Consider the following 133029-nt stretch of genomic DNA (forward strand, 5'->3'; position numbering starts at 1 on the left):
GGTGTGGTTAGGGTTATGGTTAGAGTTGGGATTAGGGTTAGGGGTGTGTTTGGGTTAGGGTTTCAGTTAGAATTGGGGGCTTCCACTGTTTAGGCACATCAAGGGCTCTCCAATAGTGACATGGCGTCCGATCTCAATTCCAGCCAATTCTGCGCTGAAAAAGTAAAGCAGTGCTCCTTCCCTTCCGAGCTCTCCCGTGCCCCAAAACAGGGGTTTACCCCAACATATGGGGTATCAGCGTACTCAGGACAAATTGGATAACAACTTTTGGGGTCGAATTTCTTTTGTTACCCTTGGGAAAATAAAAATTTGGGGGCTAAAAACCCTTTTTGTGGGAAAAAAATTATTGTATATTTTCACGGCTCTGCGTTATAAACTGTAGTGAAACACTTGGAGGTTCAAAGCTCTCACATCACATCTAGATAAGTTCCTTAGGGGGTCTAATTTCCAAAATGGTGTCACTTGTGGGGGGTTTCAATGTTTAGGCACATCAGGGGCTCTCCAAACACAACATGGCGTCCCATCTCAATTCCTGTCAATTTTGCATTGAAAAGTCAAACGGCGCTCCTTCCCTTCCGAGCTCTGCCATGCACCCAAACAGTGCTTTACCTCCACATATCAGGTATTGGCGTACTCAGGACAAATTGCACAACAACTTTCGCGGTCCAATTTCTTCTGTTACCCTGGAGAAAATAAAAAATTGGGGGCGAAAAGGTCATTTTTGTGAAAAAATAAGATTTTTTTATTTTTACGGCTCTGCATTATTATAACTTCTGTGAAGCACTTGGTGGGTCAAAGTGCTCACCACACATCTAGATAAGTTCCTTAGGGGGTCTACTTTCCAAAATGGTGTCACTTGTGGGGGGTTTCAATTTTAGGCACATCAGGGGCCCTACAAACGCAACATGGCGTCCCATCTCAATTCCTGTTAATTTTGCATTGAAAAGTCAAACGGCGCTCCTTCCCTTCCGAGCTCTGCCATGCGCCCAAACAGTGGTTTATCCCCACATATGGGGTATCGGAGTACTCAGGACAAATTGTACAACAACTTTTGGGGTCCATTTTCTCCTGTTACCCTTGGTAAAATAAAACAAATTGGAGCTGAAGTAAATTTTTTGTGAAAAAAAGTTAAATGTTCGTTTTTTTTTAAACATTCCAAAAATTCCTGTGAAACACCTGAAGGGTTAATAAACTTCTTGAATCTGGTTTTGAGCACCTTGAGGGGTGCAGTTTTTAGAATGCTGTCACACTTGGGTATTTTCTATCATATAGACCCCTCAAAATGACTTCAAATGTGATGTGGTCACTAAAATAAATGGTGTAAAAATGAGAAATTGCTGGTCAACTTTTAACCCTTATAACTCCCTAACAAAAAAAAAAATTGGTTCCAAAATTGTGCTGATGTAAAGTAGACATGTGGGAAATATTACTTATTAAGTATTTTGTGTGACATATCTCTGTGATTTAAGGACATAAAAATTCAAAGTTGGAAAATTGCGAAAGTTTTAAAACTTTTGCCAAATTTCAGTTTTTTTCACAAATAAACGCAGGTAATATCAAATAAATTTTACCAACAACATGAAGTACAATATGTCTCGAGAAAACAATGTCAGAATCATCAGGATCCATTGAAGCGTTCCAGAGTTATAACCTCATAAATGGACAGTGGTCAGAATTGTAAAAATTGGCCTGGTCATTAACGTGCAAACCACCCTTGGGGCTTACAGGGCCGGCCCGAACGTATAGGCGAACTAGGGCGCCGACCCTAAGGGGGTGCCAGAGAAAAAATAGAAAAAATTATAAAAAATCTTTTCAAAAGGCAAAAGGTGTATGGAGCGGAGCTGAATGTGTATGAGGTGTACAGAGCGGAGCCGTGTGTATGAGGTGTACGGAGCGGAGCTAAATGTGTACGAGGTGTATGGAGCAGAGCCGCGTGTATACGAGGTGTATGGAGCGGAGTGCGTGTTTACAGAGCGCAGCCGCGTGTGTAGGAGTAGCTATGTGTGGCCATTATACGGTACGAAGTATCATGTGCGGCCAATATACAGTATAGAGCATCATGTGTGGTCATTATACAGTATGGAGCATCATGTGTGGCCATTATACAGTATGGAGCATCATGTGTGGCCATTATACAGTATGGAGCACTGTGTGGCCATATTTTTTTGTTTATAATTATTCTTTATGAAACAGTGTGATCAGCAGTGCTAAATGGGTGTGGTTGGGATGTGGATATGGGTGTGGCTAGTTATGAATGGGTGTGGACAGAGGTGTGGCCTAAAATTTGCCGCGGCGCGCTTTGCGCGCCACAAACTTTGTCCCTCTTTCCCATCTTCAAAAGTTGGGAGGTATGTTAAAAGTAGTAGGGGCGCAACAAAATAGTTTTGCCTAGGGCAACGTAATCTCTCGGGCTGGCCCTGGGGGCTTAAGGAGTTAATAACTATGTTACTATGTTTCCTATGTTACTATGTTTCAATAGGCTCCACAATCATGGGGAAGGCTGCTGACTTGACAGAAGTCCAGAAGGCAGGCATTGGCACACTCCACAAGGAGGGTAAGCCACAAAAGGTCATTGCTAAGGAGGCTGGCTGTTCAGAGTGCTCTATCCAATCATATTAATGGAAAGTTAAGTGGAAGGAAAAAGTGTGTTAGAAAAAGGTGCACAAGCAACTGGGATAACCGCAGCCTTGAAAGGATTGTTAAGAAAAGGCCATCTAAAATTTAAGGGAGATTCACAAGATTCACAAGGAGTGGACTCCTGCTGGAGTCATTACTTCAAGAGCCACCACACACACTCGTATTCAGGACATGGGCTACAAGTGTTGCATTCCTTGTGTCAAGCCTCTCATGACCAATAGACAATGCCAGAAGCGTCTTACCTGGGCCAAGGAGAAAAAGAACTGGACTGTTGCTCAGTGGTCCAAGGTTTTCAGATGAAAGTAAATTTTGCATTTCATTTGGAAATCAAGGTCTCAGAGTCTGGAGGAAGAGTGGAGAGGCCACAATCCAAGCTGCTTGATGTCTGGTGTGAAGTTTCCACAATTAGTGATGGCTTGGGGAGCCATGACATCTGCTGGTGTTTTATCAAGACCAAAGTCAGCGCAGCCGTCTACCAGGAAATTTTAGAGCACTTCATCCTTCCCTCTGCCGACAAGCTATTTGGAAATGGAAATTTCATTCTCGAGCAGGACTTGGCACCTGTCCACACTGCGAAAAGTACCAATACCTGGTTTAAAAACAACAGTATCACTGTGCTTGATTGGCTAGCAAACTCGCCTGACCTTAGCCTCATAGAAAATCTATGGTGTATTGTCAAGAGGAAGATGAGAAACACCAGATCCAACAATGCAGACGAGCTGAAGACCAGCGTGAAAATTGCAAGATTACTTTTCTTTTTAATAAAGCTCATGTTATGGGAAAAAAAATGCCAATAGATTTTTAAAAATAGAGTTGAGCGAATTTGTTGGGATTCGGTTTCGAATACAATCAGCAGCGAATATTTTGTTTGCAGTATTCGTCGAACGCAGCCAAATGTCATTAGAGTCAATGGGAGTAGAAATTACCAAATATGTTCGGAACTGATCATCAAACATACATTCGGCACGAATAGAAAACCAATATGGCACGAATATGGCAAATTCAGATTCAGCGACAAAATCTGAACAATAAAAAAATTTAAAATACACATAACAGAAATCAATACTTAAAGGGTAGGTGCTTTTCTAATGATAGCTTCCCTTTAAACACATAAAAGAATTTGCTTTGGAAAAGGATGAGAATAAAATTCTTTATCTAGATTTAATTATTAGCAGGGGTCCAAATAATTGACTACTTCCTTATTTTCCCCTACACTCTGATAGTATCACAGAAAGAGAAGATCAAACCCACGGAATATAAAGGTGTAACCTCTTCATACTGTAGAGCTCAGTGGGGTATCCTGTTCATGAGGGAGGTCTACTGTTTCTCATCTGCCACAGATGTTCCTCTTTCCTACCTAGAGGAGATTAGAAGATCTGGTAGAGGATGTCTTCTTGGTGGGCTTGAGCTTCAATCATCAGCTGTCTTGCCCCAGAGCCCTCCTTTCTTGTTTTTTTTTTCTTCTTGCAGTTGCAAGGACATCACAAGGCTTCATGATTGGCCACTTCAAGGCATCATGCAAGGTTCTCTAAGGCCTAGAGGTGACCCAGAAGATGACCCAGCCCTGCTAGAGTACAGGACATAGGATGGCTGAGTGGATCTGGAGTATAATACAGTACTGTGAAAAAAAATGGTGCAAAGATAGAATACAAATTTTTTTTATCAACAAAATGCAAAGTTAATGAACTAAAGAGAAATTTTCAAAACAGGATCAAGCCAGGGCTGGAATGGGACAAAAAAGCAGCCCTGCCACACAAACCCCACGAGCCCACTACTATAACACTCCTCACCACGATCAGTGAATTTTGCTTTACTTTGTAGTGCCTCTCACTCTCTTAAAAGGAGATATTTGAAGAACCACAGCGTCATTTAGATGACCACAGCGTCATTTAGATGGTGCTCTACAGAGCTCCGATTTTCAGGATCATGGGGGTCCCAGCAGTCGGATCTCCAGCAATTGGAAAGTTATCCCCTATCCAGAAGAGAAGGGATTACTTGGGATAATCCATTTAAACAGCTTTTCCAATATTTTATTTGGCCATAGTAATATTGAAAATAATAAACCAATACTAACTGCAAAAATGCTCGTGCACGCCCCCATCATCTCCCGCCTTGACTATTGCAACCTCCTACGTTCTGGCCTCCCCTCTAGCACTCTCGCACCACTCCAATCTATCCTAAACTCTGCTGCACTACTAATCCACCTGTCTCCCCGTTATTCCCCAGCATTTCCTCTCTGCCAAGCCCTTCACTGGCTTCCTATTGTCCAGAGGCTCCAGTTCAAAACCCTAATTATGACATACCAAGCCATCCACAACCTTTCTCCTCTATACGTCTGCGACATGGTCTCCCGGTAGTTACCTACACGCAACCTTCGATCCTCTCAAGATCTCCTTCATACTCTGGAACTCTCTGCCCCAACACATCAGACTTTTACGTACCACGGAATCCTTCAAAAGGAACCTGAAGACCAACCTCTTCCGACAAGCCTACAACCTGCAGTGATCCTCAGTCTACTGAATCACCACATGACCAGCTCTACCCTCTCCTAGTGTATCCTCACCCATCTCCTGTAGATTGTGAGCCTTTGCGGGCAGGGTCCTCGATCCTTCCGTACCTGTGTGTGCCTTGTATTGTTCATGTTTATTGTACTTGTCTATGTATGCCCCCTTTTTTCACATGTAAAGTGCCATGCAATAAATGGCGCTATAAAAATTAATAATAATAATATTGATCCTCCCAAAGTCTAATGTCGCCTCTTCAACAACAAGACAGGAGAAGTGGTGCTGTGCAGTGCATACAGGGCCGGCTCCCAAGTTTTTGTGGGCTCCGTGTGAAAGAGTCTCAGTGAGTCCCTTTAACACATATCACAATTCATAATGCATAGATACAGCAGAGAAATATAGGGATAGTACAATGCCAAAGATTTCACTTCTTACATGAGTGATATCTATTGTAAATTTTACAATAGGTCAGAAAACAGACAGAATATTGCTCCATACAGAATAATTAGCCCCATATAATGCTCCATACAGTATTATGGGTACCACATAGTGCTCCATACAGTATAATGAGCCCCAGTCATGGCCAAAAGTATTCACACCCCTGCAATTCTGTCAGATAATACTCAGTTTCTTCCTGAAAATGATTGCAAACACAAATTCTTTGGTATTATTATCTTCATTTAATTTGTCTTAAATGAAAAAACACAAAAGAGAATGAAGCAAAAAGCAAAACATTGATCATTTCACACAAAACTCCAAAAATGGGCTAGACAAAAGTATTGGCACCCTCAGCCTAATACTTGGTTGCACAACCTTTAGCCAGAATAACTGCGACCAACCGCTTTCGGTAACCATCAATGCGTTTCTTACAAAGCTCTGCTGGAATTTTAGACCATTCTTCTTTGGCAAACTGCTCCAGGTCCCTGATATTTGAAGGGTGCCTAATCCAAACTGCCATTTTTAGATCTCTCCACAGGTGTTCTATGGGATTCAGGTCTGGACTCATTGCTGGCCACCTTAGAAGTCTCCAGTGCTTTCTCTCAAACCATTTTCTAGTGCTTTTTGAAGTGTGTTTTGGGTCATTGTCCTGCTGGAAGACCCATGACCTCTGAGGGAGACCCAGCTTTCTCACACTGGGCCCTACATTATGCTGCAAAATTTGTTGGTAGTTTTCAGACTTCATAATGCCATGCACACGGTCAAGCAGTCCAGTGCCAGAGTCAGCAAAGCAACCCCAAAACATCAGGGAACCTCCGCCATGTTTGACTGTAGGGACCGTGTTCTTTTCTTTCAATGCCTCTTTTTTTCTCCTGTAAACTCTATGTTGATGCCTTTGCCCAAAAAGCTCCACTTTTGTCTCATCAGACCAGAGAACATTCTTCCAAAACGTTTTAGGCTTTTTCAGGTAAGTTTTGGCAAACTCCAGCCTGGCTTTTTTATGTCTCGGGGTAAGAAGTGGGGTCTTCCTGGGTTTCCTACCATACAGTCCCTTTTCATTCAGACGCGGACGGATAGTAATGGTTGACACTTTTGTACCCTCGGACTGCAGGGCAGCTTGAACTTGTTTGGATGTTAGTCAAGGTTCTTTATCCAACATCCGCACAATCTTGTGTTGAAATCTCTTGTCAATTTTTCTTTTCCGTCCACATCTAGGGAGGTTAGCCACAGTACCATGGGCTTTAAACTTCTTGATGACACTGCGCACGGTAGACACGGGAACATTCAGGTCTTTGGAGATGGACTTGTAGCCTTGAGATTGCTCATGCTTCCTCACAATTTGGTTTCTCAAGTCATCAGACAGTTCTTTGGTCTTCTTTCTTTTCTCCATGCTCAATGTGGTACACACAAGGACACAGGACAGAGGTTGAGTCAACTTTAATCCATGTCAACTGGCTGCAAGTGTGATTTAGTTATTGCCAACACCTGTTAGGTGCCACAGGTAAGTTACAGGTGCTGTTAATTACACAAATTAGAGAAGCATCACATGATTTTTCGAACAGTGCCAATACTTTTGTCCACCCCCTTTTTTATGTTTGGTGTAGAATTATATCCAATTTGGCTTTAGAACAATTCTTTTTGTGTTTTTTTCATTTAAGACAAATTAAATGAAGATAATAATATCAAAGAATTTGTGTTTGCAATCATTTTCAGGAAGAAACTGAGTATTATCTGACAGAATTGCAGGGGTGTCAATACTTTTGGCCATGACTGTATTCCTCCATACAGAATAATGAGCCCCATATAATGCTCCATACAGAATAATGATCCCTATATATTGCTCTGTGCAGTATAAGGAGCCCCATATAATGCTCCAAACACTATAATGAGCCCCATATAATGCTCCAAACAGTATAATGAGCCCCATATAATACTCCATACAGTATAATGAGCCCCATACCTTGCTCCATACAGAATGGGCCCTATATAATGCTCCATACAGAATAGGTCCCATATAATGCTCCATACAGAATATGATTATATGGTTATAATGCTCCAGTATATGGTGGGCCCCGTATATTGCTCCAAACTCCCCAAAAAATGGGCACCATATAATGCTCCATACAGTATATGATGGGCCCTATATATTGCTTCAAACAGAATGGGCCCCATATGATGCTCCATATATAATGGACCCCATATGATGCTCCATATATAATGGGCCTCATCTAATGCTCCATATATAATGGGGCCCATATGATGCTTCATTATATAATGGGCTCCATATTATGCTCCATACATAATTTTCCCCATATAATGTTCCAGTATATGATGGGCCCCATATACTGCTCAAAACATTAAAAAAAAACACCACTGAAATACTCACCTCTCCTCGCTGGCTGCTGCTCTGCTCCGGACTCCTCAGCGTCAGCGTCTTCCGGCTCTCTGTACTGTGACTGTTCAGGCAGACGGCGCACAGACGTGACGTCATCGCACCCTCTGACCTGAAACGTCACAGTCAGAAGATGCGGCAGGAGGAGCGGGAAGAGGTAAGTATCGCAAGTGCCAAGGCCCTGAGCAAGCGGGGATGAGTGGACTCTTTATTAGCTTATGTGGCAACATTTCATTTCCACAGCAGAGAAAGGTTATGTTATGGATCTGAAACGTTGCTACATGGGCTAAGGAAATGTCCGCCACTTTTTTCACAACTTATCGGAGTGATATATATATATATACACACAACTCTACATTATACACTATATTAAGACAGCATTATACTATATTATGTTGCATACGTCATATAGGTGACTGCTGTGTATACATTATATAGGTGATACTGTGACTGCTGTATTTACATTATATTGATGATACTCAGCCTGGTGTGTATAGTATCACCTATGTAACATATATATAGCAGTATCACCCATACATTGTATTTATAATATACAGTACATAGACTGCTGTATATACATTATATTGGTGATACTGTGATTATACACAGAGTTAACAGCCAGTATCACCTATATAATGTATATACAGCAGAGGAGCGGCTCCCTGGCTGGGGCTGGTGCTAAGTAGCGCAGGAAACAAAAAAAAGCTGCTCTGACGCTGGTACTAGCCAGCATCAAAGAAAAGAGCCCTTGCGGTCGCCAACTTGGCCCTTTCAAACTTGTGACTGAAGGCCCTGTGTGCGCGCACTCTCCTTCTTGAGCACACTGAGGGCGCTGCAGCCGCGCGCACGCACGCACGCACAAGCTGATAAGGGCCGCCGCGGCGAGCACGTACTGACAAGTGCCAATGTGGCTCTTGTCATCGTGTGCAAGGAAGAGAGCACAGGGCTTCTAGCAAGGTGTTTTAAAGGGCCGGCGGCCCACTTTGTATTACAGAGCCGCCAGCCCACTGGGAATCTGCCCATCTTGGCAGATTAGCAATCCGGGCCTGGATCAAGCTACACTTATGTGTCTTGTGTTACATAGTTACATAGTTATTAAGGTTGAAAGAAGACTGTAAGTCCATCTAGTTCAAGCCATAGCCTAACCTAACATGCCCTAACATGTTGATCCAGGGGAAGGCAAAAAAAACCCATGTGGCAAAGAGTAACTCCACCATGGGGAAAAAAATTCCTTCCCGACTCCACATACGGCAATCAGACTAGTTCCCTGGATCAACGCCTTATCAAGGAATCTAGTGTATATACCCTGTAACATTATACTTTTCCAGAAAGGTATCCAGTCCCCTCTTAAATTTAATTAATGAATCACTCATTACAACATCATACGGCAGAGAGTTCCATAGTCTCACTGCTCTTACAGTAAAGAATCCGCGTCTGTTATTATGCTTAAACCTTCTTTCCTCCAGACGTAGAGGATGCCCCCTTGTCCCTGTCTCAGGTCTATGATTAAAAAGATCATCAGAAAGATCTTTGTACTGTCCCCTCATATATTTATACATTAACATAAGATCACCCCTTAGTCTTCGTTTTTCCAAACTAAATAGCCCCAAGTGTAATAACCTATCTTGGTATTGCAGACCCCTCAGTCCTCTAATAACCTTGGTCGCTCTTCTCTGCACCCGCTCCAGTTCAGCTATGTCTTTCTTATACACCGGAGACCAGAACTGTGCACAGTATTCTAAGTGTGGTCGAACTAGTGACTTGTATAGAGGTAAAATTATGTTCTCCTCATGAGCATCTATGCCTCTTTTAATACATCCCATTATTTTATTTGCCTTTGTAGCAGCTGCCTGACACTGGCCACTGAATATGAGTTTGTCATCCACCCATACACCCAGGTCTTTTTCATTGACGGTTTTGCCCAGAGTTTTAGAATTAAGCACATAGTTATACATCTTATTACTTCTACCCAAGTGCATGACCTTACATTTATCCCCATTAAAGCTCATTTGCCATTTATCAGCCCAAGCTTCTAGTTTACATAAATCATCCTGTAATATAAAATTGTCCTCCCCTGTATTGATTACCCTGCAGAGTTTAGTGTCATCTGCAAATATTGAAATTCTACTCTGAATGCCCCCTACAAGGTCATTAATAAATATGTTAAAAAGAAGAGGGCCCAATACTGACCCCTGTGGTACCCCACTGCTAACCGCGACCCAGTCCGAGTGTGCTCCATTAATAACCACCCTTTGTTTCCTATCCCTGAGCCAGCTCTCAACCCACTTACACATATTTTCCCCTATCCCCATTACTCTCATTTTATGTAACAACCTTTTGTGTGGCACCGTATCAAAAGCTTTGGAAAAGTCCATATATACTACGTCCACTGGGTTCCCTTGGTCCAGTCCTGAACTTACCTCTTCATAGAAGCTGATCAAATTAGTCTGACATGAACGGTCCCTAGTAAACCCGTGCTGATACTGGGTCATGAGGTTATTCCTCTTCAGATACTCCAGCATAGCATCCCTTAGAATGCCCTCCAGGATTTTACCCACAGTAGAGGTTAAACTTACTTTTTTGAATATTGGCACCACATTTGCTATACGCCAGTCCTGTGGTACAGACCCTGTTATTATGGAGTCTTTAAAGATTAAAAATAATGGTCTATCAATGACTGTACTTAGTTCCTGCAGTACTCGGGGGTGTATCCCATCCGGGCCCGGAGATTTGTCAATTTTAGTTATTTTTAGACGCCGCTGTACTTCCTGCTGGGTTAAGCAGGTGACATTTAATGGGGAATTTTTATCACTAGTCATTTTGTCTGCCATGGGATTTTCTTTTGTAAATACTGATGAAAAAAAGTCATTTAGCATATTGGCTTTTTCCTCATCCTCATCCACCATTTCACCCAGACTATTTTTAAGGGGGCCAACACTGTCATTTTTTAGTTTCTTACTATTTATATAGTTAAAGAATATTTTGGGATTATTTTTACTCTCTCTGGCAATGAGTCTCTCTGTCTCAATCTTTGCTGCCTTGATTTGCTTTTTACAGAATGTATTTAATTTTCTGTATTTATTTAATGCCTCCTCACTACCTACTTCCTTTAATTCTCTAAATGCTTTCTTTTTGTCCCTTATTGCGCCCCTTACAGCTCTATTTAGCCATATTGGTTTCCTCCTATTTCTAGTATGTTTATTCCCATACGGTATATACTGTGCACAGGTCCTATCCAGGATGCTAATAAATGTCTCCCATTTTCTTTGTGTATTGTGTAGTGGTGGGTTTCAGCCTAATCCTTGGCCATGTCTTGGTTGTAGTTCTGGAACATCACAGCACTGGAGGATAATGGGTTGCTGGTTGCTCTGTAAGATTTAACAATTTTTGACTTCTCACAGTTAGGTAAATCCTTTTTTTATTTTTGGTTCACTTTGTTTTTCTCCGACAATCTGCCTAATAATTCTGCACACCTTGATAATGGGTGATGTATACTTAGGCCACACACCCCCATTACTCAAATACACATCACCTGATCTGCTTCATCCTATAAATATTCAGGTTTATACAGTTTGGAGTTGGAAAATATGTATAAAAATGATGATGTGGTCAAAATACTCACTACCTAATAATTCAGCACACAGTGTAGTGAGCAGTGACTGAAGCCTTTCTGGGCACCGCCCGAGTGACTGAAAGCTGGCGGCTACTTGGAGGAATAAAGTTAATTTTCTCCTAGTAGCCGCACTTTCAGCAGTTAACTCTGTAATGCTATTGACCTGCAAATTAATCCTTACATTTACATGTAAATAGCGTTATCCAAGGCGATAGGTCCACTTTAAAGCATTTCAGTTGAAAAATGTTAATTTTTCATTAATTACTGTGAAGCACCTTAAGGATTTACAAAGTTCTGAATGTGGTCTTGAATACTTTGTTGAAAAAGTGCTGCAAAACATCTTTAAAAAAAAGTTAGTTTGAAAAATGATGCTGACTTAAAGCATACATACAGTAAATATTTATTTTGTGACATATTGTCATATCTGTTATAAGGGCTTCAAAATTGCTAATTTTTTTAAATGTTCACCAAATTTACCATATTTTTATAAATAAATGTAAATTTTATCTACCTAAATGTACAACTGCCATGAAGTACAAAGTGTCACAAACACAATCTCAGAATCACTAACATAGGGAGAAGTGCTCTAAAGTTACTAATAGATATAAAATCTCACATGAAATATGAAAAATGGAGCTCCATCAGGGAGGTAAAAATTGGCTTCGTCAACCTCACCTTTAATGTGTGGATTTGGTCTTAGAAATATTTGATGTAGGAAAATTTGTAGCTGGACAAAAACGTTATTTGGATAGTTTATAATACTATGGTTGTAGGGAATAAGTTCTACTGTACTGTGAATTAGGGCTGATCATAGTTGGTTCTTCAGCCCATACTCCTAATTGTGTGACACTTTCACATGTCTTCTTCTGAATGTCTTAATTTAGCGCTGTACATTTCCGTAGTAGGCTGTGACTATAATGAATGTGGTCCTGACAAGTCAGCCAGATGCAGTCTACCTTCAGTCCAAACTTTTAGGTTTTCTATGTATTGCAGGAAAACCATCCATAGACTTATAAAGTATTAATAAGTGGCTCGTCCATTCCGTCGGTTTCTATAATGGTGTCCTTTATCCATGAGATATAATTGGATACTCTTGTGTACACTCCATATTTTCCTTCTTGGGCACATCCTTCTCCCCAGCTCACCACACCGACCAGGTACCAGGTATTGCGATATATCACTGCAAATGGACCTCCGCTGTCTCCTTTACAAGAGTCTCGAGCCTCAATACTGTATCCAGCACAGAACATGTTTCCTGTTAGCACCATGTCAGTAGATGCCATGCAAGTGTCTTGGCTTACAATTGGTAATCGAACCTTTAGTAAGAAACGACTGGCTCGCCCTTTATAGTGTGTTGCTCCCCAACCACTTACTTGCCCTATCTCGCCCTCTTGAGTTAGTAGAAGTCCAAGTCCAGGGCTAGGCAAGCAGATGGGTCGTGTATAATCACTCAGGATAGCTGGGCTTCGTAAGTACAAAAGAGCGATGTCATGGTCATAATATTCCCCCAAATAGTATGGATGGGGGAATACTTTCATTACTGCAATCTTCTGCTCATCCTGATCCCGTAGGTATTTGTCATAATCTCCTGGAAAATAGTGAATTAATTAAATAATTGGAACAGATTGTTTGCAACTTTAAGTTAAAGCAATTTCATGTGCAACTCCAATATGGTTGGAGCACCACAAGGACAAATATAAACCGTTCATACATACCGTAATTGGTGGCCCTCACAAGAGGACGTTCATGTTAATGCTATAAAAGTGGGAGTAGAGTATGGCTGGGACTAGATGGCGACTTTGGCCAAGACACAGGTTGCATGGCCAAAGATTGCTATGTGCCGTTACTACATCTCAACATAATGCAGGTGAATGGGATAGCATTGCTACCCCTAGGTTACTGCAACAAGCAAGTCACAAAAAGTACAACAAGGTCTGACTTTTTGCGATTTGTCATGGTTGTGGTACACTGTGGGTTGCAATGTGACCCACATTCACCTGATTTGCGCTACTACAATGTAGTAGCAGCACATTGCGATCTTTGGCTGTGCTACATGTGTTGGTCCAAAGACACCATCTTGCCTCAGCCTAATGGTTGCCAAACATCCTTGAAACATGCATTACAGTTAGTATTCTTCTATAGCTCAATGTTATGGCCAGCAGGTAAAACATTTACCTTATGCTTAGTTCGCCCCGAGACAGTTGCCTTATGCTTAGCCCACCCCGCGGAACACTCAAAAGCGAACTCCAAGAAGCTCTTGAGTCCTTATATATCCAGAAATAGCTCCAATCGCACAGAGACAAATTGTCCTACAAGTTCTTCCACTTAATCTACCCTACCTGCACTGATAGTTCGAGGTAGAAGTGTATCAGTATTCTAAAAAACATTTAAAGGGACCCTAGCAGCTGATTCATGCTGCTTGAACCTCAGACATCCTGCATAAGACACTGGCTACATTTTTGCAGTCATGTATGCTCAAAGATTTATTCCCGTCTTCAAGATCCTTTCCCAATTTGTAGTAGGTGTAATAATAATATTAGCAAATAACTCCAATTAGAAATGTAGTGTACTTCTTCCGATATGCTGTACCACATATCCAGTGCATTGCAGTAGCTTAAGTATCCATGGTTATGACCACTCATATTGTGACAGTTGGCTAGTTGTTAGTGTTCATAACCATGGATACCTAAGGTCATGCAATTCCTGCACTTGTTGTAAGTAACATAACAAATCAGAAGAACTATACTACATTTCTAATTGGAGGTTTGGCTATTATGATTACTATTACTGTATATACTCGAGTATAAGCCAACCCGAGTATAAGCCGAGGCACCTAATTTTGCCACGGAAAACTGGGTAAGCTTATTGACTCGAGCATAAGCCAGGTACGCATTGTCCCCCTCATCCCTGTCCTGCTCTGTGTGACTCCCCCCTGTCCTGTCCTGCTCTGTGTAGCTCCCCCGATCCCCTCGTATGCGTGGCTCCACCGTCCTCCCCCGTCATATGTGTGGCTCCCCCGTCCTCCCCCGTAATATGTGTGGCTCCCCCATCGTATGCATGGCTCTCCCGGTCCCCTCGTTGTATGCGTGGCTCCCCCTGTCGTATGTGTGGCTCCTGTTGTGAAATTGGATTTTGGGCTCCCCCGGTGGCCACTGGTGGAATTGAACTGGTGTGCATCATCCTCTCTGTTCACCTGTTTCCATCAGTATGTGGGAGTCGCTATTTAGCCTTGCTCCTCTGTCACTTCCATGCCGGTCAACATTGTAATCAGAAGCCTTTCTGTGCATGTTCCTGCTGCTAGACAACTCCCAGCTAAGTTGGACTTTAGTCCTTGTTTGTTTTTGCATTTTGTTCCAGTTCACAGCTGTAGTTTCGTTTCTGTGTCTGGAAAGCTCTTGTGATCTGAAATTGCCACTCTGATGTTATGAGTTAATACTAGAGTCTTAAAGTAATTTCAGGATGGTGTTTTGATAGGGTTTTCAGCTGACCATGAAAGTGCCCTTTCTGTCTTCCTGCTATCTAGTAAGCGGACCTCAATTTTGCTAAACCTATTTTCATACTACCTTTGTCATTTCATCTAAAATCACCGCCAATATTTGTGGGGGCCTCTGTCTGCCTTTCGGGGAAATTTCTCTAGAGGTGAGCCAGGACTATATTTTCCTCTGCCAGGATTAGTTAGTCCTCCGGCCGGCGCTGGGCGTCTAGGGATAAAACGCAGGCTACGCTACCCGGCTACTGTTAGTTGTGCGGCAGGTTTAGTTCATGGTCAGTTTAGTTTCCATCCTTCCAAGAGCTAGTTCTTATGTTTGCTGGGCTATGTTCTCTTGCCATTGAGAACCATAACAGTTTGACCGGCCAAAAAGGGTTAAATTAATTGTCAGAGAAAGGAGAGAAAAGAGAAGTCTGCTGAAGATTTTTTTTTTTCAGTTCTGAGTGTGCTTGTAATTGAATCTCTTGCAAGTCTGCCTATATTGCAGCCTTTCTCTCTCTCTCTCTCCTTCTAATCCTGGAATGGCTCTGTGTTCACCTTTTTAAAATGGATATTCAGAGTTTAGCTGCAGGTTTGAATAATCTCACCACGAAAGTTCAAAATTTACAAGATTTTGTTGTTCATGTTCCTATATCTGAACCAAGAATTCCTTTGCCTGAATTTTTACTCAGTGGAATGAGTGCGCCCTGGCGGCGAATTTCAGAGAGGGTCTCTCTGATGCCATTAAGGATGTTATGGTGGGGTTCCCTGTGCCTGCGGGTCTGAATGAGTCCATGACAATGGCTATCCAGATCGATAGGCGTCTGCGGGAGCGCAAACCTGTGCACCATTTGGCGGTGTCTACTGAGAAGACGCCAGAGAATATGCAATGTGATAGAATTCTGTCCAGAAGTGAACGGCAAAATTTTAGACGAAAAAATGGGTTGTGCTTCTATTGCGGTGATTCAACTCATGTTATATCAGCATGCTTTAAGCGTACTAAGAAGCTTGATAAGTCTGTTTCAATTGGCACTTTACAGTCTAAGTTTATTCTATCTGTGACCCTGATTTGTTCTTTATCATCTATTACCGCGGATGCCTATGTCGACTCTGGCGCCGCTTTGAGTCTTATGGATTGGTCCTTTGCCAAACGCTGTGGGTATGATTTGGAGCCTCTTGAAACTCCTATACCCCTGAAGGGGATTGACTCCACCCCATTGGCTAGCAATAAACCACAATACTGGACACAAGTAACTATGCGGATTAATCCGGATCACCAGGAGATTATTCGCTTTCTTGTGCTGTATAACCTACATGATGTGTTGGTGCTTGGATTACCATGGCTGCAATCTCATAACCCAGTCCTTGACTGGAAAGCTATGTCTGTGTTAAGCTGGGGATGTAAGGGGACGCATGGGGACGTACCTGTGGTTTCCATTTCATCATCTATTCCCTCTGAGATTCCTGAATTCTTGACTGAATATCGTGACGTTTTTGAAGAACCTAAGCTTGGTTCATTACCTCCGCACCGGGAGTGCGATTGTGCCATAGATTTGATTCCGGGTAGTAAATACCCTAAGGGTCGTTTATTTAATTTGTCTGTACCTGAACATGCTGCTATGCGAGAATATATAAAGGAGTCCTTGGAAAAGGGACATATTCGTCCTTCGTCATCTCCCTTAGGAGCCGTTTTTTTCTTTGTGGCTAAGAAAGATGGCTCTTTGAGGCCGTGCATTGATTATCGGCTTTTGAATAAAATCACGGTTAAATATCAATATCCGTTGCCACTGCTGACTGATTTGTTTGCTCGCATAAAGGGGGCCAAGTGGTTCTCTAAGATAGATCTCCGTGGGGCGTATAATTTGGTGCGAATTAAGCAGGGGGATGAGTGGAAAACCGCATTTAATACGCCCGAGGGCCACTTTGAGTATTTGGTGATGCCTTTTGGTCTTTCAAATGCCCCTTCAGTCTTTCAGTCCTTTATGCATGACATTTTCCATGATTATCTGTATAAATGTATGATTGTGTATCTGGATGATATTTTGATTTTTTCGGATGACTGGGACTCTCATGTCCAGCAGGTCAGGAGGGTTTTTCAGGTTTTGCGGTCTAATTCCTTGTGTGTGAAGGGTTCTAAGTGCGTTTTTGGGGTTCAAAAGATTTCCTTTTTGGGATATATTTTTTCCCCCTCTTCCATCGAGATGGATCCTGTCAAGGTTCAGGCTATTTGTGATTGGACGCAACCCTCTTCTCTTAAGAGTCTTCAGAAATTTTTGGGCTTTGCTAACTTTTATCGTCGATTTATTGCTGGTTTTTCTGATGTTGTTAAACCATTGACTGATTTGACTAAGAAGGGTGCTGATGTTGCTGATTGGTCCCCTGCTGCTGTGGAGGCCTTTCGGGAGCTTAAGCGCCGCTTTTCTTCCGCCCCTGTGTTGCGTCAGCCTGATGTTGCTCTTCCTTTTCAGGTTGAGGTCGACGCTTCTGAAATCGGAGCTGGGGCGGTTTTGTCGCAGAGAAGTTCCGATTGCTCCGTGATGAGACCTTGTGCTTTTTTCTCGCGTAAATTTTCGCCCGCCGAGCGGAATTATGATGTTGGGAATCGGGAGCTTTTGGCCATGAAGTGGGCTTTTGAGGAGTGGCGTCATTGGCTTGAGGGGGCTAGACATCAGGTGGTGGTATTGACTGACCACAAAAATCTAATTTATCTTGAGTCCGCCAGACGCCTGAATCCTAGACAGGCGCGCTGGTCGTTGTTTTTCTCTCGGTTTAATTTTGTGGTGTCCTACCTGCCGGGTTCTAAGAATGTTAAGGCGGATGCCCTTTCTAGGAGTTTTGAGCCTGACTCCCCTGGTAATTCTGAACCTACAGGTATCCTTAAGGATGGAGTGATATTGTCTGCCGTTTCTCCAGACCTGCGGCGGGCCTTGCAGGAGTTTCAGGCGGATAGACCTGATCGTTGCCCACCTGGTAGACTGTTTGTTCCTGAAATCCTGATGATTGGACCAGTAAAGTCATTTCTGAGGTTCATTCTTCTGCGTTGGCAGGTCATCCTGGAATCTTTGGTACCAGGGATTTGGTGGCAAGGTCCTTCTGGTGGCCTTCCCTGTCTCGAGATGTGCGAGGCTTCGTGCAGTCTTGTGACGTTTGTGCTCGGGCCAAGCCTTGTTGTTCTCGGGCTAGTGGATTGTTGTTGCCCTTGCCTATTCCGAAGAGGCCCTGGACGCACATCTCGATGGATTTTATTTCGGATCTTCCTGTTTCTCAGAAGATGTCTGTCATCTGGGTGGTGTGTGATCGTTTCTCTAAGATGGTCCATTTGGTTCCCCTGCCTAAGTTGCCTTCTTCTTCCGAGTTGGTTCCTCTGTTTTTTCAAAATGTGGTCCGTTTGCATGGTATTCCGGAGAATATCGTTTCTGACAGAGGTACCCAATTCGTGTCTAGATTTTGGCGAGCATTCTGTGCTAGGATGGGCATAGATTTGTCTTTCTCGTCTGCTTTCCATCCTCAGACTAATGGCCAGACCGAGCGGACGAATCAGACCTTGGAGACATATTTGAGGTGTTTTGTGTCTGCAGATCAGGATGATTGGGTTGCTTTTTTGCCTTTAGCGGAGTTTGCCCTCAATAATCGGGCCAGCTCTGCCACCTTGGTGTCTCCCTTTTTCTGTAATTCGGGGTTTCATCCTCAATTTTCTTCTGGTCAGGTGGAATCTTCGGATTGTCCTGGAGTGGATGCTGTGGTGGAGAGGTTGCATCAGATTTGGGGGCAGGTAGTGGACAATTTGAAGTTGTCCCAGGAGAAGACTCAGCTTTTTGCCAACCGCCGGCGTCGGGTTGGTCCTCGGCTTTGTGTTGGGGACTTGGTGTGGTTGTCTTCTCGTTTTGTCCCTATGAGGGTTTCTTCTCCCAAGTTTAAGCCTCGGTTCATCGGCCCGTACAAGATATTGGAGATTCTTAACCCTGTGTCCTTCCGTTTGGACCTCCCTGCATCTTTTTCTATTCATAATGTTTTTCATCGGTCATTATTGCGCAGGTATGAGGTACCGGTTGTGCCTTCCGTTGAGCCTCCTGCTCCGGTGTTGGTTGAGGGCGAGTTGGAGTACATTGTGGAAAAAATCTTGGACTCCCGTGTTTCCAGACGGAAACTCCAGTATCTGGTCAAATGGAAGGGATACGGTCAGGAGGATAATTCTTGGGTGACTGCCTCTGATGTTCATGCCTCCGATTTGGTCCGTGCCTTTCATAGGGCTCATCCTGATCGCCCTGGTGGTTCTGGTGAGGGTTCGGTGCCCCCTCCTTGAGGGGGGGGTACTGTTGTGAAATTGGATTTTGGGCTCCCCCGGTGGCCACTGGTGGAATTGAACTGGTGTGCATCATCCTCTCTGTTCACCTGTTTCCATCAGTATGTGGGAGTCGCTATTTAGCCTTGCTCCTCTGTCACTTCCATGCCGGTCAACATTGTAATCAGAAGCCTTTCTGTGCATGTTCCTGCTGCTAGACAACTCCCAGCTAAGTTGGACTTTAGTCCTTGTTTGTTTTTGCATTTTGTTCCAGTTCACAGCTGTAGTTTCGTTTCTGTGTCTGGAAAGCTCTTGTGATCTGAAATTGCCACTCTGATGTTATGAGTTAATACTAGAGTCTTAAAGTAATTTCAGGATGGTGTTTTGATAGGGTTTTCAGCTGACCATGAAAGTGCCCTTTCTGTCTTCCTGCTATCTAGTAAGCGGACCTCAATTTTGCTAAACCTATTTTCATACTACCTTTGTCATTTCATCTAAAATCACCGCCAATATTTGTGGGGGCCTCTGTCTGCCTTTCGGGGAAATTTCTCTAGAGGTGAGCCAGGACTATATTTTCCTCTGCCAGGATTAGTTAGTCCTCCGGCCGGCGCTGGGCGTCTAGGGATAAAACGCAGGCTACGCTACCCGGCTACTGTTAGTTGTGCGGCAGGTTTAGTTCATGGTCAGTTTAGTTTCCATCCTTCCAAGAGCTAGTTCTTATGTTTGCTGGGCTATGTTCTCTTGCCATTGAGAACCATAACAGGCTCCCCTGTCCTCCCCATCATACTCACCCTCCTCGGTCCGTTGCTGCATGTCCCTGCATCTACGTTGTCCCTGCGCGGCACTGGCAGCTCTCCTGTGCTGAGCGGTCACGTGGTACCGCTCATTAAGCCAATGAATATGCGCTCCATGCCTATGGGAGTGGAGACACGTACATATTCATTACCTTAATGAGCGGTACCACGTGACCACTCAACACAGGAAGAGCTGCTACGCCAGGACAACGGAGATGCAGGGACGTTCAGCGATGCACCGAGGAGGGTGAGTATGATGTCACAGCTGCTGGCTCAGGCCCCTGCTCCGCCGCTCCCCTCCCCTGCTGACTTTCTGGGACAATGTCTTGTGTATAAGCCGAGGGGGGCATTTTCAGCACCAAAAAATGTGCTGAAAATCTCAGCTTATACACGAATATATACGGTACTCCTGCTACATATTGGGATAGAATCTTAGAGCTGGGAATACCCCTTTAACTCTCATATGCTGCAGCATTCCTGAGAGAACATACTTTGTGTAGCCACCCATGGACCATACAACAAGGATGACTAGCCCAAGAGGAAGGTCCAAGGTTTCTTCTTCCCAAGACTGACTACTTCATGTGTGTGTATAGAAAGAGACCAATTGTTGTGGTTCTCCGGTAAAGGATTGTAATGTTGATCCCTTTAATGTTTTGACCCGATATATATATGCGGTATCTTAATAATGATGCAGAGTCTTTATTTTAAGTGTTCATATGTGTTTAGGGAAAGTGAGTTACCCCACGTCGGCCACTAGATGGGGGTATAATGTTAAAGGGGAGTATTACTACAGATTGGCCACTAGATGGGCAACAGGGATAAGGGAACAGGGTGTAGATAGTTAACATAGGAGGGCCACGGTGGGTTAAGATAGAGATGTCTTCCTGGTGTAGTCAGTTGGGGCCAGGCGCCCGTGTAGCTCACGTGGACTGGCTAGCCCAGGGCAACACCATGCCACACAACGTTCAAGGAGAGTGAAACCCAGCATATAGCATCCTGGGGCCAGTTCTCATCTGAAGGAACAACAGCAGCAGTGCTAGTGGATGCAGTATTACTGGGACTGTATTTGCTAAGAAGGAGGCTAAGCAGAACAGGCAGGTCGCTCATCATGTGGCAATTTTTGCTTGGGCAGCGGTCCTTAGATCCAGCGCGAAGCAGCTGAGGACACCCCCACATGCGGCAAGGAATCTGGAGAGAGAGGACGCTGAGGAACCGAAAGGTACAGTCCATCCCAGGAATGAGCTAAGTGAGAGGGAGAAATGGAAAGGGACAGAAAGAACGTCGCCTGTTGTGAAGCCTGAAGATGATATTGGAAATATCTTGGATTTGCTGAGAAAAGCTGTTGATGTTGAAGTAAAGCTGGACTGTGTCTCTGTTATTATGAAACCGTCTGTAAGGAGCCCAATACATCTCAGGGGGGACCCTGATGGCGCAGAGATGCAGTACCCAGGGATGCAAAGGAAGAGACATTACTGTATAGAGAGAGAGGGCCAGTGTGTGATACAGGGATTGCTCTCGGCCATGGCTACCTCCCTGGCCCCATATCACACTTGGCATAGTCGGCAGGATGGCGCTTTTTCGTGCTGTGGGGAGACCGCAAAAGGAGAAGAGAATGCTACGGTGAGATCATCGATTGCAGACAAAACGGACATTACTAGCATTGAGACTCCAGCAGGAGCAGAAGCCCTTGAGAAGACAAATAACCTGGATGAGACTAAAAACTGGCATGGGACTGACACCAAGATGGCGGCCATGAAGATGGAGAGAAATGGCGCCAAGAAGAGAGAACGTTGCTGTGGTTGCACCCTTTATAGGCGTGACAGCACTGAGATGGTGCGAAGATCTGTTATGCGGTGCCTCCGGAGGAGGCGCCAGAGACACCTGGTACCGCGCTTCCTAAGATAGCTTGAGAGAGAATGGGTGGAGCGGCTGGAAGCAACCCCGCCCTGGAACAGGTGGGGCACAGAAGAAAATCATGGGTGCGGCTGCACTGTGCCATTATGTGACCTGGCACTGACGGCGATGCATCGTTCCTACACGCTGCGCTGTGGAGGAGTGGGCTGCATAAAATGGAGCTGGTGGCAAGAGAGGGAGAGGACCCGACCTGTGCAACGAGGTGGCGAGGCGTGGGAAATAGCACCCTTACCCGAAGACAGAGGATCCCGATGGCTGCTGGAGATGGGCCGACGTCCAAAAGATGCTAAGCGACAGGGCTCAGCGGAGCAGGAACCACATCTACGGAAATCCCAGGATTCTGCACCGAGGCCTTTGTCGGGACTGTCATCTTCCCCTGTGAAACCGGAGTCTTCATGTCACCGGGAGGCGGAACCTTGGCGGCAGGAACCAAGAGCCGGGGGAGCAGAGCAGAAGCAGCGGCTGCCTCGGAGGAGCTTATACCGGAAGCTAGGCCTGAATAGGACCTTCTTCTTGTGAGACTCGTCCACGCAATTTCCGCAGAGAGATATAGCAGCCGTGGGGCGGGCACTATCAGGAAGCAACAGTTGGAGGTGGTGAGTACACCTCCACCCCCTATCCCTGAAGTCTGGTCCGTGTCCTTAACCCTCACCCCGAGTCATTGGCCCCTATATGAGGAGTCGGGGGTTCCGGTACCGGCTACTGCTCGCCGGGTGCTGGAGGTAAGATCCGCCATAACGTCGGAACATCTCAGGGGGCCTCTCACTCCACTCCCACCGATGAAGGCCCGTTCCCATCACCGGACCAGTCGGCATGGATAGCTGACATGGTAGAGAAGAAAAAAAACAAAGGGAAGTTGCATCGACCAGGAGGTAGCGCTATGGCTGGTCTTTGCACCTGTGGCCAGCTGGTCTATGCGGAGGTAGGCCGTGGTTATGGATTCAGTCGAGAGGTCGGAACTAAGGAGAAGGTGTATGTCAATGCCGCCTCAGTAAAGGCCGGGAAACCCCTGGAGGAAGGGGACTGGGTCTCCTTCTTCAACGAGAACTGCCCTCGGGGCTACTTTGCAATGGCTGTAAACTTGTGCATGCCGGAGGAGATGGAACTGTGTATGGGTCTGAACCCTTGTGAAAATTAAAAGTTTGGGGCAAAAAGAACAATGTCATAAAATTCTCTAAATACCTGTGGGTTCAAGGTGCTTACCACATCTCTAAATAAATTCCTTGGAGGGTAAAATTTACAAAATGGGGTCACTGCAAACGCAACATGGTGTCCGCTATCTATTCCAGCCAATTTTGTGCTCCAAAAGTTGATTGGTGTTTTTTCCGTTCCAAGCCCTGCCATCTGCCCAATCAATGGTTTTCCTTCACATATAGGATATCTACGTAGTCAGGAGAAATTGCACAACAAACTGAATGTTCCATTTTCCCCTGATACAGGTGTAAAAATTAAATATTTGGGGCTAAAGCAACATTTTGTGGGAAAAATATATTTGTTCATTTTCACAGCTCAACGTTATAAAATTCTGTGAAGCACCTATGGGTTCAAGGTGTTCACCAGACTTTCACATAAATTCCTTGAGTGGTGTAGTTTCCAAAATGGGATCACTTGTGGAAGATTTCCATTGTTTAGGCACATCCGGTGTTCTGCAAACACAACATGCCCTACAAAAGTCAAATGCTGCTCCTACCCTTCTAATGGTACATTCACACTAAACAACTTTCCAACGAGAACGACAACGATCCGTGACGTTGCAGCGTCCTGCTGGATAGCGATCTCGTTGTGTTTGACACGCAGCAGCAATCTGGATCCCGCTGAGATATCACTGGTCGGAGCTAGAAGTCTGGAACTTTATTTGGTCGCTAGATCGGCGTGTATCGTCATGTTTGACAGCAAAAGCAACGATGTCAGCAATGTTTTTACATGGAGCGTGAACGATAAGTTAGTCGCCGTTACGTCACTGGATCGCTCCTGCATCGTTCTGGAGCTGCTGTGTTTGACGTCTCTACAGCGACCTAACAGCGACGCTCCAGCGATCTAGTTTAGGTCGGATCGTTGTCTATATCACTGGAGCGTCGCTTAGTGTAACGGTACCTTAAGTTCTGCTGTGTGCCCAGTTTTCCTCTATGTATGGCATATTGGTTTACTCAGGAGAAATTGCACAACATACTGCACAGTTCATTTTCTCCTATTACCCTTGTAAAAATGCAAAATATGAGGCTAAATGAACATTTTTATCGTAAAAATTAAAATGTTCATTTTTTTTCCTTTCACATTGCTTTAATTCCTGTGAAGCACCTAAAGGGTTAATAAACTTCTTGGATGGGGTTTTGAGCACTTTGAGTGGTGCAGTTTTAAATTGGTGTCACTTTGGGGTATTTTCTGTCATTTAAGCCCTTCAAAGTCTTTGAAACGTAATGTGCTCCCTAAAACCTTTTAACCCTTCTAATTCTCTAATTTTCTTGTTATTTAAAAAAATGATGCTGATGTGATATAGACACGTGGTAAATGTTATTTATAAATTATTTCACCAAAATTCCAATATTTTCTAAAATATATGCAAAAAATTTCAGCCTAAATTTACCACTAACATAAAGTACAATGGGTAAAAAAAATAAATGATGACATTCTGTAATTCGCAGGATGTCAGAAGATGATCATCTGACATAACTTCCTGTAATGGAGGAAATGTATTTTCGCAACTGAGGTGGGGTGAAATATATTCCTCACTACTAATGTTAGAAGTGTCTGTGTGCAAAATTTGGTGGCTCTAGGTGGTAAAATAAAGGGTTAAATCATGGAAAAAAATGGCGTGGGCTCCCGTGCAATTTTCTCCGCCAGAGTGGGAAAGCCAGTGACTGAGGGCAGATATTAATAGCCTAGAGAGGGACCATGGCTATTGGCCCCCCCTGGCTAAAAACATCTGCCCCCAGCCACCTCAGAAAAGGCACATCTGTAAGATGCAGAAAAAAGAGAAAAAAAATGGTTTGCACTCACCAAGCCCGATAAAATTGATGAAACTTTATTAGGACATATGCGAAATGGACAAGGAGATCATGTTGACCACAGGATGACAGCTGTTTCGCGCATACAGCGCTTCCACAGATCCCGATCTTCGGAATCCATTTTTTTCTCTTTTTTCTGGATTCAATGCACTTTTTTGGTCATGCACCCGAAGCGCCCACTTATGGAGTAGTTGGTATGGGTATTGGCATAGCAGCATAAGGCACCCTGATAGGTGATCGCAAAACAGCGGCAGTGCGGGTATTTTTTTCTTTTTTTGGACATCTGTAAGATGCGCCTATTCTGGCACTTAGCCACTTTCTTCCCACTCCCCTGTAGCGGTGGGATATGGGGTAATACAGGGCTAATGTCACCTTGCTAATGTAAGGTGACATTAAGCCTGGTTAATAATGGAGAGATGTCAATAAGACACCTATCCATTATTAATCCAATAGTAGTAAAGGGTTAATAATACACACACATTATGAATAAACTATTTTAATGAAATAAATACACACATGGGGTTTTAAAATCTTTATTGTATGCTTAATCCACCTGAAGACCCTCATTCTGTAAAAAAAATTAAATAAAAAAGCAACAATATCCCATACCTGTCCGGCTTACAGTCATGTCCCACGATGTAAATCCATCTGAGTTGGTTAAATAAATTTACAACCAGGAGCCTGCTAATGCAGCTGTTGCTCCTGGTTGTAAAAACTGTGAAATTAATGGAATGCAGGGGAACGTAGCATCGTAGACTTGCGGTGATGCGCCCCCTGGTGGCATAAACTCATATGAACTCTTGCATGGGAATTTTGCTGAATATTTGGATCCAAGGTCTGGTTGACCGCGAGACTATCATTAGCATCGAAAAACCCGCAGTCTAGCGGGAATATTTTGCTGTTATACATTTATCAGATTGTCAGAATATGATCTTGCCTCATTACTTCAAAAGAAAGCAATTCTAATTATGATAGTAGGTCTATATTCAGGAAAAGCTTTATAAACAGTTCTGTAAAAAATATCCAAATTGATTCGTTACCAGATTTTGCAATATCAACCCATGGACATTATTCACTAGATCTTCAACCTGAAGGGACTGGTGTACTTATTTTTCAAATCTGTATTACAACAATTGCATAATTCTTTTATTAAAATTTGCATTTTATAAGTCCAGCTAGAGAGTGAGAGTGCTCATGAGGCCGGAGTCAGACACAACGTATAAAAAATTGTTCCGTATTCCACAGCCGAGAATCGCAGAAATGTTCCCTGAACAGTGATCCGTATGTCATCCGTGTGCAATGCGGGGATGTGATTTTCTCGCATCTAAGCATCCGTGTGACATCTGTATTGTGAGATTTTCTCACCGGCTTGCAAAATGAACATATAATGGATCTCAGCCCAGAAAATCATGAATAAATAATGTGGAAGCCTATTTATTGGCTCCACAAGTTCCATCCTACAAGCGAAAAAAATTGTGTGGTTTCCCATGCAAATTTCTTCTCCAGAGAGGGAAAGCCGATGGCCGGGGCTGATATTCGTATCCTGGGAAGGGATTAATACCCATGGATCTTACCAGGCCATGAATATCAGCCCGCAGCTGTATATTTAGCCTCTACTGGCTATTCTAATAGGGGGACCCACCAAAAAAAATGACGTAGATGCACTTTTTCTGGGGTGGCTGGGGGCAGATGTTTTTAGCCAGGTGGGTGGGCAGTAACAATGGTCCCTTTCTAGGCTATTAATATCTGTCCTTAGTCACTGGCATTCCCTCTCTGGCGAAGAAAATTACGCGGGAGCCCAGGCATTTTTTTCCCTGAATAAATTCGTTAATTTAACACCTACATCTCCAAAATTTAACACACACATAGTACTAACATTATTAGTCAGGGATATATAAATCTAACTGATATGCAATGGTTTACTGTATATAAACCATGTGTCATATCCTGTCGGCTTCTGCAATGATATTACAGAAGTCGACAATTGAATTATCGGCTATACTGCTACCTAACTCTCCATGAAATATATGGGTCGCCCGCCAGCGCCTGGGGTACTTGGCACTGGGTCCAGTCGCTCTTAAAGGGAATGTCATGATGGTTGTGACGCGGTCCGTGGCCCTGGGCGCCCAATTAAAGGGGAAAGGTCTTTTAAGGGGAATTGTGAATAAAGTCTATTGTTCGTGACGCCACCTGTGGTGTTCGGTCAGTGGGGACTGACGCCGCTTAAAGGGGTCCCCTGGGGTGATGAGATGGCGGCTAGTTGGTAACGCTTCCCACAGGTGAAGCGGGGTCCCCAGGGCTCCCAAGGTGAATGGCAGAGATGGTAGTTTGCCGGTAAATAAGTGGAGGACACAGTGTTGTAAAGTCTTTTCCTGGTTTACTGATGGTAGTAGTGCATCTCAGTCCAGAGTACCGGGTGCAAGTGTCCTGTGGTTCGGCCGGCTTGGAGTCAATGGGAGAATCCCTTTACCAGTTGAGGTCCGTGAGCCTTTCCTCCTTATGCTGTTGTATGAGGTCCCTGCTGCCTGAAGCTTACTGGCAAAGTCCTTTTTTCCCCTGTCCTGGAACAGGTACCTGCATGACAGGCAGCTTGAGCCGTTTTACAGGGTCTCTACCATGACCCAGGCTCCTCAGGTGCTGCTGCGTCTCAGGTGTGGTGCGGGCCAATCACTTAAAGTTCTTTGCCCTTCGGTTCTGTCGTGCGTCCTGGAGAACGTCATGACCTCAGGCTCCCGGTACCCCGTTGCTGCGCTCTGGTTCTGAGGTTGCCCTGTCGCATTTCCCCTCTGAGCCCTTTATCTCTCCTCTGCTCCTTTCCTCTGTAGCTCCACTACATTCAACCCCTCGGGTTCTCTGTCTTCCCTGGAGCTGCAGCACTTCTCTGACTGCACGGCTCCATTGTCTGCACTCAGTTCCAGACTTCCTTCTCCTATGATCTCCCTGGACCAAGTGTCTGGACCAACTGTCTAACTCCTCCTCCAGGCCAGGATACATATATATGAGGGAAGCTCCCCTGAATCCGGGTCCTGAGCTCCCCCTTCTGGCCTGGATTTGGAATGTGTTGTGTGTGGGTGCCTTACCTGGTAAAGAGAATTCCCCTTGCCTCCAAGCATGATATCGCCCTCCCCGAAGAGAAGGCAACATCATTGTAACAACCGGTTACCTGGGGTGTTACATATAAATATATATATATGTGTGTCAATGACCTACCTACCTATACCTACCTATGCTATGTGTATACATTTATTTTATCTTCTATTTTAACCTGTCAGTGTGATTTTACTGTACACCGCACTGAATTGCCGGCTTTTCGAAAGGACACCGATGCGTATTTCTCGCAAGTCACACTGATGGTCCGTGTGATGTGGGAGTTTTTCTCGCACCCATAGACTTTCATTGGCGAGTCTCGGCCGATATTCGGTGCAAATCGTAGCATGCTGCGATGATGATGGGAGCCGCCACATAGATTAACATTGGGCCGAGTGCTATGCAATTTTTTATAGCAAAGCACTTGTCGGTATTATACGGTAGTGTGACTCCGGCCTAAGGGTACCGTCACACAGTGCAATTTTGATCGCTACGACGGCACGATTCGTGACGTTCCAGCGATGCATTTACGATATCGCTGTGTCTGACACGCTACTGCGATCCGGATCCCCGCTGAGAATCGTACGTCGTAGCAGATCGTTTGAAACTTTCTTTCGTCGTCTAGTGTCCCGCTGTGGCGGCATGATTGCATTGTGTGACACAGGTTGTATACGATGTGCGCACAGTAACCAACGGCTTCTACATCGCAAATACGTCATGAAATTATCGCTCCAGCGCCGTGTATTGCAACGTGTGCCCGCAGTATACGACGCTGGAGCGATACTTATACGACGCTGCAACGTCACGAATCGTGCCGTCGTAGCGATGAAAATGGCACTGTGTGACGGTACCCTAAGGCTAAGTGTATTCAGTCCCTCAGGCTGACTGGCAGCTGCAGCTTGTACTGAGCAGTGCGGGATTGCAGCAGCAAGCTGGACTTTGTGCAGTTGTCAGTCAGGCTAGATGTGTGGAATATAACCTTTTAAAAAGGATTTTACAGCCATTCTCAAATGGATTTTCAAAGGAAGTATATCAGTTTAATCAGGTCTAAGGTTATACTCCCACAATGAGCTTTTGACGCTGCAGAATTTCTGCATTTTTTGTTTCTTGATAACGTTTCATGCTTTAAATAAAGCTGCTTTGCTTTTGATACTTCCTGGTATTTGGCCTTGACAAAACTGTATTGATACACTTATGCAAAGCATGTGCGTTTTTTACCTGAGGATTTTACACATCTTATGCAAGTCTATGGGGAGATATCGCACAGAAAACATTTCACTATAGTATCAGTACAATACTACAGCTTATTTTGCTTTTATCTTGGGTTTTGTATTATCAGTGTATTGGAAAGTAAACTCACCAATAGTAACATGATGAGGGTCAATGCCTTCAAAGCAGTGGGCGGCAGACACTACCCAACGTTGGCTGATCAGGCTTCCACCACAAAAGTCTGTTCCTCGAGAATTGCGAATCATAACCTTAAACAGGCGGTTGTAGAGAGAATGTAAAATATTTCAATTTAAAAACATCTTATACAATTGCTAAATAGTCGCTAATAGTTCTGGTATTATGAATTAGCATAAAACTAGAAAACCACTACAAATATTTCTGCTTGTAAGGGAATCTGTTTTGCTATATAATCTGAGCGCACCATGATGTAGTGAAAAAGAGCCTGATTACAGTGATGTGTCACTTACTAGGCTGTGTTTTTCTTTTAATACAATCAGTGTTTTATCAACAGGAAATTATCACTACAGGACAACTGGCCTCATGCCTCCTAGTCCAACCACTCCCCCAGAACTGACTAGCAGCTTTCTGTCACTATACATTGTGCACAGAAAGAGGTGGTGTAAACTGGTTATACACAGCTCAACAACTGAGCTCTGCTAGGTGTGTAGCAGAGAAAACAGTGATTCTGTCATAACTTCTGCACCAAGTAAACTAGGTGATGCATTGCTGGAATCAGGGTCTCTCTCCCTACCTCATGCTGCTGTCAGACTACATGGCCAAACCTGTTGACATATTCCGTTTAAACGATGAATGATGAGATCATAACTCACGACTAGCAAACAATGTCGGACAAGGGTTTATTCAGGATGAGAATCTTGAATGAAATGGTTCAACAGTGATCGTTTTGTCATAACACCGAACATCATGAGCTGTGCTCACACAGACAGATACCATATTTTTCGGATTATAAGTCGCACTTTTTTCCTCCAAATATGGGGGGAAACAGTGGGCTCATCTTATAATCTGAATGTAGCTTACCTGCTGCGGTGAAGATGGGACACAGGATTGCTGCTGTAGGAAGCTGGCGACAGCAGGAGGGGGGCGATGCTTCAGGTCCCAGGTTCATAGGAGGGGGTGTTTGGCGCTGAGGGGCTCCGCCGATATTTTGTGAAATCCCGGAGCCCCAGCACTTTCCATGGTTTTCAATCCGGTGGATTTCGGGAAAATGGCCACCAGAACATGCTCAGATTGAGATCTCGGGAGCCCCCATCCTGTCGAACACTCCCTCCTATCAGTCTAGGACCCGCAGCATCGCATCTCCGAACACCCCCAAGCTACCGTAAAAGCGGATTTAAAGATGCACCACCATTTTATTAAAAAACTTTTTTTCCTATTTCCCTCCCCAAAATTTGGGGTGCGTTTTATAATCCGATGCATCATATAATCCAAAAAATATGGTACCTATTTAGGACTTGAATTTCCACTCTTTCTTTTTGTCGGTCAAATCGCTGAATGAGTGAATAATCTCCACATTTTTAAAGGATGAACAAGATTTTTTTCACTCACCTAAACAATTTCATGCTTTTGGACATATTGTTCAAGTCATTCAACCCATTGACTTTCCACAATTGTCATGATTCATGAACAATGGATCGTTAGCATTATAATCTGATTATCGGCCAGTATAAATGGGGATTAAGAGACTGTATTATCTATGCGCTAACGTTACCAATAGCTGATCAAGTATTGTGTGACATAGAAGTAGGAAAAGTATTTTTCTTTTGTTATTTTTAGTCGGTATTACGTGTATTTCTTGCAAAAACATGACTGATAAATCTATAAAATATTGTTTCTAAATTAATTACATTATCTAAATACCTGCCAGGGGCAGTGTCCAAGATCGCAGCGCATCCCACCGACAATCCGACCAGTTTCTGACATGTCTTCACTGTTCAGAAATCTTCCAATGTCATCATCATACCAGGATGTTCTGTTTCCATCCTCACCCCCCGTAGTAATGTTCTTACTGTCTATTCCGGTAACATTATGAGAAGTGTCATTCTGCACATGCTTTTCTGTCTCATTTAGCTTTTCCATCTTTATATTATCATTAGCACTGCTTGTTGGGGTAATGGCCGCTGTGGAATTCAAGAAGGAATTATCTGCTTCTGGCAAATCAGAATTGGAGCGGCCAAGGGGTTCATGGTGATCCAGCAGTGAGCGTGGAGAACTGGTGGTGAGTCCACACGGGAAACGAGCTGGAAGAGAAGAGGAAACATGGATTCCTGCCAATAGGTTTGTGCTATTACTGTCAGCTGTGTAATGACATCAAGCCCAGGGGTTAGTAATGGAGAGACATCTGTAAGACAACCCCATTACTAAACCCGTAGTCAAAAGAAATAAGCACACACACACAGAGAAGTCGTTTAAGTGTAAAAAACACTCCCAGAGCATCTTTTACCTATTTAATGCCAATACAAAATAAAATAATCCAAAGGGGTCCACTGTAAATTCATAACAATGACGTCCCATGATGATCCCCGACTCTGGTATATCTGAAGGCTGTGGTGAGCGGTGACAATAGTAATATGACCGCTCAGTACGGCTGCCGGAACACACTAAGAGTAGCGTGTGAATCCGACTGCAGCGATGAGCGATGACGTCAATAAGGTACAATACCAGCCAACCTGTGGGGCTGCAGCATCTGGAAACCATATACAAAACCTTTTCAGTGTTGTGTCTCACATAACTGCATCAGGTGAATGGTTCCGCCTTTTGCTTAATGCTGCAATCTGTAAGGTGGCTGCCTGACACATAGTGGATGGGAGATATGTATCATAGAGGTGGATGTCCTCTGTGATGTAAAACCTGGCATAATGCTCTAGTATACACAGTACTAAGAGGGGTTAATTGGCCATGATAGAGCCATCTCAAGAGTTAGGATGGGACGGCTTCTCACCATTTCTTAACCTTTGGGTGTGGTTCACATTGTAAAATGTGACATGTTTTTCTCACACATGCTTACATGTATGGAGGTATGTAGATGTCCTGGATTGTGTGACTTTGCTAAAAGACTAAAAAGCTGGACTCTAAGCTAAGCGGTGAACCCGCACTATTGTATGGGCTGTTTACTTTATGTTTCACTTTGTGCTGGACAAGGATTGTATTTTAGCTTTACTGTGATATGGTATATGAGCACTGAAATAATCCAGCCAGATTTTTACATAGTAACGGTTCTTGTGATACCTCATTACCTCATACTGAAATTGTCAGATTCAGTGCAGATAGTGTCTAATTCACATAATATAGTACAAATTAGCTGTAGGGTACAAATTGCACAAGAATTCTGGCACTTTATTGAATTTTTCCCATTGTTTAGAAAGTCAATTATGCTTCTATAATTTATGAAAGCATGCTGAGAGTTGCAGTTTTGCAACACCTGGAAGGCCACAGCATGGAGACCACTGATGTAACCACATTCTTATAGAAGTACTGATATAGTAACATAGTAACATGCTAAAATTTCAATGTGCAATGACAATTTTTCAAGAGTTCTTTAAATTAACTCCTTCATGACCCTGGGTATTTTCATTTTTTCGTTTTTTCGCTCCCCTCCTTCCCAGAGCCATAACTTTTTTATATTTCTGTCAATATGGCCACGTGAGGGCTTATTTTTTGCGGGACAAGTTGTACTTTTGAACAACATCATTGGTTTTAGCATGTCATGAACTGGAAAACGGGAAAAAAATTCCAAGTGTGGTGAAATTGCAAAAAAAGTGCAATCACACACTGGTTTTTTGTTTGGCTTTTTTGCTAGGTTCACTAAATGCTACAACTGACCTGCCATTATGATTCTCCAGGTCATTATGAGTTCATAGACACCTAATATGTCTAGGTTCTTTGTTATTTAAGTGGTAAACAAAAATTCCAAACTTTACTAAAAAAAAAAAAAAAAAAAGCGCAATTTTCCGATACCTGTAGCGTCTCCATTTTTTGTGATCTGGGGTCGGGTGAGGGCTTATTTTTTGCGTGCCGAGCTGACGTTTTTATTGATACCATTTTGGTACAGATACGTTCTTTTGATCACCCGTTATTGCAGGAAGGTCAGAAAGGGGTTTTTAAGAAATGAAATCTGAACTGTGATGTGTTGCTACAAATGGATGGAATGATGTAGCTTACCAGATTTGGCACATTTCTTCCCGTCCTCCTCCAGGGTATACCCTTGTGCACAGGAGCAGGTTACACTAAGTGACCCTGGTTTATCTGTACAGTACTGCCAGCATCCTCCATTTTTATACCAGCACTCAACTCGCACTGCAGTTACAGAAATTTACAGTTATTCATATTATCATGCAATCATTTGGAAAGATCATATTATAAGCATAGATTTGACATACTTTTTTTTCGCATCTTCCAAATAAATAAATTAATCTCAACTTTGTTTACAGCACTTGTCTGATTGGTTGGGGTCCTTCCTACATCTGTTGTGCAGCAAAAGTGTGACCCCCCATTGTTTTGATTAATGGGGGTCCCAGCAGTGGGTAGATCAGACGTTTATTACCTATCCAGTGGAGATATGAAAATGTCCATTGTGGAAAAATATCTTTAGCCCCTTCTCCCCTTACTTGTACATCTTATGTATTGAGCAGCTCGACTCTCTCATATCAAGGGGTGTCTTATGTAGCCAGTACCCGACTCTACTGCTATTTAACCATTTAATTGCCACTCTCAATCTCTGACAGAAGCATTTAAAGCTGCCATGTGGAGTGACGCAAGCGTTCTGGCGTCTATGGGTGGGCTACATAGCAGATCATCAGTTTCCCCATATATAGCAATACTATAGTATTGTAATAAATAATACAAGTGATCAAATGATCAGAGCCTCAAGTCGTCTAAAATGACCAAAATAAAGTCACAATTAAAAAAATATTATTATTTCCGCTCCATTCATTGTCTATGGGACCACCTAGTACAGTGCTAGAGGTGTTTCCAGCAGTCTCATAGACAATGAAGGGAACAGAGGTCAAGCATGGATTCAGAGCCCATTTCTCGAAATCCCAGTGGTCAGACACCCATTGATTGGCAAATTATTCCCATTCTGTGGAAAAAGGATAACTTGCTTTTTTTTAATAACGCTTTAATAAAAAAAAATGTTTTAACTAGAACTACCGCAGGTTTCATAATACCTATAACTACCATTAGGGGTCATTTTGACCCCCATTCAAAAGTACTGACTCTGGAGTAAAAATAACTTTTTTGTTGCCAACAAATTAAAGGACATTTATTTTAACTTAGTAGGAACAGTGTTAAGATCAAGTACAGCACGCATTTTCCTTTTACATGGTCATAGCATGAAGCTGAAGAATGAACTCCCGTCTGCTAATTTTACTCCCAGTTGCTGTTTTATAGAGTATAGTTGCGTTTATAGCTGCTAAATCAAGTACATTACAAAACACCTGAACAGGCCATCAGCGGCTTCCAGATTTTTGATGTACTTTCGAGCCATGTGGTCTACTGTGTCCACTCCAACCTTTGTTTTATTGTAAAATTGTACTGTTTCCGGGGTTTTTTTCTTGTCGTTTCCAACTGCTACATCTGGGTGAAGACTACTGAGCAAAATGACATTCTTATTTGGCTTACCTTGGTAAACTGTAAGAGTGATGTCACCATTCTTCATCAGAGTAGTCTCATATGTATTTGTTATTAGGAGACTTGCCTACTACTACTTTTATGTATGGGGTCAAATTGACCCCTTCAGTACTTATAGGTATGAATTGTAAAATCCGGGCCCCTGAAAAAGTTTCAATTCATTTTTGTGTCCTAAAATATACACTACCATGAATAAACAAAAGTCACAAAAACTCAGAACTCATTTGTTAAAATTTTAGAAATTATAGGAAAAAGAAATAGCAAAGGGGGCAAAATGACCCCTCCGGTAGTTCTAGTGTTGAAACATTGAAAAAAAAATTGCATTGTCGTGTCTGTAAAATTCCAATCTATTAAAATATTAATTATTTAATGCATAAATTCTGAAAAGAAAATGCAATAAGAAGCTATAAAACCACGAGCTGAGCACACAAAAAAACAAGCTCTCATGCGGGACCATTGACAGAAAAATGAAAAAGTTACAGGTCTCCAAAAATGGTTCCGTGTTTTGAATTTTTTTTAAACCATTAATATATTAAAATAAAAACTCACATTTTGTATTTCCACAGTTGTACTTACTTGTAGAATCATGTTGCCTGGTCATTTTTTCCACCTAATGAACACCGTAAAAACAAAACCCAAAAGACAAGGGCAGAATTGCGGTTCTCTCACCATTTAACTCAATGTGGGATTATGTTCATGCTTTTCAGTACTTTGTAAGGTAAAATGAATGGCGCTATTGAAAAATATAATTTGTCCCACAAAGAACAAGCTCTCATCGCTATATTGATGGAGAAATAGAATAGTTATGGCTCTTAGAAGAAGGGAAGGGAAAAAAAGAAAAATGAAAAATCCCCTTTTTGTGATTGCCATGAAAGCAGGTTTAAAAAAACTCAGCAAAACTGAAATGATGGGGAATACATGGCTACTGGTGAAGTCAACGTCCTCCGTTTTCTACATCGCCCATTATGCCCTGCATTCCCATAGGAAAATGTGTTTCTACCAGTGCAGGAAGATATGAGGCCAATTTTCTCACCATTTTCACATTGTCTTCCTGAATAGCGTGGTGGACAGAGACATGTGTAGGTATAGTGATACTGCTGGCAGATTCCCCCATTTTGGCATGGATTCTCTTTACATGGGCTGAGGTCTATAAATAAATGCACAGTATTCTTAATACAAACTCATACATAGAATTTAAATTCATCATTAATTGTGAATGTCTTTAACAAGCAGTATATCTAGAATTCATTAGGTCTAGGCTAGCAGTCTGCTAAATCTGCATTTTCCAGAACCCTAATCATATCATATAGTCATTTGATTTTAGTTATTTTTTAATACAAAAACTTTTCACATTTAAAAAAGCCTCCTCCTCCCGTCAAAGTTTTTATCCTCTCAATATATTGCAATCATATTATATAGCACTATGTTCTTACAATTGTTAAGTTAATTCTTCTCTTTGCTCTAAGTAGAAGCAGGAAGTCTCTTGTCCCTTCATTTATCATTCCTCTCTTCACCTCCTGACCCAGTTGCTCCCTCCTCTCCCTGCCAGACTATTTTGCAGTGACTGATAAATCATACAGGGAAAATTAACCTCCTTTTTCTACATAGAGCTTAAAAGGATTCAGCTAGTTAGTTTTATATGACATGATGTCATAGACCTAATGGGAAAGGGGAGAATTTACTGGGTGCAAAGGCAAAATGAGCAATTGAAAGTATAATATATATATATATATATATATATATATATATATATATATATATATATATATATATATATATATATATATATATAAATAAATATATATATATAAATAAATATATATATATATATGTATATATATATATATATATATATATATATATCAACAATTTTGATGGGAGTGCTTCTTTAACACTAAAATAAAAAAATAAAAAAAAAAAATATAAGAATAATTACCTATCTGGACAGTTCTGAAGATCAACCGTGTAACCGGTGGCGAGGAAAAAGCTAATATATTAAACATCTTCTTGTCCACGGTATTCACGGTGGAAAATAAAATGTTAGGTTAAATGCCGAGAGACAGAGAAAACCCTATATTAAGGGTCACCAATCTAACCCAAGAAGAGGTGCGAAACCGGCTAAATAAGATTAAAATAGATAAATCTCCGGGTTCGGATGGCATACACCCACGAGTACTAAGAGAACTAAGTAATGTAATAGACAAGCCATTATTTCTTATACTTAGGGACTCTATAGCGATGGGGTCTGTTCCACAGGACTGGCGCATAGCAAATGTGGTACCAATATTCAAAAAGGGCTCTAAAAGTGAACCTGGAAATTATAGGCCAGTTGTTAGAATCTGTTTTGTGTTTGACCATCCGCCATCTTGTTGTGGTTTTCTGGCTGCTGGTCTTTTTCCCCTGGTGCTGGGTTGTCTTGTTCAGGTGATTGTATCACCCTTTATTACCCAGCACCTGTCTCCCATTCCTTGCTGGACAACAGTGTAAATCCGCTAGAGTTCTGTCTAGGTGCTTAGACAGCTTTCTGTGTTTGATATTTTGCAGTTCTGGGATCTCCGGTTCTGCTATCTTTTGTTTCTGTTTTCAGTTTGTTTCTGCAGCCTTCTCTGTGTTTCCTATTAGGGACCTGCTTCCCCTTATCTATAGTTCTTCGCTGAGTTTAGACTAGGATTGTCGGTGGGTCTATTCGCAAGGAATGGGTCGCCCACTCCATTGTAGAGTTTCAGCTAAGTCTTAGTGCAGGGTCAGCTTTCCCCCATCTCTCCTAGTTCTGTGCTGCAGTTTCATAACACCAGTAAGTCTAACCTCTATTGTTGGTAAAATATTTGAAGGGTTTCTGAGGGATGTTATTCTGGATTATCTCAATGAGAATAACTGTTTAACTCCATATCAGCATGGGTTTATGAGGAATCGCTCCTGTCAAACCAATCTAATCAGTTTTTATGAAGAGGTAAGCTATAGACTGGACCACGGTGAGTCATTGGACGTGGTATATCTTGATTTTTCCAAAGCTTTTGATACCGTGACACACAAGAGGTTGGTACACAAAATGAGAATACTGGGTCTGGGAAAAATGTATGTAAATGGGTAAGTAACTGGCTTAGTGATAGAAAGCAGAGGGTGGTTATAAATGGTATATTCTCTAACTCAGTCGCTGTGACCAGTGGGGTACCGCAGGGGTCGGTATTGGGACCTGTTCTCTTCAACATATTTATTAACGATCTGGTAGAAGGTTTACACAGTAAAATATCGATATTTGCAGATGATACAAAACTATGTAAAGCAGTCAATACAAGAGAAGATAGTATTCTGCTACAGATGGATCTGGATAAGCTGGAAACTTGGGCCGAAAGGTGGCAGATGAGGTTTAACAATGATAAATGTAAGGTTATACACATGGGAAGAAGGAATCAATATCACCATTACACACTGAACAGGAAACCACTGGGTAAATCTGACAGGGAGAAGGACTTGGGGATCCTAGTTAATGATAAACTTACCTGGAGCAGCCAGTGCCAGGCAGCGGCTGCCAAGGCAAACAGGATTATGGGCTGCATAAAAAGAGGTCTGGATACACCTGATGGGAACATTATACTGCCTCTGTACAAATCCCTGGTTAGACCGCATATGGAGTACTGTGTACAGTACAGTACAGTTGGGCACCAGTGCTCAGAAAGGATATAATGGAACTAGAGCGAGTACAAAGGAGGGCAACAAAATTAATAAAGGGGATGGGAGAACTACAATACCCAGAGAGATTAGCAAAATTAGGATTATTTAGTCTAGAAAAAAGACGACTGAGGGGCGATGTAATAACCATGTATAGGTATATAAGGGGACAATACAAATATCTCTCCGAGGATCTGTTTATACCAAGGAATGTGACGGTCACAAGGGGGCATTCTCTGCGTCTGGAGGAGAGAAGGTTTTTCCACCAACATAGAAGAGGATTCTTTACTTTTAGGGCAGTGAGAATCTGGAATTCCTTGCCTGAGGAGGTGGTGATGGCAAACTCAGTCGATGGGTTCAAGAGAGGCCTGGATGTCTTCCTGGAATGTAACAATATTGTATCTTACAGTTATTAGGTTCTTTAGAAGCAGAGTGCGAAACGCGCGTCGGGGTTTCCGTTCTCCCACGTCCTTAACAGGTTGGTCATCTAAACAGCATTTGGCAGTTATACCATTGATTGTATCATTGATTATATATACATGTATCCTAGATCAGTATAGTGGTCTTTCTGTATATATCCATACGGATTAGATATGAACTTTTAGTTTGCACTATGGCACAAGGCACTTTGTTGTAAATTATTGTCTTGCTACATTATGTACTACCCCATTGATTATACATATATACCTATTCTTACTGACATGGTGATTATTGAGTATGTATACACGGCTTAGGTATGTACCTGCATATATGCTCGGCTTGCACTATAGCACTAGGCAATTAATTGTAAATTATTGACTTTGCTACTTATTTTATTCTTACCACTTATGATTTATACTATTTAACTAGGTGTAGCCTCTTTTGACTAATACTATGGTACTGAGACTGTATACATGGGCATGATTATGTCACAAATGAGTGCTTTTTATGGAATAATCTCTTTGAATAGTGTCTATTTAGAGTGTATGCTCTGTCCCGACTGAGCTGCCTTTTTCAATTTGATTGACCTTTATTTACATCTATAATTTATTCCTTAACGGACGTGGCACTATGGTGTCGCTCTCCCTTTTTTAATTGTGTCTTATTGTATTTGTGTATTTATGGAAATAATATTGTATGAATAAAAATTTGACATCTTTTACTCAGCTCAGTTGCCCATTTCTTTTTACGGTTTTTATTTAGAAGGATGTAGATCTGGGGATTTATTCTGACGGAATTTAGGCTGAACTGGATGGACAAATGTCTTTTTTCGGCCTTGCTAACTACCATATGTTACCTATGTTATGTCACTATGACCTCCCGTCACATGCAGGTTGTACAGAGGCAGGGAGAGGACCAGACAATGGAGCCATATAAGGGTCAGTAGAAGTGGGTTCAGAGATTCTTTGTTGTTTTTTTTTGTTTTACCCTGACAATGCTATGAAATCAGCACTAAAATCTCTATGATTTGGTGTAGATTTGGTGCATTACTACATCACAATAAGCCAAGATTGTGATGAGGGACAACCACAAATCTGCATGGCCCTATGTATTCTGCTGATGTACATAAATCCATTCTATGCCGAAAGGGAAGCTTTTATCTGAAAACAGCATATTATTTAATGTCTGCCGGACCCATCAATAGCGACGGGTTTGGCCAACACTCTAATGTGTACAGGAGCGCTTGGCAACTGATCGTCTATGGAGATGTCGATTGTGAGTGTCCGAAATCAGGCCGCTTATTGCCCTGTTCTCATGGAGATAATTCACCAGCAAAGATATCTGTTGACGGCTTTCTTAGAAGACATTAAGGGTAGGTTCACACGACCAATGTCCCCTCATTCGAGAAAAATGGTCTGATTATTCTGATCAAAGTTTGATCACAGCGGCATCAGTTTTTTTTTTCCGGATGAAAACCAGATGTCATTCAAGTGCAAATGACACTCGGATCACAAAACGGACATCTCTGTGATTTTTTCCCCAAACTTCTAGGTTTGAGGGAAAAATTGAACATGCGCACAGCCCCAAAGAATATCATAAAAAAATATGGATAGCACTTGCACAGGAAAATTGGTTGTGTGCACAAGCCCTATATTGAAGAGACAGCCAAGATCGTCAGAGCATTGTTAGGTGGACAGCCATCTAATGTTTGTATCCAGCTTTAGAATCTAAAAAGAAAAATAGCATTTTGAAAAGTGCAAGATTTCTAATTTGTTTTAATACAGTTTGTCTCAACCTTTCTCTGACCCTCTCTGGTGGGTTGGAGTGTACATACTGACTCTGACATGGATGCATCACACTGCACAGTCTACTGCTAGTGCCATACCGGCCGCCATCAGGGAATTACTGTCCTTACTGGCGTATGGGGCTCAGTAAGCAGAGAGGGGCCCGGACCTGACACACTTTCAGTTAAATTCTATTGCCGTGCGGGAAGGCTTCCCACATAGCAATAGTTAGCCAATCACAGGTCGGCAGCTGATGTTGGTGCGCATTTTACCAACATATGACTTCAATGCCATGCACCAGCACCTAAAATAGATGGGGGAGAAGATGCCGCTGGATTGCAGCCAGGTAAGGAGATTTTTTTTTTTTTTAACTTTTTTGTAAAGCCTCAGGATGGGAGATCATGTGAGACAGAATGGAGACAACATGGGGTCAGAATGGAGACAAATGGCAGAATGGAGACAAATGAGGGCAGTTGGAGACACATGGGGCAGAATGGAGACATGAGGCAGAATTGAAACAAATGGTGCAGAATGGAGATGACATGGGGCAGGATGGAGACGACATGGGGGAAGAATGAAGAAGACATGGGGGTAGAATGGAGATGATATGGGCAGAATGGAGACAATTGGGGGCAGGATTGAAACACACAGGGAATGGATGGAGACATGGGGCAGGATGGAGACATAGGGGCAAGATGGAGACACGTGGAGGAAGAATGAAGACATCTGAGAGCAGTATCAAGTTGCATGGGGCCAGGATGGGAGAACACAAGGGGCCGGGCATGAGAGATAACAAGGGGAAATGAATGAGAGAACACAAGGGGCCAGGAATGAGAGAACACGAGGGGTGAGAAATACATTTTAAGAAAATGTTTAACAGGTTAGAGTAGAGCCCAGCCAAAAGAGTCTACCTTGTCATGGTGATGGAGACTTAAAAATCTTTTGGCCAAAACAAAAGCTGCTAGCTATGTATGTGATATGGTGTTCAATGGGAACTGTTAATGTGTGGTTCGTTAGGTCGTGGTGCAAAAGTGGAGTTTTTCCAAGAGTGGGTGGTGGGACTCTGGAAAGTTTGTGGGGTGAATATGGAGCTGGGGTGGAGCCTGGGCGGAGTCTCAATTTGCCAGTATGGGACCCTAAAATTACTGGTGGCAGCCCTGGTGCCAGCCCTGGTGCCATGTATCCTCATCTGTGACTCTCCAGAGAATAATACAATGTATATTACTATAGCTCTCAATGTGATCAGGTCTTACCTCCCACACAGAGACACATAGTCACCATTTTTAGAAACTAGTACACAGCAAGTGCTACAATCAAGAGGGCTGAAAGGATCTGGACTCTATTAAAAATGGCTGAGCTATTTTACTCACCTTCATAGTGATACCAAAACTCTATCTAGAAAAGAACAAGAAAAAAAGTCAAAATAACAACCCTAGCATTTGCAAGCACACAGTTAATAAAAATACAGTTTTCGGCCTTTTATAGTTTATAGTTATTCCCAGTTTAGTTGCCTGTTAGAGTTGCCAATCATGTGCACTCAAGAGTTGCACCTTTAATTGTTGACCTAGACAACCCATCTGTTCTTCATTGAAAAGTCTAGTAAGCTGATATAGCCTATGTCTGGTTTTACATGTCACAAGTACAGACCAAGATGTCCGGACCAATCACGGGTCTCCTTAACTTACATGCCTATGAGGCTGTTGATCTCAGATCGGAAAACAGACCCATGGCCTGTCTGGACATGATAGTCCATTCTTGGATCAATAATGTCGAATGTGTGAAACCAGCCTTATTTGATTTTTTTTCACGGTATTAGTTAACAAACTCTGCTTGCTAGAACTAGAATATATTTACACTGGTAGATTTGCATCACCAGAGTGGAATTTTAGCATTTTGCGATATGTTGTTCTTGAACAGTAGAGGTTTCCTCTTTGCTATTCTCCAATACAGTTGTGCTCAAAAGTTTACATACCCTGGCAGATTTTTTGCTTTCTTTGCCTTTTTTTCTGAGAATATGAATGATAACACCAAAACGTTTTCTCCACTCATGGTTAGAGGTTGAGTGAAGCCATTTATTGTCAAACTATTGTGTTTTCTCTTTTTAAATCATAATGACAACCCAAACCATCCAATGACCCTGATCAAAAGTTCACATGATTGGACAAAAAGGCTTGGTGTTATCATTCATATTCTCTGGAAAAAAAGACCAAGAAAGCAAAAATTCTGCCAGGGTATGTAAAATTTTGAGCACAACTGTAAATCACAGTTGTGCCCAATTTTAAGGCTGGGATCACACACTCCAGACTTGCTGCTGCGGTTTTGAAGATAAATAACAATTTACCCTGCATGTATTAATAATCAAAATGCTTTTATCAATTGGCATGTCTTTGGTGCAATGTGAAACACAATTTTATTGTGTAGTCATTAACATTGTCCTTGTATGAGGCTATTTTTTGGATGATAAGAAACTAACTTCAGTATCCTCAGAGTCATTTTCATGAGTGAGACTGGAAAGATTAACTACAATGCCAAGTCCTACAAGACTATAAAACAAAAGTTGACATAAGCAACATAAGTGAAACCCTTCATCAGCCTCAATAATAGTGTTCTAAAAGCTGGAAGTCAGGGGAATGACACCCCTATGTAGAAGGTCCCCAGATCTACTTTGGTAGTTGTGCCTTAGTTAAAGAGGTTATGGTTAAATGCGGCAATACTATGTCACTCTAAGACAGCTCTATCATAGATTGCAATATATGACAAGGTTTCATTTTAACAGGGTTGAAAGCTGAAATTGTTGCCTATCTTCATCAAAATCTAGCAAAATCTAATTATTAGGGCTCATGCACACAACTGTATTTTTGTTCTGCGTGCTACATATTAAAAAAAAAGCGGATTGTGCTCAGGCCAATGTTATTCAATGGGGCCGAGCGGATGAATGATTTTTTCACTGACTGAATCTGCATGTGAAAAAAAAAATTGTAGCATGCACAATTTTCGTTCGAAAATCAGATGAGACTCACCCATTCAAGTCTATGGGTGTGAGAAAAAAATTGGATGCTATATGGAGCCACAGTATAGCATCTGATTTTTACAAATACATTGCAGTTCTATAACATATCAGACTGTGACTGATCCTGTAAATTATTACTAGCTGCTGAGTAAAAAATGAATTATATACGGACTGCACATGGATAACAAGTGAGAAAATAAATCGTCCCTCTTTTCTGGATGCAACTCTGAACGATTTTTATGACCCTAACCTAAATCGGATTTGATGAATATGTTGAGTAATTAATTAGGCAGTTACTGTTTCTATATACAGTGGGGAAAAAAAGTATTATTCAGCCACCAATTGTGCAAGTTCTCACACTTAAAAATATGAGAGAGGCCTGTAACTGACATCATAGGTAGACCACAACTATGAGAGTCAAAATGAGAAAACAAATCCAGAAAATCACCTTGTCTGATTTGGCAAGATTTATTTTGCAAATTATGGTGGAAAATAACTATTTGGTCATTAACAAAAGTTCATCTCAATATTTTGTTATATATCCTTTGTTGGCAATGACAGAGGTCAAACGTTTTCTGTAAGTCTTCACAAGGTTGTCACACACTGTTAGTGGTATGTCTGCCCATTCCTCAATGCAGATCTCCTGTAGAGCAGTGATGTTTTGGGCCTATCCCTGGGCAACACGGACTTTCAACTCCCTCCAAAGGTTTTCTATGGGGTTGAGATCTGCAGACTGGCTAGGCCACTCCAGGACCTTCATATGCTTCTTGCGAAGCCACTCCTTCGTTAGTCTGGCAGTCTGCTTGGAGTCATTATGCTTAAAGACCCATCCATGTTTCATCTTCAATGCCCTTGCTGATAGAAGGAGGTTTGCACTCAAAATCTCACGATACATGGCCCCATTCATTCTTTCATGTACACGGATCAGTCGCCCTGATCCCTTTGCAGAGAAACAGCCCCAAAGCATGATGTTGCCACCTCCATGCTTCACAGTAGGTATGGTGCTCTTTGGATGCAACTCAGCATTCTGTCTCCTCCAAACACGACGAGTTTTGTTTCTACCAAAAGGTTCTGCTTTGGTTTCATCAAACCACATGACATTCTCCCAATACTCTTTTTGATAATCCAAATGCTCTCTAGCAAACTACAGACGGCCCCGGACATGTACTGGCTTAAGCAGGGGGACACATCTGGCACTGCAGGATCTGAGTCCCTGGGGGCGTAGTGTGTTACTGAGAGTAGCCTTTATAACGGTGGTCCCAGCTCTATGCAGGTAATTCACTAGGTCCCCCCCGTGTGGTTCTGGGATTTTTCCTCACCGTTCTTGTGATCATTTTGATCCCACGGGTTGAGATCTTGTGTGGAGCCCCAGATCGAAGGAGATTATCAGTGGTCTTTTATGTTTTCCATTTTCTTATTATTGCTCCCACAGTTGATTTCAACACACCAAGCAGCTTGTGTGGTACACCAGGGTCCTGGTCGTCACAGTGGCATTGCTTTTCTCACAGGGAGAGTGATGTCACGCTTGGAGGCAAGGAAGGATAACTTTCACCAGGTAAACACAAGCATGCAACATGTTCACACTCCAGGCCACAAGGGGGAGCTTTTGATCCTATTCCTAGGTGACTCCCCTATATATATATATTGTGGTTTGGAGGGAAAGTGAGTTCAGTTCCTGTCAGAGAGACAGAGGGAAGGAAGCAGAGCGGCCGTGCACCCATGAGAAAGTGCTACAGCTCCTGGACAGAGATAACACCGAAAGAAGAACAGATTGTAGTGAGCGTGTAGGAGAGAGAGGCACAGGCGAGTGACACTTGGGGAGGACAGTAGTGATTTGACTGTCTCCCTGGCAAAGCGCAGACACCAGTAGCCGGAAGACCAAGGCTTTTGTGGGACTCTAAGACACATAGCAGAAACCGGCAGGACAGCTGGATTATACATCACCTGTTCGCCCTAACACCCAGGAGACACAGTGACACATAGAGCCCGGGTCATGATAGAGACCCTGTAAAAAGGCTCGAGTCACCTGTCATACAAGTTTATGTCCTATGTTGTGAATTTGGATTCTGGGCTCCCCCGGTGGCCGCTTGTGGAATTGGACTTGTCATCCTCTTTCCTGTTTCACCTGGTTCCATCAGTAGTGGGTGTCGCTATTTAAGCTCATTTCTCTGGTGGTTTCTTGCCGGTCAACAATGTTATCTGATGCCTCTCAGTGCTTGTTCCTGCTTCTAGACTACTACTAGATAAGTTGGACTTTTGTCCATGTTTTGTTTTGCCTATTTGTTCCAGTTCACAGCTGAAGTTTTGTTACTGTGTCTGGAAAGCTCTCGTTGATCAGGGATTGCTACTCTGGCGTTATGAGTTAATGCCAGAGTTTAAGGTAATCTCTGGATGGTGTTTTGTTAGTGTTTTTCTGCTGACCATGAAAGTATACTATCTGTCTTCTGCTATCTAGTAAGCGGACCTCAAATTTGCTAAGACTATTTTCCTGCTGCGTTTGTTGTTTCATCTGAACTCACCGTCATTATATGTGGGGGGCTACTGTCTTCTTTGGAATATTTCTCTAGAGGTGAGCCAGGTCTTATATTTCCCTCTGCTAGCTATTTAGGTCTTAGGCCAGAGCTGGGCATCTAGCGATAAATAGGAAATGCTACCTGGCTATTTCTAGTTGCGCGGCAGGCTTAGTTCATGGTCAGTATAGTTCCATCTTCCGAGAGCTTGTCCCTCTATAGGCTTGCTATGATCTCTGCCTGCAGAGATCATGACAGTTTGACCGGCCAATAAAGTGTTAAAGACCCAGGTTGAGAAAGGAGAGTTATAAGAAGTCTGCTGGAATTTTTTTTTTTTTTTTTTTTTTTTTCCTCCAGTCTGCCTTGCTGCAGTCTTTTTTCTCTCTCTCCTCCTAATCTCTGTATGGCTCTGTGTGCACCTGACAATAATGGATCTCCAGAGTGTAACTGCGGGTTTGAATAATCTCATCACGAAAGTACAAAATTTACAAGATTTTGTGGTACATGCTCCGGTATCTGAGCCGAGAATTCCTTTGCCGGAGTTCTTCACAGGGAATAGAGCTAGCTTCCAGAATTTCCGAAATAATTGTAAGCTTTATTTGTCCCTGAAGTCTCGTTCAGCTGGAGACCCTGCTCAGCAGGTTAGGATTGTGATTTCCTTGCTCAGGGGTGACCCTCAAGATTGGGCCTTCTCATTGCCAGCAGGGGATCCTGCGTTACGCGATGTGGATGCGTTTTTTCTGGCCTTGGGCTTGCTTTATGAGGAACCTCATTTGGAACTTCAGGCAGAAAAAACTTTGATGGCACTATCTCAGGGGCAAGACGAAGCTGAAGTTTTCTGCCAAAAATTCCGTAAATGGTCTGTGCTTACTCAGTGGAATGAGTGCGCCTTGGCGGCAACTTTCAGAGAAGGTCTCTCTGATGCCGTTAAGGATGTTATGGTGGGGTTCCCTGTGCCTGCAGGTCTGAATGAGTCCATGACAATGGCTATTCAGATTGATAGGCGTCTGCGGGAGCGCAAACCGGTGCACCATCTGGCGGTGTCTATGGAAAAGACGCCAGAAAGTATGCAGTGTGATAGAATTCTGTCCAGGAGCGAGCGACAGAATTTTAGACGGAAGAATGGATTGTGTTTCTATTGTGGGGATTCTACTCATGTTATATCAGCATGCTCTAGGCGTACAAAGAAGCCTGATAAGTCTGTTTCCATTGGCACCATTCAGTCTAAGTTTATTTTGTCTGTAACCCTGATTTGCTCTTTGTCATCCATTGCCACGGACGCCTATGTTGACTCTGGCGCCGCTCTGAGTCTTATGGATTGGTCCTTTGCCAATCGTTGTGGTTTTGATTTAGAGCCTTTGGAGACTCTTATTCCTCTGAAGGGGATTGACTCCACCCCATTGGCTAATAATAAACCACAATACTGGACACAAGTAACCATGCGTATCAATCCGGATCACCAGGAGATTATTCGTTTCCTGGTGCTGTATAATTTACATGACGATTTGGTACTGGGATTGCCATGGTTGCAGTCTCACAACCCAGTCTTGGACTGGAGAGCAATGTCTGTGTTGAGCTGGGGATGTAAGGGTATTCATGGGGACTTACCTTTGGTTTCTATTTCGTCGTCCATTCCCTCTGAAGTCCCTGAGTTCCTCTCTGATTATCAAGACGTCTTTGACGAACCCAAGCTTGGGTCGTTACCTCCGCACCGTGAGTGCGATTGTGCCATAGATTTGATACCGGGTTGTAAATATCCAAAGGGTCGTTTGTTTAATCTGTCTGTGCCGGAACATGCTGCTATGCGGGAATATATAAAGGAGTCTTTGGAAAAGGGACATATTCGTCCATCTTCTTCTCCCTTGGGAGCTGGGTTTTTCTTTGTCTCAAAAAAAGACGGCTCTTTGAGACCATGTATTGATTATCGGCTTCTGAATAAGATCACTGTTAAGTATCAATACCCATTGCCATTGCTTACTGATTTGTTTGCTCGTATAGAGGGTGCTAAGTGGTTCTCTAAAATTGATCTTCGTGGGGCGTATAATTTGGTGCGGATCAGGCAGGGGGATGAGTGGAAGACCGCATTTAATACGCCCGAGGGCCACTTTGAGTATTTGGTCATGCCTTTTGGTCTTTCTAATGCCCCTTCAGTTTTCCAGTCTTTTATGCATGATATTTTCCGCGATTTTCTGGATAAATTTATGATAATATATCTGGATGATATTCTGATTTTTTCTGATGACTGGGACTCTCATGTCCAGCAGGTCAGGAGAGTTTTTCAGGTTCTGCGGTCTAATTCTTTATGTGTGAAGGGGTCTAAGTGCATTTTTGGGGTCCAGAAAATTTCCTTTTTGGGGTATATTTTTTCTCCCTCTTCCATTGAGATGGATCCCGTCAAGGTGCAAGCTATTTGTGACTGGACTCAGCCCTCCTCTCTTAAGGGTCTTCAGAGATTTTTGGGCTTTGCCAACTTTTACCGCCGATTTATTGCTGGTTTTTCGGATGTCGTTAAACCACTGACTGATTTGACCAGACAAGGCGCTGATGTTGCTAATTGGTCCCCTCATGCTGTAGAGGCCTTTCAGGAGCTTAAGCGCCGTTTTGCCTCTGCCCCTGTGTTGCGTCAGCCTGATGTGAATCTGCCTTTTCAGGTTGAGGTTGACGCTTCGGAGATCGGAGCTGGGGCAGTGTTGTCGCAGAAAGGTTCCGACTGCTCCGTCATTAGGCCTTGTGCCTTCTTTTCTCGCAAATTTTCGCCCGCAGAGCGGAATTATGATGTTGGGAATCGGGAGCTTTTGGCCATGAAGTGGGCGTTTGAGGAGTGGCGCCATTGGCTCGAGGGGGCTAGGCATCAGGTGGTGGTATTGACTGACCACAAAAATTTGATTTATCTTGAGACTGCCAGACGCCTGAATCCTAGACAGGCGCGCTGGTCTTTATTTTTTTCTCGCTTTAATTTTGTGGTGTCATACCTACCGGGTTCTAAGAATGTTAAGGCAGATGCCCTTTCTAGGAGTTTTGACCCGGACTCTCCTGGTAATTCTGAACCCACAGGTATCCTTAGGGAGGGAGTAATTTTGTCGGCCGTTTCTCCTGATCTGCGGCGGTCCTTGCAAGAGTTTCAGGCGGATAGACCGGATCGTTGTCCGCCTGATAGACTGTTTGTTCCGGATGATTGGACCAGCAGAGTCATCTCTGAGGTACATTCTTCTGCATTGGCAGGTCATCCCGGAATTTTTGGTACCAGGGATTTGGTGGCAAGATCCTTCTGGTGGCCTTCCCTGTCACGAGATGTGCGAGTCTTTGTGCAGTCATGTGACGTTTGTGCTCGGGCCAAGTCTTGTAGTTCTCGGGCTAGCGGACTGCTGTTGCCCTTGCCTATTCCTAGGAGGCCGTGGACACACATCTCGATGGATTTTATTTCAGATCTGCCTGTTTCCCAGAAGATGTCTGTCATCTGGGTGGTCTGTGACCGTTTCTCTAAAATGGTCCATTTGGTTCCTCTGCCCAAGTTGCCTTCTTCTTCTGAGTTGGTTCCTCTGTTTTTTCAGAATGTTGTCCGATTGCACGGTATTCCTGAGAATATTGTTTCTGACAGAGGTACCCAATTTGTGTCTAGATTTTGGCGGGCATTCTGTGCTAGGATGGGCATAGATTTGTCTTTTTCATCTGCTTTTCACCCTCAGACTAATGGCCAGACCGAGCGGACTAATCAGACCCTGGAGACATATCTGAGGTGTTTTGTCTCTGCTGACCAGGATGATTGGGTTGCTTTTTTGCCATTGGCAGAGTTCGCCCTCAATAATCGGGCCAGCTCTTCCACCTTGGTGTCCCCGTTTTTCTGTAATTCGGGGTTTCACCCTCGATTTTCCTCCGGTCAGGTGGAATCCTCGGATTGTCCTGGAGTGGATGCGGTGGTGGAGAGATTGCATCACATCTGGGGGCAGGTTATGGACAATTTGAAGTTGTCCCAGGAGAAGACTCAGCGTTTTGCCAACCGTCATCGTCGTGTTGGTTCTCGGCTTTGTGTTGGAGATTTGGTGTGGTTGTCTTCTCGTTTTGTCCCTATGAGGGTCTCTTCTCCTAAGTTTAAACCTCGGTTCATCGGCCCTTATAGAATATTGGAGATTCTTAATCCTGTTTCTTTCCGTTTGGACCTCCCTGCGTCCTTTTCCATTCATAACGTTTTTCATCGGTCGTTGTTGCGCAGGTATGAGGTACCTGTGGTACCTTCAGTTGAGCCTCCTGCTCCGGTGTTGGTTGAGGGTGAGTTGGAGTACGTTGTGGAGAAAATTTTGGACTCTCGTGTTTCCAGACGGAGACTCCAGTATCTGGTCAACTGGAAGGGTTACGGCCAGGAGGATAATTCTTGGGTCAATGCATCTGATGTTCATGCTTCTGATCTTGTTCGTGCCTTCCATAGGGCTCATCCTGGTCGCCCTGGTGGATCTGGTGAGGGTTCGGTGCCCCCTCCTTGAGGGGGGGGTACTGTTGTGAATTTGGATTCTGGGCTCCCCCGGTGGCCGCTTGTGGAATTGGACTTGTCATCCTCTTTCCTGTTTCACCTGGTTCCATCAGTAGTGGGTGTCGCTATTTAAGCTCATTTCTCTGGTGGTTTCTTGCCGGTCAACAATGTTATCTGATGCCTCTCAGTGCTTGTTCCTGCTTCTAGACTACTACTAGATAAGTTGGACTTTTGTCCATGTTTTGTTTTGCCTATTTGTTCCAGTTCACAGCTGAAGTTTTGTTACTGTGTCTGGAAAGCTCTCGTTGATCAGGGATTGCTACTCTGGCGTTATGAGTTAATGCCAGAGTTTAAGGTAATCTCTGGATGGTGTTTTGTTAGTGTTTTTCTGCTGACCATGAAAGTATACTATCTGTCTTCTGCTATCTAGTAAGCGGACCTCAAATTTGCTAAGACTATTTTCCTGCTGCGTTTGTTGTTTCATCTGAACTCACCGTCATTATATGTGGGGGGCTACTGTCTTCTTTGGAATATTTCTCTAGAGGTGAGCCAGGTCTTATATTTCCCTCTGCTAGCTATTTAGGTCTTAGGCCAGAGCTGGGCATCTAGCGATAAATAGGAAATGCTACCTGGCTATTTCTAGTTGCGCGGCAGGCTTAGTTCATGGTCAGTATAGTTCCATCTTCCGAGAGCTTGTCCCTCTATAGGCTTGCTATGATCTCTGCCTGCAGAGATCATGACAGTCCTAACCTATATGGGGGACAGAGAGAAGAACTGTGAGGACCTTATGAGAAGCCATAGGCAGTAAGGGACTACTTTACCACTGCGCTAGAAGGAAGGCTTTAATCTCCACCTGGAAAAGGGGACTCCCAACTTGCCTCCAAGCCGGCCGGACCCTGCCTGTACTGTGATCTGGAGCCCTGGCCTACGGTTGCCTGAAGCTACAGTAAACAAGTTAAAAGACTGCAAACCTCTGTCCTCGTTCTTTACTGCACTATTCACTATCTTCCATCTACACACCGGGAGCCCTGGGGATATACTTCACCTGTGGGAAGGTACACCATCTAGCTGCTATAACATCACCCCAGAGGACCCCATAAAGCAGTGTCGGTCCTCACTGACCGAATACCACAGGTGGCGTCACGAACATAAACTTTATTCAATTTCCCTTTTACATGGGTGACCAGGGCCACGGACCGGGTCGCCACCATGACATCCCCCTGTGAATACCGGTACCCCATGGCCCTGGCGGGCGTTCCATTTTGGCATCACGAACAGGATAGACCCACCCTGAGAATCGGGTCATGTGCGCCTAAAACACTGTGCCTAACTGTGATTTGATTTGTGAGACTGTGAACTCTGGATTGCCGCCAAGAGTGCCGCTATTACAGTGCCACGAGGAGCGCAGGAGAAAAGTGCGCCATCGTGGGCGGGGACCAGCTGTGCGGCGTGAAAAGTGATGAACACCCCCTTCAAGTGTTACTATACGATGAGGACATGCCCATCAGCCAGAGAGGTCCGCCTCCTGATCTGTTTTAGCGGGACTGAGAGGGAGAAGAGGCCCTGCCCCCAGAAAACAGAGTGGGAGCAGCGTGGGTGTGAGGCTGTGGACCCGGGAGGAAAGATGGCAACCGGCGGTTACCTGGAGCATGGAGAAGCACTAAATACTAGACCCGGTACCTGGTACCCCATGGCCCTGTCGGGCGTTCCACTTGCCTATTGCAGATTCAGTCTTCCCAGCCTGGTGCAGGGCTACAATTTTGTTTCTGTTTGTGTCCGACAGTTCTTTTTTCTTCACCATAGTGGAGTTTGGCGTGTGACTGTTTGAGGTTGTGGACAGGTGTCTTTTATACTGATAACAAGTTCAAACAGGTGCCATTACTACAGGTAATGAGTGGAGGACAGAGGAGCCTCTTAAAGAAAAAGTTACAGGTCTGTGAGAGCCAGAAATCTTGTATGTTTTTAGGTGACCTGTCACGAGTTCCTTCTCCGGTATCACACAATCAACAGAGCAAGAGAATAGTGAACAATTCCAGAACTTTTATTTAGGCAAAAACACGAAAGGTCCATATAATCCACCACACTGAGGATCCAACAATCCAGCACACAGAGGATAAAAAATGGTCCATATGCTTCCCCTTCTCTCTGACGTGCTGTCATCACTTCCTAGTTCCAAACAAGACTGGTCTGTGTCTCACCTCCCCATTCACAGGTTAGGGGGGTGGGTCTCAGGGGATCATTGTTTCAACAAGCTAGGTCAACATGTCATTAGCATATTAGCAAACAACATTATTCACTGACCCTGTGGAGAGATAACAATACAGAACTGTGGGGAGAATATCAGATGGCAAATAACAACTCAACACCATGAAAATAAGTAAAATAGAAATATACACAAAATGATACCCACATAGCATATCACACCATCACATGACCAAATACTTATTTGCCACCATAATTTGCAAAATAAATCTTGCCAAATCAGACAAGGTGATTTTCTGGATTTGTTTTCTCATTTTGACACTCATAGTTGTGGTCTACTTATGATGTCAATTACAAGCGTCTCTCATCTTTTTAAGTGGGAAAACTTGCACAATTGGTGGCTGACTAAATACTTTTTTTCCCACTGTAGGTAATTGTAATATATAATTGGATAATTCACCTACTACTGACATTCATTTGTGTTAGGGTACTGTCACACAGTGGCACTTTGGTCGCTACAACGGCACGATCCGTGACGTTCCAGCGATATAGTTACGATATCGCTGTGTCTGACACGCTACTGCGATCAGGGACCCCGCTGAGAATCGTACGTCGTAGCAGATCGTTTGAAACTTTATTTCGTCGTCTAGTGTCCCGCTGTGGCGGCATGATCGCAGCATGTAACAAAGGTGTGCACGATATTCCCAATGTCCCGTATGACTTCTACATCGCAACTACGTCATGAAATTATCGCTCCAGCGCCGTGCATTGCAAAGTGTGACCGCAGTCTACGACGCTGGAGCGAAAATCAAGCGACGCTGCAACGTCACGGATCGTGCCGTCGGAGCGATCAAAGTGCCACTGTGTGACAGTACCCTTAGATGTGTAAGCCACCTTAAACCTTTTTACTAAAGGCTTATTCAGACATCCGTGCACATCGGTCTGAGATGGTACTGCTAATGCACGGACTAGCTGTGGGTTTCCCGACCCGAGCAAGACAGCTTCATGTATTTCTAGGAGGCTGACATGCTCGGGTTGGGAGAGCCATGACCAGTCCGTGCATGTTGTCCAACTTCAGACCAATTTTCACAGATGTCTGGTGTTCCCTAACAGGGCATTTAGTTGCTTAATTTATAACCATTAAATGCATGTTGTACTGGAAGTGACAGCTACCTGCAGTTCATTACAGATTTATAATTTTATGATTCACTTTCCATTGACACAAAAATGCATTTTTGGTCACCAGAAAGCTTCTTAGTGCGCTTACCGTCTTTTCTTGAGACTTGAAGATTTCTCTTGCCTCCTCCCTTGAACACGTCTCCTCATAGCATTCTCGCTCTAGATTTCCAGGAAGTATTTCCTCTAGGAAGTGATTTGCTCTTTTCCGTAAAACATGATGAGCTCTCTCTCTTCCAATAAAAACTAAGGAAAACATATAAAGAATCCATTGTGATTGGGATGCAGGGGTTGAATGTTGGAGTATCTAGAAAGTGGCCAAATATTCTCAAGAATACTCAAAGACAATCATTGATCTCTAATTCCAGAATGTAAAGAAATCAAATATTGTAACAAAAATGATTGCAATCTAGTCAGTGGGTGTAAAGGCCAAGCACAGTTTCAATACAGTCAAATTAACATTATGCAGATTTGTTTTTCTAGAAAGGACATATCATTTCGTATTGTTGCTATGAATAATATTGTTACAAACTGTTTTTGCCCCAAGACCATAATACTCATAGCCTAGACAAAGAGCTTTTGCCACCATGCACGTAAAGGTTATTTGCTCCAATACGTAATAACACTATCTTATCACCCATACAAGAGGACTTCAAGACCCCTGTTTGGGACAATGCATAGTGTTTTTATGTACAGGAGCAAAACAGAAATCTTAGATTTAGGTTGATGTTTATAAATTCTTTTTTTTTTTTTTTTTAAATCTAGCATACATTATAGTCTGGGGGGGCAACCTGTTTGACCCCTTGACCCCTGTATCAGTCAAATGCCCCCTAACTGGCTCTTCTCATTGATTTACATTTTCTACCTCTACAAACTATGACATAACGATATAATGTAACACAATTAATGTATTATTATATAATGCTGTTGTAAATATATATATATATATATATATATATATATATATATATATGTATATATATATATATATATATATATATATATATATGTATATATATATATATATATATATATATATATATATATATATATATATATATATACAGTACAGACCAAAAGTTTGGACACACCTTCTCATTTAAAGATTTTTCTGTATTTTCATGACTATGAAAATTGTACATTCACACTGAAGGCATCAAAACTATGAAATAACACGTGGAATTATATACTTAACAAAAAAGTGTGAAACAACTGAAAATATGTCTTATATTCTAGGTTCTTCAAAGTAGCCACCTTTTGCTTTGATGATTGCTTTGTACACTCTTGGCATTCTCTTGATGATCTTGAAGAGGTAGTCACAGGGAATGGTCTTCCAACAATCTTGAAGGAGTTCCCAGAGATGCTTAGCACTTGTTGGCCCTTTTGCCTTCACTCTGCGGTCCAGCTCACCCCAAACCATCTCGATTGGGTTCATGTCTGGTGACTGTGGAGGCCAGGTCATCTGGCGTAGCACCCCATCACTCTCCTTCTTGGTCAAATAGCCCTTACACATCCTGGAGGTGTGTTTGGGGTCATTGTCCTTTTGAAAAATAAATGATGGTCCAACTAAACGCAAACTGGATGGAATAGCATGCCGCTGCAAGCTGCTGTGGTAGCCATGCTGGTTCAGTATGCCTTCAATTTTGAATAAATCCCCAACAGTGTCACCAGCAAAGCACCACCACACCATCACACCATCACACCTCCTCCTCCATGCTTCTCGGTGGGAACCAGGCCTGTAGAGTCCATACGTTCACCTTTTCTGCGTGGCACAAAGACTCGGTGGTTGGAACCAAAGATCTCAAATTTGGACTCATCAGACCAAAGCACAGATTTCCACTGGTCTATTGTCCATTCCTTGTGTTCTTTAGCCCAAACAAGTCTCTTCTGCTTGTTGCCTGTCCTTAGCAGTGGTTTCCTAGCAGCTATTTTACCATGAAGGACTGCTGCACAAAGTCTCCTCTGAACAGTTGTAGAGATGTGTCTGCTTAAATCTTTAAATGAGAAGGTGTGTCCAAACTTTTGGTCTGTACTGTATATATCTATATATATAATTGTCTAAGGGTTTAATTGTCTGTCTGTCCTGGAAATCCCGCATCGCTGATTGGTTGAGGCCGCCAGGCCTCGACCAATCAGCGACGGGCACAGTCTGCCGCGAATTCTGGAATCATCATTGTCCTCCACTGCTGTGAAGTGCCGCCATTGTGTTGTCTAAGGGTCTAATTGTCTGTCTGTCTCGGAAATCCCGCATTGCTGATTGGTCGAGGCCAGCCGGCCTAGACCAATCAGCGACGGGCACAGTCTGCCTCGAATTCTGGAATCATCATTGTCCTCCACTGCTGCCAAGTGCCGCCATTGTGTAGGGTGTGTGCCTGTGTCTCCCTGTATGGGTGGCATCTCCCTGTGTTTCTATCTTAGAATGGGTCGTAAACGAAAATACGCCAATGAGGATGACAGAAAAGCAGCAGCAGCAGCAAGAAAACGACAACATCGGGAACAGGAGACACCACAACAAACTGTCGCCAGACAAGCCCAGGATGTGGAATCTCACAGACAACGTCGCCAACAGGAGACACCACAACAAACTGCTGCCAGACAAGCCCAGGATGCGGAATCTCACAGACACTGTCGCCAACCTGAGACACCACAACAAACTGTTGTACGACAGGAACAACATGATCACCAAATTCATAAAAAACGAATGCTCTACCAACTAAGGCAAGACCAGGACAATATTCAACAACTTGCACATTACATAACAGACAATGAAAGTACAATTCATGAACACTACTGTGGGAATATGAATGCAGTTTGCTCTAAATGCGACTCTCTGAATTTCATTGATGAAAAACCATCTGACAATCAGTTTACTCAATGCTGCCAAAAAGGAAAAGTTATGCTACTGAGACCTCACTACTCAGATCTGTTTGAGCAGTTAATGAAAGGAATGCATCAACACAGTAGAAATTTCATGGAAAATATCAGAAGCATCAACAGTTCTCATGCGTTTGCTTCATTCGGTGCCAACATTGCACCGCCCCCTGGATTCGGACCGTATTGTTTTAAAATTCACGGCCAGATCTACCACCGCACTGGAACACTTCACCCAGAAATAGGACAACCACCAAAATGTGCACAATTATACATCATTGATACAAATGAGGCTACAGAACAAAGGATGAACCTAAAAGAAAATGAAAAGTGTGATGCTGAACTGATGAACCAAATTGCTGTACATTTACAAAAAATAAGCCCATTTGCTGTCGCATATCACATGCTAAAAGACGTTCAAGCTGAGTAGGAACAGAGGGCTATACAAAATGGCACTGAAATGCCTTCTATTGTCATGGCCATTAAACAAGAACGTAAACAGAATCCTCGACTTTACAACAAACCACGTGTAAGTGAGGTCGCAGTTGTTTTTCAAAACGATGATGGAGAACCTCCTTTTCAAAGGGATATATTAGTCCATCTTAAGCCAGACCAAAACAACCCTTTGGTTCCTAAGACACAACGAATTAGCATTTTGCACAGCAACCTTGATGCTCTTCTGTATCCGCTATTCTTTACAAGAGGTGAACAAGGGTGGCATGAAAACCTAAACCAACAAGGAACTTCTAGAAGAATTACACAGCTGCAATACTAGTTTTCGTCTGTCCGAAATTACTTCAATCCTATTTTAAACGGTGGGACACTGACACAACAGTACTTAGTTGACGCATATGTTAAAATTGAAGCTAATCGTCTAAATTTCATAAGAATGAACCAAAAACAACTTAAAGTTGAAGACTACTGCATTCTTCAAGAACATTTGCAAAAACAATCAATTGAAAAGGGAATTCCAATTGGAAAAACAGTAATCCTCCCGTCGTCGTTTGAAGGTAGCCTGTTGTGAATTCTGTTCTCGAACTCCCTCCGGTGGTTATGAATGGTACTTCGGCGAGATCTGTCCATGGACTCCCTCTGGTGGCTGTGAGTGGAGCTGCTGGTTCTAGGGTTCCTTCCTCAGCTGACCTCGTTTAGTCCTAGGCTGGCTGCTCTATTTAACTCCACTTAGATCGTTACCTGATGCCAGCTGTCAATGTCCTAGTACTGGTTCAGTTCTCTCTTGGATCTTTCAGATGACCTGTCTACTCCAGCAAAAGCTAAGTCCCTGCTAGCTTATTTGTTTACCACTGTTTTCTTGTCCAGCTTGCAATCATGATTTTGCCTTGCTAGCTGGAAGCTCTGGGATGCAGAGTGGCACCTCCACACCGTGAGTCGGTGTGGGGTCTCTTTTGCACACTCTGCGTGGTTTTTTGGTAGTTTTTTATGCTGACCGCAAAGATACCTTTTCTATCCTCAAGTCTGTTTAGTTAAGTCTGGCCTCCTTTGCTGAAACCTATTTCATTCCTGTGTTTGTGACTTCCATCTTAACTCAAAGTCAATATGTGTGGGGGGCTGCCTTTTTCTTTGGGGAATTTCTCTGAGGCAAGTTAGGCTTTATTTTCTATCTTTAGGGGTAGTTAGCTCTTAGGCTGTGAAGAGGCGTCTAGGCAGAGTCAGGTACGCTCCACGGCTATTTCTAGTTGTTGTGATAGGATTAGGGGTTGCGGTCAGCAGAGCTCCCACTTCCCAGAGCTTGTCCTGTATTACTAGTTTGCTCATCAGGTCATTCCTAGTGCTCCTAACCACCAGGTCATCATAACAGTACAGCTGGCCCGTAAAGTGTTAATGCATCTCAATAGAGGGATAAAAGAAGTTCTGAGACCATTTTTTTTTTTTTCCTCTGCAGCGTGTTTTGTTTTTCTTTTCCCCTAAATCTCTGGGTGGTTCAGGACACAGGTGTAGATATGGATATTCAAGGTCTGTCCTCTTGTGTGGATCAACTCACTGCAAGGGTACAAGGCATTCAAGATTATGTAGTTCAGAACCCGATGATAGAACCCAGAATTCCAATTCCTGATTTGTTTTCTGGGGATAGATCTAAGTTCCTGAATTTCAAAAATAATTGTAGACTGTTTTTTGCTTTGAAACCCCGCTCCTCTGGTGACCCCATTCAGCAAGTAAAAATCATTATTTCTTTGCTACGTGGCGACCCTCAAGACTGGGCACTTTCCCTTGCGCCAGGAGATCCTGCATTGCGTAATGTAGATGCGTTTTTTCTGGCGCTTGGGTTGCTTTATGATGAACCAGATTCAGTGGATCAGGCAGAGAAAATCTTGCTGGCTTTGTGTCAGGGTCAGGATGAAGCGGAGGTATATTGTCAGAAGTTTAGAAAGTGGTCTATGCTTACTCAGTGGAATGAGTGTGCCCTGGCGGCAATTTTCAGAAAGGGTCTTTCTGAAGCCCTTAAGGATGTTATGGTGGGATTCCCCACGCCTGCTGGTCTGAATGAGTCTATGTCCTTGGCCATTCAGATCGATCGACGCTTACGTGAGCGCAAAACTGTGCACCATTTGGCGGTATCTTCTGAGCAGAGGCCTGAGCCTATGCAATGTGATAGGACCTTGACCAGAGCTGAACGGCAAGAATACAGACGTCAGAATGGGCTGTGTTTTTACTGTGGTGACTCCACTCATGCTGTCTCTGATTGTCCTAAACGCACTAAGCGGTTCGCTAGGTCTGCCACCATTGGTACTGTACAGCCAAAATTTCTTTTGTCCGTTACTCTGATTTGCTCTTTGTCATCCTATTCTGTTATGGCATTTGTGGATTCAGGCGCTGCCCTGAATTTGATGGACTTGGAGTTTGCCAGGCGCTGTGGTTTTTTCTTGGAGCCCTTACAGTATCCTATTCCATTGAGAGGAATTGATGCTATGCCTTTGGCCAAGAATAAGCCTCAGTACTTGACTCAATTGACCATGTGCATGGCTCCTGCACATCAGGAGGATATTCGCTTTTTGGTGTTGCATAATCTGCATGATGTGGTCGTTTTGGGTTTGCCATGGCTACAGGTCCATAATCCAGTATTGGATTGGAAATCAATGTCTGTATCCAGTTGGGGTTGTCAAGGGGTACATGGGGATGTCCCATTGTTGTCAATTTCATCTTCCCATCCTTCTGAAGTCCCTGAGTTCTTGTCAGATTACCGGGATGTATTTGATGAGCCCAAATCCAGTGCCCTACCTCCTCATAGGGATTGCGATTGTGCTATTAATTTGATTCCTGGTAGTAAGTTTCCGAAGGGCCGACTGTTCAATTTATCTGTGCCAGAACAGGCCGCTATGCGGAGTTATGTAAAGGAGTCCTTGGAGAAAGGGCATATTCGCCCGTCGTCGTCACCGTTGGGAGCAGGGTTCTTTTTTGTGGCCAAGAAGGATGGTTCTCTGAGACCTTGTATAGATTACCGCCTTCTCAATAAAATCACCGTCAAATTTCAGTACCCCTTGCCGCTACTGTCTGATTTGTTTGCTCGGATTAAGGGGGCTAGCTGGTTCACCAAGATAGATCTTCGAGGGGCATATAATCTTGTGCGTATTAAACAGGGCGACGAATGGAAAACAGCATTTAATACGCCCGAGGGCCATTTTGAGTACCTGGTGATGCCATTCGGGCTTTCTAATGCTCCATCTGTGTTTCAGTCCTTTATGCATGACATCTTCCGAAAGTACCTGGATAGATTCATGATTGTATATTTGGATGATATTTTGTTTTTTTCGGACGATTGGGAGTCTCATGTGAAGCAGGTCAGAATGGTGTTCCAGGTCCTTCATGCTAATTCCTTGTTTGTGAAGGGGTCTAAATGTCTCTTTGGAGTTCAGAAGGTTTCATTTTTGGGCTTCATTTTTTCCCCTTCCACTATCGAGATGGACCCTGTTAAAGTTCAGGCCATTTATGATTGGACTCAGCCTACTTCTGTGAAGAGCCTTCAGAAATTCCTGGGCTTTGCTAATTTTTACCGTCGCTTCATTGCTAATTTTTCTAGTGTTGTTAAACCATTGACTGATTTAACCAAGAAAGGTGCGGATGTGGTCAATTGGTCCTCTGCGGCTGTTGAGGCTTTTCAGGAGTTGAAGCGTCGTTTTTCTTCTGCCCCTGTGTTGTGTCAGCCAGATGTTTCGCTCCCGTTTCAGGTCGAGGTGGATGCTTCTGAGATTGGAGCAGGGGCTGTTCTATCTCAAAGAAGTTCTGATGGCTCGGTGATGAAACCATGTGCTTTCTTTTCTAGAAAGTTTTCGCCTGCTGAGCGCAATTATGATGTGGGCAATCGAGAGTTGTTGGCTATGAAGTGGGCGTTCGAGGAGTGGCGACATTGGCTTGAAGGAGCCAAGCATCGCGTGGTGGTCTTGACGGATCACAAGAATCTGACTTATCTCGAGTCTGCCAAGCGGTTGAATCCTAGACAGGCTCGATGGTCGCTGTTTTTCTCCCTCTTCGATTTTGTGGTTTCGTACCTTCCGGCTTCTAAGAATGTGAAGGCTGATGCCCTTTCAAGGAGTTTTGTGCCTGATTCTCCGGGAGTTCCTGAGTCGGCTGGTATTCTGTTGTGAATTTACTTTTTGGCTCCCTCTAGTGGCTACTAGTGATTTGACTCTGGGTTTGTCAGTCATTCCTTTTATGCTCACCTGGGTCGTTAGGTCTGGGGTGTTGCTATATAAGCTCCCTGGACCTTCAGTTCAATGCCTGGCAACGTTGATATCAGAGCTAATCTGTAGTGCTCTTGTCTACTGATCCTGGTTCCTGCTTGATTAAGCTAAGTCTGCTTTTTTGCTTTTTGCAATTCGTTATTGTTTGCATTTTTGTCCAGCTTGTATATTATCTGTATCCTGACCTTGCTGGAAGCTCTAGGGCGGCTGGTGTTCTCCCCCCGGGCCGTTAGACGGTTCGGGGGTTCTTGAATCTCCAGTGTGGATTTTTGTTAGGGTTTTTGTTGACCATATAAGTTATCTTACTACATTCTGCTATTAGTGAGTGGGCCTCTCTGTGCTAAACCTAGTTCATCTCTGTGTTTGTCATTTCCTCTTACCTCACCGTTATTATTTGTGGGGGGCTTGTATCCTACTTTTGGGGTCTTTTCTCTGGAGGCAAGAGAGGTCTTTGTTTTCCTCTTCTAGGGGTAGTTAGCTCTCCGGCTGGCGCGAGACATCTAGCGACCAACGTAGGCATGTTCCCCGGCTACTTCTAGGGTTGGCGTTAGGAGTAGATATATGGTCAACCCAGTTACCACTGCCCTATGAGCTGGATTTTTGTACTTTGCAGACTTGCTGATATCTCTGAGACCCTCGCCATTGGGGTCATAACAGTTTGCCAGGCCAGTACTAAATGTTAAATGCATTGCAGAAGTGGGATTATAAGAAAGAAAGTTCTGAGTTTTTTTTTCTCTCTCTCATTTTTTTTTTTTCTTTTCCCCTTTACCTTTGAGTGGCTTGTGATTGCTGCAGACATGAATGTCCAGACCTTGATTACAAGTGTGGACCAGCTTGCCGCTCGTGTGCAGGGTATACAAGATTATGTTACCAGAAATCCTATGTCAGAACCTAAGATACCGATTCCTGAACTGTTTTCCGGAGACCGATTTAAGTTTAGAAATTTCAGGAATAATTGTAAATTGTTTTTGTCCCTGAGACCCTGTTCCTCTGGAGACTCCGCTCAGCAAGTGAAAATTGTTATTTCTTTTTTACGGGGCGACCCTCAGGATTGGGCTTTCTCGCTGGCGCCAGGAGATCCGGCATTGGCTGATATTGATGCGTTTTTTCTGGCGCTCGGTTTGCTTTATGAGGAACCCAATCTTGAGATTCAGGCAGAAAAAGCCTTGCTGGCTATGTCTCAGGGCCAGGACGAGGCTGAGGTGTATTGCCAAAAATTTCGGAAATGGTCCGTGCTGACCCAGTGGAACGAGTGTGCATTGGCTGCAAATTTTAGAAATGGCCTTTCTGAAGCCATTAAGAATGTGATGGTGGGTTTTCCCATTCCCACAGGTCTGAATGATTCCATGGCCCTGGCGATTCAAATTGACCGGCGGTTGCGGGAGCGCAAAACCGCAAATTCCCTCATGGTGTTATCTGAACAGGCACCTGATTTAATGCAATGTGATAGAATCCTGACTAGAAATGAGCGGAAAATTCATAGACGCCAGAATGGCTTGTGTTACTACTGTGGTGATTCTGCACATGTTATCTCAGCATGCTCTAAGCGTCTTACTAAGGTTGTTAGTCCTGTCGCCATTGGTAATTTGCAACCTAAGTTCATTCTATCTGTAACTTTGATTTGCTCACTGTCATCGTATCCTGTCGTGGCGTTTGTAGATTCAGGTGCTGCCCTGAGTCTTATGGATCTGTCATTTGCCAAGCGTTGCGGTTTTGTTCTTGAGCCATTAGAAAATCCTATCCCTCTTAGGGGTATTGACGCTACGCCATTAGCAGAAAATAAACCGCAGTATTGGACACAGGTTACCATGTGCATGACTCCTGAACATCAGGAGGTGATACGTTTTCTTGTTCTGCATAAGATGCATGATTTGGTTGTTTTGGGGCTGCCATGGTTACAGACCCATAATCCAGTCCTTGACTGGAAGGCTATGTCAGTGTCAAGTTGGGGCTGTCATGGAATTCATGGAGATTCCCTGCCCGTGTCTATTGCTACTTCTACGCCTTCGGAAGTTCCGGAGTACTTGTCTGATTATCAGGATGTCTTCAGCGAGTCTAGGTCAAGTGCATTGCCTCCTCATAGGGAATGTGACTGTGCAATAGATTTGATTCCTGGCAGTAAGTTTCCTAAGGGAAGACTGTTTAATCTGTCGGTACCTGAACATACCGCGATGCGTTCATATATCAAGGAGTCTCTGGAGAAGGGGCATATCCGTCCTTCTTCTTCCCCTCTTGGTGCGGGATTCTTTTTTGTGGCAAAAAAGGACGGATCTTTGAGGCCTTGTATTGACTATCGGCTTTTGAATAAGATCACTGTCAAATTTCAGTATCCTTTGCCGTTGTTGTCAGACTTGTTTGCCCGGATTAAAGGTGCCAAGTGGTTCACCAAGATAGACCTTCGTGGTGCGTACAACCTTGTGCGCATTAAGCAAGGAGATGAATGGAAAACCGCATTCAATACGCCCGAAGGTCATTTTGAGTACTTGGTGATGCCATTTGGGCTCTCTAATGCACCTTCAGTTTTTCAGTCCTTTATGCATGACATTTTCCGGAAGTATCTGGATAAATTTTTGATCGTTTATCTGGATGATATTCTGTTTTTTTCTGATGATTGGGACTCGCATGTGGAACAGGTCAGGATGGTTTTCAAGATTTTGCGTGAAAATTCTTTGTTTGTTAAAGGCTCAAAGTGTCTCTTTGGTGTACAGAAGGTTCCCTTTTTAGGGTTCATTTTTTCCCCTTCTGCTGTGGAGATGGACCCAGTCAAGGTTCGAGCTATTCATGATTGGACTCAACCCTCGTCAGTTAAGAGTCTTCAGAAGTTCTTGGGTTTTGCTAACTTCTACCGTCGTTTTATCGCTAATTTTTCTAGCGTTGTTAAACCGTTGACGGATATGACCAAGAAAGGCTCTGATGTGGCTAACTGGGCTCCTGCTGCCGTGGAGGCTTTCCAGGAGTTGAAGCGCCGGTTTACTTCAGCGCCTGTTTTGTGCCAGCCTGATGTCTCACTTCCCTTTCAGGTTGAAGTGGATGCTTCGGAGATTGGGGCAGGGGCCGTTTTGTCGCAGAGAGGCCCTGGTTGCTCTACTATGAGACCTTGTGCCTTTTTCTCTAGGACGTTTTCGCCGGCAGAGCGAAATTATGATGTGGGCAATCGAGAGTTGTTGGCCATGAAGTGGGCATTTGAGGAGTGGCGTCATTGGCTCGAGGGTGCTAAGCATCGTGTGGTGGTCTTGACTGATCACAAAAATCTGATGTACCTCGAGTCTGCTAAACGCCTGAATCCTAGACAGGCCCGCTGGTCATTGTTTTTCTCCCGTTTTGACTTTGTGGTTTCGTATTTACCAGGTTCTAAGAATGTGAAGGCCGATGCTCTGTCTAGGAGCTTTGTGCCTGATGCTCCTGGAGTCGCTGAACCTGTGGGTATTCTTAAGGAAGGAGTTATCCTGTCAGCTATTTCTCCAGATCTGCGACGTGTGTTGCAGAGATTTCAGGCTGGTAGGCCTGACTCTTGTCCACCTGACAGATTGTTTGTGCCTGCTAAATGGACCAGCAGAGTCATTTCCGAGGTTCATTCCTCAGTGTTGGCAGGGCACCCGGGAATTTTTGGCACCAGAGATCTGGTGGCCAGGTCCTTTTGGTGGCCTTCCTTGTCAAGAGATGTGCGGTCATTTGTGCAGTCCTGTGGTACTTGTGCTCGAGCTAAGCCTTGCTGTTCTCGTGCCAGCGGGTTGCTCTTGCCCTTGCCTGTCCCGAAGAGACCTTGGACACACATCTCTATGGATTTCATTTCGGATCTTCCGGTGTCTCAGGGCATGTCTGTCATCTGGGTGATATGTGATCGTTTCTCCAAGATGGTCCATCTGGTTCCTTTGCCCAAACTGCCTTCCTCTTCTGATCTGGTTCCTGTGTTCTTCCAGAACGTGGTTCGTTTGCACGGCATTCCTGAGAATATTGTGTCGGACAGAGGATCCCAGTTTGTTTCCAGGTTCTGGCGATCCTTTTGTGGTAGGATGGGCATAGATTTGTCGTTTTCGTCCGCTTTTCATCCACAGACTAACGGACAAACGGAACGAACTAATCAGACTCTGGAGGCGTATTTGAGGTGTTTTGTCTCTTCTGATCAGGATGATTGGGTGACCTTCTTGCCGTTGGCTGAATTTGCCCTTAATAATCGGGCTAGTTCTGCCACCTTGGTTTCGCCATTTTTCTGCAACTCTGGGTTCCACCCTCGTTTTTCCTCGGGACATCTCCTCCTATACCTTGAGTCCCTCTGAATTATCAGTCCTACAGAAAGGTTTATCCTTTTGCCCCACTCCATCATGGGACAAATTCAAATTGACCCAGGACTTACAACGGTTCTACCGTAACCTTCGTCTCAAGACACACTTTGGACTCTCTCAGGACTTTGGTAGGAATAGGACCCCCACGGCTGTGGTGGATCCTATCCCTGAACTTAGTATTGTTAACCTAGGGCTGCGTACCACCAGTAGCTTCAATCCTCCACGCACCAACCATGCTACTGAGGCCTACATTGATTTAACTCAAAAAGGAATCGATGCTATATTAGAACAACATCGTCTGGGGAATTTTCCTACACATAGTAACACCTCCCCCGTTGAAAAACAGGCTATCGAGTCACTCAGGACTAATAAAAATATCACCATTAAGCCAGCCGATAAGGGTGGAGCTATTGTCGTTCAGAATTCAGCCGACTATTTGGCTGAAATACTGAGGCAATTATCCGACACTACTACATACCGGAAAATCTCATCCGATCCTACTCCTAATATAAGATCCCAAATTACTAATATTCTCCACAAATACCAAATCCTCAAAATCCTGGATTCCAAAACCTGTCTCTTCCTCACCAATCCACACCCTGTTACTCCAGTCATCTATACATTACCTAAAATTCATAAATCACTCCTCAACCCACCTGGTCGACCCATAGTCGCTTCAACCGACTCCATACTGGCCCCCATCTCCATCTATTTGGAGAAAATTCTGACTCCCCTCACTAAAAAGATGAGATCTTTCATTCTCGACACCGGTCACTTCCTCCAAATCCTAAAAGAATTTGCCACTACCCCGTCTGAATGTCTCCTCGTCACACTTGACGTTAAAAGCCTATATACCTCTATTAGGCATGATCTGGGTTTAGCAGCAGTTGGGGACCTCCTTGAGCTATCTTCATTTTCACACCACTCCAAACAACTATGTCTTGATCTTCTGTCTCTAGTCCTCCACAATAATTTCTTTCTTTTTGGCGATCAGTTTTACCTCCAAACCCAGGGCACTGCCATGGGTGCCAACGTAGCCCCAGCATACGCAAACACCTATATGGATTCTTTTGAACAAAACTACGTCTACAACAATTCTCTATTTCAGTCGTATAATCTCTGTTGGCTTCGCTACATAGATGACGTGTTTTGTCTATGGACAGGTCCTCAGGATTCTCTCATCACCTTCACAGATCATCTCAACTCTGTTCGTACTGAGCTCCAATTCACACTGAACTTCAGTACATCCCAAATCTCTTTTCTGGACACCCTTGTCATTAGAAACCCAGATGGAGGCCTCAGCACTGACCTCTTCTCCAAACCCACTGATACGAACAGTCTTTTGCACTACCACAGTTGTCATCCGATCTCTACTAAAAATAGCCTGCCCCGGTCGCAATTTAAACGGGTATCACGAATTGTCTCTAATCCTGAACTACTGAGCACGCGTCTTGATGACATGTCACGAAAATTTATAGCAAGACAATACCCCAGCAATCTACTTGCCAAAGAGAGGACACTGGCCCTTAATCCATCTCCTAACCCTACATCTACAACCAAACTGGAACGGGTTCCCTTTGTTCACACCCATCACCCGGCCATGCCCATTGTCTACAACACCATTCGCAAACACTGGTCTCTTCTGCATAACGCATACCCACACATAGAAGCCTTTCAGACACCGCCTCTCATGTGTAAACGTAGACCTAACAATATCAGGGACCGTGTGGTTAAAGCAGACCTCGGCAGTTTCACCAGGCTACCACGTCAGACCTTTTTGGGCACTGAAAGGCGGGGGACATACCCTTGTCTCAATTGCGCGTGCTGCTCCAATGTGATCAGATCTAACACTATCACCCACCCCCACTCCGGCAAGTTGATCCCAATTAGGGGATTTTTTACTTGTGAATCCAACAACGTGGTCTACGCCGTGAAATGCCCGTGTGGGCTTCTTTACGTGGGTGAAACAACGCAGCATATCCGCGAACGCATATCCAGCCACAAGTCCACCATTAGGTGTAAGAAAACCTGGCTCCCCCTCCCATATCATTTTATAGCAGCCAACCACTCAGTGTCCCAACTACGCTTTCAAGTGTTAGAACAGGTCGAGCGCCCCAGACGGGGTGGTAATCACATAAAGTTACTACGCCAACGTGAATCCTACTGGATTTTTACCCTACAGACACTCACGCCGAAAGGTCTCAACAGGGAACTTGATTTGGTTTGATTTATATTTTTTTCCCCAGGTGGCCACGTGATCTCCTGCTCAGCCTTATGTTATTGCATATCATACTATGTCCATTTTATTGTATGTTTTCAGCCATTATTACACTTTCCTTCCCTTATGTAGGTGTTAGCATGCTGACCTTCTTTATTTCCATCTCACTAACCTATCCTCCTACTTACAGGTAGCCTGAATACCGTTGTTCTAATACGCTCCACTGGGGTAAGTACCCAGACCAGTTTTCATTTTTATTTCTATTTTTATTTTCATTATTATTATTTTTCAATTTTTTTATTTTTCCTTCTTTTTCTCATTTTTTTCATTTTTTTTTTTTTTTTTTTTTTTTTTTCACCCCTTTTTATATTCTTTTATATTTTATTTTATTTTTATATTTATTTTTATTTTTATTTTTATTTTTTTATTTTTTTTTTTTATTTTCATTTTTAATTTTACCATTATTCTATCATTATTTTATTGTTTTCATTTTTCTCCTTTTTCATGACTTTTTCTTTAATTTTTATCTTTATTTTTATCTATATTCATTTTTTTGATCCTGATTCCTTACTTTCATTTATTTTCAACATTTTATTATTTTATTATTTATTTATTTATTTTTATTATTTATTTTTTATTATTATTTATTATTTTTTATTTTACAATTTTTATTTCTCATTTTTATATATTCTTTATATTTTTCCTTCTGTTACCATTATCAATTTTTGATCTTGTTTGCTTTTCTTGTACCTATTGTTTACTATTTTTTACGTTGTGTCACTTCTACACTTTTTTCAACATTTTTTCAACACTTTTTTCAACATTTTGTTTCAATATTTGTTTCAACATTTTTTCAACATTATTTTTCGGTTTGTAACTTCATTTCTTGTTTCAATCCATTTTGCACTTTTATTTTATTTTTATTTTTATTTATATATATATTTATATTTACTTTTCTTCTTGCATTTTTGGACACATGGTGTTCATTATTTTCTTTCGTTCCTCTTTCCTTTAGTCATCATTTGTCCATTATCTCCCTCATCATTTCTCCCTTCACCCTTTTTGTCGTCTATTACACTCATCCTCTCCTCTGCCCCCTCTCCCTACAGTTTATGGTTCTTATACAGCTGCATCTCTGGTACTACTGCAGCATTTTCATTCTTTCCTTCCCCCCCTTTACAACACTAACCCCCCTTTGTTCGCAGCAACCTATCACACTGCGCAGGCGCCGCTCTCTTTCTACATACACTTCGCCCCTATCTGCTGTGCCACTGCCGCAGTGCGCACGCGCCGTGTGCTCACAGACATTCCGCCCCCCTTCCTGTCTCCAGGCTTCTGCCTGGCTCCAGAGCGCGGGCGCGATTAGCGCTCGCTCCACACACCGGCGCCCTGCACGTCACAGGAGCGCCACAGCTCCTTATGCGGTCCACAGTGCGCACGCGCAGTGCGTCTACTATCGGCCCATTCTAGTACAGGAGCGCTCCCTTGCGCCTGCGCTCCTGTGCGTTCCACCTCGTCCCCCACACACCACGCCGACGCCAGCCTCTCTCCCGCCCTCTCTCATTTCCGGTCCTGGGTGCATTTAACATGGCCACCATATACAGGTTACACCACCGCTGCTGCTCCTCCTGACACAGGACCCACCAGGTATGCCACATGCTGATAGTACATATTAACCCACTTCTATACTACCCATACCAATTAGCCCCGTACCCTTAGTTCTTACAGGGACCCTATCCCCATCCGTGCCGTTCCGGATCCATGCTATTCGCCTACAAGTGGTACGTGGTTATGATGTGCTATTATCTCCCCCTGTCTGTAACATCTGATGTGCTGCGTTTTTATTGCTTCTACTTCTTTTTTCATTTATCTATATTTCCTCCCCTCACCTTCCTAGGAGCCTATGTGTCCCTTTGGACGTTCGCTCACTCTCCCTGTCTTCTTGAAGGTCAGTTTTGTTATACACTTTGCATGCTATGTGGTTTTACTACTATTCATCGCTCCATTCGCTATCCCACATATGGGTACAACATCATCATTTTTGTTTGGTTACATGCTTGATATAAGATTGGTATTGATCCTCTTGTGCCCGCGCCTCCTTGTTTCACAGCAGTACATCACGACCATGGATACTCTGTTTTAGGGCTAGTCTTGTAAGACATTTTGTGTACATCTCTGTAGATATTTTGGTTGTTTTTGTAAATTTTGTATATATCTGATTGTGTTGTTTATTCAGTATAGTGTTACTATACATGTATAATTTTGCTTTGTTATATATCATTTCTAATATTTTGTCTTTTTGCCTTTTTTCAGTGAGGTTTGACAAAGGCCTATATGGTCGAAACGTTACCTCAGATATTGTCTGTATCACGGTGGTGTTCCTATTAAAAGACTTTTCACATTCATGATGCAAATATACAAATTGAGTGCGGTTGTTTTCTTCAATTTTAGGATGATTGGGTGACCTTCTTGCCGTTGGCTGAATTTGCCCTTAATAATCGGGCTAGTTCTGCCACCTTGGTTTCGCCATTTTTCTGCAACTCTGGGTTCCACCCTCGTTTTTCCTCGGGACATGTGGAGCCTTCTGACTGTCCTGGGGTGGATTCTGTGGTGGATAGGTTGCAGCGGATCTGGAATCATGTGGTGGACAACTTGAAGTTGTCACAGGAGAAGGCTCAGCGTTTTGCCAACCGCCGCCGCGGTGTGGGTCCCCGACTTCGTGTTGGGGATTTGGTATGGCTGTCTTCTCGATTTGTTCCTATGAAGGTCTCCTCTCCCAAATTTAAGCCTCGATTCATTGGTCCTTACAAGATATTGGAGATCCTTAATCCTGTATCCTTTTGCCTGGATCTTCCGGTGTCGTTTGCCATTCACAACGTATTTCATAGGTCCTTGTTGCGGCGGTACGTTGTGCCTGTGGTTCCTTCTGCTGAGCCTCCTGCTCCGGTGTTGGTTGAGGGCGAGTTGGAGTACGTGGTGGAGAAGATCTTAGATTCTCGTCTCTCCAGGCGGAGGCTTCAGTACCTGGTCAAGTGGAAGGGCTATGGTCAGGAGGATAATTCCTGGGTGGTCGCCTCTGATGTGCATGCGGCCGATTTAGTTCGTGCCTTTCACGCCGCTCATCCTGATCGCCCTGGTGGTCTTGGTGAGGGTTCGGTGACCCCTCACTAAGGGGGGGGTACTGTTGTGAATTTACTTTTTGGCTCCCTCTAGTGGCTACTAGTGATTTGACTCTGGGTTTGTCAGTCATTCCTTTTATGCTCACCTGGGTCGTTAGGTCTGGGGTGTTGCTATATAAGCTCCCTGGACCTTCAGTTCAATGCCTGGCAACGTTGATATCAGAGCTAATCTGTAGTGCTCTTGTCTACTGATCCTGGTTCCTGCTTGATTAAGCTAAGTCTGCTTTTTTGCTTTTTGCAATTCGTTATTGTTTGCATTTTTGTCCAGCTTGTATATTATCTGTATCCTGACCTTGCTGGAAGCTCTAGGGCGGCTGGTGTTCTCCCCCCGGGCCGTTAGACGGTTCGGGGGTTCTTGAATCTCCAGTGTGGATTTTTGTTAGGGTTTTTGTTGACCATATAAGTTATCTTACTACATTCTGCTATTAGTGAGTGGGCCTCTCTGTGCTAAACCTAGTTCATCTCTGTGTTTGTCATTTCCTCTTACCTCACCGTTATTATTTGTGGGGGGCTTGTATCCTACTTTTGGGGTCTTTTCTCTGGAGGCAAGAGAGGCCTTTGTTTTCCTCTTCTAGGGGTAGTTAGCTCTCCGGCTGGCGCGAGACATCTAGCGACCAACGTAGGCATGTTCCCCGGCTACTTCTAGGGTTGGCGTTAGGAGTAGATATATGGTCAACCCAGTTACCACTGCCCTATGAGCTGGATTTTTGTACTTTGCAGACTTGCTGATATCTCTGAGACCCTCGCCATTGGGGTCATAACAGTATTCTCAAAGAGGGGGTAATTTTGTCTGCCATCTCCCCTGATTTGCGGCGGGTGCTGCAGGAGTTTCAGGCTGATAGACCTGACCGTTGCCCAGCGGAGAAACTGTTTGTCCCTGATAGATGGACTAGTAGAGTTATCTCTGAGGTTCATTGTTCGGTGTTGGCTGGTCATCCTGGAATCTTTGGTACCAGGGATTTGGTGGCTAGATCCTTTTGGTGGCCTTCCTTGTCACGGGATGTGCGTTCTTTTGTGCAGTCCTGTGGGACTTGTGCTCGGGCTAAGCCCTGCTGTTCTCGTGCCAGTGGGTTGCTTTTGCCCTTGCCGGTCCCGAAGAGGCCCTGGACGCATATTTCCATGGATTTTATTTCAGATCTCCCTGTCTCTCAAAGGATGTTGGTTATCTGGGTGGTTTGTGATCGCTTCTCTAAGATGGTCCATTTGGTACCTTTGCCTAAATTGCCTTCCTCCTCTGATTTGGTTCCATTGTTTTTCCAGCACGTGGTTCGTTTGCATGGCATTCCGGAGAACATCGTGTCGGACAGAGGTTCCCAGTTTGTTTCGAGGTTTTGGCGGTCCTTTTGTGCTAAGATGAGCATTGATTTGTCGTTTTCTTCAGCTTTCCATCCTAAGACAAATGGCCAAACCGAACGAACCAATCAGACTTTGGAGACATATCTGAGATGCTTTGTTTCTGCTGATCAGGATGATTGGGTGTCCTTCTTGCCTTTGGCTGAGTTCGCCCTTAATAATCGGGCCAGCTCGGCCACTTTGGTTTTGCCTTTTTTCTGTAATTCTGGTTTCCACCCTCGTTTTTCTTCAGGACAGGTTGAGCCTTCGGACTGTCCTGGTGTGGATTCTGTGGTGGACAGGTTGCAGCAGATTTGACATTGTCCCAGGAGAAGGCTCAGCGTTTCGCTAACCGCCGTCGCTGTGTTGGTCCCCGACTTCATGTTGGGGATTTGGTTTGGTTATCGTCTCGTTATGTTCCTATGAAGGTTTCGTCTCCTAAGTTTAAGCCTCGTTTCATTGGTCCTTATAAGATTTCTGAAATTCTTAATCCTGTGTCATTTCGTTTGGACCTTCCAGCTTCTTTCGCCATCCATAATGTGTTCCATAGGTCGTTATTGCGGAGATATGTGGCTCCTATGGTTCCCTCCGTTGACCCTCCTGCCCCGGTGTTGGTTGAGGGGGAGTTGGAGTATGTGGTGGAGAAGATTTTGGATTCTCGTATTTCGAGACGGAAACTTCAGTACCTAGTCAAGTGGAAAGGTTATGGTCAGGAGGATAATTCCTGGGTGGTTGCCTCTGATGTTCATGCTGCCGATCTTGTTCGTGCCTTTCATTTGGCTCGTCCTGGGGGCTCTGGTGAGGGTTTGGTGACCCCTCCTCAAGGGGGGGTACTGTTGTGAATTCTGTTCTCGAACTACCTCCGGTGGTTATGAATGGTACTTCGGCGAGTTCTGTCCATGGACTCCCTCTGGTGGCTGTGAGTGGAGCTGCTGGTTCTAGGGTTCCTTCCTCAGCTGACCTCGTTTAGTCCTAGGCTGGCTGCTCTATTTAACTCCACTTAGATCGTTACCTGATGCCAGCTGTCAATGTCCTAGTACTGGTTCAGTTCTCTCTTGGATCTTTCAGACCTGTCTACTCCAGCAAAAGCTAAGTCCCTGCTAGCTTATTTGTTTATTACTGTTTTCTTGTCCAGCTTGCTATCATGATTTTGCCTTGCTAGCTGGAAGCTCTGGGATGCAGAGTGGCACCTCCACACCGTGAGTCGGTGTGGGGTCTCTTTTGCACACTCTGCGTGGTTTTTTGGTAGTTTTTTATGCTGACCGCAAAGATACCTTTTCTATCCTCAAGTCTGTTTAGTTAAGTCTGGCCTCCTTTGCTGAAACGAAATGCAGAAATAGGCATTCAGGACCTGAAATTACGTCACGGCTTGCTGTGATTGGTCGCGTCGCGGTCACATGGGCGGCACGCAACCAATCACAAGCCGTGACGTAATTTTAAAAATGCGCGCGTTTCCTGCCTCCCGTGACGTCACGGCTTGTGATTGGTCGCGTCGCCCATGTGACCGCGGCGCGACCAATCACAAAGCCGGAACGTAATTTTAAAATACTGAATGCCTAGAAGGACCTGAAAATTACGTCACGGCTTGCTGTGATTGGTCGCGTCACGGCCACATGGGCGGCATGCGACCAATCAGAAGCCGTGACGTCACGGAAGGAAGGAAAAGCGCGCATTTTAAGCAAAGAACGCTGCCGGTTCCCTCGATGAGGTCCAGGCTGCGTCGGAGAGGTGAGTATAGCAATATTTTTTATTTTAACTCTTTATTTTACACATTAATATGGTTCCCAGGGCCTGAAGGAGAGTTTCCTCTCCTTCAGACCCTGGGAACCATCAGGGATACCGTCCGATACTTGAGTCCCATTGACTTGTATTGGTATCGGGTATCGGTATCGGATTAGATCCGATACTTTGCCGGTATCGGCCGATACTTTCCGATACCGATACTTTCAAGTATCGGACGGTATCGCTCAACACTACTTATAGGTAGTCAAAAGGCATTCACAAGAAATGTGGTGTACAAAAATATTTTGGCTTGATATTGTTAATAAATATATTATAGTGTCAATGTCCTTCTTTTGTCCGATGATTTATTTAAATACAGTTACAGTTCATGTAATGTGGTTTATATATTTTGATGATCTGTTTCATAATTTCATTCAATTGTATTAAGTTCTATGACCAATAAAATTTAATGATAATAAATATATTTTACTAATTATTGCATTATTCTTCAATCTTCATAAATAAACTACATACATATTCTAGAATACTACGCTATATACTATGTGGCCGGCCACGAACAATCAGCGAACTGCATGGAGCATTATATGGGGCATCTATGGGGCCATAACTGCATGGAGCATTATATGGGGCATCTATGGGGCCATAATGAACTGCATGGAGCATTATATGGGGCATCTATTGGGCCATAACTGCATGGAGCATTATACTACATGACTGGGCAAAATACTACCCGACAGGGCAATATACTACGTGGACATGCAATGTACTGCGTGGGCTGCGCAATGTACTGCGTGGGCTGCGCAATGTACTACGTGGGCTGCGCAATGTACTGCGTGGCTGCGCAATGTACTGCGTGGGCTGCACAATGTACTGCGTGGGCTGTGCAATGTACTACGCATACATATTCTAGAATACCCGATGCGTTAGAATCGGGCCACCATCTAGTATATATATATATATATATATATATATATATATATTTAGTTTTCATCGCCGCAGCTGAATGATTTACAGCTACTAGTCAGCTTGATTACATGCGGGGATTCCCTAGCAACCAGGCAACCCCCACATGTACTCAGGCTGGGTAGTTGCTGTAAATCATTCAGCTGCTCCGATGAAAACTAAATCTCCGAACACTAACAAATACTCGGAGACCACCCGAACGTGCTCAGGAAAACCCGAGCAACGAGTACACTCACTCATCATTAATCACAACCACAAATATTGCTATCAATGATTTTAAAGGAATTTGATAGGTTCGGATCACTCAGTAGTTTTAAAGTCAATTATTCAAAATCAGAAGCTTTAACCCCTTAACGACCACCGATACGCCTTTTAACGGCGGCAGTTAAGAGTACTTAAACCACAGCGCCGTTAATTAATGGTGCTGTGTAAAAAGTGTATAGCGCCCCCCCAGAGTCGGATTTTCTCTGGGGTCTTGGTTGCCGGGGGTAGCCGAGACCCCAGAGAACATGATTCTGGTCAGTTTTTACCGACCCCCGAGTTGCGATCGCCAGTAATTAACCGTTAACCGGCGGTCGCAAAAAAAAGCGATTTGCCATTTAATTTCTCTGTCCTCCGATTTGATCGCACATCAGAGGACAGAGAAATGGGGTTTCCGATTGCCAACCGATACTCTCCCGTCTCCCCCGGTGCTCCTCGTGGTTCCCCATGGGTGCCGCCATCTTCTTCCGGCAAAAAATGGCGGGGGCATGCGCAGTGCACCCGCTGGCCAGCACCTGGAAGATCTTTGGGGTTTCGGCTGCCGGGGGTAGCCGAGACCCCAAAGAACATGATCGGGGTCGGTCTTTACCGACCCCTGTTTTGTGATCGCCAGTAAATAACCATCAGAGGACAGAGAAATAGGGGTATCGGGGACCCTGTTATATTCACCGGTGTCCCTGGGTCCTCCTGCTCCTTCTCCTGGCCACCGGCATCTTCCTCCGGGAAGAAAATGGCGTGCGCCCGCAGTGATCTGACGGCCGGCAGAGGAAGATTCTTCCTCTTGTTTTATTTTGGTCACTCTGAGATACTATCACAGTGATCAAAATAAAAAAAAATAGTAAATAACCCCCCCTTATCACCCCCTTAGTTAGGAAAAAATAATAAAATAAGAAAAATGTATGTATTTCCATTTTCCAATTAGAGTTAGGGCTAGGGTTAGGGTTAGGGTTAGGGCTACGATTAGGGTTGGGGCTAAAGTTAGGGTTAGGGTTGGGGCTAAAGATAGGGTTAGGGTTAGGGCTAAAGTTAGGGTTAGGGTTGGGGCTAGGGTTGGGGATTAAGTTAGGGTTAGGGCTAAGGTTGGGGCTAAAGTTAGGGTTAGAGTTGGGATTAGGGTTGGGATTAGGGTTTGGATTAGGGTTAGGGTTGGCATTAGGGTTACGTTTGGGAACAGGGTTAGGTTTGGGATTAGGGTTAAGGTTAGGGTTGGGATTAGGGGTGTATTGGGATTAGGGTTAGGTTTGAGGTTAGGGTTGAGATTAGGATTAGGGGTGTGTTGGGTTTAGGTTTTGATTAGGGTTATGGTTAGGGTTGGGATTAGGGTTAGGGGTGTTTTGGGGTTAGGGTTGTAAATAGGATTATGGATCGGGTTGGGATTAGGGTTAGGGGTGTGTTGGGGTTAGGGTTGGAGTTAGAATTGGGGGGTTTCAACTGTTAAGGTACATTAGGGGGTCTCCAAACGAGTCAGCCAATTTTGCGCTCAAAAAGTCAAATGGTGCTCTCTCCCTTCTGAGCTCTGCCATGCGCCCAAACAGTGGTTTACCCCCACATATGGGGCATCAGCGTACTAAGTACTAGTTGGACAACAACATTTGGGGTCCAGTTTCTCCTGTTACCCTTGCAAAAATAAAAAAAAATTGGAGGCTAAAAAATCATTTTTGTGAAAATAAAAAAAGATTTTTAATTTTCACGGCTCAGAGTCAAACCTCTGTGAAGCACTTGGGTGTTCAAAATACTCACCACACATCTAAATAAGTTCCTTGGGGGGTCTAGTTTCCAAAATGGGGTCACTTGTAGGGGTTTCTACTGTTTAGGTACATCAGGGGCTCTGCAAAAGCAACATAACGCCCGCAGACCATTCTATCAACGTCTGCATTCCAAAACAGTGCTCCTTCCCTTCCGAGCTCTGCCATTCGCCCAAACAGTGGTCCCCCCCACATATGGGCTATCAGCGTACTCAAGATAAATTGCCCAATAAATTTTGGGGTTCAATTTCTGCTGTTACCCTTGTGAAAGTAAAAATTTGGGGGTGAAAAGATCATTTTTGTGGAAAAAATATGATTTTTTATTTTCATGGCTCTACATTATAAACTTCTGTGAAGCAGTTGGGGGTTCATAGTGCTCACCACACATCTAGATAAGCTCCTTGGGGGGTCTAGTTTCCAAAATGGGGCCACTTGTGGGGGGCTTCTACTGTTTAGGTACATCAGGACAAATTGGACAACAACTTTTGGGGTCCAATTTCTCCTGTTACCCTTGGGAAAATACAAAATTTGGGGCTAAAAAAATCATTTTTGTGGAAAAAAAATATTTTTTATTTTCACGACTCTGCATTATAAACTTCTGTGAAGCACTTGGGTGTTCAAAGTGCTCACCACACATCTAGATAACTTCCTTGGGGGGGTCTAGTTTCCAAAATGGGGCCACTTGTGGGAGGTTTCTACTATTTAGGTACATCAGGGGCTCTGCAAACGCAGCATAACTTCCGCAGACCATTCTATCAAAGTCTGCATTCAAAAACGGCACTCCTTCCCTTCCGAGCTCTGCCATGCGCCCAAACAGTGGTCCCCCCACATATGGGTATCAGCATACTCAGGATAAATTGCCCAATAAATTTTGTGGTCCAATTTCTCATGTTACCCTTGGGAAAATAAAAAATTGCGAGCTAAAAAATCATTTTTGAGGAAAGAAAAAGGATTGTTTATTTTCACGGCTCTACGTTATAACTGTCTGTGAAGCACTTGGTGGTTCAAAGTGCTCACCACACATCTAGATAAGTTCCATAATGGGTCTAGTTTCCAAAATGGGGTCACTGGTGGGGGGTTTCCACTGTTTAGGCACATCAGGGGCTCTCCAAACGTGACATGGCGTCCGATCTCAATTCCCGCCAATTCTGCATTGAAAAAGTCAAACGGAACTCCTTCTCTTCCAAACTCTGCCATGTGCCCAAACTGTGGTTTACCCCCACATATGGGGTATCGGCGTACTCAGGACAAATTGCTCAACAACTTTCGTGGTCTAATTTCTCCTGTTACCCTTGTGAAAATAAAAATTTGGGGGCTAAAAGATCATTTTTGTAGAAAAAATGAGATTTTTTTTATTTTCGCGGCTCTACGCTATAAACTTCTGTGAAGCACTTGGAGGTTCAAAGTGCTCACCACACATCTAGATAAGTTCCTTAAGGGGTCTAGTTTCCAAAATAGTGTCACTTGTGGGGGGTTTCCACTGTTTAGGCACATCAGGGGCTCTCCAAACGCGACATGGCGTCCGATCTCAATTCCAGACAATTCTGCATTGAAAAAGTCAAACAGAACTCCTTCTCTTCCAAGCTCTGTTGTGCGCCTAAACAGTGGTTTACGCCCACATATCGGGTATCGACGTATTCAGGAGAAATTGCACAACAAATTTTGTGGTTAATTTTCTCTTCTTACACTTGAGAAAATAAAAAAAATTGGTTCTGAAGTAAAGTGTTTGCAAAAAAAAGTTAAATGTTCATTTTTTCCTTCCACATTGTTTCAGTTCCTGTGAAACACGTAAAGGGTTAATAAACTTCTTGAATGTGGTTTTGAGCACCTTGAGGGGTGTAGTTTTTAGAATGGTGTCAAGTTTGGGTATTTTCTGTCATGTACACCCCTCAAAGTGACTTTAAATGTGAGATGGTCCCTAAACAAAATGGTTTTGTAAATTTTGTTGTAAAAATGAGAAATCGCTGGTCAACTTTTAACCCTTATAACTTCTTAACAAAAAAAAATTTGTTTCCAAAATTGTGCTGATGTAAAGTAGACATGTGGGAAATGTTATTTATTAACTATTTTGTGTGACATATCTCTCTGATTTAAGGGCATAAGAGTTCAAATTTTGAAAATTGCAAAATTTTAAAAAATTTCGCCATATTTCCATTTTTTTCATAAATAATCGCAAGTAATATCGAAGAAATGTTACAACTAACATGAAGTACAATATGTCACGAAAAAAGAGTCTCAGAATCAGCGGGATCCGTTAAAGCGTTCTAGAGTTATAACCTCATAAAGGGACAGTGGTCAGAATTGTAAAAATTGGCTCGGTCATTAAGTACCAAATTACTCTGTCAATAGTAAAAGAATAAAAACTGAAAATGTAGGCCCCTTAAAAAATAGTGAGGAAAGAATGGTTGTAGATGACGAGGAAAAAGCTAACATATTAAACACCTTCTTCTCCACGGTATTCACGGTGGAAAATGAAATGCTAGGTGAAATCCCAAGAAACAATGAAAACCCTATATTAAGGGTCACCAATCTAACCCAAGAAGAGGTGCGAAACCGGCTAAATAAGATTAAAATAGATAAATCTCCGGGTCCGGATGGCATACACCCACGAGTACTAAGAGAACTAAGTAATGTAATAGATAAACCATTATTTCTTATTTTTAGGGACTCTATAGCGATGGGGTCTGTTCCGCAGGACTGGCGCATAGCAAATGTGATGCCAATATTCAAAAAGGGCTCTAAAAGTGAACCTGGAAATTATAGGCCAGTAAGTCTAACCTCTACTGTTGGTAAAATATTTGAAGGGTTTCTGAAGGATGTTATTCTGGATTATCTCAATGAGAATAACTGTTTAACTCCATATCAGCATGGGTTTATGAGAAATCGCTCCTGTCAAACCAATCTAATCAGTTTTTATGAAGAGGTAAGCTATAGGCTGGACCACGGTGAGTCATTGGACGTGGTATATCTCGATTTTTCCAAAGCGTTTGATACCGTGCCGCACAAGAGGTTGGTACACAAAATGAGAATGCTTGGTCTGGGGGAAAATGTGTGTAAATGGGTTAGTAACTGGCTTAGTGATAGAAAGCAGAGGGTGGTTATAAATGGTATAGTCTCTAACTGGGCCGCTGTGACCAGTGGGGTACCGCAGGGGTCGGTATTGGGACCTGTTCTCTTCAACATATTCATTAATGATCTGGTAGAAGGTTTACACAGTAAAATATTGATATTTGCAGATGACACAAAACTATGTAAAGCAGTTAATACAAGAGAAGATAGTATTCTGCTACAGATGGATCTGGATAAGTTGGAAACTTGGGCTGAAAGGTGGCAGATGAGGTTTAACAATAATAAATGTAAGGTTATACACATGGGAAGAAGGAATCAATGTCACTATTACACACTGAATGGGAAACCACTGGGTAAATCTGACATGGAGAAGGACTTGGGGATCCTAGTTAATGATAAACTTACCTGGAGCAGCCAGTGCCAGGCAGCAGCTGCCAAGGCAAACAGGATCATGCGGTGCATTAAAAGAGGTCTGGATACACATGATGAGAGCATTATACTGCCTCTGTACAAATCCCTAGTTAGACCGCACATGGAGTACTGTGTCCAGTTTTGGGCACCGGTGCTCAAGAAGGATATAATGGAACTAGAGAGAGTACAAAGGAGGGCAACAAAATTAATAAAGGGGATGGGAGAACTACAATACCCAGATAGATTAGCAAAATTAGGATTATTTAGTCTAGAAAAAAGACGACTGAGGGGCGATCTAATAACCATGTATAAGTATATAGGGGGACAATACAAATATCTCGCTGAGGATCTGTTTATACCAAGGAAGGTGACGGGCACAAGGGGGCATTCTTTGCGTCTGGAGGAGAGAAGGTTTTTCCACCAAAATAGAAGAGGATTCTTTACTGTTAGGGCAGTGAGAATCTGGAATTGCTTGCCTGAGGAGGTGGTGATGGCGAACTCAGTTGAGGGGTTCAAGAGAGGCCTGGATGTCTTCCTGGAGCAGAACAATATTGTATCATACAATTATTAGGTTCTGTAGAAGGATGTAGATCTGGGGATTTATTATGATGGAATATAGGCTGAACTGGATGGACAAATGTCTTTTTTCGGCCTTACTAACTATGTAACTATGTAACTAAGGGGTTAAATATACTCATTTCTCAGAATGAGGTCCTTCAAATCATGAATACATTTCCATTTAAATGGCAAGGAGAGTCATTGAAATACAGTATCTAGGGGTTGTGGTCCTCCTGATCCTAATAAAATGTTCGAGCTTAACAATCAAACTTTATTAAGCAGAACATACAGAGACCTAGCGAATTATAGTAAATTTAAACTATCCTGGTTTGGAAGGATGAATGCTATCAAAATTGACATTTTACCCCGTTTCTTATACATATTCCAAACAGCACTGGTTTTGCCCCCTCACAGTTTCTTCCGTAAATTACGATCAATTTTTGTGAAGAAGAGAATGGCTAATGAAATCAATTATTAAACCTTATATAAGTCAGTTCAGATATGGTGTAGCAAGATGGAGTCTATTTCCTGATCAGCAGCACACTGGAAGGAATTTTTGGAATGTGAATAAGCCACTGGACAGTGGACACTGGACATTGGACTGAATACCATATATGGAAGTGAAGTTGGAATGAACCAATCAGAATGACACTAACTATTCAGAAGTTGTGCGACAACCCATTTCCTGCTTCTAGTATCTTCCTTTGTTCAGAGAATAAAGCAGTTGTGCACCATCTTTGGCTGAGAGAGGAAGTGTGTATCTGTCTCTGTGAATCCGATACATTCTTTGCCTCTAAGCTAGCACTCGGCTTATATTTGGTCAGGTACAAGCAATCGTATAGAACTCCCTTTAAGAGATCACCCTCACATTTTAACCAAATTCATATGGAGTAAACTCAAACCTCGCCTAAGCATACAGACTCTTTCTCGACCTAAATCTATTGGTGGTGCTGGTCTTCCCAACATTAAGGGTATGTACACATGTAGGAAAAGAGGTGCAGAATTTTCTGCACAAAATCCGCATCTCCTGGCAGAATCCGCAGCCACGGATTTGCCGCGGTTTTTATGCGGATTTTGTGTGGTTTTTATGCGGAATTGATGCGGATTTTCTGCGGATTTTGCCACTGCGGATTTTTAACATGAAGGGGTGCAGAAACGCTGCAGATCCGCACAAAAGAAGTGTCATGCACTTCTTTGAAATCCGCAGCAATTCTGCACTGATTTTTCCGCACCATCTGCACAGCTTTTTTTTTTCCCCATTGCTTAACATTGTACTGTACATCACAGTGCGGATCTGCAGTGTTTCTGCGCAGAAAAATCCGCTGCGGATCCGCAGCAAATCCACATCGTGTGCACATAGCCTAAGAGGTACTTCCAGGCTACTGCATTGCTTAGGATTCTAGATTGGCACTTTCAAACTGATGCTAAACAGTGGGTGTGGAACAGGATGGTTTGGATGTCCCTTTAAAACATATGCCCTGGTGTTTAGGGGTGTCATTGGCTATATTCAATTGTAATTTTATCAAGCGAAACACTTAAAATATGGCACACTCTAAGAAAGAAGGGGTACCCAGATAGGAATAGTAGCCCACTTACATCAATGTTTTTCAATCCATCCTTTCTCCCTGGATACTTGCGCTGATCTTTTCTCGGTCGGAGGGCAGTGGAGGATACCCAATTGTTTCAGGTGCTAGAAGACGGGGAGTTGCCTTCTTTTCTCTCTTTACAGGCTCAGTTTCCAAATGAGAAAATTAGGTGGTTTGAATACTTGCAATTACAATCCTTCCTAGTGGCAAATAATTTTGATAAAATTTCTATTTCAAACTTCACCTTTTTTGAGAAATTGTTCTTAGAAGAAAATAAGCCACTACATGCTATATCAGTGATTTATGGGGGATTGAGCAGAGAGGGTGAAGCGGAGAAGTTAACATTTCAACAGGCACAGGAGAGAGACTTGGGGATAAGCTTGTCTCCTCAGGAATGGGAAAGGGGGTTTCTATTCACTCATAAACTTGCTAGTGCTGGGATTGCACAATTGAAGAACTATAAAATACTGATGAGATGGTATCATTACCCTTCTAAACTATGTACGGAGGAAGACAGGGCTGCAGGTGCCTGCATCATGCTGGGTCAGGAACTGCTGAGGCTGCACCCCATGTTGCCCAGGGGAAAGAATAGGGGACAGGACAGGCCCCATGACCCGGGAAGAGGGGGTGTGACTAAGCCAGGCAGCAATGAGAAAGCGCGCAAAGAAACAGTCAGTTTTCCGCCAGCAGCGTGAGCAGAAGCAGGCGTGCAGCGCGCTCCACAAAGTGACAGGCCATGCAGCAGAGATAAGGACTGCAGAGCACAGATCCAGGATGGCTGCGTGAGAGACTTTCTGGTATCGGGGGACGTGCAGAGTAGTGCAGAACCGAGTGTGCAGAGTACTCAGTCCTCTGAGCACAGGCTCCGCGATGTGCTGCATTGTTTGGTCCCTGCCGCCTTCAGTGGGACCGCTGCAGAGAGAAGTGCAGTGCGCTCAGTAGCTGCCAGAGACAGAAGTGCCGTGCACCCAGTGACTGTTAGTACCACGCACGTGCAGAGGAGAGAAGGCCGAGTATCAGACAGACTTTTGCGACCTAACTTGCCACTTGCTTCCCACCTGTTTATGCTTGACTCAGAGTGCCGCGGCCTTGTTTGTTTTGACTGAACGTACTTATGGACTAGGGGCTCAGTGGAAGGTACTGGAGACTGAAGACGGACCGTTGTTTGCAGGACCCCACTAGAACAGCACCGCGCCGGCTGTTGTCAGCGCCGCTGCCCTCCAAGGTTCAGCAGAAGACTGGGAGGCCTTTTTGGGAAGGGTTCTGGGAACTGCCATTATGTTGTTTATTGCTTGTTATCGCTACCTATTGCCTACCCTTGAACTGTTTAACCCTCCTTTAACTGTTTATCTCCCTGCGTGGAGTATCCCCTGTTAAATTAAAATTGTTAACCCTTGCTCTGCCTTCTGTCAGTAACTGTGTAGGGAGGAGAGCCAGGCTGACAGTCCCTCTTGTGTGTCTGGGCTGGAGCTGTCGGGGCTGTCACCATTATTCCGGGGGGAAGAGATTTCTGACCGGAGCAGTTCAGGACACCTGACTGATGGGGGTGTGCGGCATTGCCTCCCTCACAGGGGGTGATGTCATGCCTGGAAGCAAGGAGGGGTCCCCTTACCAGGTAACACCAGCTTCCAACACCATTCCTTACTCCAGACCAGAAGGGGGAGCTCTAACACCCGGTTTCAGGGGAGCTTCCCTAAAAGTTCTGGCCTGGAGGCAGAGTTAGTGAGTCAAGTCAGGAGACTGAGCGTGAGAGGAGGGAAGTCAAGGAGAACCATGGAGCTGTAACCAGGCTCACCCCAGAACAGAGCGCTGACAAACAGGATGCCAGAGTCCTTGATTGTGTGGGTGCTGTACACCCCGACAGACGAATCTGGAGGGCAGGGAACTGCAAGCTCCCTGGCCACACTGAACACCTGGAGGCACCACAGCAGACCAAGAGCCCAGGGCTGCCAGAGAAAAGGCAGTGCTCGTGAAAGGCTCACACTGTCTGCCATACAGGTTAGAAGCAACAAGCAGGAGAGGGACTTGTGCAGAGCTTCAGGCAGCAAGAACCTAGAGAACAGCGCAGAAGGAAGGCCTCAGAACCCACCTGGCTAGGCGGATCCTAAATTGATTCCAGGCTGCCCAGACCCCATCATCACCTGTTACCTGTGCCCCAGACTGCACCTTCTACCGCCAAGTAAAGGTAAAACTACAATCCTTCTGTCCTCCAGTCACCCTCAGTCCTGCACCCCAAGTTCAACGATTCCTTACAAAACTATACCAGTAGCCCTGGGGCGCCGCTCCACCTGTGGGAGCAGAACCATCCCAGCTGCATCACCATCAGACCCAACGGTCTCCTTAAGCAGCGTCGGCCACTCATTGCCGAACACCACAGGTGGCGTCACCTACAAACTTTCCCTCATCATTTTTATTGGACTCCCAGGGCCACGGACCAGGTCACAGCTGCCGTGACAACCCCCCGAAGACCTGTCGGACCCAGCCCGAGAACCCCACGGCCCTAGCGGGCGCTTCAGGGGCGGGTCGGACTTAAATAGCAGTGTGCGAGGGAAGACGGGACTTTTGGCGGGGAACCAGAGTGTGAACACAGAGACGGTTGACTCCCTCTCAACAGACCCACGCCAGCTATCCGTGCCTTCATAAACGGTTAGCAAGTCCATCCTGACTGACAACACACAGCTCAGAGAGAGCTCTGCACCGTATCATGACTGGTACAGAGTGCATAGCATCATTCTGCTTACCACCACGGAGGCATCGCTCAGCCATATCCCTGCGGTGCCCACTGAGAACCGGCCTGTCCCTGAGGCTGTGACCGCTGGACTGTGTACTTCTTCTGCGACCTTGTCTATTGAATTGTTTGCTACGTCCGCTGTGCTGCGGACCTACACCTCTACAACATCTTCTGCCCGTACCAGGAGACCACATGCCGAAGGACCTGGAGGATTCATCACAGCAAGGAGACAGTGCATCTCTTTTCTGCGGGACCGGATCGAAGACATCTCGCGCGGCCTGTGGCGCCACCGAGGGATCTTCCAGCCACCTTCCACCAAGGCCCAGAGACTGATAAGTTAAACTGTTGTTACCTTTATTCTTGTACCCCCCTGCTTGACTTACTATTGTTCTATATAAAAATACCTGTTAACCCTTGCTCTGCCTCCTGTGTGTCACTGCATCCTACGCACCTGCTAGCATCTTACAACTGCATCCCGCAACCTGCTTACAACTACACGCAACATATCCAGCTGTTTCAGAGGTATGTGGGAGGTGTGAGAGGGAGGTGGGCTCTATGATTCAGATTTGGTGGGAATGCTCTAAAATCAAGCCATTCTGTGAGAAGGTTTATGACAGTGATCGACGAATCACTGGAAACAGTGTAGTAAGGTCCCCTCAAATAGTCCTTCTGTCAATTTTACCTTCTTCAATAGGAACTCAGAAAAGAGATATTCTTCGGTTTTGTCTAACAGCAGCACGAATGGTAATCCCGCAGTTTTGGAAACTTACAAACTCCCCTGACATATTAGACTGGTATAAGGAAACGGTCAATCTGTGTAGAGTGGAGGAGCTGTCTGCAGACTGCAATGGAACAAACAATAAATTTAGAAGGACTTGGAGCGGATGGATTTTATTTCAGGACTCACCTGATTTTCATAATTTGTTCCTCTGACTTTTTCAGTTACATAAGAATTTGCGCATTAATATATACATGATTTTAAGGTCCCCTCCCCCTTCATCCATAACCCCTTCTTGTTCCCCTTTTCCCTTTTTTTTATTTTTTTTAACCCTTTCTTTCCCTCTTCTTCTTAGCCTATATCTTTCTTCTACATAATATTGAGGATACTTTATTTCTGGAATACCTTGTTGGAGTGCGCCATATGTTTACTGTTATTGTCTACCATGGTATGTATGACTTACTGTTAAAAGTAGTATTCTCATTTTGAATACTAGATATATTCTATGATTCTATATATTATCATTTTTCATATAATACATTACTTGTTTGTAAAATGTTTAATAAAATAGATTGAACATAAAAATAAAATCCAGAAAATCACATTGTATAAATTTGATACAATTATTTGCATTTTTCAGTGAGAAATTAGTATTTGATTGCTCTAGCAAACAAGACTTAATACTTGGTGGCAAAACCCTTGTTGGCAAGCACAGCAGTCAGACTTTTTTTCTAGTTGATGAGGTTTGTGCACATAGGAGGAATTTTGATCCACTCATCTATGCAGATCATCTCTAAATCATTAAGATTTTGAGGCTGTCGCTTGGCAACTCGGAGCTTCAACTCCCTCCATATGTTTTCTATGGGATTAAGGTCTGGCGGAGGGAAGGAGGTTAATGTCCTGGTGGAGGGAAGGAGGTTTTCACTCAAGATTTTACACTACATGGCTCCAGCCATTCTCCCATTGATGTGCTGAAGTAGTCTTGTGCCCTAAGCAGAGAAACACCCCCAAAACATAATGTTTCCACATCCATGCTTGACAGTGGGGACGGTGTTCTTTGGATCATAGGCATCATTTCTCTTCCTCCAAACACGGCGAGTTGAGTTAATGCCAAAGACATCAATTTTTGTCTCATCTGACCACAGCACCTTCTCCCAATCACTCACAGAATCATCCAAACTTTAGAAGGGCCTGCACATGTGCCTTCTTGAGCAGGGGGACTTTGCAGGCACTGCAGGATTTGAAACCTTTACGGTGTGATGTGTTACCAATGATTTTCTTGGTGACTGTGGTCCCAACTGCCTTGAGATCATTAACAAGTTCCCCCCGTGTAGTTTTAGGCTGATCTCTCACCTTCCTCATGATTAAGGATACCTTAATGTCGATTGACAGTCATTTTGTATTTCTTGCATTTTCTCACTAATGCACCAACAGTTGTCTCTTTCTCACCCAGCATCTTACTTATGGTTTTGCAGCCCATTCCAGCTTTGTGCAGGTCTATGATCTTGTCCCTGACATCCTTATATAGCTCTTTGGTCTTGCCCATGTTGCAGAGGTTAGAGTCTGACTGATTAATTGAGTCTGTGGACAGGAGTCTTTTATAAAGGTGAATACTTAAGACAGCTGCCTTTAATGCAGGTAACAAGTTGATTAGGAGCGTCTAACTGGTCTGTAGGAGCCAGAGCTCTTAGTGGTTCGTAAGGGATCAAATATTTATTTCTCACTGCAGAATGCAAATAAATTTATATAATTTAGTCAATGTGATTTTCTGGATTTTATTTTTGATATTCCATCTCTCAATGTTAAAATTAACCTACCCTTAAAATTATAGACTGTTCATGTCTTTGTCAGTGGGCAAACTTAGGCTACGTTCACATTTGCGTTGTTGGGCGTTGCGTCGGCGACGCATCGGCGACGCAACGCACAACGCATGCAAAACGCATTGTTTTGCGACGCATGCGTCCTTTTTTGGCATGTTTTTTGACGCACAAAAAATGCAACTTGCTGCGTCCTCTGCGCCCTGACGCTTGCGCCAAAAAAACGCATGCATCACAAAACGCAACACAACGCATGACCATGCGCCCCCCATGTTAATTATAGGGGCGCATGATGCATGCATTGCCGCGGCTGCGCCCGACGCAACGCAAATGTGAACGTAGCCTTACAAAATCATCACGGGATCAAATACTTATTTCCCCCACTGTGTGTATATACTGTATATATATATATATATATATATATATATATATATATATATATATATATATATATATATATATATATATATATACACACACTGCTCAAAAAAAAATAAAGGGAACACTAGAATACCACATCCTAGATATCTCTGAATGAAATATTTCAGTTGCAAATTTGTATTCATTGCATAGTGGAATGTGTTCAGAACAATAAAGCATAATATATACAGCTCTGGCAAAAATTAAGAGACCACCACAGCAACACCCTGTCATGGGCAGCCCAATGTCCAGACCTGAACCCCATTGAAAACCTCTGGAATGTAATCAAGAAGATGATGGATAGTCACAAGCCATCAAACAAAGAAGAACTGCTAACATTTTTGCGCCAGAAGCAGTGTGAAAAACTGGTGGAAAGCATGCCAAGACGCATGAAAGCTGTGATTAAAAATCATGGTAATTCCACAAAATATTGATTTCTGAACTCTTCCTGAGTTAAAACATTAGTATTGTTGTTTCTAAATGATTATGAACTTGCTTTCTTTGAATTATTTGAGGTCTGAAAACACTGTTTGTTTGTTTTTAATTTTGACCACTTTTCTTTGTCAGAAAAAAAATACAAAATGTATTGCTTGGAAATTCGGAGACATATCAGAAGTTTATAGAATAAAAGAACAATTTACATTTTACTCAAAAATATACCTATAAAGAGAATAATCAGACATGGTATTGACCCAAAGTAATTAGCTGAATTATTTTCACCTGTTTTTAGTGGTCATATATTGGGTTTGTTTGTTTAGTCTCATGCTGAAGTCTAAAGGTACCGTCACATTTAGCGACGCTGCAGCGATCTAGACAACAATGCCGATCGCTGCAGCGTCGCTGTGTGGTCGCTGGAGAGCTGTCACACAGACAGCTCTCCAGCGACCAACGATGCCGAAGTCCCCGGGTAACCAGGGTAAACATCGGGTTACTAAGCGCAGGGCCGCGTTTAGTAACCCGATGTTTACCCTGGTTACCAGTGTAAATGTAAAAAACCCCAAACACTACATACTTACATTCCGGTGTCTGTCGGGACCCCCGGCGTTCTGCTTCCCTGCACTGTAAGCGCCGGCTGTAAAGCAGAGCGGTGACGTCACCGCTGTGCCCTGCTTTACCGCCAGCCGGCGCTGACACAGTGCAGGGAAGCAGAACGCCGGGGGACGCGACAGACACCGGAATGTAAGTATGTAGTGTTTGGGTTTTTTTACATTTACACTGGTAACCAGGGTAAATATCGGGCTACTAAGCGCGGCCCTGCGCTTAGTAACCCGATGTTTACCCTGGTTACCAGTGAAGACATCGCTGAATCAGCGTCACACACACCGACTCAGCGATGTCTGCGGGTGATCCAGCGACGAAATAAGGTGCTGGCCTTCTAGCTCCGACCAACGATGTCACAGCAGGATCCTGATTGCTGCTGCGTGTCAAACACAACGATATCGCTATCCAGGACGCTGCAACGTCACGGATCGCTAGCGATATCGTTGTTAAGTTGTTCAGTGTGAAGGTACCTTAAGAGCACTGTTCGTGCTCGAAACGCGTCCAGCGACTATATGGTAGCTTCCATCCAAATGATGTAATTTATCGCTTGCTAGCAGTTTTCCAAATTTTAATATGTTTAAATAAATTTTTGATACTTTTTATTCCTGGAGCTGGATTTTTCTTTCCATGTGCACCCATGGAGTCTTACAGAGTCTGCTGAAATCTTCATATGGCTCTGCATGAAATCATTGGCATACAGTGGTACGGTAGAGGTTCCCTGCATCTCTATGCTATGCACAAAACAGAGACATATCACACACTCATGCATGAGCCCTAAAAACATTTTTTCCCCCATTCTTTGGATCCAAATATTCCCATTCATTCATGGCTATGCTTCCAACCACTACCTTTACTAAAATTGCCCAGCACCTCTGATGTCCACGCCAGCAGAACAGGGACTTTTCACCTAGGAAATCAAATGTTGCAAAACATGCCCAACTTAGAATAACTAAACATCCACAATTTGGGACAGCTGGGAGATACCATACACATTACATGATTCCAGTGTTATCTAATGTGTATGGGTGGCTAAAATCACAAAGGTCGTGAAGCAAAGATGCTATTATCGAATAGTTGACAGGAAAATAGAAACGGGTACACTGAAATTTGCAAATCCAGTGAGAAAAAAAAATTGAATTTCGAGGTGGATGACAGATAGGATCAGTGTTTATAAAAATGCTATAGCTCTCAGAATATAGTGGCGCAAAAAAACAATTATTTTTTGTATAAAATAGTATTTTTCTGTATAAGCAGCAAAACATAAATATATAAATGTGGTATCGCGGTAATCGTACTGATCAGAAGAATAAAGCTGCCTTATCACTTTTACCACACTGAACAGCATCAAAAATAAAACCAAAACAAAAAATCCTGCATTGTTGGTTGTTGTTCATTTTGCTTCTCAAAAAATGTTTTAGAAAGTGATCAAAAAATGTTATGTGCTCGAAAGTGATACATCAACTTGTTCAGCAAAGACCAAGCCTTTACTAGAAAAATTATAGCTCTCAAAATATGGCAATGAAAAACTTTTTTTGTAAAAAAGTGTTTTTTTTTAGTGTGAGATAGTAGACAAATATAAACACTTATATAAGGCTATGTGCCCACGGTCCGGATAGTATGCAAAATTTTCCTGATAAAATCCAGACTCCCTTCGCAGGAAATCCGCTTGCGGTTTTTTCTTTTTTTGCATTTTTATCGAGTTTTTTCCCCGTATTTGTGGCATTTTTTGCGCCTTTTTTTTTCGGATTTTTAGATTTTTTTACAATGGTCCAAATACTATTCTATAGCGGGAAAACCGTGGTTTTTCCGCAAAATTAATGAACATGCTGTGTTTTTTTCCACAATGCTTTTCCGCTGCGGAAAAAAGAGCAGCATGGGCACCAAAATTGCGGAATGCATTAAAATAATGGGATGCTTAATATAAGCGTTTTTTAAGCATTTCCGCAGCAGAAGACCGCCGCAAAAATGCTAAAAATCCGGAACATGGGCACATAGCCTAAATCTGGGATCACTGTAATCCCACCAACCCAAAGAAAAACGTTGTCTAATCATTTAACCTGCATGAGAAAAGGCATAAAAATAAATAGAACAAATTTTTGAACTGCTGGTGATTTGTTCTTCCTCTTAAAGATCGCAGTAAGGTGCTTACACCAGGGTTTCCGTATAAATCTCTGAAATACGTAATTTAGATGGTACCCCCAACAAAATTCCCTATAATAAGGCAGACAAAGTCCCTGTGATCCTGTCGTGTTCATCTTTTTAAGTGTACATAAAAGCGCTGCCTATCACAGTTTTCGTGCACCTCTGAAAAGAAGGTCAGACAGAGTGCAGAGTTACTCTGCTGCCTCTTTATAGTGAATGGATCTCTCAAGGGTTTCATCTGAATTACATCATTCAGAGATATCTATGGAAAAATCGATGTAAGTGCTCATCGTAGAGCTCAGGATAAATGTGATCCAAAATGTTATGTAAAATGTTCCCAATAACAGTTTCAACTCAATGCACACAAAAAAGCAAGTCCGCACTCAGGTCTGTCATCTGTCAATGGAAATATAGGGGGCTTCCATGTTACTGGTAGCACAAAGACTCTGGAAATGTACTATGGCTCCTTGCCAACTAAAAGAAATCCAGCAAATTCTGTTCTTACAAATGCCCCCCTCCCCCCTCCCATCTGAGCCCAAGTGTACCTAAACCTTATTTAATATCCACATATTTGGAATTTCTGAGTGCCCGCACAATTTACAGGGACCTTGTCTCCAGAAGCACAAGCTAGGCACAATGTATGGGTACTACAATGTCTGGGCACTGCAATGTACTGTGCACTAAAATGGCAGATTTGCAATTTTCACCCAGCAACATTCACTACTGTTTGTTTCTAGAAAACACCCATGGAGTCAAAATTGTCACTACATCTGTAGATACTTTACCAGAGGGGTGTAATTTCCAAAATGGGGTCAATTGAGGGGGAATTCTGTTTTCTGTCACTTAGAAGCTCTGGAAATAGAGTCTGCAAACTATTTTATGAAAATTTGTTCTCCAGGAGTCAAATAGCACTCTTTCCCTCCTGAATCTCGCTGTGTGGCTAAGCAGTGCTGTACAGCCACATATGGGTTATTGCCACATTTAGCATAAATTGTGTGACAAATTTTGGTGCCATGTTTACCCATTTCCTCAAGTGAAAATGTAAATTCTGGGGATAAAACAACATTTAATGATCTTTTCTTCACTGACCAATTGTATAAAAATGGTGTCAATATGATCACTACACCATTAGATGAATTAATTTGGAGGTGCAGCTTATAAAATGGGGTCAGTTATGGGGGGATTGTCATGGGGTTACCACAACAGAGAGGAACCAGAAGACCGCAGCATCTGAGTTCAACTACTCTGACATTGAATAGAAGCACTTCTCCCTCATATTAAATGGTGCTGGTTTCTTTCAGCAGTGCAGGAGTTAAACTGCTCATCTCACATGTAAAGCGCCATGGAATAAATGGCGCTATAACAATAAATAATAATAATAATAATAATCCTTGAGTTTCTGTAGAGTGGAAGTTTTCAGCTGTGCAGCATCAGCCACTCCCCTCTCCTATGTAGTCTCTGCTCTGGCAATCTGGATTGCCAGTGTTAAGTTTATTACTGCCTGGTGAAGGAGTGGAGGAGTCCATGCGCAGTAGAGGCATTTAAAGGAGAGTTATTCTGGGACTGTTGATTTCAGTTTTGGCCCTGTGCATACCTTCCTAATTCCTTTGGTGTCTCCCTCTGTTGTCTTTAAGTGTTTATTTGTGTGATTGATATGGTCATTTATCCCTGCACGCACTTCGTTGTTTGTCTGGTTTGTGTGTTTACATGCACTATTCTCCCCCACTTCCCTGGGAGTGTAAGGGTACCGTCACACATTGAAATTTCCATCGCTACGACGTTACGATTCGTGACGTTCTAGCGATATCGTTACGATATCGCAGTGTCTGACACGCAGCAGCGATCAGGGATCCTGCTGAGAATCGTACGTCGTAGCAGATCGTATGGAACTTTCTTTCGTCGCTTGATCACCCGCTGACATCGCTGGATCGTTGTGTGTGACAGCGATCCAGCGATGTCTTCGCTTGTAACCAGGGTAAACATCGGGTAACTAAGCGCAGGGCCGCGCTTAGTAACCCGATGTTTACCCTGGTTACAAGCGTAAACGTAAAAAAACAAACCGTACATGCTCACCCGTCGGTGTCCTTCAGGTCCCTTGCCGTCTGCTTCCTGCTCTGAGTGCCGGCCGGAAAGTGAGAGCAGATCACAGCGGTGCTGCGCTCTGCTCTCACTGTACGGCTGCACTCAGAGCAGGAAGCAGACGGCAAGAGACCTGAAGGACACCGACGGGTGAGTATGTACGGTTTGTTTTTTTACGTTTACGCTGGTAACCAGGGTAAACATCGGGTTACTAAGCGCGGCCCTGCGCTTAGTTACCCGATGTTTACCCTGGTTACCCGGGGACTTCGGCATCGCTCCAGCGCCGTGATTGCAACGTGTGACCGCAGTCTACGACGCTGGAGCGATATTCATACGATCGCTGCGACGTCACGGATCGTGCCGTCGCAGCGATGAAAATTTCAATGTGTGACGGTACCCTAAGGCTATGTGCACACGTTACGGATTTTGCTGCGGATCTGCAGCAGCTTTCCATGCGTTTACAGTACAATGTAAACCTATGTAAACCGCAATCCGCAGTGCACATGCAGCGGAAAAAAAATGCGCAGAAACGCTGCGGGTTACATTCTGCAGCATGTCAATTCTTTGAGCGGATTCCGCTGCGGTTTACAGCTGCTCCATAATAGGAATCCGCAGGTGTAAAACCGCAGGTGGAATCCACACAAAATCCGCATAAAAACCACAGTAAATCCGCAGCTAAAACGTGCAGTGCCTTTTACCTGCGGATTTCTAAAATCCGCTGCGGAAAAATCCGCAGAGCTCCTTTCTACGTGTGCACATACCCTGAGGGCACAGATAAGGGCTATTGCAGGAGTACAGCAAGGTACTAGGCCCAGTATCTTCACCATCAGATGTAACTTGGGGAGCAGGGGTAGCTAGGGTACCCCTAGTGTTATGAACAGGGTAGCAGCCACTGGTCTCAAGTTATCAGACAACAGAAACATGACAGTAACACTGGCCCATACTATTTTTTTGATTCTTCATGGATTCTACTACTGCTTTGGCTCAGCAATTGCATCAGCTCAGTCTAGAGATGGCAGGCTTCCGCTCTGTTGTTTTGCAGCACCTGAACATGTCCGGTTTGGGGACTGTGCAGCGCCCCAGGGTCCTGGTCGTTGCAGTAAAATCTTTCTCCCACCAGGGGGAGTGATGTTACGTTTGAAGGCAATAAAGGAGATCTCTTTACCAGGTATCACAAACCATGCAACACACTTCACACTCCAGTCCACCAGGTGGAGCTATACTCCTATTTATTAGGGCTCTCTCCACAATTAGGTAAAACTGGTGGCCTGGATAGGAAGTTAGTCAGTTCCTGTCCAGCAAACAGAGGGGAAGGAGGAACATCTAATAGCTGCTGACAGAGTGGGTCCCTGACAGGGGTGGGATCCTGTCAGAGGCCTAGACAGAAGGCCACAGAGCTGCGCCTGCCCGACGTGTGGCAGCATCCTAAGAAAGAGACACGAACAGCGAATTGTATTGTAGAGGGTGAGAAACGAAGTCATAGCAAAAGGAGAGGAAACCAGAAGGAGTTCTGACCAGCGAAGGCTGCCTCCTTCTGAGGCGCAGGATCCGGAAACCGGAACACCGATGGAGCAACAGTCTCTATGCCTTGCTCCAGAGACCGGCAGGACAGCTAATTCCAAGTTACTGATCCGCCCTATACCCAGGAGGCACGGTTGCAACTTCTGGGGGCCGGGGCGTGCTAGAGTCCCTGTAAAAAGCCTCAGGCCATCAGTCATACGGGTTTGTCCTATCCTTACCATCAGGGGGACAGAGAAAGAGACATAACACCTAGAACATCTACAACAGTTGTGAGGACCTTATGAGAGGCTCAGCAGTAAGGCACTACAACACCCAGGCGCTAGAGGAAGACTACTGATTTCCACCTGGATAAGGGGACTCTGGATTTGCCTTCAGACCGGTCGGACTCTGCCTGCCCTGTGATCTGGTGCTCTGGACTGTGGATGCTGAAGCCTTCAGTAAAAAGGTAAAGAGACTGCAACCTTGTGTCCTCGTTCTTCACTGCGCCTCACATCATCCACCATCTACACTCTGGGAAGCCCTGGGGATACACTTCACCTGTGGGAAGGTATACCATCTAGCTGCCATAACATCACCCCAGCGGATTCCTAAGCAGTGTCTGTCACCCTGACCGAATACCACAGGTGGCATCACGAACATAAACTCTATCCCTTTAAAGACCTTTCCCCCCTTTTACAACGGACGTCCCTAGGGCCACGGACTGGGTCAGCCACCGTGACATCCCCCTTGAGAACCGAAGGGCCCGGTACCGAGTACCCCACTGCCCTATGGGGGCGCTCCAACTGCAACTCCCAAACAATCCCTGGTGAAGCCTAAGGTCACTTTGCCTGACAGGTTCTCTGGGGGTGTGACAAGTTTGTTGCTTTCATGGTAGCCTGTAAACTATACTTTAAGTTGTGGCCTCACTCCTCTGGTTGTGGGAAACAACGGGGTAGGGATCGTAATTTCACTACTTCAGGGTGACCCTCAAGCCTGGGCTTTTTCTCTTCTGGATGACTCTCAGTCGCTACGGACAGTTGAGGAATTTTTTCAGGGTATGGGTCACATATACAATGACGCCAACCGCATCTCTCTGGCCGAGTCAACACTATGTTTTGCTCCAAGTTTCAGAGGTGGTTTACCGATACTAAGTGGAATGACCCTGCACTCCGTAGCCAGTTCATTCAAGGATTATCGGTAAAGGTGAAGGATGTCCTTGCTCTGCATGGGACTCCGGTCTCTCTGGAGGCAGCCATGTTTCTGGCCGTCCAGGTGGACCGCCGTCTTCGTCAGAGACATAATGAGGCACTCCTAATTGTGGTGGACCTGGAGTCGAGGAAGCCTGGGTCTGAGTCTACCATGGAATCCCTGCAGCTGGATGGGGTGGCACATTCTGTGGGTGCAATGGTAGCTCGGCGTAAAGGGGGAGTGTGTTTTTTTTGTGGTGGTAAAGGTCATTTTGTGGGTACATGGCCTTCGATATTACCCCATAAACAGCTGCCGAAAAGCTAAGGAGGAAGGGTTGCTGGGAGGTTGGCAATCCGGGTGTACTTATTTACTCCATTGGTAGATCTTAATTTTTTCTACCTGCCTAGATCCATCTCAGCAAAGATAAGGTAATTATTTCTGCCTTTCCAAACAGTGGGGCAGGGTTTAATTTAATTGATGCCAGGCTTGTCCAGGCCGAGGGCTTCAAACCATAAGTATTATTTAAACCTATACCCATTATTGCTATTGATTCTGCACCCTTAAACCAGGGGTATTTTACTCAGGTAGTTTGGATGTTGCATGTACAGGTAGGAGCTATGCATATTGACTGTTATGTGGTAGAGGGCTTGCCCTCCCCTGTGGTTCTAGGATTACTCTGGCTTATGCTACCAAACCCTGCAGTAGACTGGCAGACTCAGGAGGTTGTTAAATGGAGAAAGTATTACAAAATACACTGCTTAGGCACCCGGTTAGCCAGGGTGGGTACCCAATCTCTGCCTGAAAACCTGTCTTACTTTGGTCATGTGTTTTCAGAACAGGGGTGCCAGGAACTCCCTCCACATTGTCCTTATGATTGTGCTGTTAACCTTATTCCTTTGGCTAAGCTTCCAAGGGACAAGTTATACAACATCTCTCGTCCAGAGCGGCAAGCCATGAAGGACAGTAAATCTAAAAGTTTGGCAAAGGGGCATATTTGACCTTCTTCATCTCCCATTGCTGCAGGGTTTTACTTTGACAAGAAGAAAGATGGGGGGATTCACCCTTGTTTAAACTTTCACAAACTCAAATGAATCACGGTCTGGGATCCATATCCTCTCCCTCTCATCTGGGACATCTTTAGTCAGATAATGGGAGCCAATTAGTTTTATAAACTAGAACTCATTTGCATCAAGGAGGGGGATGAGTGGAAGACAGACTTCAATACCCCTGTGGGACACTGTGAGAACCTCGTAATGCCATTTGAGTTGACTAATACTCACGCCATTTTTCAACACTTTGTTAATTACATTTTTAATCACCTAGCAGAGAGGTTTGTTGCGATTTGGTTGCAGAGTGGAAAGACAGATGTATGCAGAAAATTCGCAACCAAGCAGAAGAGGTATCAAAAACAAGTAATTTTATTAAAGTATCAAATACACAACAATGCAATAGTTACATATGGACAAAAAAACGGTGAAAGGGAAGGCGTGCCAACAACAACACCAGCATCAAAGATGTAAATTAGATGCTGGAAAGAGGCACAGCAAATCCAGGCTTCCTGGATACACAGCCACGCTGGGAAATGCCCAATGTCTGCGTCAATCCTTATACAGCCTGACGTCACTCAGCCATTTATTGTAGAAGTGGATGCGTCTGAAGTGGGGGCTGTATTGTAGCAGGGTGCATCCCCTAGTAAATAGTGCATATGTGCATATTTTTCTAAGAAACTATCATCTGCTGAGAAAAATTATGACATCGGTAACAGGGAACTCTTGGAAATGAAGTGGGCTTTTGAAGAGTGGTGTCATTTTCTGGAAAGGACAGTGCATCCGGTCATGGTAATCACTGATCATAAAAATCTATTGTATTTAGAATCTGTTAAATGTCTGACACTCTGACACGTAGACAGGCAATGTAGTCTTTATTTTTTACCAGATTCAACTTCTTCATGACGTATTGGCGGGGGATTAGAATGTTAAGGCTGATGCCTCATTTTGTTGTTTTCCTGGGGGTGGAGATAATTGTGAACTGGTACCTATATTACAGAAAGGAGTAGTTATTGCTGCTATAAGTTCTGACCTTGAGAAAGAGGTTGCAGAGGCTTCCTGTCCTTTAGGTAAACTGTTCATACCTGTGAATTTACATCTTAAAGTTACAAGTGAACATCATGATTCGGTCTTAGCCGAATACCTTGGAAGTAAATCCACCACAGATCTCCTTTCGTGGTTTGAGGTGCATCAGAATGTACGGGAGTATGTCTCTGCCTATAGTGTGTGTGCACATTCTAAGACCTCTCATACTCGTCCGTCTGAGTCTCTCCAACCATTGATGATTCCCAATAGACCTTGGACTCATTTATCATTAGATTTCATTAGTGATTTACCAATATCTACAGGTAATATAGTTATTTTGGTGGTGGTGAGCAGGTTCAGCAAGATGTCTCATTTTATTGTGCCATCTGCCTTAACCAACGCCAAGACCTTGGCGCAAATTTTCATCAAATAAATCATAAGATTACATGAGATTCCTACCAATATTGTTTCTGTTTGGGGGGTGCAATTTATATCCAAGTTTTGGAAAGCGTTTTGCACTCAGTTGGGAATGCATCTGTTGTTTTCGTCTGCTTTTCATCCACAGTCCAATGGGCAAACTAAACGCGTTAACCAGAATCTCAAGACTTATTTTAGGTGTTTTGTGTCTGAGAATCAGAAGAATTGGGTTACTTATTTACCTCTACTGAATTTGTGGTAAATAACTGTTGTCATGATTCTACTGGTAAGTCTCCATTCTTCGGGGGCCTACGATTTCCATCTTCAGTTCAACTGGTTTAATAGGAATCGTTCCTCAGTAATATCTGAAGAGTAATGACTTTCATCATCTATTTCATTTGTGTGGCAAGAGGTCCTTAATAATTTACAGAAATGGGATCCAAATGTATGAGTGTGGCTTATCGGAGACATTCGGACCTGTATGTGACTTGGTGTGGTTTCCTCAAGGAACATTATCTTAGGTTCCCTCTTGGAAGATAGGTCCCAGGTACTTACAGGATTGTGGCTGTCATCAATCTTGTAGCATCTTGCTTTGCTTTGCCACCTACTTTTAGGATTCATAATGTGTTTCACCAGTCTTTGCTCAAAAAATATGTTGTGTCCTTATTCTCAGCTGTGCAGCATCAGCCACTCCCCTCTCCCATATAGTCTCTACTATGGCAATCAGGATTACCAATGTTAATTCTTTTACTGCCTGGTGAAAGAGTTGAGGATTTGGTGTGCGGTAAAGGTGCTGTAAAGGAAAGTTGTTCTGGGACTGTTGCTTTAAGTTTTGGTTGCGTGCATAGTCCCATTTAGAGATGAGCGATTATGATCAGAAAACGATTGCCGAATCCGAATTTGCCATATTCGTGCCATATTCATGCCGAATTTATGTTTGCCGATCGTTTCCGAACCTATTCGCTCATCTGTACTCCCATTGACTCCAATGGTGCTTGGCTATGTTCAGCGAATATTGCAAATACGTAGATCGTAATCTGAACCAAATATTGAAATATTCGCTCATCTCGACTCCCATCCTCTTCTATTTTTGTTTACCTTCCTAATTCCTTGGTGTCTCCCTCTGTAGTCTGTGAGTGTTTTTTTTGTATGATTGCTATTTTCATTTATCCCTTTACGCACTTCCTTGTTTGCCTGGTTTGTGTATTTAAATACACTATTCTCCCCCACTTCCCAGGGAGGATGAGGGGACAGATAAGGGCTGTTTCAGGTGTACAGCAAGGTACGAGACACCAGCATCTCCTCCATCAGAAGTATCCTGGTGCGCACGGATAGCTAGGGCGCCCATAGCAATAGGGACAGGGTAGGAGATGCCTGGTCTCGGGTAATCAGACAACAGAAATGTGACAGGGATTTTGCTGTTCTGGCTCTTCCAGTGGGTCATGGCACAAGCAAACCATAACAGCAACATCTGCATTATAATATGGCGCGCCTTCCCTTCCACTGTGCCTCAAAACAAGTTCCCAATTACATGTTGGGTATTGGCGCACTCAGGAAAAATTGCACAATAAGCTATGAATTCTATTTTTTACTCTTAGCCCTTATAAAAATAAGAAAATTGGGGCTAAAACAACACTTAAGTGGTAAAAATTTAATTATTCTTTCTTCACAGCCCAATTGTGTAAAATTATGTGAGGAACATGTGGTGTCACCATGCTCAATGCACCCCTAGATGAGTTCATTGGGGGTGTAGTTTGAAAAATGGGGTCCCTTATGTAGGTGTTCTGCTGTTTTGGAATCTCAGGGGCTCTGAAAACGTGACATGGCACCCTCAAACCATTCCAGAAAATCTGAACTACAATATGGTGTTTCTCTTTTGAGCTTTCCACTGTGCCTGAAAACTATTTCCCGATTACATGTAGGGTATTGGCATACTCAGGAGAAATTGTACAACAAACTGTCTGGTCCATTTTTTTCCTATTAGCCCTTATAAAAATTAATATCTTGGGGCTAAAACAACATTTTAGTGGTAAAAATGTAATTATTCTTTCTTCACCGCCCAATGGTATAAACTTTTGTGAGGAACATGTGGCGTCTAGAGTAGGGCAAACCCGAACAGTAAAGTTCGGCATCCATATCGAACACCTACTGTTCGAGCATGGACACCGAACACAGACTTCACCAGGAAGTACGTGTTACTGTTCGGGTTCAGCTGCCTGAACACCGGGTGTTTGTCGCGCTGTCATGGCATGACAGCACGGACCGCTTTTGATTGGCTGTGAAATCATCCCCACCAGTCAGAGAGCCACAGTTCCCACGTTGTCAAAAGACAGCTTGAGCGCTCAGCTGTGATCAGAGGTATAAAGTTTACCTCCGGTCACTGGTGTCACCTGATGGGGCAACTGCTCCCATCATCCGACACCTGCTGCCGCTAATAACAGCGAGAGCAGGAGCAGCGGATGGGAGTATTCATCAGTCGCTCCTGCACTGTAAATGAATAATCTAAAAAAAAAAACGGCATGGGTTCCCCTGTATTTTTGTTAACCAGCCAGGCAGAACTCACCACTGGGGGCTGCAAACTTCAGCTGTCAGCTTCAGCAAGGCTAATTATCAAGAATAGAGGGGTCCACATGCCGTATTTTTTAATTATTTAAATAAATAATTAAAAAAACGGCGTGGGGTCCCCCCATTTTTGACCACCAGCCTTGCTAAAGCAGACTGCTGGGGCTGGTATTCTCAGGCTGGTAAGGGGCCATGGATATTGGACCCCAGCCTAAAAATAGCAGCCTGCAGCCGCCCAGTAAAGGCACATCTATTAGATACACCAATTCTGGCACTTTGCCTCTTCCCACTTGCCCTGTAGTGGTGGCATGTGGGGTGATAGTTGGGGGGATGATGTCACCTTTGCATTGTCCGGTGGCATCAAGACCCAAGGTTAGTAATGGAGAGGCATCAATAAGACGCCCCCATTACCAACCCCATAGTCACACTGTATGAAAACAGACACCAAGAATAAAGTCCTTTAATTGAAAAAATGACAGACTCCTTTAATAATTTCAATTAAACCATACTTAGAGATACTTGAGAGTTCATGGTGCTAGCGGGGATGTCACTGAAGTCACCGCAGTTCAGCCCGGCTGGGAACGGAGCCTCGATGATGTCACCTCCAGTCACTGAGGCTGCGCTCGCAGCAGTTCAGTCACCAGTGGTTCTCAGCCTGGACAGTCGCCTTTTGGCACCATCCAGGTGGAAAACTGTTTTTCCCCCAGACATGGATTACGGTATGGGACAGAATGACTGACAGGTGAGGGATATTGCTGATTTTTAATTTTGGTTTATTACAGGAGAATGAGGGCTTCGGAGGAATTAGGCAAGGTCATAAGTATGGTTTAATTGAGATTATTAAAGGAGTCTGTCATTTTTTCAATTAAAGGACTTTATTCTTGGTGTCTGTGTTTTCATACAGTGTGACTATGGGGTTAGTAATGGGGGCGGGGGCGTCTTGTTGACGCCTCTCGATTACTAACCTTGGGGCTTGATGTCACCGGACAATACAAAGGTGACATCAACCCTACCCAACTATCACCCAGCTTGCCACCACTACAGGGCAAGTGGGAAGAGCTGGGCAAAGCGCCAGAATTGGCGCATCTAATAGATGTGCTTTTTCTGGTCAGCTGCGGGCTGCTATTTTTAGGCTGGGGGCCAATATCCATGGCCCCTTACCAGTCTGAGAATACCAGCTCCCAGCTGTCTGCTTTAGCAAGGCTAATTGTCAAAAATGGGGGGACCCACGATGTTTTTTTTAAATTATGTATTTAAATAATTAAAAAATACTGCATGGAAACCCCTCTATTCTTGATAACTAGCCTTTCTGAAGCTGACAGCTGAGGGTTGCAGCCCCAGCTGTGAGTTTTGCCTGGCTGGTTAAAAAAAATACAAGGAAACCCACGCCGTTTTTTTTTTATTATTTATTTACAGCACTGTGTCACGACCCCTGCAGTAGGTCTTAAGCAGAGGGTCGAATACAGGTCACCTGAGTCTCAGAAGGGGTGAGGAGAGCTGCGGTGAGCCGAGCGCAGGACCTGCAACATGTGACTCCCAAGAGAGTAGCTGAAGGCAGAGACTACCGCCGGGTGACAGAGGAGACCGGCGAGGCTGGAGCGCAGTGAATGAGCCGAGGTCAAACCAGGAAGTCAGAGAGATACTGCAGGATGAGACGGGGGCGAAGTCAAACACAAAGACGAGGTCAGAATGCCAAAGATAACAGTGAAGTAATAATAATAATAATATTTATTTTTATATAGCGCTAACATATTCCGCAGCGCTTTACAGTTTGCACACGTTATCATCACTGTCCCCGATGGGGCTCACAATCTAAATTCCCTATCAGTATGTCTTTGGAATGTGGGAGGAAACCAGAGTGCCCAGAGGAAACCCACGGAAACACGAGAACATACAAACTCTTTGCAGATGTTGTCCAAGGACCCCTGGATGTTATCCAGGACCCCAGCGCTGCAAGGCTGCAGTGCTATCCACTGAGCCACCATGCTACCCCACAAGTACAAGTGGGATAGACAGGTGCAGAGTGGGGGAACTAAAGCCAGAAGGTCAGAACCAGACGGGATGATAATACTGAATTAGAAAACTAAGCGCAATACCAGAAAACGGACTGAGTCAAAGCACAACAAGGCAAAACAGGCAAGCAGTACGCAAACACACCAGGGGGTCAGACAAACAGACAGAATGAACATGTAACTAACAAGGAACCTAAGCCTGGTGTGTGTATATATGTCCCTCCCAGATCCAAAAGGAGGCCAAAAACAATTAACCCCATGAGGACCGGGAGAGAACCCACACCATAACCATGACAGTACCCCCCTTCCAACAGCCACCGGACCCCCAGGCTTCTCTAGATGCCTGGCATGGAAAGCCCGGACCAGTCTACCGAACTGGCCGGAACCCACAACCGATCTTCCATAGCATATCCCTTCCAATGTATTAAATACTGGAGGTTCCGGCACATCACCCATGAATCAATAGTGTGGCCCACGTCATACTCCAGCTGCCCCTCCACCAACACTGGTGGAGTAACGGACGAGGAATCTTCCTCGACTGCCCAGGCCAGTTTTAAGAGAGACCTATGAAAGACATCAGATATTTTGAAGGAGGTGGGCAACTGTAACCTGTAGGCCACAGGATTGACCCTTCCACCACTTTGTAAGGCCCAATAAACTTAGGTCCCAGCTTCATCAAGGGTACCTTGAGTTTGATATTGCGAGTAGACAACCACACCTTATCCCCCACAATGAATGCTGGACCTCCTCCCATCTGCAAACTGTTTGTTTCTTTCCTGGGCCTTGGAGATGTTACTATGAACCTCTCTCCAAAGGGTTCTCAAACATTGAACCATACACTCAGCCCCTGGCCAACCTGAATCCATACGAGAAAATTCCCCAAAATGCGGATTGAACCCAGAGTTGACCAGAAAGGGAGATTTTCCCGTAGACTGACTCACGCAACTGTTGAACGCAAATTACGCCAAGGGTAATACCTCACACCAGTCTGGCAGAGGCTAAGCATCTTAGAATTTGCTCCAGGGACTGATTCGTGCATTTAGTCTGTCCTTTGGACTCTGGATGACAAGCAGAGGAAAATAATAACGTAACTCCCAACTTCTTGCAAAACGCCCTCCAAAATCTGGCCACAAATTGCACACCTCTTTCCAACACAATGTTCACCGGAACGCCATGCAGCCGGGCAACAGGTTGTAAAAACAAGCGGGCCAAAGTCTCAGCAGATGGTAAAGCTGACAGAGGTACAAAATGGGCCTATTTGGAGAACCTATCCACCATCACCCACACCACAGAGTTGCCCCTAGAAAGAGGAAGGTTTGTGATCAAGTCCATGGACAAATGTGTCCATGGTCTATCTGGAATTGGTAAAGGCACCAATTCCCTGGCCGGCCGGCAATGAGAACTTTTAGAAAGGGTGCAAACCCCACATGCAGACACAAATTTTGTAATATCTGTTATCATAGAGGGCCACCAGAAACTCCTAGCAATAGCCCCCCGGGAGGCCGAAACCCCAGGATTGACACTCAATGCAGAATCATGAAACTCCCGAAGAAGTCTGAGATGGAGATGTTCCGGTACAATCAGTTTACCTGAGGGTTTACCCCTGGGGGCCAGCACCTGTCCCTCCAAAACCTCTCTCTTTAATTCGGATGAGGTTTCAGCCACAGCTACCCCTGGCTGAAGAATGGAGGATGGAGGTTTGGGAGGAGACATGGGATCAAAACTTCGGGACAAGGCATCAGCCTTAACATTTTTGGATCCCAGACGAAAGGTAATAGTAAAATGGAAACGGGAAAAAAAAGCTCTCATTGAGCCTGTCTGGGGGTCAAGCTCTTGGCAGACTCGATACAGGCTAAATTTTTGTGATCCGTGATTACAGTAATAGGGTGAACAGCCCCTTCCAAAAAATACCTCCATTCTTCGAAGCCCATTTTGATCGCCAACAGTTCCCTATTGCCCATATCATAATTTCTCTCTGCGGAAGAGAATTTTCTAGAAAAGAAGGCACAAGGTTTAAGATTAGCAAGGGTATAAGGACCCTGAGACAAAACTGCCCCCACCCCCACTTCAGACATGTCAACTTCCACGATAAAAGGTTTTGATGGATCTGGCTGAACCAACACAGGAGTGGAAGAAAAACATTTTTTCAAAGCCATAAAATAATTTTTTGTTCCTTACATCAGCCCCCTTGATTGTGAGGTCGGTCAAAGGCTTAACCACCTGCGAAAAACCCTTAATAAACTTTCTGTAATAATTTTCAAAGCCCAAAAATCATTGCAACCCCTTCAAATCACGAGGTTGCACCCAGTCTGTAATGGCCTGAACCTTCCCAGGATCCACACGGAATCCTTCACCAGACACAGTCAAACCCAAAAAGGACAATTCTTGAACGAAAAAAGAACATTTCTCCAATTTGGCATACAAATGATTTTCCCTGAGTCTTGTAAGAACCATATGCAGATGGTGCAAGTGAGACTGGCTGTCAGAAGAATACACTAAAATGTCATCCAGATAAATCACCACAAAACGCCCAAATAAATCAATGAAAATAACATTGATGAAATTCTGGAAAATAGCAGGAGCGTTAGTGAGACCGAAGGGCATGACCAAGTTTTCAAACAGCCCCTCGGTCGTGAGGAAGGCAGTTTTCCATTCATCCCCTTCCCGGACCCTTATGAGATTATAGGCCCCCTGTAGATCAAGCTTGGAGAACCATTTGGCCCCAGTAAGTTGATTACACAGGTCCAGAATGAGAGGGAAGGATATGTGTTCTTTACAGTAATTTTATTTAATTCCTGGAAGTCGAGGCATGGCCGCAATCCACCATCTTTCTTTTTAACAAAAAAGAAACCCGCCACCACAAGTCACACAGAAGGGCAAATATGCCTCTTGCGCAGACTTTCAGAAATATATTCCTTCATAGCTTGGCACTCAGGCCCGGACAAATTAAACAGACAAGCCTTGGGTAATTTGGCTCCTGGGATTTAATCAATGGCACAATCAAAATGTCTATGTGGTGGAAGTGCCTCTGCCTCGCTTTCGGAAAACACGTCTTCAAAGTCTTTCAGGTATTCCGGAATAACCTCCAAACCGACAGATGACACAGAAACAGATTTCACAGAAGTGGTAGTAGATACAACATTACAACACTGGCTGTTAGCCTTACATTCCCACTGAGTTATTTCTCCAGAAACCCAATCAATAATAGGGTTGTGACATTGAAGCCAAGGAATGCCTAACACCAGACCTGTCGGCAAATTATCTAAAACAGTTTAATCTCTCAACGTGAGCAGGACCCACCCTCAGTGAAAAAAAACTCAGATATGAAACAAATTCCATCTTTGGTGAGAGGAGTCAATAGCCAGCACCTTGACTGGAGTCCCGTGCCTGACTGTCCCTATCTTATTAAGAGTCACCACGCGAGAGTCAATCAGATTAATGCTAGAACCAGAGTCAACGAAAGCGGTAATCACCACGGGACAACCAGAAAGATCCAACTCTACCTGAAGAAGGATTTTAGAAAGCAAGGACAAAAGTACCTGAGAGTCTGGGCAACCTCCTCGATAGTTTCCCAGACTTAGTTGTTTCACCGAAGTCTTCACAGAGGGGGAAGTGGAAGGACAGTTTCTTTTCCAATGTCCAGAGGCTCCACAGGAAAAGCAAAATTGGCTGTCTCTGCGATATCTTCTCTCCCTCTCCTCCAATGAGATTGCACCAACCCCCATGAATTCAGAAGTGAATGCAGTGTCCCTCAGGCTGGAGTATAGAGGTGCCTCCTGTTGCATCATTCCTCTAGCACGGAGCCTTCGGTTCATTTGAACCGCCTGAGTCATGGCATCCTCCAAGGTATCAGGGGGAGAATGAAGCGCCAGAGCGTCCTGTAGATGGTTGGACAGACCCCTGTGGAACAGCCCTCTCAAGGTGGCGTCATTCCATGCAAACTCAACAGCCCAGCATCTAAACGCCGAACAAAACCATTCTGCTGAATGCTTCTCCGGTGTCACACTCATCACCATGTCCTCAGCCAGACGCACTCTATCAGGCTTGTCATAAATATGCCCGAGGGCCTCAAAGAAGGAATCCATGGATTTACGTTCTGGTGCGATAGGAGAGAAGGAAAACACCCAAGCTTGTGGAGCCACGCGTAACAAGGACATAACAATCCCCACTCTCTGACTTTCATTCCCAGATGCACGGGGACGTAACTCAAAAAACAACTTGCACCCCTCTAAAAAAAAAACGAAATCATTTTTTGTCCCCAGAAAAATTATCAGGCAACTTTACCGGTGGTTCAGGGGCCACCAAAGACACATCAGTGGGACCCTCAACCCGAGCCCCTAATGGTACGGAGCCCTGTAGTGCATCCGCCACATCTCTTTGCACTAGTTGATGTGATTGAGTCAGGGCACGCTATTCCATATGTAGCTTCTGCATTAAATGGGTGAGATCACTTACTTGATCTGAAAGTGCGCATAAGGGATCCATATTTCCCAGGGACCCCCCCACCCAACCAGAGGGGGGAAAAGGTAAGGTCAGTTATAATGTCACGACCCCTGCAGTAAGTCTTAATGGGAACCTGTCACCCCCAAAATCGAGGGTGAGCTAAGCCCACCAGCATCAGGGGCTTATCTACAGCATTCTGGAATGCTGTAGATAAGCCCCGATGTATCCTAAAAGATAAGAAAAAGGTTAGATTATACTCACCCAGGGGCGGTCCCGGTCCCGGTCTGGTCCGATGGGTGTCGCGGTCCGGTCTGGCGCCTCCCATCTTCATCAGATGACGTCCTCTTGTGGTCTTCACGCTGCGGCTCTGGCGCAGGTGTACTTTGTCTGCCCTGTTAAGGGCAGAGCAAAGTACTACAGTGCGCAGGCGCCGGGCCTCTCTGACCTTTCCCGGAGCCTGCGCACTGCAGTAACCAGCAGGTTGAAGCGTTCCAGAGTTATAACCTCATAAAGGGACAGTGGTCAGAATTGTAAAAATTGGCCCGGTCATTAACATGCAAACCACCCTTGGGGGTAAAGGGGTTAAAGCTTTCTACCTTCTTAACAGAAAAATTGTGTTTAAAAATTATGCTGATGTAAAGTAGACAAATGTTATTTATCAATTATTTTGTTATACCTATTTGATATGATTTAAGGGCATACAAATTCAAACTTTGAAAATTGTTAAATTTTCAAATTCTTTTGTCAAATTTTTGATATTTTCATAAATAAACACAAATCATATAGACCAAAATATACCACTAACATAAAGTACAACATGTCACCAAGAAACATTCTCAGAATCACCGGGATCCGTTGAAGTGTTCCAGAGTTATTACCCCATGAAGTAACAGTAGTCAGAATTGAAAAAATTGGCCTGATCAAGAAGGTGAAGGGCCATTGTGTTTAATATTGCAAAGTATAAAAAAAAGCTTTGTAATTTATTTCTTTATTCATCCTTTCCAGGAAAACACTGATGACACTCTGATGATAAAAACAGGCACACAGATAACACACTGATGGAAAACACTGATGACATCTGTACCAGTTTTTTATGTATCTGTTTTATACGGATGCGTGAATAAGCCTTACAAAGTTTTTTATTTTCACGTGTACTATTCATTCATAATCAATTAAAACAATGGATACTCTTTAAATAATGAAACAATGAGTTAAAGGTCGTTTTCTTTTGCCCAGAAAATAAAGTAAATAAACAGAAATATTACAAAAATACATAAATACGCACTACTTACCTGATTGACACGATGAGGTAGACAGCAGAAACAGTGTAACATGCAGCAGAGGTGTCATGTTGATGTGTTCAGACTGTTGAAAACAATATACCACATGAGCACTGTTTTCCTTCAGTTTTTTTTTAATTAAATATGATCATGTGAATATTTCCGTCTATAAAACATTTTGTGTTAGATACAATATTTTCATAGTGTAAGCATCATTGGTGTAGCCAAAAGCGATGAAGAGAATTTAGTTGAATCCAGGTCTGTGACTTATTAGAAAAGTAATATTATAAATATTATAAAGGTCATATGAAAGGGAAACTGAGTTTTCACTGTAAATTGTGTTCCTCCAAATTCATACATTATGGCTATATTCACACTTCTTTTTGACATTCCACTAGAATTATTTTTAAGCACAGTCAGATGGGATTAACGTCAAAAACAAATTTGTTGTATAACTGATGCAAACGGCATTAGGGAGACCCCCATTGATTATTATGGCATGTGTCCGGGTTCCTTTAAATGTCCATTTGTAGAACGTAATAATGCAGAACTTTTTCTTTGTTTTAAAAACTGACAAATAAAGGAACCCAGTTAGACCCTATAATAATCGATGGGGTCGCTCTGCTTCCGCTTTGATCAGTTATGCAACTAACCCATTTTTAACATTAATTTTTGTCTGGTCCTGAAAACGAAATTGACAAAAGGCATGTGAAAATACAAGTGTGGACATGGCTTATTCCATATGAAATAAAAACTAAAAACACTTTATCCTCAATTCTACAATAAATTTTACAGCAGAAGAAAATCTATGGTCTTTTTATTAAATATTTTTTGTAGTCCCTAATCCTGTTGCCTCACCTTGAGTATCAACAAGGATGTCCACAACTACGCATCTCCACTAATAACAGCACAACCCCATGATTTGTGATTTAACTCATAGCCAATTAATGAAATGAGGTTCCTATAGGGTGCTGTTTTATATCGACTTTCTTTTTTTTCCTGTTTTTCATTTTAAGACCCCAATTTTGGCTGAAAGTAAAATGGTGTCAACAGGTTTTACCATCTTTAGCTTTGAGGCGAGGGTAGCTCCAACAAGCCACATTGCCTTAGCCTGGGTATCTAAATACATTGCTTGGGGTAATAAACTGAAAGGGTGAAAGAAACCCGAACATACAGTTTTATTCAGATAAATCTTAGGAAACGCTTATCGATATTCAGGCAACAACATCATATGTGACCTTTAAGTCTATCTTTAAATCGTGGTTGGATTTCTCTTCCTTATACGCTTAACCAAAGGAATACTAAAGTAACATTTGTTCTTAATATTGTCAATTGATGATTCTCAGACAAATTTAAGATGATAGCCCAGCACAAAAGTAATAAAACTGAACACTCATAACTATTATTACACTATTTTTCAGCCATATATTTGTTTCAGATCCATCCCATGCATCATCTGAAGCAGTCCAGGGCAAAGTGCGGCCCACGGGCGACAACTGGCCCACTGACTGTTTCAGTCTGGCCAGGAGACAGCCAAAGGATTGAAAACAGTGGCTCACGTGCTGTCTGCCGCTGCGTCCCAATATCACCGCTATCTTCATCCTCAGGATGCAGATAGCAGTGAATACAATGGTGGAAGAGAGGGGACCACCTCCATCTTCCACCAATCAGCGTGTGCGACAAACAGCATAAGCGATTACATCACTACATCGCATCTGCTGTGAGAAGAGTCAGTGCTCCGGAGATGGGAGCAGTGGGCGGGGGGAAGGGGAAAGAGGTGGGTATGTGTTTTTGTTTTTTTTTCATATGTGCATGGGATATGTGCCTTTATACAGTGTGCTATGTGACGGCTCATACTGTATTTAGAAGGCTATGTGAGGGCTTATATTGTATATAGAGAAGCTATTTGGGGGCTCACACTGTACATAAGGGGTTATGTGGGGGTTCATACTGTATATTGGGGGCTCATATTGTATGTAGGGAGCTATGTGAAGGCTTATACTGTATATAGGGGGCTATGTAAGGGCTAATACTGTATAGGGAAACTGTGTGGGCTTATACTGAACATGGAGGGCTGTGTTGGGCTCTCATACTGTACATAGATGACTATGTGTGGGCTCATACTGTATATTGGGCTATGTGGGAGATCATACTGCATATAGAGGGGCTATGTGAGGGCTCATATTGTATGTAGTGGCTTTGTGGAATGTCGTACTGTATATAAGGGGTGCTGTGTGGGGGCTTATACTGTATACATGGGGGTGTCATCATAGTTTACTCTGTTCAATATTAAGTGATTCAATTAATATTAACATAAAATAATAATAATTAATATATTAATGTTGAGCAGCATTAATTTCAGCCTATCGGTTCAGCCTTACACAACAGTTATAGTCTCTCGTATGGCCCCTCGGGAAAGATATTGCCCACTCCTGATCTAAAGTGACATTATTATGTAATCTTGTCCAGTTCAAAGTTGCAAGTTTCGAAAAGTACATTGTGAAATGTTCACCACTTCCGGATTTAGTATTTATTTTAACTAGGCGTTCTATGATTTGGTTGTCATATACAATTTATTTTCTACACTTGTTTTCACACAGGCTATTACCGTAAATGGACCCCAAAAAATAAGATTAACTGACTCTGAAATTACAAATTTTCATCTCTATATTAATGAATCTCACGGTGAAGGTCTATAATGAAGAAACTACATATGACACCAGTCAACAAAGTGTAATTCTTATTTTTCTAAGTCCTTTTTATTAAACCTATTTCAATATGTATCTTTATATTTGCTGTATGGTGGTACTTACCTTGGTGGGAGTGTGAGAACACTACGGATATTCTTGATTATGCTGTATAGTGTGTGGATGTATCTGTATAACAGGTATATATGTGGGGTTGACTGAGCACATGTAGTTAATCATCATCTCAAACAAATATTGGCAAGAGGCACATCAAACAAACAACAGCATGGCTTCAGCAATGAGACAGCAGTGGAAGTTCTGAAGCTTGAAATATGACAGACAGAGCAGACCTGCGACAGGGACCAGTTGTATAGTACATGGGAGTCCACAAGTTGAACATATCGCTCCAGAAGATATTGTACAGTGTTATCGTCGATAAAGGCTTTCATTCGTCTTTTTGAAGTAAGGCGATTTGCAGGACTTTAGAAATTTTGAACATATTTCACGAATATTGAAAGAAAAGACTAAACACTTCTAAATTTACACACAAAAAATGAAGAGTGAAATTAGACCAACCCCCCCAAAAAAATAGAAACAAATAAAGTTGCAGTTCCAAAGACTGAGGGAGTCTGTGCACCTCGAGATGGACAGCAAATCTGCCAAATGTGGCTACATTTTAGGAGTAATTGTTGTTTTAGAACCGCTTGTTATGTCTTTAAAATGATTGAGGCTCAATTGGAAAAGGGTTGTGGTTATAAGGAGGAGTATGGCTTGTATAGAAAAGAGTGCAGTTAAGAAGAGCAAAAGTTTGGCAGAGATCTGGGCATCTTGTTATAAAGATGAGCAAATATTTTGACATTTAAATTTGTAAGCTTCAACAATTTTATTTTGTTTGCTTCGAATTGATTCACTGTGAATCAAAGCTACTGCTAATCGTCCAACTGCCTTGAAAAGATGTATGTGACATTTTGTGGTATCTTAGGACTGCATTCAACCCGTTTCAAGCTGTTTAATGCAAAAACAGGCTTCATAATGTCAAAATGATCTCAACACATATGGCTATAGGTAAAGTAATGGGTAAAATAATCTTAGCTGATAGTAACAAACAGCTTGTTTAAAAAAAAAAAAATCAAGGTTAGACATGTTATGCTTTATAAAATAGTTTAAAAAAAATCTTGGTGTGTAATGCCTGCCATTCCAGTGTTTATATATCTAGGGTGGTATATAGAAAAAGCCATGGCTTCTTGATGTAAGAGAATGGTCAGCCATAATATACTGAATAGCCATGTTGGCTCTAGCAGCCATCTTGTGCAAAGTTAGAAACCAACTAATTCTGCTTCTACAAAGCTAATAAGATGTACTTATGAAAGCCCTAGTCAGATTGGAGGCATAAACGGAGATCATAGCTATTAGCAGGTATAGTGGACATACACACAGTTTAATTGGATCAGCTACAGGGCAATGAGATAATAGAAAAATGGAAAAATATGGTAATAAATAAGTGCATTTGTTGTAGTGGTATTGGAAAATAGACTTGTGATGTGATTAATGACAGTAGCTAAGAGGAACATGGAGATTTACGAGTTCGAATGGAGTCTGGGGAAAAGAGCCTCAAAGTCATTACACTTATCCATTGCATGCTTTGTCCTTGAATATATGTTTTTCCCCGCAGTATGATGTTATCACGTATATGCCCTTTTGCTGCAATGTGCTTTCTTTGTCGCTTTGTCTTTATTATGTATAAAAAGCCCCTGTTACTGTTGTTCGGGGCCACAACATCGCCAGTCTGCTGCCAAGCCAGACCATCGCCAGGCTATGGCCAGACCATCGCCAGATATCCCAGCATTACTTTGTCTTTCTGGACTCCTGTTCGTGCCTGCATGCTTTGTCTCACTGACTTTCCATGAAACTGTTCTGCTACGAATCTCTGAATAAACTTCAATCTCAGCTTGATAATATTTTTATTATCTTGTCTACATATTTTCCCTGCTCTGCCAGCTCTCAGTAAAGATTTTCTTACACTTGACAAGCTGTAGTCCAAAAATTATCCTGTTTTGGCTAGATGCAACAGGATTGGTATTTGTAAAGAAAATTAGCAATAAGGAAGCATGAGGACCCAGACAGTATGGTCAAGGAAGAAGAAATTGAAAGCATGAGTCCAGGGCCCAGACAGCATACAGGCCATTTTAGTCAGCCTGTGATGATTTTTTTTTTAAATGTATTTCTTTGTCTAACAGTAGGGTTCATTAAAAAAAATAGTTAAAGAAAACTTGTGTTTCCTTTTAGTGGGTGTAAGAAGCAATTATTTGCTTCAGCTATAACAACAAAATTGAATTTTTATTGGCAGTGATAAAAATTTTGCTGTAAAAATTAATATTAATCATATAAAATTTGAATATCTTACCCACTACACAGAAACAGTAAGACCAGTGAAGATGCAATGGCTTTTAACAAACTGTCCCAAAAAATTTTGGTTTTGGAATGGAAAAGAGGTTTGTGGTCTGAAAATTTAACCCCTTAAGCCCCGAGGGTGGTTTGCACGTTAATGACGGGCCAATTTTTACAATTCTGACCACTGTCCCTTTATGAGGTTATAACTCTGGAACGCTTCAACAGATCTTAGCGATTCTGACATTGTTTTCTCGTGACATATTGTACTTCATGATAAGTGGTAAAAAATTTTCGATATAACTTGCGTTTATTTGTGAAAAAAATGGAAATTTGGCGAAAATTTTGAAAATGTTGCAATTTTCCAACTTTTAATTTTTATGCCCTTAAATCACAGAGATATGTCACGCAAAATACTTAATAAGTAACATTTCCCACATGTCTACTTTACATCAGCACAATTTTGGAACCAACATTTTTTTAGTTAGGGAGTTATAAGGGTTAAAAGTTGACCAGAAATTTCTCATTTTTACACCATTTTTTTTTAGGAACCACATCTCATTTGAAGTCATTTTGAGGGGTCTATATGATAGAAAATACCCAAGTGTGACACCATTCTAAAAACTGCACCACTCAAGGTGCTCAAAACCATATTCAAGAAGTTTATTAACCCTTCAGGTGTTTTACAGCAATTTTTGAAATGTTTAAATAAAAATGAACATTTAACTTTTTTTTTCACACAAAATTTATTTCAGCTCCAATTTGTTTTATTTTACCAAGGATAACAGGAGAAAATGGACCGCGAAAGTTGTTGTGCAATTTGTCCTGAGTACGCCGATACCCCATATGTGGGGGTAAACCACTGTTTGGGCGCATGGCAGAGCTCGGAAGGAAAGGAGTGCCATTTTACTTTTCAATGCAAAATTGACTGGAATTGAGATGGGACGCCATGTTGCGTTTGGAGAGCCCCTGATGTGCCTAAACATTGAAACCCCCCCACAAGTGACACCATTTTGGAAAGTAGACCCCCTAAGGAACTTATCTAGATATGTGGTGAGCACTTTGACCCACCAAGTGCTTCACAGGCGTTTATAATGCAGAGCCGTAAAAATAAAAAATCATATTTTTTCACAAAAATGATCTTTTCACCCTCAATTTTTATTTTCCCAAGGGTAAGAGAAGAAATTGGACCCCAAAAATTGTTGTACAATTTGTCCTGAGTACGCTGATACCCCATAGGTGGGTCTAAAGCTCTGTTTGGGCGCATGGCAGAGCTCAGAAGGGAAGGAGCGCCATTTTACTTTTCAATGCAAAATTGACTGGAATTTAGATGGGACACCATGTTGCGTTTGGAGAGCCTCTGATGTGCCTAAACATTGAAACCCCCCACAAGTGACACCATTTTGGAAAGTAGACCCCTTAAGGAACTTATCTAGATGTGTGGTGAGCACTTTGACCCAACAAGTGCTTCACAGAAGTTTATAATGCAGAGCCGTAAAAATAAAAAATCATATTTTTTCACAAAAATGATCTTTTAGCCCCCATTTTTTTTTTCCCAAGGGTAAGAGAAGAAATTGGACTAAAAAAGTTGTTGTGCAATTTGTCATGAGTACGCTGATACCTCATATGTGGGGGTAAACGACTGTTTGGTCGCATGGCAGAGCTCGGAAGGGAAGGAGCGCCGTTTGACTTTTCAATGCAAAATTGACTGGAATTGAGATGGGACACCATGTCGCGTTTGGAGAGCCCCTGATGTGCCTAAACATTAAAACCCCCCACAAGTGACACCATTTTGGAAAGTAGACCCCCTAAGGAACTTATCTAGGTGTGTTTTGAGAGCTTTGAACTCCCAAGTGTTTCACTACAGTTTATAACGCAGAGCGGTGAAAATAATTTTTTTTTTTTCACAAAAATGATTTTTTAGCCCCCAGTTTTGTATTTTCACAAGGGTAACAGGATAACAATAGTTGTTGTCCAATTTGTCCTGAGTACGCTGAGACCCCATATGTGGGGGGGAACCACTGTTTGGGCACATGGCAGAGCTCGGAAGGGAAGGAGCGCCATTTGGAATGCTTAGATGGATTGGTCTGCAGGCGTCACGTTGCATTTGCAGAGCCCCTGATGTACCCAAACAGTACAAACCCCCCACAAGTGACCCCATATTGGAAACTAGACCTCCCAAGGAACTTATCTAGATGTGTTGTGAGAACTTTGAACCCCCAAGTGTTTCACTACAGTTTACAACGCAGAGCCGTGAAAATAAAAAATCCTTTTTTTCCCACAAAAATGATTTTTAGCCCCCCAATTTTTTTTCCCCAAGGATAACAAGAGAACTTGGACCCCAAAAGTTGTTGTCCAATTTGTCCCGAGTATGCTGATACCCCATATGTTGGAGTAAACCCCTGTTTGGGCACACGGGAGAGCTCAGAAGGGAAGGAGCACTGTTTTACTTTTTCAACGCAGAATTGGCTGGAATTGAGATCGGACACCATGTCGCGTTTGGAGAGCCCCTGATGTGCCTGAACAGTGGAAACTCCCCAATTCTACCTGAAACCCTAATCCAAACACACCCCTAACCCTAATCCCAACGGTATCCCTAACCACACCCCTAACCCTGACACACCCCTAACTCTAATCCCAACCCTAAATGTAATCCAATCCCTAACCCTAACTTTAGCCCCAACCCTAACTTTAGCCCCAACCCTAACTTTAACCCCAACACTAACCCTAACTTTAGCCCCAATCCTAACCCTAACTTTAGCTCCAACCCTAGCCCCAACCCTAACCCTAGCCCTAACCCTAGCTCTAGCTCTAACGGGAAAATGGGAATAAATACATTTTTTTTTATTTTATTATTTTTCCCTAATTAAGGGGGTGATGAAGGGGGGTTTGATTTACTTTTATAGCTTTTTTTATAGCGGATTTTTATGATTGGCAGCTGTCACACACTAAAATACGCTTCTTATAGCAAAAAAGTTTTTGCGTCTCCATATTTTGAGACCTATAATTTTTCCATATTTTGGCCCACAGAGTCATGTGAGGTCTTGTTTTTTGCGGAACGAGTTGATGTTTTTATTGGTAACATTTTCGGACACGTGACAGTTTTTGATCGCTTTTTATTCCAATTTTTGTGAGGTAGAATGACCAAAAACCAGCTATTCATTAATTTCTTTTGGGGGAGGCGTTTATACCGTTCTACGTTTGGTAAAATTGATAAAGCAGTTTTATTCTTCGGGTCAGTACGATTACAGCGATATCTCATTTATATAATTTTTTCATGTTTTGGCGCTTTTATACGATAAAAGCTATTTTATAGAAAAAATAATGATTTTTGCATCGCTTTATTCTGAGGACTATAACTTTTTAATTTTTTTGCTTATGATGCTGTATGGCAGCTCGTTTTTTGCGGGACAAGATGACATTTTTAGCGGTACTATGGTTATCTATATCTGTCTTTTTGATCGCGTGTTATTCCACTTTTTGTTCGGTGGTATGATAATAAAGTGTTGTTTTTTGCCTCGGTTTTTTTTTCTTATGGTGTTCACTGAAGGGGTTAACTAGTGGGACAGTTTTATAGGTTGGGTCGTTACAGACATGGTGATACTAAATATGTGTACTTTTATTGTTTTTTTTTTAATTTAGATACAGAAATGTATTTATGGGAATAATATATATATATATATTTTCTTTATTTAGGAATTTTTTTTTTATTTTTTTTTACACATGTGGAATTTTTTTTTTACTTTTTTACTTTGTCCCAGGGGGGGACATCACAGATCGCTGATCTTACAGTTTTCACAGCACTCTGTCGGATCAGCGATCTGACTTACAGCGCTGCAGGCTTACCAGCGCCTGCTCTGGACCCGGAAGTAGTCCCTGCAGGACCCGGATGCAGCCCCGCGGCCATTTTGGATCCGGGGCCTGCAGGGATAGGAGGTAAGAGATGCTCGGAGCAACGCGATCACATCGCATTGCTCCGAGGGTCTCAGGGAAGCCCGCAGGGAGCCCCCTCCCTGCGCGATGCTTCCCTATACCGCCGGAACACTGCGATCATGTTTGATCGCAGTGTTCCGGGGGTTAATGTGCCGGGGGCGGTCCGTGACCGCTCCTGGCACATAGTGCCGGATGTCAGCTGCGGTAGTCAGCTGACACCCGGCCGCGCTCCCCCCGTGAGCGCGGCCGATCGCATATGACGTACTATCCCGTCAATAAAATAGTTAATAAATAACATTTCCCACATGTCTACTTTACATCAGCACAATTTTTTAACCCCTTAGTGACAGAGCCAAATTTTTTAAATCTGACCAGTGTAACTTTATGTGGTAATAACTCTGCAATGCTTCAACAAATCCCAGTGATTTTGAGATTGTTTTTTCGTGACACATTATATTTTATAATAATGGTAAGTTTAGGTCAATATGTTTTGTGTTTATTTATAAAAAATATCAAAAATTTGAGAAAAATGTTAAAAAATTAGCAATTTTCTAAATTTGAATGATTATCCCTTTAATCCAGATAGTCATACCACAGCAAACCATTAATAAATAACATTTCCCACATGTCGGCTTTACATCAGCACCATTTGTAAAATGTTATTTTATTTTGTTAGCATTTTAGGAGGTTTAAAAATGTAGCAGCAATTTTTAATTTTTTCAAGGAAATTTACAAAATTTACTTTTTTAGGGACTTATCCATGTTTGAAGTGACTTTAGGGGCCTCATATATTGGGAAACCCCCAAACGTGATACTATTTTAAAAACAGCACCCCTCGACATATTGAAAACTGCTGTCAGGTAGTTTATTAACCCTTCAGGTGCTTTACAGGACTTAATGCAAAGTGGTATGACAGAAATGAAAATGTGTATTTTTACCACCTAAATGCCTCTAACTTCTGAACAGATTACTAGAGCTATCAGACTGTAAGGCCGCTATTTGGATGTAAATTGTGAAATCATGATCTGAGGGCACCAGTTTGGATAAAGAGGAAGCCTCCACACTCTGTTAACCATTTATAATAATGTAGTCACTATTGACAGCAGCATCTAAGGGGTTAAACAGATTTGGAAGGTGCAAATACTGATCATGGCTGATACAGCAAGTTGTCAGCTATAGTGCACAACCGACAGCTGCTGGATTGTCACCTGTATGGGGAGGCTATTCTCTTATATCTCAGGTAAGTTAAAAGACGTATTGGCTGTCATTAAGGGGTTAAACATGTTTTGTTCTAGGAAATTATAAGGGTTAAAAATCGGCCAGCGAATTCTCATTTTTACAACAAAATTTAGAAAACCATTCTTTTTATTTTTACAAGGGTAGCAGGAGAAAGTGCACTATAAAATCCCACTTAAAAAGATGAGAGAGGCCTGTAATTGACATCGTAGGTAGACCACAACTATGAGAGTCAAAATGAGAAAACAAATCCAGAAAATCACCTTGTCTGATTTGGCAAGATTTATTTTGCAAGTTATGGTGGAATATAAGTATTTGGTCACCTAAAAAACATGCAAGATTCCTGACTTTCACAGACCTGTAACTTCTTCTTTAAGATGCTCCTCTGTCCTCCACTCATTACCTGTAGTAATGGTACCTGTTTGAACTTGTTATCAGTATAAAAGACACCTGTCCACAACCTCAAACAGTCACACTCCAAACTCCACAATGGTGAAGACCAAAGAGCTGTCGAACAACACCAGAAACAAAATTGTAGCCCTGCACCAGACTGGGAAAACTGAATCTGCAATAGGCAAGCAGCTTGGTGTGATGAAATCAACTTTGGGAACAATAATAAGAAAATGGAAGACATACAAGACCACTGATAATCTCCTATGATCTGGAGCTCCACGTAAGATATCACCCCTTGGGGTCAAAATGATCACAAGAATGGTGAGCAAAAAACCCAGAAACACACGGGGGACCTGGTGAATGACCTGCATAGAGCTGGGACCACCGTAACAAAGGCTACCATCAGTAACACACTACGCCACCAGGGACACAGATCCTGCAGGGCCAGACACACGTCCCCCTCTCCCCCTGCTTAAGCCAGTACATGTCCGGGCCCATCTGAAGTTTGATAGAGAGCATTTGGATTATCCAGAAGAGTATTGGGAGAATGTCATATGATCTGATGAAACCAAAGTACCGTAGATTTGTTTGGTTGAAACAAAACGCGTCGTGTTTGGAGGAGACAGAATGCTGAGTTGCATCCAAAGAACACCATACCTATTGTGAAGAATGGGGGTGGCACCATCATGCTTTGGGGCTGTTTCTCTGCAAAGGGACCAGGATGACTGATCCGTGTACATGAAAGAACGAATGGGGCCATGTATCGTGAAATTTTGCGTGCAAACCTCCTTCCATGAGCAAGAGCATTGAAGATAAAACGTGGATGGGTCTTTCAGCAAGATAATGATCCCAAGCACACCTCCAGGGCAATGAAGGAGCGGCTTCGTAAGAAGCATTTCAAGGTCCTGGAGTGGCTTAGCCAGCCTCCAGATCTCAACCCCATAGAAAACCTTTGGAGGGAGTTGAAAATCCGTGTTGCCCAGCAGGGCCGCCATCAGGGCATTACAGCCATGACTGGCGTATGGGGCCCGGTGGGCAGAGGGGGCCCGCATTGGCCCCCCTGCAGGCACTGTGGCACACTATTGACGTGCGGGCCCGTGCCCACACGTCAATTGTTAACAGCCGCCGCCAGCCAGTCGGAGGCTGGCAGCAGACTTGAGCGGCCGCAGTGCGCAGTCGCACTTCGCCGGCGTCTGACGTCAATCGTCAGCCGCCGGCGAGTGCGTCCTTCACCTGCGTGGAGGAAGTAAGCTTCGCCCACCGCAGGAGCACACGGTCAGGTAAGAAGTTTTTTTTTTGGGGTAGCGGCGATCCGGGGGGGATGGGGAGGAGGGGGCCCGGGGCAGTATGCTGGACACGGGGGCAGGATGCTGGACACGCTGGGGCAGAGGAGATGCTGGACACAGGGGAAGAAAGCTGGGCAGAGGAGATGCTGGACAAAGGGGCAGAAAGCTGGACACAGGGGCAGAGGAGATGCTGGACACGGGGGCAGAATGCTGGACAAAGGGGCAGAAAGCTGGACACTGGGGCAGAGGAGATGCTGGACACAGGGGTAAAATGCTGGACACGGGGGCAGAATGCTGGACACGGGGGCAGAAAGCGGGACACGGGGGCAGAGGAGATGCTGGACACAGGGGCAGAATGCTGGACACAGGGGCAGAATGCTGGACAAAGGGGCAGAAAGCTGGACAAAGGGGCAGAAAGCTGGACACAGGGGCAGAATGCTGGACAAAGGGGCAGAAAGCTGGGCAGAGGAGATGCTGGGCAAAGGGGCAGAAAGCTGGACACAGGGGCAGAGGAGATGCTGGACAAAGGGGCAGAAAGCTGGACACAGGGGCAGAGGAGATGCTGGACAAAGGGGCAGAAAGCTGGACAAAGGGGCAGAAAGCTGGACACGGGGGCAAAGGAGATGCTGGACACAGGGGTAAAATGCTGGACACGGGGGCAGAATGCTGGACACGGGGGCAGAAAGCTGGACATGGGGGCAGAAAGCTGGACACAGGGGCAGAGGAGATGCTGGACACAGGGGCAGAATGCTGGACACAGGGGCAGAATGCTGGACACGGGGGCAGAATGCTGGACACGGGGGCAAAATGCTGGACACGGGGGCGGTATGCTGGACACGGGGGCGGTATGCTGGACACGGGGGCGGTATGCTGGACACGGGGGCAGTATGCTGGACACGGGGGCGGTATGCTGGACACGGGGGCGGTATGCTGGACACGGGGGCAGTATGCTGGACACGGGGGCGGTATGCTGGACACGGGGGCGGTATGCTGGACACGGGGGCAGTATGCTGGACACGGGGGCGGTATGCTGGACACAGGGGCAGAAAGCTGGTCACAGGGGCAGAGGAGATGCTGGACACAGGGGTAAAATGCTGGACACGGGGGCAGAATGCTGGACATGGGGGCAGAAAGCTGGACACAGGGGCAGAGGAGATGCTGGACACAGGGGCAGAATGGTGGACACGGGGGCAGTTTGCTGGACACGGGGGCAGAATGCTGGACAAAGGGGCAGTATGCTGGACACGGGGGCGGTATGCTGGACACGGGGGCAGTATGCTGGACACGGGGGCAGAATGCTGGACATGCTGGGGCAGAGGAGATGCTGGACACAGGGGCAGAATACTGGACAAGGGCAGAGGAGATGCTGGACACAGGGGCAGAATGCTGGACACAGGGGCAGAATGCTGGACAAAGGGGCAGAAAGCTGGACACAGGGGCAGAGGAGATGCTGGACACAGGGGCAGAATGCTGGACAAGGTGGCAGAATACTGGACAAAGGGGCAGAATGCTGGTCACGGGGGCAGAATGCTGGACACGGGGGCAGTATGCTGGACACGGGGGCAGTATGCTGGACGCTGGGGCAGAGGAGATGCTGGACACAGGGGCAGAATGCTGGACACGGGGGCAGAATGCTGGACACGGGGGCAGAATGCTGGACACGGGGGCAGTATGCTGGACACGGGGGCAGTATGCTGGACACGGGGGCAGTATGCTGGACACTCTGGGGCAGAATGCTGGACACAGGGGCAGAATGCTGGACACAGGGGCAGAATGCTGGACACGGGGGCAGAATGCTGGACACGGGGGCAGAATGCTGGACACGGGGGCAGAATGCTGGACACGGGGGCAGTATGCTGGACACGGGGGAGAATGCTGGATACGGGAAGTATGCTGGACACGGGGGCAGTATGCTGGACACTGGGGCAGTATGCTGGACACGTTGGGGCAGAGGAGATGCTGGACACGGGCAGAAAGCTGGGCAGAGGAGATGCTGGACAAAGGGGCAGAATGCTGGACACAGGGACAGAATGCTGGACAAGGGGGCAGAATACTGGACAAAGGGGCAGAATGCTGGACACAGGGGCAGAATGCTGGACACAGGGGCAGAATGCTGGACACGGGGGCAGAATGCTGGACACGGGGGCAGAATGCTGGACACGGGGGCAGTATGCTGGACACGGGGGAGAATGCTGGACACGGGAAGTATGCTGGACACGGGGGCAGTATGCTGGACACTGGGGCAGTATGCTGGACACGCTGGGGCAGAGGAGATGCTGGACACGGGCAGAAAGCTGGGCAGAGGAGATGCTGGACAAAGGGGCAGAAAGCTGGACACAGGGGCAGAGGAGATGCTGGACACGGGGGCAGAATGCTGGACAAAGGGGCGGAAAGCTGGACACAGGGGCAGAGGAGATGCTGGACACAGGGGTAAAATGCTGGACACGGGGGCAGAATGCTGGACACGGGGGCAGAAAGCTGGACACAGGGGCAGAGGAGATGCTGGACACAGGGGCAGAATGCTGGACACAGGGGCAGAATGCTGGACAAAGGGGCAGAAAGCTGGACACGGGCAGAATGCTGGACAAAGAGGCAGAAAGCTGGGCAGAGGAGATGCTGGACAAAGGGGCAGAAAGCTGGACACAGGGGCAGAGGAGATGCTGGACAAAGGGGCAGAAAGCTGGACACAGGGGCAGAGGAGATGCTAGACAAAGGGGCAGAAAGCTGGACACAGGGGCAGAGGAGATGCTGGACACAGGGGTAAAATGCTGGACACGGGGGCAGAATGCTGGACACGGGGGCAGAATGCTGGACACGGGGGCAGAGGAGATGCTGGACACAGGGGCAGAATGCTGGACACAGGGGCAGAATGCTGGACACGGGGGCAGAATGCTGGACACAAGGGCAGAATGCTGGACAAAGGGGCAGTATGCTGGACACGGGGGCAGTATGCTGGACACGGGGACGGTATGCTGGACACGGGGGCAGTATGCTGGACACGGGGGCAGTATGCTGGACACGGGGGCAGTATGCTGGACACTGGGGCAGAAAGCTGGACACAGGGGCAGAGGAGATGCTGGACACAGGGGTAAAATGCTGGACACGGGGGCAGAATGCTGGACACGGGGGCAGAATGCTGGACACAGGGGCAGAAAGCTGGACACTGGGGCAGAAAGCTGGACACTGGGGCAGAAAGCTGGACACTGGGGCAGTATGCTGGACACGGGGGCAGTATGCTGGACACGGGGGCAGTATGCTGCACACGGGGGCAGTATGCTGGACACGGGGGCAGTATGCTGGACACAGGGGCAGAAAGCTGGACACTGGGGCAGAAAGCTGGACACGGGGGCAGAAAGCTGGACACGGGGGCAGAAAGCTGGACACGGGCAGAATGGAGATACGGTGTTGTGAATTCCGTTCTCGGGCTCCCTCCTGTGGTCATGAGTGGTACTGTGTGAGTTTGTTCTTGGGCTCCCTCTGGTGGCCTTTAGCGATATGGCTGGGCTCAGCTGCTTCATTTCCTTCCATGCCGGGCCTATTTAACTCACCTGGACCTTCATTTGTTGCCTGCTGTCGGTGTATTCAGTCCTGTTTCTGAGAGCTCCTGAATATTCCTTGTGACCAGTCTCCTGCTGGAGAAGTTAAGTTTGTTTGTTCATTTTGCTCATTATTTCCTTGAAAACGTTTCTCTGTATATGATGAGTTCAGTCCAGCTTGCTTATATGTGATTTTTCGCTTGCTGGTTAGTTCTGGGGTGCAGAGTGCGCCCCTCACATTGTGAGTCGGTGTGGGGGTTCTTGTATTCTCTGCGTGGTTTATTTTTGATAGTTTTGTACTGACCGCACAGACTCCTATCTATTTTCAGTCTATCTAGTGTTAGCGGGCCTCATTTGCTGAACCTGTTTCATTTCTACGTTTGTCTTTTCCCCTTAACTCACCGTTATTATTGTGGGGGGCTGACTATAACTTTGGGGTTATTTCTCTGAGGCAAGTGATGTCTTTGCTTTCTCTCTAGGGGTAGTCAGTTTCTCAGGCTGTGAACGAGGCGTCTAGGATTTTAGGAATGCTCCACAGCTGCCTTTAGTGTTTGTGGATAGGATCAGGATTGCGGTCAGTATAGCTTCCACATCCCCAGAACTTGTCCTATATTCTGGTCATATGTGTCAGGTCAGTTTTGAGATCCTACCACCGGATCATAACAATACGGGGCATGATTGGAGACACGGGGCAGGATGAAAAATATGGCGGCATGACTGGAGACACGGGCATGACTGGAGACAGATGGGGCAGGATTGGAAACAGATGGGGCATAATGGAGACACAGGGGGCATGATTGCAGACATGGGGGCATGATTGGAGACGGGGCAGAATGGTGATACGGGCATGATTGGAGACAGATGGGGCAGGATCATGGGGCAGGATGGATACGATGGAGACAGATGGGGCAGGATGGGGAGATCATATGGGGCAGAATGGATACTCATTAGGGCTGGATGCGAGAACATATGGATGATGCCAGGAATGAGACACACGGGGCTAGGATGGCGAATATTATTACCAAAGGGGCTAATTAAGGGATATTATTACTGCAGTGATGTATTTATTTAATTTTTTGAGTATACTGTTTTAAATGGGGGGCGGTCCTGTTACTGTGTAGAGTGATACTATGTCGCCTTCTTCATGTGGTGTAATGTAGAAGTTGGGAAATTTAAGTAATGTGTTCTGCAAGCGGAGCTCGAGATAACGGTGTTATTTCCTGCAGAGACGAGTCCTGGCTGGATGAAGTGATGGCGATCTGTTCTGGATGAAAGATGAAGGACTTCACCTAGAGACGTCACTGGTGAGTCAGTGTGTTACCTATACACTGACACTACACTGTACACTATATACAGAGCTCCTGTGTATAATGTCACCGGTGATCACTGTATTACCTGAACACAGACACTGCATACTAAGTACAGATCTACTGTGAATACTGGCACTGATGGTGATAGTATTGTGGGGTGTTTTTTATTACTGATCAGAATTGTAGTATTTAGTCACTATGTGGTGGTAATATGTGGTCTGGTCATGGTGTTGTGGTATTTGTTCCTTGTATTTGATATTATTCGGTCACTGTGGTGGTAATATGGTGTCTGGTCATGGTGCTGTGGTATTTGTTCCTTGTATGTGGTATTATAGGTCATTTTAAAAATTGAAAAATAAATAAAAATAAACCTAAATTGTATTGCATATTTTAACAAATATTTAATAGGTTACAGTAGAGGAGGGCCTGGCCAGAAGTGTCTACCTTGTCATTTTGGTGGCTTAAAAAATCTTTTGGCCAAAACAAAAGCTGCCGGCTTTATGTGTGATTTGGAGATGTAAACTGTCAATGTGTGATAGGTGAGAAGTGGAGATTTTCCAAGAGAGAGCGGTGGGACTGTGGCCAGTTCGAGGGGTGGAGCGTGGAGGCGGGGCTGGGGTGGAGCCTGGGCGGAGTCTCAAGGGGGTCCCAAAAAGTTTGCCAGTATGGGGCCCCGAAATTTCTAGTGGCAGCCCTGTTGCCTAGCGACAGCGCCAAAACATCACTGTTCTAGAGGAGATCTGCATGGAGGAATGGGCCAACATACCACCAACAGTGTGTGCCAACCTTGTGAAGACTTACAGAAAACGTTTGACCTTTGTCATTGCCAACAAAGGATTTATAATAAAATATTGAGATGAACTTTTTTTTAACGACCAAATACTTATTTATCACCACAATTTGCAAAATAAATCTTGCCAAATTAGATAAGGTGATTTTCTGTATTTGTTTTCTCATTTTGACGCTCACAGTTGTGGGCTACCTACAGGGCTGCCACTAGGAATTTCGGGGCCCCATACTGGCAAAAGTTTTGGGGCCCCCTTGAGACTCCGCCCAGGCTCCACGCCAGCCCAACCTCCACCCCTCGAACTGTTCACAGTCCCACCGCTCTCTCTTGGAAAAACTCCACTTCTCACCAATCACACAATAAAAGTTCCCATCACCAGATCACACATATAGCCAGCAGCTTTTGTTTTGGCAAAAGATTTTTTTAAGCCACCAAAATGACAAGGTAGACTTTTGGTTGGGCCCTACTCTACTCTAACCTATTAAACATTTGTTAAAATATCCAATACAATTTAGGTATATTTTAAAATTTTTAAAATGACCAATAATATCACATACAGGGGACAAATACCACCACACCATGGCCAGACACCATATTATCACCACATAGTGACCTATAATACCACATACAAGGAACAAATACTGCCACACCATGTCCAGACCACATATTACCACCACATGGTGACCAATAATACCACATACAAGGAACAAATACCACCACACCATGACCAGATCACATATTACCAACACATAGTGACCAAATAATAGCACATACAAGGAACAAATACCGCCACACCATGGCCGGACAACATATTACCATCACATAGTGATTGAATACTACAATATTGATCAATAATAAAAAACGCACAATACTAATATCACCATAAGTGCCGTTATACACAGGAGATCTGTACTTAGTATGCAGTGTCTGTGTACAGGTAATACAGTGATCACCGGTGACATTATACACAGGAGCTCTGTATATAGTGTCAGTGTACAGGTAATACAGTGATCACCGGTGACATTATACACAGGAGCTCTGTATATAGTGTATAGTGTAAAGGTAATACAGTGATCACTGGTGACATTGTACACAGGACCACTGTATATAGTATACAGTGTATAGTGTCAGTGTACAGGTAACACACTGACTCACCAGCGACGTCTCTAGGTGAAGTCCTTCATCTTCGCTTTTCATCTTCATCCAGCACAGACTGCTGTCACTTCTTCCAGTCAGGGCTTGTCTCTGCAGGAAATAACACAGTTATCTAGAGCACCACTTGCAGAACACATTACTTATTTTTTTCCCAAATTCTAAACTACACCAGATGAAGAAAAAAAGGTGACAGTGTCACTGCACAGTAACAGGACCGCCTCCCCCTTTTAAAACTATATCCTAAAAAAATAAAATAAATACATCACTGCAGTAATAATATCTCTTAAATAGTCCCTATAGTAATAATATCCCCCATCCTGGCCCCCGTGTGTCTCATTCCTGGCACCAGCCATATGTTCTCCCTTCCTGGCCCCATGTGTTCTCCCATCCTGCCCTCATGAATATCTATTCTGCCCCATGTGATGTCCCATCCTGCACCATATGATCTCCCCATCCTGCCCCATGATCCTGCACCATCTGTCTCCATCCTGCCCCATGATCCTGCACCATGTGTGTCCATCCTGCCCCATGATACTGCACCATGTGTCTCCATCCTGCCCCGTGTCTTCATCCTGCCCCTTGTGTCTCCCATCTTGCCCCCTGTCTCCATTCTGCCCCCTTGTGTCTCATCCTGCCCCCATGTAACCCATCATACCTCAGTGTCTCCATCCTGCCCCGTGTCTCCATCCTACCCCCATGTCTCCAATTCTGCCGTTTACATTCTGCCATTCTGCCCTTTGTCTCCATTCCTCCCCGTGTCTCCATTCTGCCCCATGTCTCCATCCTACCCAGTGTCTCCATCCTGCCCCCATGTCTCCAATCCTGCCCTATCTCCATCCTGCCCTTGTGTCTCCAATCCTGCCCTGTCTCCATTCTGCCCCATGTCTCCATCCTGCCCCGTGTCTCCCATCCTACCTCCGTGTCTCCATTCTGCCCCATGTCTCCATCCTGCCCCTTAGTCTCCTATCCTGTCTCCCTGTCTTCATTCTGCCCCCTTGTGTCTCATCCTGCCTCCATCCTGCCTCCGTGTCTCCAAACTGCCTCATGTCTCCCATCATGCCTCCGTGTCTCCATCCTGCCCCATGTCTCCATCCTATCCCCATGTCTTCAATCCTGCCCCATCTCCATTCTGCCCCGTGTCTCCATTCTGCCCCATGTCTCCATCCTGCCCCCGTGTCTCCATTCTGGGCAGTAATGCCCGGATGGCGGCCCTGTCTACCTATGATGTCAATTACAGGCTTCTCTCATCTTTTTAAGTGGGAGAACTTGCACAATTGGTGGCTGGCTAAATACTTTTTTCTCCACTGTATGTGGAAGAAAACTACTGTTTGGGCGCATGACCGGGCTTGGAAAAAGAAGGAGCACCATTTGACTTTTTGAATGCAAAATTTGCTGGAATCATTAGCGGATACCATGTCGCATTTGGAGGGCAAAAACAGAGGATAAATAAGGTCTGATAGGTATAGAACCAAAAAAAGAGAACAGAACCTATAAAATTTAGCTTTTGTTATATTAATTCGAAAGAGCTCCAGTCTATTTAAACATACCGGTGAGTAGATCAGATCAGGGTCAGAAAAATAATCACATATCTGGGCTGAATTACAAATATAATGGAAAATCGATGCAAGGGAAGAGAATCTAATCCTCTGTTACCCTACCTAGCAGTGGAGGTTAGCACCCTATGGGGAACAATCCCAGTCAGACCAAGTGTTTTTGCTGGGATCTGACCAGATATAAGGCACGTATTGTGATGTTCAATAACATATTTAAGGGTAGAGTAGATTAGAGTATAATAACCAAATATATTTTGCACTAAGATAGATAGTGATATTACTCAGTGTAGCAGGCTAGATTAGATCTCATAGCAATATGACATAGTTGTCCATAGAGATGGTATCACAAAAATAGACTAGCACATGTGACTCTCTGTTCAGTGGGCACTGACGGGCAGGTTTCACATAGTATGTTGATACCCAATATGTGGAGGAAACTACTGCTTGAGTGCACATCAGGGCAAGTGTCCCCATTTTGTAAACTAGACCCCTCAAGGATTTTATCTAGATGTGTGGTGAGCACGTCAAACCCACAGGTACTTCACAAAAGTTTACAACGTTGATCTTTGAAAATGAAAAAAATACATTTTTCCCACAAAAATGTTGTTTTAGCCCCAATTTTTTTTATTTTTACAAGGGTAACAGGAGAAAATACACCATACAATTTGTTGTGCAATTTCTCCTGAGTACGTGGATACCCCATATGTGGTCAAAAACAAATTTTGAGGCACAGTACAAAGCTCAAAAGGGAAGAAGCACCATATTGGAGATCTGATTTTGCTGGATTGGTTTTAGGGTGCCATGTCACATTGGCAGAGCCCCTGAGGTGCCAGATCAGCAGAACCCATAAGTGACCCTATGTTACAAACTACACCTCTCAATGAATTGATCTAGGGTGCAGTGATCAGATCAGAAACCCCCATCATCTGTTGGAGCGCCAACCTTCCATTTGACAAGAGACTGCAAAAGGTTCCTGACCCTCATGGACCCTAGAACTCACTCACGGAAATGGTCCTCCACCACCCACACAACAGTATTACCACCAAAATGAGGTACATGAGTGACAAAGTCCATAGACAAGTGGGTTCAGGGCTGTGATGGAATGTCGTTAGGCAAGAGATAACCCACTGAGACCTGGCGAGAGGCTTTAGACCTGGCCCAGAGTATGCATTTGCAAACATACTCATCAACATCCTTGTGAGCATTCTGCCACCAAAAGGACCTAGAAACAGATCTCCAAGAGCAGAAGAACCCGAATGCTCAGCTAAAACGGAATTATGCACCTCATTAAGAAGATCTGTGCGTAAATACCATTACCTTATGTCTAGCTCCCTCCATACAGTGTCTCCATTCCTCACATGCTCTTTTAGTCACCAAAAGCTCACGACCACCAATATCATGGATAGATTTTCTTGGGAGAACTTCTGGGAGTAAAACGCACAGGAATGAAGGTAACCATTTTTTTTTTATTATTTTTTTTTTTTTTAGAAAGCACAGCACCCATGCCCACAGCAGAAGTGTCTACTTCAACCACAAAAGGCAGATGAATATTGGTGTAACAAGATAGCCCGAGGTGGTAGCCCTAGCCGAGTCAACTAAACTAAGCCACAGTCAGTAGACACCCCGGCACCTCGCATAGAGATAGAACGGAGGGACACAATCCTCAGACACAACTTGCAGTCCAACAGGGAACGAAATTTAATAATAGAGTTGAAATAAAGTACAACACTGGCTTCCTGCCCTTTCCCTAGCAATGTCCGTGGCCGTACCCACAACAGCCACGGAGGCCGGTAGAAGCAGTAGTCCTACGTAGTTCTGGTGCCTGTTTCACTGCTGGTGAGTCCAGGGCAGCAGTTCCGGTCCCAGACGGGGACGCACATATGCCTCAGACGGGGGCTCCTTCTGTCCCAGGAGGGGACAGACCTCTTGCCTCAGGCCATACAACCTGAGCTCTGACCACCAGGAAGCCTCAGCTTCCTCTTCCCAAGAGGCTGTTGGCTCAGCCCCTAAATTAACCTGTGCTTACCCTGAGCTAATCACAGATCAAATACAGGCACAATATACAGTATATAGTAGGACATTGAAACAATGCAAACACAGCACATCATATGAGCATGACATTAATACAATTAGCAAACATTACAGTACATATAAGTAACAGTGCAAAATACAAGGGGGACCGTAGGGTACCAGTATGAAGGAAAGAGGGAGCACTGAGGGTCTCCACCACCTCCTTGGCAGAGAACAGGAGCTTTAGAAAAGGCTGTCTTGAGAGCAGAAAAAGCAATACCTGTCCCCTTTTTGGTCATGTCAGTTAAAGCCTTGGCTATGAAAGAAAAGTTCTTAATAAACTTCCGGTAATAATTTGCAAAACTTAGAAATCTCTCCAATGCTTTAAGGTTACCTGGTTGCACCAAATCAAGGCTGGCCTGTACACATAAAGGAAATAAACATGTGTATAACAAACATGTAATTCCAATAATTTTCTGGGAGAAATACTTAATTTTCTGGAACAGTATCAAGGATGCCAACACTATCGGTAATGGCTGTTTGTGTGCGCAAGGTGTCAATATAGGTGAGAAGATATTAGAATGATAAATAAACTACATTAATACAGCTCATATTTGAATTATGAAGAGATCGCTGAAAATATAACCAATTGTGAATTTATTTATTTTTTCCATAAATTGATAGTATGCATGAAAATAAGCAACTTTGTATTATATCTTATCAGAGAAATCAGCTATAAAAATGTCCTATTATTTGACCAGCTCAGTGACCACTGTGCAGGGGCCATGAAATGAGGGGCTGTGCAGAGGGACATCAAAGTATATAAGGGGCGGTGGATGACATTATACTGAGTGGCTGTTGTGAATATCATACTGTTTGTTGTGCTTTTTGTGGACCATAATACTGTATGGAGTGCAGTGTGGGTCATCATAGTATACATGGAGGGCTGTTTTGGGCATCATACTATTTATGGGGGCTGTGGTGAGGACCATGATATATATTGAGGGGTTGTTGTGGATATCATACAGTATCGGCGGCTGTGGTGACCATCATACCGTATAGGGGTACAGTGTGAGGAGTCATTACAGTTTGAAGAGGGCAGCATGGTGGGCAATACAAAGGCATAGCGTGAAGAGTGGGCACAGAATGGATATGGTAAGGGGACAG

General features: G+C 44.0%; 1 protein-coding gene across 1 annotated transcript; it reads right to left on the bottom strand.

The window, feature by feature from the left end:
• Positions 1–11397: 11397 nt before the first annotated feature.
• On the bottom strand, positions 11398–112491 carry LOC143808370 (coagulation factor X-like). Its single transcript, XM_077290936.1, has 9 exons — positions 112402–112491; positions 109601–109673; positions 54342–54496; positions 42258–42282; positions 36048–36161; positions 33545–33679; positions 31244–31623; positions 29496–29613; positions 11398–13172 (listed from the first exon to the last, which is right to left on the bottom strand). The coding sequence occupies exons 2-9, from the start codon at positions 109656–109658 to the stop codon at positions 12595–12597; spliced, it is 1563 nt and encodes a 520-aa protein (XP_077147051.1). The 5' UTR covers positions 109659–109673; positions 112402–112491; the 3' UTR covers positions 11398–12594.
• Positions 112492–133029: the final 20538 nt, after the last annotated feature.

This window comes from Ranitomeya variabilis, chromosome 2 (assembly GCF_051348905.1).
Source record: "Ranitomeya variabilis isolate aRanVar5 chromosome 2, aRanVar5.hap1, whole genome shotgun sequence".
In the NCBI taxonomy this organism is placed as follows: Eukaryota; Metazoa; Chordata; class Amphibia; order Anura; family Dendrobatidae; genus Ranitomeya; species Ranitomeya variabilis.

Bases quoted from the DNA above. Each gene is read 5' to 3' on its own strand.
- LOC143808370 (XM_077290936.1), bottom strand. From the start codon at position 109,658: ATGACACCTCTGCTGCATGTTACACTGTTTCTGCTGTCTACCTCATCG. The intron at 36,162-42,257 runs GTGAGTAAAATA...ATTTATTTATAG, and splicing joins GTTTTGGTATCACTATGAAG to ACCTCAGCCCATGTAAAGAG. The intron at 13,173-29,495 runs GTGAGTTTACTT...ACTATTTTCCAG, and splicing joins CCCTCATCATGTTACTATTG to GAGATTATGACAAATACCTA.